The sequence below is a fragment of the Engystomops pustulosus genome, chromosome 8 (assembly GCF_040894005.1).
Source record: "Engystomops pustulosus chromosome 8, aEngPut4.maternal, whole genome shotgun sequence".
In the NCBI taxonomy this organism is placed as follows: Eukaryota; Metazoa; Chordata; class Amphibia; order Anura; family Leptodactylidae; genus Engystomops; species Engystomops pustulosus.
This window is the reverse complement of record NC_092418.1, coordinates 45,530,867-45,675,045: the sequence shown is the minus strand read 5'-3', so window position 1 is coordinate 45,675,045 and position 144,179 is coordinate 45,530,867. Positions and strand designations below refer to the sequence as shown.

The following is a 144,179-nucleotide window of genomic DNA, read 5'->3' as shown; positions in this document are numbered from 1 at the left end:
ATTGTGCTGCAGACAGAATTGTGGCACACGTCAGTAATAAATGCGGTCCAAACTCTGACTAAGCAGTAAAACGCCCCTTTAGATGCATATTTTTACTTTTTTTTTGTCTGACACCATGCAGCCACGACACAGAAATGGTGCAAACACTTTACTTTACATGTGCTAGCAGTGTGCATGTTCTTTACAGTGCAAAGTCAGACAGAGACTATATGGGGCACATTTTTTGGTGCACCTTTAACATAGGGCTTGCAACACAGTTCTGTTGGACTATGCGTGTTAAATCTGGTGCACAGTCCGACTGAGATCTGGAACGCCCCATACTTTGTGTTGTATGAAGACTAGCGCAGCTGCACCACAATAGGGTCACTTGCGACACAATTGTGGTGCAGACACTTCTTAAATACCTGTGCAAACAGTTTGCACCTAAAAGAACGTGCAAAGTCCAACGGAAAGCTGGCACAAGGGCCTTAGTAAATGTGCTCCTATGTCTATATAACAGAGAAAGTTGTAGTGGAAGGTAAAAGTAATGAAAAGTGATGTAAGTGAAGTTAACCGAGAATAACCATGCTTTGTAAAGATTTTAAAGCTTGGGATGCCATGGCCAGTATTTACCATGATATTTATGGGATTGAACTGGCACAGTCAATGTTATCGATGGAAACAGTGGCATTTGTGTGCTACCCTATTGATTTTCATGCAAAAAGTGGAATCAAGTACAAAAACCCTATTGTGTGTGGTCTAATTATTCAAAATTGTATACATCATAAATTGCTTTCACCCAATGGTCACTAAAATTTTACTTTTATTCTTCAGTATTAAAATGTATTTTTACTATCCAAAGTAACATAAAAGGTTAAAATGACCAGTTAGTGGATTGCTTGACGTGTGCCTATATGGCTTGGAAAATATCACATTGGACGTCAATGCCCCAATAACTTAAGAGCATGTAGTCAGATCAGTGGTGTTATTGCTAACGTATGTCAAAATCTGGCTTTATTACAGGCTTAAGCCCTTCTCTCCCTGGTTTGGATTAGGGTGGGTCACCCCACCATGTACTTCACGTTATCAGAGTATCAGATTCACACACATACATATTCATTGTCTGACACAGTGGGGTTTATTTTCTAAGGGTCGTGCTGCTAACTTTCGGCTGACTTTCCGTTGGTTTCGGGATTTGCGCGGCGTTGACAGATATTTAACAGAGGTTTGCGTCGGGATTGTGGCACGCGCGATCGGATTATAGTGCAGATGTGCCAGTTTTCTTGTGGGGCGTGCCGTCGGACGATCCGACTGATTTGGACTGAGCGTGTGATTTAACTTTAACCATCAATTAAACCTTTTGGTGTGCTCCAAACTCCCATTCCCACCTGCATCACAGAAAGAACATAGCAACTACTAGTGTCAAATTTGTGACTTTTAAAACTAAAAAGCTGCATATTCACTGCAGACATTAACACCTCATGTGCCACATTTATCAATCTGTCTATGCAACTCTAGTAAATCAAAGGTGCAAAACACATCTGAAGAGCTGCTAAGACACTCCAAAACACTAGCGTAACATTCTGCCTAATGATAAATCTGTCTCAGTACATTTTTCCTTCAACGTTAGTGGCAGAAAATTCACCCCAACAGTAAAAATACATTTCTCAATAAAGTTACCTTAGATTGCTTATATTTATCATCTATATCAATGAGATGCACAATACACAAGCACAGCACAGTCTCAGAGGTGTTTCTTCTCTTTAATAAGAATCTAGTATCCTATAAAGAACATTGTCAGAGTTCCTGGTACCTAGTAATCCTGTTGTACAGAATTAAGTCCCATTTTGAGAGGCCATTTTGACCCCTGTAAGCAGTGTTCACATGTACTGGGCATGTTGCCTCTAATCATTCCTCATAGGCATCTTTTTTATGTAGAGCACATGGCGTGTACACATATGATATGAGTTTTGGATCTGATAGCATTCATCAGGGATAATGTGTGACTTCTAGATTTTGTAACACTGGAGACCTGAATTGAAAGAAACACAAATTTAAAATTAGAAAAAACGTAAACAGTAATCATCAGATACCATATAAGAACATCGGCTAAATGTTCCTTTTTTAGAGGCCAGTTTCCTCTTTTGACTTAGATCCCTCTGTCCAACTTTGAAATGTTCCTAAATTTGCTGTCTTGTACACTGATGCACATTTATCAGCTTCAAGCAATACTCGGTGCATAGCCTTGTGCAACTAAAAGAAAACCTTTCCGCTACTGAATGACCAAAATATTACTGGGTATATATGATGGTATATCAGATTTTAGTAGTTTTTACCCAAACTTTTATGTTACTATAAACCTGAAAGTATGTAATATTTAAAGATATTATCCTGAGGGGCCACATTGACTCCCACGACAATACGGTTATCTCGTAGCCCAGTTATTATCACTTCACTGTAAGGCAACACAGCAAGTCACTATCTATCTGCAGACACTGCATTTCTGCCTGTTTGGCAGCACACACTATTTCTTTTGATGCTTTATCATTAAGTACAATTACTGCAAAAACAACAACTATTCTTCCATTGATTTACCTTATAATCTCTGCAGGAATGTCTAAAAGGGTTGTCTTAAAAAAACATCTCCGGGGGACACTTACTTAACTACTCTGTATAACTTTGATATTTTTAACTAAATATGTCCATATCCATTGTTTTATTTTAGTCCTACCTTTTAAAAAGGTTTCCAAATAAAAAGGTTTCCAATTTAGAAATCAAAAATCTAAACCTATCAGGTCCATATCGAGCAAAACAAACTCTGAAAGTCAACGGTACTTTCCAAAAGCTATTCTGACGGAAACATATACATTTAGCTTAATTGAGTCCGGTAAGTGACATTGTTTCAGTTGGTCAAGTGACATTTACAATTTTTTTTTTAAAAAACAGTTTTGTTGTAACCAAATGAACATATTCTGAGGACCTCCCTTCATCCATATAGGAGTGTTACTGGTCCTGTATGCATTTCATTGTAAACTTTCTGATCATTGTACACACACGATAGTGCTATAAGAATTTTTAAATATTAGCCCATGAGAAAGAAAGCCCAGTGTGGGAGATTTGACTTGTAATGGATCTTAGGACCATTATTGCATCATAACATGAGCCAACTATTAGATCCCCTTGTACTGTGGGGAGACTACTACCTGTTAGTGACATCAAATTTCAAAAGTTCAACTGTTGAATCTTCCTAAAAGTTCTAAAACAGTTGGGTTTAAGGTTGTTTCATTGGGGAATTTATTAAGACTGGTGTTTTAATCCACCTGCTGTTTGTCCAGCCTCTAAGTAAATCCAGGAGCAAACTCTGCCTGATCGAAACAGTTTAGACCAGGTCTGATCTGGAGGAGATTTTTTTGATAGTCTCCACTGGTTTTCGAGCAGAGACTGAATTAATTGCTATGGGCAGTGGCATGCGGGGCAGAAATTTCCAGAACTGGTGGGGATTGGGAAATTTTCATGCTACTTTTCTGGACAAGAAGGCATAAGTTTCTCTCAGTACAAGCAATACATGTGGGCTTAGTTTTTATTCAATTAAAAGCAATAACATTTAAAAGCAATAAACAGTGTACAATTCAGCAAAAAAAAAAAAAGTGGGCATGCAGGCCTGAGAGGTTTACATGCTTTAATTACAGAAACTGTTGCTGTTTGTATGACAAAGGTAGCAAGAAAAATGTGATTTAGAACAAAACATCTTAAATACTCCCAACTCCCCACCTCACAACCCACCTCAGTCACCAAGCTATTTTTGAGATAACTATAAAAGGAAGTAGTTGTATTGAGAAGTTACTTTACTTTTTAAGAATAGATAGTTGAAGGCCGAATGGCTTTCATCTGACCAAGGCTTTTAAGAAGCTAGATGAATATATCAGAGAACTTTCCCTGTAGCCTGGATGTGGTGTGGACTCCTGGTGGTCTTTAGTGAAGTGAACCAGAGGCTGTAGATTATTGCTCTATGAATGCCCAGTGGTCCTTGTTGTGCTCTCACTGCCCTCTGCAGGTCCATTCTTTTTGTAATTATATGTGCTATGACTGATGTTACCAAAAAATAGTTAAAAGTTTAAGGAAAATTATACTATCAAAATAAGTATTTTGTCTTTTGTCATAATTGTGTCTTAAACATCACACCAAAAATATAATGATAATATTGAGCAGCATCTGCAGTTCTTCATTAGGTTATGTTATGGTTATGTTGTTGCAAACATTTTTTTTTTTCATTAAAAAGTTTGAGCGACACATCTCTACAAAGGAACTGTTGGAAAACCATAACAGGTGGGATAATGGCCCGCATTTATTAAAGTCCTTGCACTGACTTTGCACATTCTTGTCAGTGCAAACTGCTTGCACATGTATTTGTGTCGTGTCTGCACTATCCCCGATGCACAAAATTCTGCACTATTTTTTGGTGCACTTTGTTCATGATGCAGAATTGTGGAGCACTTCAGTAATAAACTGCGACAAAGCACTAACTCGTCTTATAAATACATGTGCATGCAGTTTGCACATTCTTTCCTGTACAAAGTGAGACAGAAAACTGGTGCATACATTTTAACCCCTTAACAAAGTATGTGTATTAGTACGTCACACATTAGCTGTGGGTGTATGTATTGTAGAGAGCTCACGGGCTGAGCCCTCTCTATATTAGGTGGTTGTCTGCTGCATATTGCAGTAAACACCAACTGGTTACACACGTGATTGGTGTTGGCGCCGATTGCGGATGTTAACCCTTTGATGACTGCCAGTAATACTGCCCGCTGCGGTAAAGGCGCGTGGGTGCCGCCATGTTGGCTTGGATTGTTGCTCCCCATGATGTCAACAGGAAGCAACGATCTGTCTTCATGACAGCCTTGGTCTTTGTAGCAAATTGTAGCAAATTTCCAGTAGCAAATTGTAATAAATGGTCAGTAAAATCACTATATACTGCCATGGCAGTATATGGTAGGATCGATAAGAGTACATATGGTTAAAGTACCCTAGGGTGTCTAAAAAATATTTTAAAAAAAAGTTTAAAAAAAACATTTAAATCACCCCCCTTTCCCTAGAACTGATATAAATACAGTAAAAATCATAAACATGTTAAACATGTTATAAATCACCATGTCCCAAATGTCTGATCTATCAAAATAGTTGTTATTCCTGGCATTTAGCCCTGTAACAAAAATTTTCAAGCGCCCAAAATTTAAAATGCCACATTTTTGCCATTTTACAACATATAAAAAAGTGATCAAAAGGCTGTATAGTTGTTAAAAATGGCAGCATTGTACAGGAGGTTAAACCCTCACACAGTTCTTAACTTTGAAAAATAAGAAAGTTATAGATTTTTGAAGGCGAGGAGTGAAAAATGAAAATGCAAAAACAAAAAAGAGCCTGATCGTAAGGAGGTTTTTTTTCTGACTTTGTACTATAAAGAACATTCAATCTGCTTTCAAATGTTTTTATAAAGTGTCTGCACCAGTTTTGTGTCGTCGCTGCACCGTGTCCAACAAATCAGAAAAATTGTGAACCTAAAAGGGCTGGTTAGTGCTTAATCGGCCATGCACCACATTTCTGTCTGTGTCACAATTCTGCAGCATGAACAATGTGCACAAGAAAATGGTGCCCACTTTTGCAGTGCAGGGGGCGCCATATTCATGAAGACCGTGAGCCAGCTTTGATTAATCTGCCCCCATTTTCTGAACTGTCCACAGCAGATGCCCTTGTAATGAAATGGGGCCCGGGGAGAAAAAGCCGCAAGGTGAATATTGATTTTTTTTTAGACTGATGGCGGATCTTCATATAGGGCCCGGTATCCTGCCCATACCGCCTATATGAAGATCCACCATTGTAAGTAAGATAGACAAGAGTGCATGGCTTGCGACACACTTTGAGATGTTAAATCCCGCGAGTTGTCCAAATCCGTCGGATCGTCCTTCAGCCCGCCGCCCCATTTTTCTGTCGTGTGAAAGCTGTTGCCGATGCGCCAAAATCCGATCGCGTGCGCCAAAAACTCCATTTAAATGCGACGCAAAACGGAGACATTCGGGAAACCGGACGGAATTGCGTTCCGCAGACCCTTAGTAAATGTGCCTCAGTGTGGGCATATCACAGGACTGCACATCTTATCCTGATTATATGGGCATTTTGCATATACAGTGTAGTATGGGCTTTGAACAACATCATTATTGTCACTTGAGTTATACATCTCTCAATAAATGCAAGGTGATAAGTGAATGCAAAACATCACGGACAATTATTATGGTCTTTTATTTGCTGTTTATTAGTGGTGATGCGTTGACCCACAGATTTACCAATGCTAATATTGAGTTAAACATTAAAAAAGTCACCCAGCTTACCATTTAAAAGAAATATAAATGGAGATCAATGACAGAGTTGACTATGCAAAATTCACAAATACATTTTAGTTAATATATATTAAAACATCTCAAGTGTCCAGAAACCTCATAGCAGAAGAGCAGAGAAATGTGCATCAGGCCCTTCTCTCAGGTAAATCTGCTCTCAGGTAAAATGGCACAAATTACACCCAATTTCTGGAAACTTTGTTAGTATCTCTCACATTTTTCTTCTTTGTGACTTGTGTTGACTGTTGAATGCAGGTTTAACAACGTTTAACTAATCAAGGAGCCCACTCCTCACTGTATGCTCTGGAGGGAGATGAGATAATGCCTAAAATACATAATACATTTGATGCATGACTTATACTCTTATAATCCTTACAAAGGTCACTTGTGTGGATTTTAATTCCTGTTGCTTTTGATAGGTCACACAAAGTCACCTTCTTGAGATTGTGATACCTTTTAATGGCTAACTGAAATATAAGATGTTACAAGCAAACAGAGAAGTTCATTGTGTATAAGATCAGTATCACTTCTGAAAGCCTGTTGTACCTGCCTGATGAAGGGACCTAAGATTTCCTGAAAGCTTGTAACATCTTATATTTCAGTTAACCATTAAAAGTTATCAGGATCTCAAGAAGGTAACTTTATTTGATCTATGAAAAGCAACAGGAATTTCTTCAACTGGCTAACACGGTACAAAACTTGTTTTCTTGTGTGGATTTGAAGTAACTCTACTTAGATATAAGTTTACATTTACCATCAGCAACATGAACCTTGAAATGAATTATTACAAATGATTAGAAAATGTTATTTCAGCTTCTGTATACAGGGGAAGGAGCTCAGTAAATCAGATAGTATCCTGCTGACTTTGCTGTGTCAGCTTTTGGTTTTCCACCCATTTTGGAGATGATAATGAGAAACATATCAGTTTTGTGATTATCTCCTCTTTTTGGACATAAGTGACACCCAGTATTCCTCCACCCTTCTCCTTATCGTGGTGTAACTTCATTGTAGGCAGCACATTAGAGAGAATGCTGTTATCTCTCCTGATGTAGCCAACACTCACTTACCGTACATCTGAAAATCTACACGGGATGGCAATACTAAATATACAAATTACCTATTGGTGCTATTAAGGTTGTTAAAGAAAATTCCTAAGTTAGATAAACGACTTACCCTATTGCTAGGAAATTCAGGCTTCTGACCACAAAGCTGGGATTAAAAGAGGAAAGAGTCAAAGGAAGAAAATAGACTGATAAAGTTAGAATTTGGCTTTATGTACATACATAATGGTGACCTTTATCACTGCATGTTTGTGCTCTTCTTTTATAATATATTCCAATCTTTTGTCCATAACCAGAAACCTATAGATAGGAATAGACATTTTATATACTACCGGACCTTAGACAGCACTGCTATTTACCATACATTCTGTAGCTAAGAAATGGATATTATTTCACTTAATGGGGTGTTCCCATTTCAGCAAGTAAATAGCATTGTTGGTATAAAAAAAAAATAATACTTTATGTATCAATTACTCACAGTTGTCAAGAGTGTGAAAGTCATAGCTCCATTCACTTCTATGTTACTTTTGTTTTGCCTATACGAGTCATTTCTTATTAAATGTATTTTTTAATTTTATCCCCACAACACAACAATCACAACTAATCTTATTATATAATCAATATAATTAAAATCAGGTTAACTGGGAAGGAGGCGCACAAAGTACTGGGGCATTTAAGTTAGATAAGCACACAGATTTAAAAAAAAGAAAAAAAGGAGCACCCCTAGTGTGATACCCCAATGGGTGTAATTAAAAAAGAACACCTTGCTATAAGATGGACTCTCACCGGGCAGCGCTAGGTATAGCACTTTGTATGGGGTGGGGGAGACCTTTACCATTAGTCTGGAAACATGTGTCTAGTTTTTGGAGATTTTTTGTTAGGTTTTGGGCTTGCCTGATTTATTTTAGTGTTTGCTAAATGAGGCATGTGAGTCTGCTGTTTTTAGCATAATTTTTAAAGTTGATTTTAGAAGGTAAGAGGTTGTGGATCACACATTTGTAAAGATTACCACAGTCATGGTGCCTGGATCTATCTGTGAGTAAGTTTCCCTGATTTATCATACTGATTTTTCATGGTAGATTTTCTTTAAACCCACTTGTGACTCCATAGTAACATGCTTTTAGAATTGACAACTTGATCAAAATGTGCACTAAGAATCTCATGTTCATATATTATTACATTTGCTTAGCAGGAAAAGATAATAAATAAAAATAAATGTATAATGTATACATTTTGTATGTGTAGTTCATGTATTCTCGCTAAAATGTAAAAGATGATGTCGTAAAGGGGTTGTCCACTTTAGGCATATAATTGATATTGTTTGTGTAAGAAGAGTTATACAATGTTCCAATATATTTTCTGTATCAATTCCTCACAGGTTTCTAGATCTCTGCTTGCTGTCATTCTACAGAAAGCTTCTATGTTTACTTCCAGTAAAGTATATTGGAAAATTGCATAACTTTTTTTGTAAATTACTTTTTATTGGGTTTTTCAAAGACAAGTTTACAAACATCTTTTAGTCATCAAAATAAACAGTTGTACATTTCACATCTTTTAGGATTTAACAGGTATTGGCTAAATATTACCAAATATATATATATAACATAATTTCCCTTCCTGTATCGTCCCTTCTTTCCTCTTTTTTGAGACTCTGCGTTCCCATAGTTGGTATTATGTTTTACTATAAATAAAGTTGTTAAATAAAGTTGATATATAATTGCATAACTTTTTATTTCACAAACAATATCAATTATTTGCTGAAAGTGGACAACCCCTTCAACCTTCCTGAGGATGCTGGTAGCTTAGTTAGATAAAAGCTGGTGACACAGTTGTAAACAAATGCTGCCTGCAGCACCCAAGTTAGGGAATAACTCTGTTCCCAAATTTTTAATCACTCAGATAGTGGCCTAAATTATTAAAGTGTTTGCGCCAGTTTCTGTCTGCCTTTGCTCTGAAAAGAACCTGTAAACTGCTTGCACATGTATTTATAAAGTGTCTGCGCCAGTTTTGTGTTGCGGCTGCGGTCTTCCTCACCACAAAATTCTGCACAGAAAGGGGTTTTCTGGTGCCGATTCGGACCTTGTGCCACATTTATTACAGTGTGTTGCGCGCTTTATGTTAAAAAATACTTGGTGCACATTTGCCGAGCAGTACAGGGTGCACCAGATTATTGGAGACTGTGCACTCAATGATGTGGCGCACTCTGCACATTAATGAGGAAAGCACATTCATTAAAATCAGGTTAATAGATGCATAAACACAATGTTGACAGCAATGTCATATGGCAAATCTCCTCTTCTCAGCTGTTGTAATGCGTCTGAAAACGCAAGCGTGAACTCCACCTGTGCACATACCCTAAAACTTGTTTTCAGAATATGGAGACACAAAGGAAAGGTGGTAAATCAACAAAAAGCAAAAAAAAAAAAATGTTATGAATTTGTTATTGTCATAATTGTATTAGGTCTAAATGTAACAAATAGTGGATAATAATATAGCTGGTGAGGTTGATGCCTGGAATCCAATGTGTGGACCATGTCTTACTAAACAACCCACCCTAAAAAGTTAGTCACAGAGGTGGCACTGAAATCAATCTCTCCCTGCTCACAAAACCTCCTCTAATGTGGTTGACATCATGCACCAGGATTCAGGAGAGATGGTTACTTATGTCCCTGGGTGCATAAAACGTCAATTACAGTACAGGGTGCATTGTGAGATAGGGAGAGCTTGACTTCAGTAATAAAGTAACAACCTCTGTGACCTTAACCCCTTATCACCGACACTAGTTTTCAGCTCAATGACCAGACTCAATTTTTCAAATCTGACATGTCTCACGATAATTGGTTATAACTTCGGAACGCTTTAACATATCCGGGTGATTTTGAGAATGTTTTCTCGTGATACATTGTACTTCATGTTAGTTATAAAATTTAAGTGATAAGTAAAACTACCCAAAAAGCTTGATAATTAACATTTACGGAATGTCTTCTTTATGTTGAGATGATATTTTATGCATCCTCTCCTTTTTCTCAGATGTTATGAGGCGCAGAACTTTAGGTGCGATTTTTCTCATTTTCATGAAAATTGCCAAAACTCACATTTTGAGGGACAACTCAGCTTCCAAGTGACTTTGAAAGGCCTAAATAATAGTAAAACCCCATAAATGACCCCACTATAGAAACTTCACCCCTCAACGTATGTAAAACAACTTCTATTAAGTCCATTAACCCTTTAAGTGTTTCACATGGGTTAAAACAATATGGACCTGCGATTTAGAAACTATGGAATTTTTTTGGGAAAATACATTCATTTAGGCCAAACTGACAGTTTCAGAATAAATTAAATGATGAAACGCACTGCAACGTTTGATGCCCAATTCCTCCCGAGTGTACTGATACCCCATATGTGGTGGTAAACTTCTGTACGGGCGCACGGCCGAGTATAGAATGAATGGAGGCGCCATTCACTGCAGATTTGTATTGTCACAATGTACGACCTTTAACCCCTTAACGCTCTGCGCCGGAGCTCTACGGCGCAGAGGTATAAGGGATGTATGAAGAGGGCTCACGGGCTGAGTCCTCTTCATACAAAGGTGGGGGTTTTTGCAAAATGCATAAAACCCCCACCGCTAATAACCCCCCCGGGCGCCGCCATCTTTTTTTCGATCGCCACGCCCCCGAACGTCATCGGGGGGCGGCGATCGGTTGCCATGGTAGCCTCGTGTCTTCTTTTGACACGAGGCTATCTGGCAGCTGCAGATTCGTTACAATGAGCCAGTGGCTCATTGTAATGAATGTGCTGCAAAAATGCCATATATTGCAATACAGAAGTATTGCAGTATATGGTAGCAGCGATCTGACCATCTAGGGTTAATGTACCCTAGATGGTCTAAAAGATAGTGAAAAAAAAAAGAAAAAAAAAAGTTTAAAAAATAAAAAAAATTAATAAAATATTAAAAGTTCAAATCACCCCCCTTTCCCTAGAACGGATATAAAACATAATAAACAATAAAAATCACAAACATATTAGGTATCGCCGCGTCCCAAAATGCCCGATCTATCAAAATATAAAAACGGTTACGGCCGGCGGTGACCTCCGAGGCGGGAAATGGCGCCCAAATGTCCGAAATGCGACTTTTACACCTTTTTACATAACATAAAAAATGAAATAAAAAATGATCAAAATATCGCACAGACCTCAAAATGGAAGCAATGAAAACATTGCCTCATTTCGCAAAAAATGACACCTCACACATCTCCGTGCGCCAAAGTATGAAAAAGTTATTAGCGTCAGAAGATGGCAAAAATTTTTTTTTCTTTTTTGTACACATTCGTTTAATTTTTGAAAATGTATTAAAACACAATAAAACCTGTATAAATTTGGTATCACCGCGATCGCACCGAACCAAAGAATAAAGTAGGCGTGTTATTTGGAGCGAAGAGTGAAAGTCGTAAAAACTGAGCCCACAAGACGTTTTTTTTCAATTTTTCCACATTTGGAATTTTTTTTCAGCTACGCAGTACACGGCATGTTAAAATAAATAACATCACGGGAAAGTAAAATTTGTTACGCACAAAATAAGCCCTCACATAGGTCTGTACACGTAAAAATGAAAAAGTTATGGATTTTTGAAGTTGGAGAGCGAGAAATCGGCCGAAAAACCCTGCGTCCTTAAGGGGTTAAATTTTTTTTTTTTTGGTAATGCAAACATATGAGGGCTTATTTTTTACAGGATGAGATACAATGTATAGATAATTCATTTTGGGAGTCTAAAGCTTATTCATGAGATTTTATTAACTATTTCAAGGGGGACACAAACAAAATCATCAATTTTTATTTTGGATTTTTAGCATTTTTTCCCCCCGCTCACCGTAACGTAAAAATAATATTTTGTCTTTATTCTCTGGTTCACTACGATTGCGGTGATACCTCATTTATATAGTTTTTCTTATCTTTGCTCAATTTTCCTGAGCAAAACCAATATTGGAGAATATTGCATTGTTTTTACTATTGACAACTTTTTAGGGCCATAACTTCTGTATTTTTCTGTTGTCAGATCTCGTTGAGGGCTTATTTTTTGCAAAAAGACATTTGAGTTTTGTAAACACATTAGGCCAGGTCTATTATTCTGTCTGCACCAGTTTTCTGTGACTTTGCACTGAAAACAACGTCTTTGGAGCTTGCACATGTATTTATTAATAAAAGTTAGGCCCTATCCATGTGATAGGGCCTAACTCACGAAAACGAGGGTCCGATTGGGGTCCCACGTACATCCGTCTTAATGGAGTAATGGAGCAGACGGCCGGTATGAACATTCTGCTCCATTAATCTCTATGGAGCTGTCGGAAATTGCTGAGTGACAGAGTGACAAGCGATAGGGATCCATGGGATTAACCTAACTTGCTGATCAGTGGAGGTCTCACTAATGAAACCCCCGCAGATCACAAAAACGAGCAAGTTAGGCCCTATCCCAAATTTGGTTTGTCCTGGACTTAGAAGAGGATCCTGAACTCCTTAAACTTGTGTGCTTTTTGGGACACAGTTATATGCACAATAACAACCTACAAGAGGTCCCCAAGCTGTGACACTGCACTAGGGAGGACATGTGTTTCTCCGTGTGTGTGAAGATATGTACTTGTTTAAGTCGACTCCTACCCAACATAGAGACTGAGTGCATCAGGGCAGTAATAGTGGCACTTCCATCAGTACTATCAACTTTTAACTGGTTCGCGACCGCATAATGCAGCAAAGATTTACCGGTAACACCCGCGATCGGTGCTAGCACCGATCGCGGGAGTTATTACAGCGATGGCTGCCGGCAAAGCTGCCGGCAGCCTCAAAAAGATAGCGGCGCATGGGCGCCGCCATCTTGCCTGGGATCGTCGCTCCCCGCGACGTCATTGATCAGTCTCCATGGTAGCCTCGGGTGCTGATAGCACATTGTAATGAATGAGGAGGAATATCCCCATATACTGCCATACTGTAGTATGGCAATATATGATAGGATCGATCAGACAACCTAGGATTAAAGTACCCTAGGGAGTCTAAAAAATTATAAAAAGAAAAATAAAAAAAAGTTTAAAAAAAAAAATTATAATTAAAAAACCTAAAAATTCAAATCACCCCCCTTTCCCTAGAACTGACATAATTATAAATAAACAGTAAAAATCATAAACACATTAGGTATTGACGCGTCCGAAAATGCCCGATCTAACAAAATATATTAACGGTTTTTCAATGCGTTTGACCCCGTAACTGAAAATAGCGCCCTAAGTGGAAAATGGCACTTTTTTGCCATTTTGAAAAATATAAAAAAAATCTATAAAAAGTGATCAAAAGGTCATACAGTCCTAAAAATAATATCATTGAAAATATTATCAAATTTCTCAAAAAATGACACCACCCACAGCACCGTACACCAAAGTATAAAAAAGTTATTAGCGCTAGAAGATGGCAAAATAAAAAAAATAATTTTTGTACAGGAGGTTTAAATTTTTGTAAATGTATGAAAACATCATAAAACCTATAAAAATTTGGTATCCCCTTAATCGTACCAACCCAAAGAATAAATTAGTCATTTGGGGCGCTCAGTGAAACGTAATATCCAAGCCCACATAAAAATGGCACAAATGCGTTTTTTCACCATTTTTACTGCATTTGGAATTTTTTTCCCGCTTCCGAGTACATGGCATGGAATATTTAATACCATCCCTATGAAGTGCAATTTGTTACGCAGAAAACAAGCCATCACACAGCTCTTTACGTGTAAAAATATAAAAGTTATGGATTTTTGAAGGTGGGAAGTGAAAAATGGACATGAAAAAACAGGAAAGGGCCCGGTCCTTAACCGGTTAAAGGGGTATTCCAGGAATATGAACGTCTGACACAAAAACCCATGATGATATAAATAAATGAATACAACAATGCTCAGTGTCATTAGTCACAAAACGAAGCTTAGTTTGATTTTATGATTTACAAAATTTATGGCCTCTCTAAAGTAGGTGGAGTTATCACCAAGATGGCTGCCACCGGAAACTACAAGTTCCATGATCCTTTAGTTCTCAGTAACTCCTCCTCCCTCTTATACTCTGCTCCTGGTGATGATGTAACAGGTTTTCTTGCACTGTTACCATAGTAATGATGTGTAACTGCCATCACCACAACACTGACCATACTGGATGCACTGCAACCAACCAACTACAGCCAAACTTAGTGGTGATCACATGACCTGCCCAGGCAGGTGCAGGACATGTGATGTGGATATGTGACCAGCCGCCATCTTCTGTCCTGTGTCTGCTCCGCAACGGACCGCGCGGAGGAAATTAATGGACTGATTAAAGGGCCAGTAGCATTTTAATTCTTCATTACAGTCTATGTCACCAGAATTTTCTGCTAAGGGGAGCAACATTTTAAATAACAACTAATTACACATTAGCTTATATTTTGAGTATCCATTTGTATATGAATCATGTTTATTCTTGGAATGGAATTTCTGCACAAACTGTCCAAAATCATCAAGGAGAGAGTGCTGCTACATGTGGTGTTTTATTGCCTCTACCAAGACAATGTTAAAACCTGGGGGGGGGGGGGGGGTAGGCCAGATTGCATATGCGTTTCCTTATGCTCAGGACTAAGGATTATTTACACCAAAATTGCACCATTACTGCTATTTGTGCCAAAATTGCAACTTTTTAATATGTCTAGATGCACAGGTATATCAGATATAAAGATATATTAAATATATATGAAGCGCAACTTTGAAAATTTCTAGCACCTCTAACTTTTCAAGGTGAGTGAGTCGCTAATTTAGGTGCAAATATGTAAATGCACCCAAGAAATTTGCAAGAAGAGAGAATAAATGAGAAAAGCTAAAATAAATGACCCCTTATGATCAAAGCATTACATCTACTGTAATACATCCCCTACACTGCCACTGTAATATGTCACCCACACTGCCACTGTAATACATCCCCTACACTGCCACTGTAATACATCCCCTACACTATCACTGTAATACATCCCCTACACTGCCACTGTAATATGTCACCCACACTGCCACTGCAATACATCCCCTACACTGCCACTGTAATACATCCCCTACACTGCCACTGTAATATGTCACCCACACTGCCACTGTAATACATCCCCTACACTGCCACTGTAATACATCCCCTACACTGCCACTGTAATATATCCCCTACACTGCCACTGTAATATATCCCCTACACTGCCACTGTAATACATCCCCTACAATGCCACTGTAATACATCCCCTACACTATCACTGTAATACATCCCCTACACTGCCACTGTAATATGTCACCCACACTGCCACTGTAATACATCCCCTACACTGCCACTGTAATATACCCCCTACACTGCCACTGTAATACATCCCCTACACTGCCACTGTAATATATCCCCTACACTGCCACTGTAATACATCCCCTACAATGCCACTGTAATACATCCCCTACACTGCCACTGTAATACATCCCCTGCACTGCCACTGTAATACATCCCCTACACTGCCACTGTAATACATCCCCTACACTGCCACTGTAATACATCCCCTACACTGCCACTGTAATACATCCCCTGCACTGCCACTGTAATACATCCCCTACACTGCCACTGTAATATACCCCCTACACTGCCACTGTAATACATCCCCTACACTGCCACTGTAATATATCCCCTACACTGCCACTGTAATACATCCCCTACAATGCCACTGTAATACATCCCCTACACTGCCACTGTAATACATCCCCTGCACTGCCACTGTAATACATCCCCTACACTGCCACTGTAATACATCCCCTACACTGCCACTGTAATACATCCCCTACACTGCCACTGTAATACATCCCCTGCACTGCCACTGTAATACATCCCCTACACTGCCACTGTAATACATCCCCTACAATGTCACTGTAATATATCCCCTACACTGCCACCCCCTACACTGCCACTGTAATACATCCCCTACAATGTCACTGTAATACATCCCCTACACTGCCACTGTAATACATCCCCTACAATGTCACTGTAATACATCCCCTACACTGCCACTGTACTACATCCCCTACACTGCCACTGTAATACATCCCCTACACTGCCACTGTAATACATCCCCTGCACTGCCACTGTAAAATACCCCCTACACTGCCACTGTAATACATCCCCTATAATGTCACTGTAATATATCCCCTACACTGCCACTGTAATATATCCCCTACATAGCCACTGTAATACATCCCCTACACTGCCACTGTAATATATCCCCTACACTGCCACTGTAATACATCCCCTACAATGTCACTGTAACACAGCCCCTACACTGCCACTGTAATACATCCCCTACACTACCACTGTAATATATCCCCTACACTGCCACTGTAATATATCCACTACACCACCACTGTAATACATCCCCTACACTACCACTGTAATACATCCACTACACTGCCACTGTAATATATCCCCTACACTGCCACTGTAATACATCCCCTGCACTGCCACTGTAATATATCCCCTACACTGCCACTGTAATTTATCCCCTACACTGCCACTGTAATACATCCACTACACCACCACTGTAATACATCCCCTACACTACCACTGTAATACATCCACTACACTGTCACTGTAATACATCCCCTACACTGCCACTGTAATACATCCCCTGCACTGCCACTGTAATATATCCCCTACACAGCCACTGTAATACATCCCCTACAATGTCACTGTAATACATGCCTTACACTGTAATACATCCCCTACACTGCCACTGTAATATATCCCCTGCACTGCCACTGTAATATATCCCCTACACAGCCACTGTAATACATCCCCTACAATGTCACTGTAATACAGCCCCTACACTGCCACTGTAATACAGCCCCTACACTGCCACTGTAATACATCCCCTACACTACCACTGTAATATATCCCCTACACTGCCACTGTAATATATCCCCTACACTGCCACTGTAATACATCCCCTACACTGCCACTGTAATACATCCCCTACACTGCCACTGTAATACATCCCCTACACTGCCACTGTAATATATCCACTACACCACCACTGTAATATATCCCATACACTGTCACTGTAATACATCCACTACACTGCCACTGTAATACATCCCCTACACTGCCACTGTAATACATCCACTACACTGCCACTGTGATACATCCCCTACACTACCACTGTAATACATCCACTACACCACCACTGTAATATATCCCATACACTATCACTGTAATACATCCCCTACACTGCCACTGTAATACATCCCCTACACTGCCACTGTAATACATCCACTACACCACCACTGTAATATATCCCATACACTGTCACTGTAATACATCCACTACACTGCCACTGTGATACATCCCCTACACTGCCACTGTAATACATCCACTACACCACCACTGTAATATATCCCATACACTGTCACTGTAATACATCCCCTACACTGCCACTGTAATACATCCACTACACCACCACTGTAATATATCCCATACACTGTCACTGTAATACATCCCCTACACTGCCACTGTAATACATCCCCTACACTGCTACTGTAATACATCCACTACACCACCACTGTAATATATCCCATACACTGTCACTGTAATACATCCCCTACACTGTCACTGTAATACATCCCCTACACTGTCACTGTAATACATCCCCTACACTACCACTGTAATACATCCACTACACTACCACTGTAATATATCCACTACACCACCACTGTAATACATCCCCTACAATGTCACTGTAATATACCCCCTACACTGCCACTGTAATACATCCCCTACACTGCCACTGTAATATATCCACTACACCACCACTGTAATATATCCCATACACTGTCACTGTAATACATCCCCTACACTGCCACTGTAATACATCCCCTACACTGCCACTGTAATACATCCACTACACCACCACTGTAATATATCCCATACACTATCACTGTAATACATCCCCTACACTGTCACTGTAATACATCCCCTACACTGCCACTGTAATATATCCACTACACCACCACTGTAATATATCCCATACACTGTCACTGTAATACATCCACTACACTGCCACTGTAATACATCCCCTACACTGCCACTGTAATACATCCACTACACCACCACTGTAATATATCCCATACACTGTCACTGTAATACATCCCCTACACTGCCACTGTAATACATCCCCTACACTGCCACTGTAATATATCCACTACACCACCACTGTAATATATCCCATACACTGTCACTGTAATACATCCACTACACTGCCACTGTAATACATCCCCTACACTGCCACTGTAATACATCCACTACACAGCCACTGTAATACATCCACTACACCACCACTGTAATATATCCCATACACTGTCACTGTAATACATCCCCTACACTGCCACTGTAATACATCCACTACACCACCACTGTAATATATCCCATACACTGTCACTGTAATACATCCCCTACACTGCCACTGTAATACATCCCCTACACTGTCACTGTAATACATCCCCTACACTGCCACTGTAATATATCCACTACACCACCACTGTAATATATCCCATACACTGTCACTGTAATACATCCACTACACTGCCACTGTAATACATCCCCTACACTGCCACTGTAATACATCCACTACACCACCACTGTAATATATCCCATACACTGTCACTGTAATACATCCCCTACACTGCCACTGTAATACATCCCCTACACTGCCACTGTAATATATCCACTACACCACCAATGTAATATATCCCATACACTGTCACTGTAATACATCCACTACACTGCCACTGTAATACATCCCCTACACTGCCACTGTAATACATCCACTACACAGCCACTGTAATACATCCACTACACCACCACTGTAATATATCCCATACACTGTCACTGTAATACATCCCCTACACTGCCACTGTAATACATCCACTACACCACCACTGTAATATATCCCATACACTGTCACTGTAATACATCCCCTACACTGCCACTGTAATACATCCCCTACACTGCCACTGTAATACATCCACTACACCACCACTGTAATATATCCCATACACTGTCACTGTAATACATCCCCTACACTGCCACTGTAATACATCCACTACACTACCACTGTAATATATCCACTACACCACCACTGTAATACATCCCCTACAATGTCACTGTAATATATCACATACACTGTCACTGTAATACATCCCCTACACTACCACTGTAATACATCCACCACACTACCACTGTAATACATCCACTACACTGCCACTGTGATACATCCCCTACACTGCCACTGTGATACATCCCCTACACTGCCACTGTAATACATCCACTACACCACCACTGTAATATATCCCATACACTGTCACTGTAATACATCCCCTACACTGCCACTGTAATACATCCACTACACCACCACTGTAATATATCCTATACACTGTCACTGTAATACATCCCCTCAGGGCCGGATCAAGGGTGGTGGGGGCCCCTGGGCGCAATCTGGTGGGGGCCCTTCCAACAATGTTTTTGGAAGTATGTAACCTGCCAGCCCCCTTTAGTATACAGCCACCAGCCCCCTGTAGAATTTAGCCGCCAGTCCCCTGTAGAAAATGGCCACAAAATAATAAACTTCAAACATACCTCACCTTTCCTTCCAGTGATCCTCACTAACACAGCTGACATCCTAGATCCCTATGTGCGATGTGGGCGGCCGTGGGCCGCTGCGCATCACACACAGAGACAGTCATTGACTCAGCTGAGCTGACTGTCGGAAACTGGTGGGGGCCCCTTAAAAAGTGAAAGTGGTGGGGGCCCCGGGGCTAGAGCCCCAAGAGCCCCTCCTTTAATCCAGCCCTGCATCCCCTACACTGCCACTGTAATACATCCCCTACACTGCTACTGTAATACATCCACTACACCACCACTGTAATATATCCCATACACTGTCACTGTAATACATCCCCTACACTGTCACTGTAATACATCCCCTACACTACCACTGTAATACATCCACTACACTACCACTGTAATATATCCACTACACCACCACTGTAATACATCCCCTACAATGTCACTGTAATATACCCCCTACACTGCCACTGTAATACATCCCCTACACTGCCACTGTAATATATCCACTACACCACCACTGTAATATATCCCATACACTGTCACTGTAATACATCCCCTACACTGCCACTGTAATACATCCCCTACACTGCCACTGTAATACATCCACTACACCACCACTGTAATATATCCCATACACTATCACTGTAATACATCCCCTACACTGTCACTGTAATACATCCCCTACACTGCCACTGTAATACATCCACTACACCACCACTGTAATATATCCCATACACTGTCACTGTAATACATCCCCTACACTGCCACTGTAATACATCCCCTACACTGCCACTGTAATATATCCACTACACCACCACTGTAATATATCCCATACACTGTCACTGTAATACATCCACTACACTGCCACTGTAATACATCCCCTACACTGCCACTGTAATACATCCACTACACAGCCACTGTAATACATCCACTACACCACCACTGTAATATATCCCATACACTGTCACTGTAATACATCCCCTACACTGCCACTGTAATACATCCACTACACCACCACTGTAATATATCCCATACACTGTCACTGTAATACATCCCCTACACTGCCACTGTAATACATCCCCTACACTGCCACTGTAATACATCCCCTACACTGCCACTGTAATACATCCACTACACCACCACTGTAATATATCCCATACACTATCACTGTAATACATCCCCTACACTGTCACTGTAATACATCCCCTACACTGCCACTGTAATATATCCACTACACCACCACTGTAATATATCCCATACACTGTCACTGTAATACATCCACTACACTGCCACTGTAATACATCCCCTACACTGCCACTGTAATACATCCACTACACCACCACTGTAATATATCCCATACACTGTCACTGTAATACATCCCCTACACTGCCACTGTAATACATCCCCTACACTGCCACTGTAATATATCCACTACACCACCACTGTAATATATCCCATACACTGTCACTGTAATACATCCACTACACTGCCACTGTAATACATCCCCTACACTGCCACTGTAATACATCCACTACACAGCCACTGTAATACATCCACTACACCACCACTGTAATATATCCCATACACTGTCACTGTAATACATCCCCTACACTGCCACTGTAATACATCCACTACACCACCACTGTAATATATCCCATACACTGTCACTGTAATACATCCCCTACACTGCCACTGTAATACATCCCCTACACTGCCACTGTAATACATCCACTACACCACCACTGTAATATATCCCATACACTGTCACTGTAATACATCCCCTACACTGCCACTGTAATACATCCACTACACTACCACTGTAATATATCCACTACACCACCACTGTAATACATCCCCTACAATGTCACTGTAATATATCACATACACTGTCACTGTAATACATCCCCTACACTGCCACTGTAATATATCACATACACTGTCACTGTAATACATGCCCTACACCAGTGATGGCGAACCTTTTAGAGACCGAGTGCCCAAACTACAACAAAGACCCGCTTATTTATCACAAAGTGCCAACACAGAAATTTAATTTGTGATTTATACTCCCTTCTCTGTCACAGTTTTCATTGATACCAGCACTCTGAGGACACCAATAAAGCAGGAAATAGTCCCAGGTAGAGCTGTCACTTTAATATAGCTCTGTGCACAGCAAGTCCTGGGCTGTCTGGGACAGCAGGAAGATACCTGGAGTCATCTCTGGTGATGGCCTGAGTGCCCACAGAAAGGGCTCTGAGTGCCACCTCTGGCACCAGTGCCATAGGTTAGCCATCACTGCCCTACACTGTAATACATCCAGCTGCACTGCCACTGTAATACATCCATCACATGTCACTGTAACACAAGTACAGTGTGATTAAGTTCTGCAAAACCAGTTGTATGCCATAGATCACAACATACATTAGACATTCCACTTTAATGGAAACATGGAAGACTTCATTTGTGCCCCTCTATCAGCGTTTCTATCTACCTTTTAAAGTACAATGTACATTTTTTCTGCTTGAAACATTTGCAAGCAGTTGTAAGGGATACATCACCTTATTTTACTATTAAGCAACATACTGGAATTGTACATAAACATGAACTCTATTACTCTGGTACATACACAGTAAGTATATAGCTATTATTTTATAAAATGAGACAAGTGAAAAAAGTGTGCATAATCTTTATACAGCTAAGAGCCCACAGTAACCCTCCTCTTCCCCTAAAGTTAACATGTTATTTTCACAACACAGTGGTTGTAGTAAAAAGGGAACCCAAAATTTATGTGCAGGCTGTCCAGATTTCATGCATCCAACAAGCTCATGGCTGTAGTGATAGAAAAATAGCAAAAAAAGTATTGGGAAAATGGAGTGAAACAACTAAAACTCATTTAGATGTAACGGACCTATAAAATAAAAAATAATAAGTATTATAATATTAATCCTGATTGGTTTGAAATGCAGGAACTGGAAAACAATGAGTGCTAGTGTACATCTGCTTGTGGTCTTCTGTGCCTGCAAAATGACTCCACAAATAACAGTAATACACAGCCTTCCAACATGAGATTGTTCATGGATAGACCTATAGTGACAACTAGTGGATAACTGATGGCACTACAATTCAAACAGACACAACCATTAAAGAAAATCTACCATCAAAATCAAGCAAGATAAACCAGGGACACAAAGTCATAGATCCAGGCATGTTTTAATAACATCCAATTGATTAAATGTTTACATATGAATTAAATTAAATGTGAATGCCCCTTTGATGGTTTATTACTGCAGAACATAGATGAACAAAATCAAGATGTTTTAAGTCTATGCAATCATAAGAGTTTAAAAACAGTATGCATTCTGGTATACTATCCGGGGTCCAAAATTTTTTTTTACAATGAATGTGGGCCATTGTGGCAAAACTACAGGGAGTCTCCAGGCATAGACTGCAAATGGCCCTGTGAAATATTATTCCACATAATCTTCAGAAACAAATTGGGCTGTGATGATATACAAAATACAATATTGCACTTTTTACAGGTGTGTTACCTGTACATTATCAATCAACCACATTCTGTTGTGAAACTGTTATTCTCCAGAGGGGTAATGCTACATATTTTTATTTAAGTCAAATGTTAACATTTTCTAAAAAATAAAACTATAATGATATAATTCACACATTGGAAGATGATCTGCAACAATATAATGTCCAGAATTTGCTCATCCCTGACCACGGAAACCTCTAAAACCATAATAGTGGTTCTGACTCATCTAGGCTTGACTACTATAACTCCCCACTATAACCTACTGAACGCTCACTATTACAATCTATTCTTAACACAACAGCCAGACTTGTCTTTCAATCAAGAAACTAGGCACTACATGAAAAATAATGCAGCCGCGACACAAATGGGTTGAATGCGACACAAATGTGGAGCGGACACTTCTTAAATACATAAGCATGCAGCTTGCATGGAAAAGAATGTGCAAAGTCCAACAGAAAACTGGCACATGGGTAAATGTGCCCCAGTGTGATTAATGTCCCCCATTGCTTTAGCCTAGTTTTGACAACATTTTACACCACGGTGGCATTTAGGCTATGTCTCTTTTTCATTAAGCCATTGCTAATTCAGCCAGACCTTTTCCTCTTCACTCTGTATACATTTTAATGCAAGCCACTAAATGTATTGTAACTTGGGGTGAGTGACCATGACTAGGCTTGCAGGTGGAGAGGAGCACATACTCAGCATTGTGCACTTCTACATTCTGCCTTCCTCCTCTGTATAGCCGGGTACAGAACTATACAAATGAACCTTTAGTTTTAATCTAGTATCAGAATTGTCACTGTCTGGATTTGTTAGCAGATTTTGCTCTGCCTCTAGATTTTACCATAGAATTATAACAGAAGCCACTATTTTTTCCTATATCCATTGTATAATGGTAATCGGTGGCACCCAATAATCCAACATAATTTATGTCTCCAAACTAAGTTTTGGACAGGGTTCTTAACAGAGACTTATGAAAATGAGAAAAAAGGAGTTTCAGCTCACCTGTCCGTAGTAGCCATTTAATAGATGCCGGTGCTCGACCAGGCAGACATTAAGGAATCTTTGTCTTTAAAACTTCACTGTATTTAATCCTCTTTAAAAATATAAATATGGTACCATGACAATCATAGCCTAGGCACACTATACTAGGTAAAAGGTTGTTATATTTAATACAAAGCGGAAGGTAAAAGCACTTAGGTCACAGGTTGGGTAACCACCAAGTAGGAGGAGCTAATTGGCTTACACATTGATATAGTCTTTATACAAAGATTAAAAATAATAGCTATGAGTAAAGTTAATATATATACTTCAAGACAATTTTTTAAACAATATGGCACTCTAGTTTTCATAGTTAAAATCCAGAAAGCTTCTCTATTTCGTAGGGGTTTAACCCTGTCCTCTATCTTTGGACAGAACTCTTGTTCAATAGGTACAAATAAAAGTTGTGAGGATCACTGTAATGTATTTTTTTACAGTCTTTCGATCCTGCTGAAATGTTGCATGTGTGACTGGTAATGGGACACTACCAGTAGTAACAATGTTCCTCCATATCCTGTCAATTATTCAGAAATCGGTAGTTGAATTTAACGTTGTCAATTTAGTGCACAATCTTTTTATGTATATTATGTGCACTCCAAGAAGCAAGCAGCTTAAAGTATGTATGAAGCCCCCTATTAAGATCATTGTTCCTTAAACTGTAAACTAAAGGATTAAGCACAGGAACAAAAACAGCGTAGACCAATGAGACATGTCGCCCTGGAGAGAAATGGCTGGTGTTTGGGTGGAAGTAATTAATAGCACTTGTACTGTAAAATATCAGCACTATTGTCAGATGAGAGGTGCAGGTGGAGAAAGCTTTTGTCCTGCCTTCAGTCGTCTTAATTTTCAATACAGTCATTAGGATTTTGATATATGGAAGAAATGTGATAAGGAAGGCGGTCAGGCCCAAAACTCCTCCAAAGAGAAATATCAGCAAGATATTAAGAAAATTACTGTTACATGAGAGCTCCAACAGTTGTCGCAAGTCACAGAAGAAATTCTGGATATTATTTGGCCCGCAGAAAGATAGATTTAGTGTAGAAAGTGTATACAACAAAGAATATAAGATACCTACCACCCAGACAGCAACAAGGACCTGAATACAGACCTTCCACTGCATAATCTCAGTGTAATGTAACGGATGGCAGATGGCGGTGTATCTGTCGAAGGACATTGCAGCGAGAAGGAACGTTTCTGTACTTATGAATGTCAGGAAGAAGAAGAGCTGGAGGATGCATTGTGTTTTGGATATAGACTTCTTTTCTCTAAAAAAATCAGACAGTAAACGAGGGACAGTGGTAGTGGAGGAGGCTAAGTCCAAGACGGCCAAGTTACTGAGGAAGAAGTACATTGGAGTCTGGAGGCGAACGTCTGTAATGATAACAGACAGCACTGATAGGTTACCAGTAAGGGTCAGAATATAGATGAGTAGACACAGGAGAAAGAGAAAATGACGTGCTATAAAACTGTCTACAAGTCCTAGCAGCAGAAATTCAGACAATGACGTGCTATTATCCATGTGTCTAATGCCAATAAACAAAATTCTAGATTTGCTGCAATAAAAGAAAAAATGCAACATAAAATGTTATAATATTATATAATACATATATAGCAGGTATCACCAGGAGAAATTAAAGACAATAACATGATGAGTTGATATCCCCCTGTTTTCCTTCTGAAACCCAAGTGATGGGTAGTTATTGCTAGGGTAAGTAGCAGCCAGCCGTGTAGAAGAGATGTAGCATTACATGGCAGCTATTATTATGAAAGAACAGGCAAGGTCTGCCGCTTTTTGCAGGGTAAAATGTTCATATGATTTCATGAAGCCATTAGATCATCTCTGATACTCCAGTCACACCCAGAGCTGCAATCATATATCAATTGTTCTATCATTTCTGTTACACTAGTTACATGCAGAGCTGCAATCATCTATCTATTGTTATAACATCTAATGACTGCAGCTCTGGATGTTACTGGAGTATCAATCTGTTGTTATATACTTTCTGATACTCCAGTCACAATCAGAGCTTCTGTCTCATATATGCAAGTTCTTCTTGAATTCTCTCCCACAATCACTTGCCCTATGGGATGTGAAGAAGAAAGTGACTATTTATTCCATGCTTGATCATTTATAAATAGAAAACCAGAACTATAGAGTGGACTGACACAGGGGAGGAGCAGTGGTAGATTGGGAGCTATCAGCAGCTATATAAAGCACAGAATAAATGTAAATGAGATCATTGTAAAGAATCAGTGATCAAAATTAGAGAACACTTTCAGGTACCTGCAAGTTATTGGTGTTAATTTGGCACCGTGTGCTAATTTCCTTTATTATCTGAAAATCCCTATTTAACTAGCAGAAAATTGAAAGATCAAACCAGAGAAGTACAGATAGTCTAGGACACTCCATTATTGACCAACAACCACCATCATACCATCATAATATACAAAAAAAATTGTAGAAGCAATTTGGACTAACTGTATTAAAACTTAACTTTTAATAAAATGCCATAAAACAATGACCACCTGTCATCAAAATAGTATGCTATAAAATAAACACACTATCCAAAAGACAATTCCAAGTGGATCAGGACCAGAATATCAAATGGTCTGCACATACATTACAGAGCCAAGCAAAACATTTTTTCAGATAGTACCCAAAAAATACTTCATTTGTGCATCTATTAACCTGTGCATTTCAAGAAATAAGGTCTGAACCAATCTCACTAGTTCGGTGGTCGAAGCTTGGGGGGTCCAGTGGGAGGAGTCTCATCCTGCAGTCTTGTGTGAATCTTCAATGAGCCCCGACTCCTGTCCTTACAAGGACAGTCCTAGCTGCCCCTACAACCAAACTGACCCTGTAATGAATGGCAAAACAATATGCATCCTATTCAAAATAGCCTCCCGAAGCATTTCCCCCGAATTTTGCAGGTTCATAAGGTTTTCTCTGGTATTAGGACACTAAATCAGCACAAGGTCCAGCAGGATTGTTAACAAGCTAGACAGTGGCTGACCTAGCTACAGCAGACAACATGCTGGGTGATACACTAGTACAGCCACTGCTATAGCTATGTCAGCCACTGTCTAGCTAGTTTACAATGAAGTCGGATCCACTGATCCTGATCTTTGATTTGTCTTGAATCAGAACCTCCAACATGTGGTTCTTTCCTTGTGTTCTGCACTCAACCAACCTGTCATAAAGCAAGAGTGGACCAGAATCCCACCAGAGCCGTGTGAGACACTAGTGATGTCCTGTGGCCGTAGATGTGCCGAAGTCATTCACAGCAAAGGCCTGTGCTCACCTACTGACTGGTGACTGCTGTAACCTTCAGAAAATGTACTTATACTCTTTCTCTGTGCTACAGTCATTGCTGTTCTCTAATTTCGACCATCATGATTTTTGCTAAATAAAGGTTTTATGTTGATATACTTTGGTAATTTTACTAACACATTTCTGACCAGGCCTTAAAAGCCTTTACTGACTAAAGCATTTCTAAGGAATTTTCATACTTATTTAGTTTAAGGGACATAACTTTCTCTTTTTTTGTGCAATACTTTTTGGTTTTCATCAGTAACTGGGGTATCTATAAGAACAGAAAGTATTGCACAAAAAAGGAAGTGTGCCTAAACACTGGACTGGGTCTGATCAGACCCAGCAGCTTTTATTAACCCCTAGAGAACCGGTGATTAAGTGCCAGCCCTGCTCCTCTCTGCATCACACTGCTTCAGTTGGACATTTGGAGACCCGGTTCTGCTCCAGCAATAAGTGTGGGAGCAGAAGAAACCTGCAGACCTCGCTGGAGACACTGTACCCGCACCCGCTGATGTATTTTGTCAGTGGGCGGTTGGGGAAAAGTAAACCCCCTCCCGACGTGCGCCGTGCACATGTCGGCTGCGGGTGCTTGGAGAGGGCTCACAGGCATTTTGCAGCAAACACTGCCCATGAAGTAATTGGGGCGATTGGTTGCCATGAAAGCCTCATTTCTTCCGAAGACCCGATGCTGTCTCGTTTTAACCTATTCATTACAATGTGTGATTTGCACATTGTAATGAATGAGGAGGAAAATCCCCATATACTGCCATACTGTAGTAGGATCAATTAGACAATCAAAGTACCCGAATTAGTAAAAATAGTAAAAATAAAAAAAGTTTTATAAATCTATTAAAAAAACTAAAATTTCAAATCACCCCCCTTTCCCTAGAAGTCATATAAATAAACAGTAAAAATCATAAACACATTAGGTATTGCCGCATTCGAAAATGCCCAATCTTTTAAATATAATAATGTTTTTTCACTGCGTTTAACCACGTAATGGAAAATATAGTAAGTCGAAAATGCCTCTTTTTTGCCATTTTGAAAAATATTAAAAATTCAATAAAAAGTGATCAAAAGTCGTACAGTCCTAAAAATAAAAACATTGAAAATGTCATCAAAAGTCGCAAAAAATGACACCACCCACAGCTCCGAACACTGAAGTATGAAAAAGTTATTAGTGCCAGAATATGGCAAATTCAAAAAAAAAAAATTTTGTACAGGAGGTTTTAATTTTTGTAAATGTATGAAAACTTTATAAAACCTAAATATGTTATCCCCGTGATCGTACCGACTCAAAGAATGAAGTAGACATGTCATTTGGGGCACACAGTGAAAGCCAAGCCCGCTGGTTCACCAATTTCACTGTACTTGGAATTTTTTCCCAGTACACAGCATGGAATATTAAATACTGTCACTATGAAGTGCAATTTGTTACACAGAAAACAAGCTGTTACAGAGCCCTTTACATGTAAAAATAAAACAGTTATAGATTTTTGGTGGGGAGTGAAAAATAGAAATGAAAAAACAAAAAAGTGCCAGGTCATTAAGGGGTTAAACACTGTTCTAGTGGCTTACAGAAAATCTATGAAATGTTGATCAATGTAGATTACATTATTTCTGAAATAATACAGTGATCATACATTATTCTCTAATTTTGATCTCCAGTGTACATCACTTTCATCTAATATATGAAGCAGAGTGTCATTTATCAAAAGGCTCTGAAATAAATAGCTCCAGATAAAGAACTTCCCATCACTTGGGTAATCATTTAGTTCATCTATGCTGCATGTATGTGGTGTTCAATATGTGATGTGAAATGGTTAATTTACTTTACTTTTGATGTTCATAATAACAAGCCGCGTTTATAAATTCCTGCTGCTGAATCCCCAAAATGTCAAAACTTGATAAGGGCACATTGAATGTTCCTACTAAACAACCATGAGCTAAGATTTTTCATGTAGAACATATCACATAAAATATGCATCTTTATCAAACCTCTGTCTGTTTAACCCATGATAACCCTGTTTGATGGGTTAATTCTACAATTTAATAACTATCAGTATAAGATTAAGGTGGACAGCAAAACAGAAAATAATTTAACCAGGTAACTGGAAGCTGAGAAGCTGCCTCATTTTAAGAAGCTTATAAATTAGTAAGCGAAAAGAAAAAAAAAATTCCAATATGTGTTGTGTAGAAATAATTACTTATTAAGACCTGAGATACAGCCAGGGACATATTGTTAGAATTTTTTTTGTTTTTCATAGTTCATCTGCACTTCATGTGTAAGTGAATGGGAAGCTCCATACAGTGGCTGATTCTATGGAAAAGAATGCAATTTATTTCCATGAGGTTTCACTCTGCTCAAGATCATCATAAATAAGTAGAAGTGTCACGGATGTCTTTGTAGAAGTCACAAACTAAATTCTAAATTTCCAAAGAAAATAATGACAATCCAGTATTGTGTAATACACACCTTACAGAATCCTCCCTCGATCATGAAGCATCACATAAATACCAGTAGCCACAGTAATAAAGAGTCATCAAGATCCACCATAAAATAAAGCAGAGAATTGGAGCAACAAATTAACATGTAGAAGAGGAACACAACACAAGTGTGTCATAAAGAATGGAAAGCAAACCCAGGGTATTATATAGACAGCAGCAAACCTCCAAAGCACAATCACATATTATTGTTTTACATACTTTAATTTCCCCAGGCTCCTATCTCAAGGTCGCTTTGTGCCTGTGACTGACCTACTTGAGGCAAAATCAGAATACTCTCTATCCAGGGGTGGATTAAGGTGGCCATGGGCCCTGGGCTGTAAAAAAATTGTTGGACATTACAAGACTATGTTTTAAGGGCATTTACTTGGGAAAGGAGGGGGTCCCTTCTGTCCACTTTTAGTTCTGCAGTTTTAGAACCTTTGGAGGAGCTTCAAAGTCCCTGTAATGACCATGGTAAAAATATGTGTTGAAGCATGAGGTTTTATGGCTGTAGGTCCTTCTCTTTATTTTCTCTACAGGACAGTATCAAACTTGGCGATTGGTTCAGGTGGTCATGGGCCCACTACCCCACGCCTCCCCCCTCCATCCCTTGAACACCAAAATGGAAAAATAAACATCCCAATGTCCAAATTGCCACTTTTTCACAATTTTTCTTCCTATAAGCTTGTGAATAAAAAGTGATCCAAAGGTCCTATGGTTCTCAAAATGCTTTTAAGCAAAGAGTCATCTCATCCCGCCAGGACTTTTTGCAGGACAAATTGTACTGCCAAGGTTCACTATTTAATATTCCATGATCTGTGTTAGGCAGCTGGAAAAAATTCCAAATTCATCACAACTTACATTAAAAAAAAAATTACCGTATATACTCGAGTATAATCCGACCCGAGTATAAGCCAAGACCCCTAATTTTCACCACCAAAATCTGGTAAAACCTATTGTCTTGAGTATAAGCCGAGTAGTATACAGCCAGCAAGCCCCAATGTAGTATACAGCCAGCTCCATGTAGTATACAGCCAGCCAGCCCCATATAGTATACAGCCAGCCTCCTGTAGTATACAGCCATCCAGCCCCCTGTAGTATACAGCCAGCCAGCCCCTTGTAGTATACAGCCAACCAGCCCCCTGTAGTATACAGCCAGCCCCATGTATTATACAGCCAGCCCCAAGCAGTATACAGCCAGCCCCATGTAGTATACAGCCAGCCCCAAGAAGTGTACAGCCAGCCCCATATAGAATACAGCCAGCCAACCCCATATAGTATACAGCCAGCCCCCTGTATGTTAAGCACATAAAAAAACCCATAATACTCACCCTCTGGTGCCCGAATCCCCAGTGGTGGCTCCCGATCCCCAGTGGCGGCTCCCGGCTGCTTCTGTCTTCTTTCTTCTCTAGCCGGCAGAGTCGCGTCCATGCGATCTCCCCACCGGCGCACACTATGATGCGGCAGTGTCGTCGCTGATGACGTCATCAGCGGCGTCACAGCCGCATCATAGTGTGTGCCCGCCGGCAGATCGCATGGACGTGACTCTGTCGGCTAGAGAAGAAAGAAGACAGAAGCAGCCGGGAGCCGCCACTGGGGATCGGGAGCCACCACTGGGGATCCGGGCACCGGAGGGTGAGTATTATGTTTTTTTTTTAAATTGACTTGTGTATAAGCCGAGGTGAGGTTTTTCAGCACATTTTTTGTGCTGAAAAACTTGGCTTATACACAAGTATATACGGTAACTTGCAACCTTTTTTTTAAGGGGCTTGTGCAGTCAAAATGACACTGACACCTTAATCCTTTTGATCAGTTTGTACAAATGTTTTTGTTTTTTCATATTGTGATTGAACCACCGTGGGAGGTGGTACTAGCCGACACCTGGGACTGGAATCTTAGTGGCATCTCGTCTTCACCAGAGCCCGCCACAAAGCGGGATGGTCTTGCTGGGGTGGGGTGCCACCAGGTCATTCCACAGGTGCGACTAGCCTGCGCTGGCAGCCAAGGTCGAGGTACCTTTGCAGGAGACTCGTGGAAAGGTTCAGGCACAGGGTCAGGGCAGGCGCATGGGAGCAGGAACGTAGGAACGTGGGAACAGGAACACAGAAACACACAGGAGCACGGAAACAGGAATCCAAGAACACATGAACAGGAATCAGGAACAACCAGGAACGCAGGAATACTCACAGGGATATCACAGGGAAGCTTGGTCTATGGCATAGGCTCAAAGGGGACACAGAAAGGGGCTGGAATGGTTATGAGGGATCCCGGATTGCGCGCATTGATTGAATTATAGATGGCGGCGCCCACGGGATTTAATTGCTGAAATGCATTTAAATGTTTAACACCAGTAACTGGGGCAAACCCCATAGAGGATGCAACAAGGAATTTGTCCCACATTTTTCATACATCTCTGCATCCCGAAAAATCAAAAAGATATGACTTATGGAAGGAGGTGAGTGAAAAACAGATGCAAAACCTGGTCCTGAAAGGGTTAAAGTGCTGTGAGAACTTGCCTACCATGAGAAACCCTTGTTTTCCCAAGGGAGTTGTGCTGACATCTAGTGGTTGTTTATAACTATTGCAGTCTGGGCTCAGACCTGAGGTAATCCCTTTTGTCTTCCCCTGAAGGTTGCATAAAAGACGAGGAGCAATCTAATAATAACAGGGGAGGCAGGCTGTGTATACTGTGGAGAGGCTGTGTATACTGGGGGCAGGCTGTGTATACTGGGGGAGAGGCTGAGTATACAGTGGAAGAAGCTGTGTATACGGGGGGGGGGGGGCTGCGTATGCTGGAGGCAGGCTGTGTATACTGTGGGAGAGGCTGTGTATACAGGGGGAGAGGCTGTGTATACAGGGGGAGAGGCTGTGTATACTGGGGGCACGCTGTGTATACTGGGGAGAGGCTGTGTATACAGGGGGAGAGGCTGTGTATACTGGGGGCAGGCTGTGTATACTGGGGGAGAGGCTGAGTATACAGTGGAAGAAGCTGTGTATACGGGGGGGGGGCTGCGTATGCTGGAGGCAGGCTGTGTATACAGAGGAAAAGGTTGTGTATACTGTGGGAGAGGCTGTGTATACAGGGGGAGAGGCTGTGTATACTGGGGGCACGCTGTGTATACTGGGGAGAGGCTGTGTATACAGGGGGAGAGGCTGTGTATACTGTGGAGAGGCTGTGTATACTGGGGGAGAGGCTGAGTATACAGTGGAAGAAGCTGTGTATACGGGGGGGGGGCTGCGTATGCTGGAGGCAGGCTGTGTATACAGAGGAAAAGGTTGTGTATACTGTGGGAGAGGCTGTGTATACTAGGGGGAGACGCTGTGAATACTGGGGGAGAGGCTGTGTATACAAGAGGCAGGATGTGCATGCTGTGGGAAAGATTGTGTATATCGGGGGAGAGGCTGCGTATACTGGGGGAGAGGCTGCGTATACTGGGGGAGAGGCTGCGTATACTGGGGGGAGAGGCTGTGTATACTGGGGGGAGAGGCTGTGTATACTGGGGGGAGAGGCTGTGTGCTGTTGGCGGAGTACTGTATATAATTTAATTATCATTCCACTTCAATGTGACCTCCTCATCCCCAGCACCAGAACCCTGCAAGTGTTTGTCAGAAACCCAGCCCCCATGACAAAAAACCAATGCATGATCCCTCCCTCATACTAAGGATGCTGAAGGACTTAATCACTATAAAGACTTTTAAATTGGTGTTCCCATTTCAGCAAGTAAATGTTATTGTTTTTATGATGAAAAGTTGTACAATTTTCCAATATACTTTCTGTATCAATTCATCAAGGATTTTCTAGAACTCTTGTTGTCATTCTTTGGAAAGCTTCTATGTTTACTTCTAGTGGACAGAAATCTGGTCACGCAGGTGCACAGCTCGTTTGTATCATAGAGAGTAATCAGAGCTGTGTGTTAGGCTAAATTTACACTAACGTGTGCCCATCGGGGTGGAGGAGGGGATGAGCGCCTCTCACCCCCGCCCCTCTCCATAGAGAAACATGGGGCACGGTGCCATATTCCAGGGAAAGATAGGAATATCCTCCTCCCGGCCACAGAACGGTACTGTGCCGCACATGTGCGGCACCATAACGCTCCATACGACGCCGTGCACCCAATGCCGACCTATGGGTCGTGTGATGAGGCCTTACAACGAGTCATACACCTGTGTGTCCATGGACAGATTTCTATCTACTGGAAGTAAACATAGAAGCTTTCCATAGAATGACAGCAAGCAGAGATCTAGAAAACCATGAGGAATTAATACAGAAAGAATATCAGGAAAAACCAGTGGAACCCTGCCAATTTCTGATCATTTTTTCACTGCTATGTGCTCATGAGTGGGCAGCAAATAACCTGTCAACCAGGTCACAAACAACCCCATGCGGCCTGTTGTTTGTGGCCCGTTTTGTGCACATGGTCTAAGAGGTTGCATATTAAGAAGAAAAATTGATCAAGGGCTCACCTGCATCCCAATTCGTGCTCCAGGAGTATGTCCGGACCCAGATGATTGCACATGTGCACAGGAAAATGTAGTTTACTCCGGCTCCGAAAAATATTCAGTTAAATTTCTTTATTTTCTCCAAATTCCAAATATTACATAATAAAAGCAAGCGTCCAATATAGCATCTCTGTGTATTTTTCGTAGGATACAGGCCTACAGGTTTCAGGTGTAGCATAAACCTTTAGTTATGGCACTAAGGTTCCATATATTTGCCTTCACTTTTTTGGAAGTCATAGAAAGAGTAAGGATCTCCCATTTTTTAAATGCTCTCACCCAGTCACCTAGCCATCACATTTTTGCTCTTGTCCATGTCACTAAGATCCTGATGTTTTACCTTTTTCCTGCTTCCAACACATTAACGTGAAAAGCTGACTGTTAATTTGTTGTCTCATGTATCTGCAATATCCCCCACTGGGGCCTAGCCTTTTACTTGCGGCCTGGAGGCAGCCAGGGCCCAGAATACTGGGGTGGCTAGCGGTTGCGGCCTAGGCACGCTGTGGTTACGGTGCTTGGTATGGGGACTGGAGGGCTGACCTACAGCCTGGCAGGTCTACAGCAGGTGGTGTGTGCAAGAAATATGAAGGGAGAGGCTGATGTACTGGATCTCCCTGGGGAAACCCCTGGGTGTCTAGTGTCTGTAAGATATGTCCCTGGGTGATGGATGGGGAGCCCTTGGTGGCACAGCCTTATACAGGGATCAGGCGGAGGCAACGTGTGCAAAATAAATCACAGTTCTATATTGAACAACAGCAGGGCCTAAACAATCTAACAGCAGAACTAGTACTGGAGTGGTCATGGAGAGGTGTCCTCAGGAATTGGTTCACCAGCCTGGAAGCAGATGCAAGCTGGGATGGAGCTGTGTCCAGTTGTGGAAGCTGCAGCTTTTATCTTGGGTTTAGTTGAGTATCAGCCCTGATTGTGGACTGACACTGTCTCTCTCTCTTCACTCTGTCTATGTGGCCAAAGCATGTGCTCCAAGATCTGTTCTTTCTGGAACTGACTGACCTAGAACTGACCGACCTGCCCCGCTCTTGCCATTATTATCCTGGTCAGGTGGTGGCTAACTCTCCAACCACACTTCAGTGTACATGGGGAAATTTGTTGATAACTCACATCCACTTAACCCTTGCCTGTTCAGGCAGAATCTACAGCTGCTAATTATTTGAGATACTTACTGCATTCCCCCTCAATGAGTTGATCAGACTCACTTGATTGGTTTCTAACAGGTTGTGGGCCTTATTCGCAACTGCCCCCTTGCCTATACATTGGCAAGGGTGGTGCATATCCCATCAATAGAACGGCACCCCCGTCATGACATAATCAATATGATTCTTTATAATGTTATAGATGATCAGAATGCAAATCATAATAACTTCTTCAAGTTCATTAAAATTATCTGATAAAAAAAGTACAATGATTATGTTTCACTTTATCCTAAGAGGAATCCAACATGTAATTAATATAATGAGTCTCTTATCGCAGAGAATTACTTGGCTATAATTTTCTTTACGTGTTTACTGACAATGATACTCCCAATAGAAGCTATGAATAACCAGGATATAATCTTACACATTAAAAACAAACTAATGACTTGAAAGTACAGTAAAATATTCATCATTTGGCTACCTCATGCAGTAAAGTCAGTTACTGGCCCATACAATAAGGTCATATACCTGATGTGCACTGTTATTCTCTGTACAATGTATTTTACTGACTGAAAGAAAGACAAAGGCTACTGTTACATGTCCGTGTAAAAGTGTCCATGGTCTAATTGTTTTGTGAGGTTCTGTTCTGCTTTATTATGACTACAGGCTGATGAGATGTGGATGGATGGGTACTGCATCCTTATTGGCTGGGTCCACAAAGTGGGAGGAGTTTTTCCTACCGCTAAAACCAAAGGTTAGATATGTGGTAGTTCAATTTTATGTGGAATTAGGAGTTAGTCAGAGTGAGGTGAGGAGCAATTGAAGAGAAGTCCTGTGAGGAGGTAGTAAAGATGTGAGTGAGAGGAGAATTTTAGGAAGAGTGGCAGGGTTATTGTGTGAGGACACTGCCTGAGAAGACCCCACATTTATTGTAATTATTGGGTTTGGCCCCGTTTCAGATAAAAAAAGAGAGTAACAACAAGAGTTACTTTTATAAATAGATCCACACCCCGCAGCTGGGAACTGTGGGGAGTTCATTTCGGAGGCCACAATAAGAATTAGTACAGAAGAGGACTCACATAAAGCAGCTGCTGAAGAGAAGGACCAGCTCAAAAATACCATCACCACTACCATTTCCTCCCAGGTCTCAGCCAGCCATTCACCAGCTTGTAAGTGAGTATTGTTCCTCCATTTTATGGAAGAAGTTCTTCAATAGAGTAAGTCATCTGGTTTATCACAATGCCTCCTGCCTCCATCCATCATCCTTTCACTGGAATACACCTCACCAGATCATCCAGGTCCCTCTCATGTACCATCAGGACATGGACACTAAATACAGAGAGAATACAAGAAGAATGATTCCATTTTGCTTCTGTGCCTACAATACCAAATGTGTAAACAATTGGGGGATATTTATCAGATGCCAGCACTCATGCAACGGTGTACAATACCCGCCGACCCTCCGACATAGCCGAGAGGCTTCAGTGCACGTTAAAGAAGTCATTCATATTTGTGATTATGTCAGGGCTTCTACACCACTTTAGTGATGAATACCCCCCATTGTCTGGAGGTATGTCAATGCATGCAGGTTCCAGTCTCTATGAGTTTTATAAACAACTAAATTATATTTCCTTTAGTCCCACAATACAGGATGGGTCTGTCACAACAGCCCAAACCAGTAAATAAGTAATAGAAAAAAAGAGGGGCATTTATCATATGCCGGTGTATGATGAAGTCCCTGCCCCTCCTGCACCACTGGACACATCAGGAAGCTATGCCCCCTCGATTCTGCGCCAGACTGCAATTCTACTTGATCCACAACCTGCTCTTGAAAGTTTGCAGGCTACAGCCAGTAACCAGGTGCCCCACTCTGCCACCAGCCGCGCTCCCTTTCAAGACGACTTGGAGTGGAGGTGGTGTAAAGGGGGAAATAATCACAAATTCTGGCGGTTCACAAGTAATTGCGATTATTTCAGGGCTTGTACACAAGCATACAAGCCCTGACAAATTTCCCCCAAAAAGTTCTAACAAACAAAGCCTATACAGTAGGTAGGACTGCTCCAACAGGCCAATACATTTGCTGAGGCATGCAGCAAGGGGGTTCATTAATATGGATACTAAGGAAACGGCAAAGTGCTTCCACGCACCAGAATCTGCAGGATGGGGTGCAAACAACCATTCTTTATTTATGTAAAATTATGAGTTGGAAAATATGAGTTGGATAAACCATAGGGAAAGGTTTTTCATAAATATCCAGACATAAAAGTAAAGAAACATTAAATCACTAACTCAATGTTCAATAATTTCTTTTTCTTTTATTATACAAGTAGCTAAAACGCTACCCTAAAGCTGAATTGCTGCAGTGTCTTCTGCAGGACAAAAAATATATATAAAAAAACCCATAATCATTGAATTAGTCCATCAAAATGACATCACACTTTTGTTCAATAAAAGTGAACAAGGAAACAAATAGTTCTGTTTTCAGACAGTAAAATCATCTGAGACACATTTAACAAAGGTTATCAAATACTATGTATATACATTAAATTATCAATGTGCACTTTAAGAATATTGTTTTTCTTAATATGGATATATATAAAAATATTTACTTTCCCACAGTAAATGATGACCACCTCTGAATACCTGCTGCTTAAAGAGAACCTGTCATCAGAGACCATTTTCAGCCTTCCTCATGCCACCACATACAATTAATTGCATATCCCCAAATAGTGTTTTACAAAAATACAGTCATTTGTGGATCAAATGATAACTTATATTATAATAATACATTTTACATGGATTCCCTGCCAGCTGTGTCCCATGGGCGTATTCATCACAGAGCCAAATCCCCCGCCCATCCATCACAGAGCACAGTCCCCCGCCCATCCATCACAGAGCCAAGTCCCCCGCCCATCCATCACAAAGCCGAGTCCCCAGCCCATCCATCACAGAGCCGAGTCCCCAGCCCATCCATCACAGAGCCGAATCCCCAGCCCATCCATCACAGAGCCGAGTCCCCAGCCCATCCATCACAGAGCCGAGTCCCCCACCCCTCCATCACAGAGCCAAGTCCTCTGCCCATCCATCACAGAGCCGAGTCCCCAGCCCCTCCATCACAGAGCCGTGTCCCCAGACCCTCCATCACAGAGCCGAGTCCCCTGCCCATCCATCACAGAGCCAAGTCCCCCACCCATCCATCACAGAGCCGAGTCCCCTGCCCCTCCATCACAGAGCCAAGTTCCCCACCCCTCCATCACAGAGCTGAGTCCCCCACCCCTCCATCATGCTCCTCTTCCTTAAACTTTGAAAAAAAAACCTCCTCACAGTCACTGCAGATTTCCAGAGAAGAAAGTTTTTTTTCAAAGTGACAGAAGAGGAGCCTTCTTCATGGAATGGGGGGGATTTGGCTCTGTGATGAACACACCCAGGGGACTCAGCTGGCAGAGAGCCAGGTAAAGTTTAATATAAATTATCATTTGATCCACAAATTACAGAATTTGGATAAAAACTGTTTGGGGATGTGCTATTAATTGTCTGTGGGGCCATGGGGAAGGCTAAAAAAGGGTTTCTGATGACAGGTTCCCTTTGATATTTGCTACATACCTAAGAATCTGAAATTCAGCAGGCTGTGGGAAACAATGGCTATGTTATTCCTTCAGTACCTTTATAACAGCAATATAACACAATATTTCTAAGCCATAGAAAAAGAATAAATCTGTATAAAAATTCAATCTCTGCTTAACAAGTGTCAATGAAGTTGAGCATCGAGGTCGTACTTCTCACAAAATTTGTCTGTAAATGGAATACAGGTTAAATACTCGCACCATTCACACTTGATATGATAAAAGTAGAATAAAACCACAAGTCCTGAGAAAAGTCCAAAAAATATTAAAAGAAAAATGATAATTTGACACCTTTTCCGGTACATGTCAAACTTGCCAAAGCTGATGTAAGGGAGAAATGCAAAAGACAAAAAGAAACCACTAATAAAACCAGAAATATGAGCAAAATTATCAATCCATGGAAGGAGGCCAAATGTGAATAGGAAGATGACGACCGCAAAAAGTTTGAAGAATGCCCTCCACGGTCTTTCTAGAATTTGCCAGCTTTGGAAAAGTTCAACAAAAAGGCATGCCAAGATTCCAAACTGAGATCCAGCTGGTCCAACCTGGAAAAAAAGATGACGTGTTCTGAATATCTAGTGTGAAATAAGATGCAGTTCTTTATACGGTACTTACAAAAATCTGGACGCATAACTCTAACAGATGACTGCACACATCTCTCAACAGCTAAATGTGACATCATTTTCTCCAAAATGTGTTTTTGACTTTTGTTTCATTTGTCATGAAAGGGGGAGTCAGATCAGGAAAAGTACATAAAAAATAAGCTTTTATAGAGGAATCACATGGGGAGATCTATGTGCTCTAGCAAGCCTGGGTATATCAGGTAAATTAGTATCATACAATATCAAATAGACCTATACTAACATATCTAAATATTAACAAACATACAATATGAGCAATACAAAATCTTTATATCATAAAAACAAATAGATATAATACAGGTCCCTTGGATCCAATACGACCAAAGCATAAAAAATGTTAGAAACTACTCAGGCTAAATAGGAGACCAGGATCATGAGATCGAATAATGGGGCACATTTACTTACCCGGTCCAGTCAGGATCCAGCGGAGCGTTTTCCGACGAGGATTCGGGTCTGCCGGGATTCACAAAGGTCCGTGCGCCCGATATCCACCAGGTGTCGCTGCTGCACCGAGGTCACCTTCTTCGTCCCGGTGCATGTAAGTGCTGATCTTGCAACACAAATTATTTTTTAAATTCCGCGTTTTTTCCGAATCCGTTGGGTTGTCCGACAGCCACGCCCCCCACTTTTTGTCATGTGAAAGCAGGTGGCGATGTGCCAAAATCCGATCGTGTGCGCCAAAATCCCGGGGGAAATTCAGCAATCGTCTGGAAACTCGACGAAAGTGCGCGTTTCGGACCTTTAGTAAACGAGCCCCAATGTCTCTAATGGTGGAATATTCATAAACATAATCATCCGTATTCTTCCAAAAATTAGATTAGATTAAAATTAGTTAATAGCTTCAAAATAATAAGTTGGACTTGTTGCAGACTCAAGCTGGTATAAGTCCAGCTAAAACTTTCTACTGACTTTCTGTCATAAGATTTATTGCCCAGCACCTTACACTCAGTGCCCTGCACCTCATTGGAGAGCCTATGGTGCAACAAAATGCTCATTTAATAGATGCAAATTAATAGAAATTATAGCAATCCTGTCATTTTTTATTCCAGCACTGACCATTATTATATTGCCCATTACTATGGTTTCTGTTACTAAAAAGTTAAAGGGAACCTGTCAGTACAAATTGACCTATTAAACCACTATCATTATGTTGTAAATACATTTCAAATTGTGCTTCTTTCCTGCACCAGCAGGGTGGTCTCATCCAGAAAAGTGAGATTTGAATTGGTTAAATAAAGTCACAGAGGCAGAGAACTCAAAACTGAAGTCAAGCTTTCCCTGTCTTAGGGGCTGTTGTGAGATAGACTTCAGTGCCTTAACTGTATATAACCAATTTACTTCTTATTGCAAAGTTGATTTTCTAGATGATGCCACCATGCTGGGGCATAGAAGAAAGAAGATCTGGAAGGTGTTAATCTGCTTGACAGCATACTGGTAAGGGTTGATTAGGTCAATTGTTGCTGACAGGTTCCCTTTGGAGCAGTGAGCAGCTTCATCTAGTCATCTGCTATGCTAAATGACTTTGTGTCCCCTCACTGTCTGGCCTCAGCCTGATGCTCTCCTGATGTTAGCCATATCTCATGTGATAAAGTGTGACGAGTACATGACTAGATAAAGCTCCTGACTTTCTGTTCACAGGCAAGACAAGGTGGGAATGCAAAGCTATAACATGTTAGTTTTAAGGCTACATTCACACGACCGTATGATTTCTCCAGTCCCATATTTACGGGCCGTATCAGCCCGTATATATATGACGTTTTTCATCCGTATGCAGCACGTATGTGACCCGTATTTTATACGTCCCCATAGACTTCTAGGGCATACGGCCCTGAAATACGGGAGAAAATAGGACATGCTGTATATTTTTATACGGCCAGTATACGGTACGGTACGCTACAGTGTCAAAAACGGCAATATAAATGGTTAGACGTATTGTCCATTGAAATGAATGTGGCCGTATCTAACCCGTAAAAAAACTGGTACGGATACAGACGTTTTATACATCCGTGTGAATGTAGCCTAGGACTGGAAGAATGAGAGAAGATAAAACTGATGAAGAAAGTTTTTATATTATATTGTATTATATAAGCCTCCTGTTTTTTTACAATAGGTGAACGATTTGTATCTGAACTGCTGTTTTTACATGACAAGAAACAATTACTGTACAAGCTTTTATATTGTACTTATATAGCAGAATGGGAACAGCAGGAGCAATCCTGCATCATACTGTATATATTTCCAAAAGGTAAGTCTTGGTTTAGTCTCCATTACTACACTCACCGGCCACTTTATTAGGTACACCATGCTAGTAACGGGTTGCACCCCCTTTTGCCTTCAGAACTGCCTCAATTCTTCGTGGCATAGATTCAACAAGGTGCTGGAAGCATTCCTCAGAGATTTTGGTCCATATTGACATGATGGCATCACACAGTTGCCGCAGATTTGTCGGCTGCACATCCATGATGCGAATCTCCCGTTCCACCACATCCCAAAGATGCTCTATTGGATTGAGATCTGGTGACTGTGGAGGCCATTTGAGTACAGTGAACTCATTGTCATGTTCAAGAAACAAGTCTGAGATGATTCCAGCTTTATGACATGGCACATTATCCTGCTGAAAGTAGCCATCAGATGTTGGGTACATTGTGGTCATAAAGGGATGGACATGGTCAGCAACAATACTCAGGTAGGCTGTGGCGTTGCAACGATGCTCAATTGGTACCAAGGGGCCCAAAGAGTGCCAAGAAAATATTCCCCACACCATGACACCACCACCACCAGCCTGAACCGTTGATACAAGGATGGATCCATGCTTTCATGTTGTTGACGCCAAATTCTAACCCTACCATCCGAATGTCGCAGCAGAAATCGAGACTCATCAGACCAGGCAACGTTTTTCCAATCTTCTACTGTCCAATTTCGATGAGCTTGTGCAAATTGTAGCCTCAGTTTCCTGTTCTTAGCTGAAAGGAGTGGCACCCGGTGTGGTGTTCTGCTGCTGTAGCCCATCTGCCTCAAAGTTGGACGTACTGTGCGTTCAGAGATGCTCTTCTGCCTACCTTGGTTGTAACGGGTGGTGATTTGAGTCACTGTTGCCTTTCTATCAGCTCGAACCAGTCTGCCCATTCTCCTCTGACCTCTGGCATCAACAAGACATTCGCGCCCACAGAACTGCCGCTCACTGGATGTTTTTTCTTTTTCGGACCATTCTCTGTAAACCCTAGAGATGGTTGTGCGTGAAAATCCCAGTAGATCAGCAGTTTCTGAAATGCTCAGACCAGCCCTTCTGGCACCAACAACCATGCCACGTTCAAAGGCACTCAAATCACCTTTCTTCCCCATACTGATGCTCGGTTTGAACTGCAGGAGATGGTCTTGACCATGTCTACATGCCTACATGCCATGTGATTGGCTGATTAGAAATTAAGTGTTAACGAGCAGTTGGACAGGTGTACCTAATAAAGTGGCCAGTGAGTGTATATTGACATCATATCCAGGGAAGTTTAGCAATGTTTTCTATATTATTCTCTATAAATGCTACACAGAAAACATGTATGTCTGACCCTTCTTACCTCAGCTCTGTAAGGCAGGAAAATAGCACTTGTAAGATTACCAGTAATCCCACTTAAAATGTAAATGATGGAGATTCTATGCCAGCCTGCCAGCTTTTCCAAATCTCGCAGTATTGTCATCTGGAAGCACACTGACACCAGGCAGTGTAAGATGCTGCAAATACAAACATAGAAGGATTAAATAAGAGAATATTACACATCCGCCTGTAGGATTTTTCAGGATTTATCACATACCCAGCATGAAGGAGCAGAGAGAGCCATAACCTATAAAACTGGTCTGGGACCTCCGGATTCAGGAATGGCAGCAGACCACACACCTCCCCCATGCAGTGAACCTAAGAGGGATAGGAAAACTGCTTTAGAGAAATTCAGAAATATAATCAAAATCCACTGGTGCTAAAATAAAGATAATACCTAACAAAAAGTATACTATTGTGTATATGCTTAGGGGTATTTGTCTGTCACTCGGAACTATTCTCAGAAACAACAATATCTACTGTATATTAGACGTGGTCCTTTTTTGTTTTTTAATTTCCATTTATCACTCCCCACCTTCAAAAATCTATAAATCCCACATTTTAATGAATGAGTTAAAACGAAACAGCTCCAGGTCTTTCGATGACGTCACGGGGAGCGACGATCAGCACCGAGATGGCGGCGCCCATCCGGCGATATCTTTTTAAAGCCTCCGGCAGCTTTGCCGTCTGCGATCGACGGGATACCATCCACAATCGGCGCTAGCACCAATCCCGGGTGTTACCGGTAAGTCTTTGCTGCAAAATGCTTTTTTTATGGATGTATTTGCTGTCTGATTTCTAGATGTGTACAGCCTGACGATATTATTAGGATCCTCCTACCATTCATTTCAATAAACAACTGCTGAAATATAAAATGTACCTGCGAACACAGCGTTGCTTCTTCATGGAAATAACCTTTCATGAAATCACAGTATTCTCTTGAAGTTATTTTGCAGCTGAAGAATTAGAAGACACATTAGTGATTATTAGTTATTCCTCATACAGTATACACTTTTGTGTTTTTGGTGACTAAAATTGAAAATCCAGGCTGATCCAACTGCAGTGATCCCAGGCCGGTTTTGCAAGTTTTCCCACCTACAAAGACTTGAGATGTCTGTCATAATTATTGTAGGTCACTTCAACTGTGAAAAACAGAATCTAAAAAAATCCAGAAAATGACATTGTATGATTTCTAAATCATAAATAACGTCAGAGTGTGATCAGGGTCCGATCAGGATTTGGTCAGTGAAAAACTGACATTTTGCATCAGAATTCAATCAGTTTTTAGTCTCAGTTTTTCATGCACATTTTCAATGCAATTTTAATGTGTTTTTCACGTGCAGATAACGTGTGTGAAAAGGACTCAGGACTGAGCTCTATCTTTTCTGTGGCAATTGATGCATGAAAAATGCATTGCACTTGCATGTGTCTCAGAGTGTAATGCGTTTTTGATGAATCTACATGGGGCGTTTTTCACGCTGAGATTTAAACGCACGTTAAAAAAAAACGCATGTGTGTGTGAAGAAAGATGGAAGTCTGAAAAAGCCCATTGATTACAATGGGTCAGAGTGCAATGCAATTTCTGTGCGTCAAAAGCACACGCAGAACACGTGTGTGAAAACCGCAAGTGTAGAAGGGGCCTGATTGTGTGTGTGGACAGGTGTCCTTTATACAGGAAAAAATTTTAAACAGGTGCAATTAATACGGATAATGGGAGTCATTTACTAAGGGCCCGATTCGTGTTTTCCCGACGTGTTTCCCGAATATTTCCGACGATTGTACCTGAATTGCCCTGGGATTTTGGCGCACGTGATCGGATTGTGGCGCATCGGCGCTGGCATGCACGCGACAGAAATCAGGGGGCGTGGCCGAACGAAAACCCGGTGGATTCAGAAAAACTTATATTGCTAAATAATTATTTCAAATTCATACAATTTTTTTAAGTTTCTGTCTCTCCCAGTTGAAGTGACCTACAATAAAAATTACAGACCTCTCCATTCTTTGTAGGTGGGAAAATGTGCAAAATTGGCCTGGAATCAAATACTGACATTCAAATTCAAATCAAAGCATTGTCACTCAATGTATCAATCATTGTCGCTCAAATCCCACAGATAAAAAGGTAATTATCCAGTAACACAGATTTTAATAAATTGACTTACCTTCCTTTGGTTCCAATACAACAGGGCCTGCCTGTTATTTCACAATTCATGTGTAGATGGTGAGGATAGCTTCCATTCGTGTTGTTTGTGCAGATCTACAGGAAAGAAGTTAAGATCATTAAAAAAAATGACTTCACACAGGAATATGTATATAGACCGATGCTACTACTGGTTTACTGCAACTACGGTAGTTTACATTATTATACAATACATACATTATGGTAAAGGAATTCTACAAGCTCCCAGATCACTATTGTGCAGCTTTCTACAGTACATTTTTCATTCGTACTTTCCATGTTTTACAGAGATCTGTTGTTTTAGAAAAATTCAGTTTGTGCCTTAAAGGAAATCTACCATTTATTTTGATGCATTGTGAACCAAACATACCTTGTAAATGCTGTAGATACACTGATGCAGGCACATATCTTGTATAATCCCTGATTCAAGTGGTTTTGCTCAAAAAACAATTATAAAATGCAGGACCTTGGGAAAGCTTTGTGCAGACTTGCTTCCATACATAAAATAGCTACTTGAACTATCCAGACAGGACTAATCAACCTAAACTGGATGACTCATACACATCAGCTGGGGGATGGTGCAACAATTGATTACTTCTGCCTGTCATGGACAATACGGTGATGATGTATTCGCAGGTTATGCCGGGCAGAACAAGGCTGGAGCAGTGCATAATTAAGAGGAAAAGCGCCGGGGCAGCCAGAGGAGCAAAGGAGTCTCATTATCATAATTTTAAAATGTTTTTTCAGCAAAACCACTATTTTCCGGGATTAAACAAGATATGTTTCTGCATCACTGTGGCTACAGCATTCTCAAGGTATGTTTGGTTCATAATGCATAAAAGCAAATGGTAGATTTCCTTCAATGTAATTATCTCTTTGGTGCATTAAACCTAGGTTTGGGTCTGATGTTACAGCCATTTTACTTGTACATTTGATGCCCATTGCTACTCAACAATGAGCCATGGAACAATCATTGACATATCCCATTGCTCCTCCAGCACGCAGGATGATACGATTTCCAATCTGCGCAGCTGCTCCTTCTCCTTCCCCCACCAGTTAGGAGGAGGAGGGGGCCCCACCATCTAGCCTGGTTACTCTCCTACTGCAGGATCAGCAGTATTGACATCCAGAGGGCACTGATACTACTGAGTCCAAAGTAGTGCAGTCTCCCTGTACAAACCTTCATACTTGCTACAACTTTTGGAGCTGAGCAGAGGGAAGGGAGCAGAGCCAAGTGGTGCACAGGGCTTTGTGGGCGAAGGGTTGTGTCCACCAGGGGCTGTTGGCAAAAGGAGGAGTTGAGCAAGTGGAGTGAGAGACGAAGCAATAGATGTTTATAATGTATGTGGGGCTGAAAAGACTGTTGGATCGAGTAATTTTGTTTTTGGTTTCACATGGAATTTGCAGGTCAGCAAACTATGTCAGGGGAGAGATGTTTATTACAAAACTTCTTGTCCAGCTTCACAAACACAGGTCCACGTGCGTTTTTTTTGAAAAAACTGTTAATCTTTATTTTCAAGTCCAATACATGGGATAAAATCGCATGGAGTCATAGTGTGAATCAAAGAAGAATCGCCTACGCGTTTCGGGTAGGTACACTACCCTTATTCATGGGGTTTTATTGTGATGTTCTGCAAGAGCTGAGATGTGTATTACAATATTCTGCAGCTGAGGTGTGCATTACAATGTTCTGCTGCTGAGGTATATATTACAATGTTCTGCAGCCGAGGTGTGTAATACAATGGGGGTCATTTACTAATTGCGTTTTCCCGACGTGTTACCCGAATATTTCCGATTTGCGCCGATTTCCCCTGAATTGCCCCGGGATTTTGGCGCTCGTGATCGGATTGTGGCGCATCGGCGCCAGCATGCACGTGACGGAAATCGGGGGGCATGGCCGAACGAAAACCCGACGGGTTCGGAAAAAACGCCGCATTTAAGAAAAAAAAATGTGTCGCGAAAATTGCACTTACCTTCACTCAGCCCGGCTCTGTGTATTCCAGTGCGTTCCGATGCTCTTCAGCGCAGCAGCGCCACCTGGTGGACTACCTTAGTGAATCCAGTCCGGACCCGAATCCAGCGCAGAGAACGCGCCGCTGGATCAAGAATAGGCCGGGTAAGTAAATCTGCCCCAATGTTCTGCTGCTGAGGTGTCTATTATGAGTTTCTGCAGCAGCTGCAGTATTTATTTTGATGTTCTGCAGCATCTGAGGTGTGTATTACTAGTTTCGGTAGTTGCTGGTGTGTCTATTATGAGGTTTAGTAGTAGCTGAAGCATGTATTTTGATGTTCTGCAGCAGCTTAGGTGTGTATTATGAGCTTCAGTAGTAGCTGAGGTGTGTTTTATGATTTGCAGCAGGTGATGTGTGTGGGTGCATTATGAGGTTCTGCAGTAGCTGAGGTTTGTATTATGATGCTCTACAGCAGCTGGTATGTGAATTGTGATATTCTACAGCAGCGGTTCACCAGGAGCCACCACCACCCTTATTCCAGCCCTGCCTGTTATATAACATGCTGTCAGCAGCAGATACCTACCGGCCACTTTGTGATGTCATCAGGCCATTCATGAGGGGGAACAGAAGCCGGTTCGGCGCAAAACCTACAATATAACATTCTTTTAATATGCATGATTTGAAAAAGATCTATAACACAATTCCTAATTTCAACCATGTATTAGGCAGTTTCCATACCATACCAGGTAGTTTTACATCCAAACAACATAAGCAGCTCTTTACAGCACATTTGTATATTTCTGCCCATTAACTTTTATTGTGAATTACAAATATAACATAAATAATTATTGAAATACATTGTCAACTTTTACTAATCAGCCTAGGGGCGGGAAGTAAGAGTTCTCCTTACGGAGACTGCCAATTAAGGCTGCTAGATAGGCATGTAGAGAGTTATAGCCTTGGACGCTCCACTGGGGGGTTATTTGAAAATATGCAAATAAGTTTTCCGGGATGGGATAAGGAAAACCGCGCCTCATTTAGCTACCTTGTAAGGCAGTTTCCTTGACATCAAGCATGACCTTCAGGAAGCCTTTTGACATGACGCAAAAGTAAAACTAAACCAGTATATTTAATCCAGAAGGAACAGATTCATAACTGTAGACGGCACTGTTTCGACCTGGTTGGGTCTCTTCAGTACAGCGTTGGAAATTGGTTTGGAATGAGAAACTTGTGACTAGAGTCGGGGAGTAGGAGTCTCCTTAGAAAGACTGCCAATTAAGGCCACCATGCAGGCTTGTGAAGACTTATAGCCATGGAGCTCCACTATTGGGATTCTGTAATTAACAATGTAATTGACAGACATCACATCAACATAAAGATGATTTGTCTCTTCAATTGTAAGCCTTAGTCCAGATTCATGTGGGAAGTAATATCCTATCACCCTTTCCCCCATACCTCGGGTCCTGACGACAGACCGATCCATATTGCCTTGTCTTGTTCTCTAGGAGGGGGGCGCTTGGATGAGTTGGCCATTTTACCCACACAGCAAGAGTAGACTGGAATAAAAAGAAATGCAAAAATTAGATCACACTGGACACTGTGTCCAATTAAAGTGGAGAATTAGATTATTTTTTTCTTAGATGCTGCCACAGAACCAGAAATATCCACCGTCAAAGTAGCAGTTAAAAATTAGAATTTTATATACAGCTTCCCATTCCTGATTTTAACATTGGATATCTTTAGTTATGTTACACCTACACAACCCTGATGTGATATTAAAGGGGAGATTCTCCTCTGTGTTTCTAGGTGCTATGGTTTAGAACAGGGTTCCCCAAACTACCCCGGCGCACATCGTTCCATGAACTAGGCTGCACTGCGAAGACGTCATTACGTGGCCGCGCACCCCTTCCTGCCCGGACGCGGCAAGAAGATAGAAGACTTAGGTGAGTACAGGGTTTTTTATTTTTTATCAAAAAGGGAAGTAAAAAGATTGTGGCGACTGGGGGCCAATAGTTAGTTATGAGGGGCAGCTTAGGAAATAATTAATTATGAGGGGCAGCATGGGAAATAATTAATTATGAGGGGCAGCATAGGAAATAATTAATTATGAGGGGCAGCATGGGAAATAATTAATTATGAGGGGCAGCATAGGAAATAATTAATTATGAGGGGCAGCATGGGAAATAATTAATTATGAGGGGCAGCATAGGAAATAATTAATTATGAGGGGCAGCATAGGAAATAATTAATTATGAGGGGCAGCATAGGAAATAATTAATTATGAGGGGCAGCTTAGGAAATAATGAATTATGAGGGGCAGCATGGGAAATAATGAATTATGAGGGGCAGCATAGGAAATAATTAATTATGAGGGGCAGCATAGGAAATAATTAATTATGAGGGGCAGCATGGGAAATAATTAATTATGAGGGGCAGCATAGGAAATAATTAATTATGAGGGGCAGCTTAGGAAATAATTAGTTATGAGGGGCAGTAAAGGAAATAATTAGTTATGAGGGGCAGTAAAGGAAATAATTAATTATAAGGGGCAGCATAGGAAATAATTAATTATGAGGGGCAGCATGGGAAATAATGAATTATGAGGGGCAGCATAGGAAATAATTAGTTATGAGGGGCAGTAAAGGAAATAATTAATTATAAGGGGCAGCATAGGAAATAATTAATTATGAGGGGCAGCATGGGAAATAATGAATTATGAGGGGCAGCATAGGAAATAATTAGTTATGAGGGGCAGTAAAGGAAATAATTAATTATGAGGGGCAGCATGGGAAATAATTAATTATGAGGGGCAGCATAGGAAATAATTAATTATGAGGGGCAGCATGGGAAATAATGAATTATGAGGGGCAGCATAGGAAATAATTAATTATGAGGGGCAGCATGGGAAATAATTAATTATGAGGGGCAGCATAGGAAATAATTAATTATGAGGGGCAGCATGGGAAATAATTAATTATGAGGGGCAGCATAGGAAATAATTAATTATGAGGGGCAGCATGGGAAATAATTAATTATGAGGGGCAGCATAGGAAATAATTAATTATGAGGGGCAGCATAGGAAATAATTAATTATGAGGGGCAGCATAGGAAATAATTAATTATGAGGGGCAGCTTAGGAAATAATGAATTATGAGGGGCAGCATGGGAAATAATGAATTATGAGGGGCAGCATAGGAAATAATTAATTATGAGGGGCAGCATAGGAAATAATTAATTATGAGGGGCAGCATAGGAAATAATTCATTATGAGGGGCAGCATAGGAAATAATTAATTATGAGGGGCAGCATGGGAAATAATTAATTATGAGGGGCAGCATAGGAAATAATTAATTATGAGGGGCAGCTTAGGAAATAATTAGTTATGAGGGGCAGTAAAGGAAATAATTAGTTATGAGGGGCAGTAAAGGAAATAATTAATTATAAGGGGCAGCATAGGAAATAATTAATTATGAGGGGCAGCATGGGAAATAATGAATTATGAGGGGCAGCATAGGAAATAATTAGTTATGAGGGGCAGTAAAGGAAATAATTAATTATAAGGGGCAGCATAGGAAATAATTAATTATGAGGGGCAGCATGGGAAATAATGAATTATGAGGGGCAGCATAGGAAATAATTAGTTATGAGGGGCAGTAAAGGAAATAATTAATTATGAGGGGCAGCATGGGAAATAATTAATTATGAGGGGCAGCATAGGAAATAATTAATTATGAGGGGCAGCATGGGAAATAATGAATTATGAGGGGCAGCATAGGAAATAATAAATTATGAGGGTCAGCATAGGAAATAATTAATTATGAGGGGCAGCATAGGAAATAATTAATTATGAGGGGCAGCATAGGAAATAATTAATTATGAGGGGCAGCTTAGGAAATAATTAGTTATGAGGGGCAGTAAAGGAAATAATTAGTTATGAGGGGCAGTAAAGGAAATAATTAATTATAAGGGGCAGCATAGGAAATAATTAATTATGAGGGGCAGCTTAGGAAATAATTAATTATGAGGGGCAGCATAGGAATTAATTATGAGGGGCAGCATCTTTTGGAAAAGATTTATAAAATTTTGTTGCAAAACTTAAATAGAGAAAAATGACAAAGAGGCTTATGTTTTTACATTTCACCAAATATACTTGTGTATAAGCTGAATTTTTCAGCAAAAAAAATGTGCACAAAAAATGTGCTGAAAAACCTCAGCTTAGCTTATACACAAGTAAAAAAAAAAAAAAATTGCATACTCACCTTCCGGCGCCCTCAATGCTCGGTACGGCTCCTCTTCTGTCTTCACTGCGATGCTGCAGTCCAGGTTTAGAGAAACAAAATTTTGACACGCAAAAAAATTGTGTACAAAAGTAAAAAATGACCCGATGAATTTGATCATGTTTGGGGTGTATGGTGTTATTCAACAGACACCAACTTCTCGGTCCCCAGATTTAGAATTGCAATCGATAGCCTGTGGCCCTCCAACTGAACTGCCCTATCGATGTGGGCCTTTCTATTCCATAACATAACAATGTTTTATCTGTCTGAAATTGGCTAACAAGTCCTTTGGGTGTGGCTGCGGTACCACTCAGCGCAAGTGAGCTGACCTATGTATGGCTATGCTGACCTTTCATCTGCAATTACTTTATATTTTGTTTGCCTCATTTCTTCTTGAGAACCTTGTCATAGTTTGTATTCAGTACTCTACATCTATAATTGCTTACGGCTCATTCAGCAAGTAAAAAAGATGTGCAATTACACATGACTGTAATCACGACCAATGGATTCATTTGAAATCTGAATGCATTGATGTAACGTACTACATGAACAACATAATTTCCTTTGTTAGGTTTTGTACTTTTTATTTAATAGAAAAAATTGTTATGATGTGTAAAGCTGTTCTAAAGATCTCATCTGTTAAAGAAGAGCAGAACAGAACTGCAAACATTGTCCTGGATATTCAGGTACAAGTGACATCACTATTGACACCATGACAATCCTTTACTACTCGACAATAACCCCAGGGTCCAAGAAAGTTCTCCACACCCAATCACAGTGCTTTATTGATCCTGGCATCTAGGGGGTTAATCTACCAGAACCTCTGACCCCTGGAGTGAGAGATGGGGGAGGCTGTGGAATACAGTAGGTACGGCGTGTGCACAGTGCGCAAGTTCCTACATTCATGTGGAGTTGTTTCCAAAGGATATGGAAATTTATAAAACCTTTTATCTGGGTCTAAGCCGCAAAAATGCACCAAAAAAATGATAAAACAGCTTTGCAAATAAAGCACAATTTCTATGTCAGAATTGTGTCAGAATTTTATGTCAGAAAAAGAAAAATGTTGGAAAGCATGCCAAAAACAGTCAGAATGCAACATCATGAATATCCCCCAGTACTTACTGAACACTCCTCTTCTGAGGTCTGAATACATCCAGACTTGTCATTTCTCACACAACATGCAGAATGCTTCTCTTTTTCTCTTTTCTTCTGTATTAAATTGTACACTTGCTGATCTTGCTTCATGCATGGCGAGAATTTTGCTCCGAGATGTATTAAATCTTCCTGGAAGAAATTTTTAGGATGTATTAGTACTGAAGAGGCATGTTTATTAATAGTATGAAACATGGTTAATACATTCAGAGCCATTTCCTTTTCTACAGAGCCAGTTGTATGGTGGTGAGATGTCATCTGTCCCTGACTGCTTACATGCATACATTCTTCTGTCCTGTGTATCTATACAGTTCTACTACTCCAATGCTGGACCTTCACTCAGAAACACAATAATACACATACTGTCAAAGAAGAAGAGGCCAGGTTAAAATCACACGGACTAAGGCTTAAAGACACATGGCCGTGGTGCTCGGCCGGATCGGATTTTGGGAGTAGCACACTGCTGGGTGCAGAAGAGAGGGAGAGTGAGTACTCCTCACCCCTCCATTCTCCATTGAAAGGTGCAGACACTCGGCTTTGACACTGTCCGCTTACTGCACCATGACCAGGTGCCATGGACTTCTTTGGTGGCTGTGCAGGATCCCGAACCCCCATATGGTCGTGTGCATGGGGCCTAAAAGAAATTTGTTTGTTCTAGAACTCAATTTTTTAGCACTTTTGAGATTCGGTAACACAGAAGACAATTATACCACAAGATAATACAACCAACAGACCAACAGACAGATAATACAACCAACAGACTGCCTCTACGTGTAGTCTCTATTTATACTTCAAGGATTTCATAGATAAAGGGTCTTCACAATAAGAGGAAATGACATAACTATTTCCGAGCTATATCATTTCCAGTCCACCAAGTAAAACAGTGCTCTATGGAAGATATGATAACTAGAGATGAGCGAACATGCTCGTCCGAGCTTGATGCTCGGTCGAGCATTAGGGTACTCGAAACTGCTCGTTGCTCGGACGAATACTTCGCCCGCTCGAGAAAATGGCAGCTCCCGCCGTTTTGCTTTTTGGCGGCCAGAAACAGAGCCAATCACAAGCCAGAAGACTCTGCACTCCACCCAGCATGACGTGGTACCCTTACACGTCGATAGCAGTGGTTGGCTGGCCAGATCAGGTGACCCTGGGATAGACTAGCCGCTGCCCGCGCTGCTCGGATCATTCTGTGTCTGGATGCCGCTAGGGAGAGAGCTGCTGCTGGTCAGGGAAAGCGTTAGGGTGTTCTATTAGCTTACTGTTAGGCAGGAGTGATTCTCAAAGAACCCAACAGCCCTTCTTAGGGCTACAATAACGTTCTACTTTTTTTATTTTAATTTGCATCTAGTACCATTTTGTGAGGAATTAGCAGGGGGACTTGCTACCGTTGTGTTTAGCTCTTAGTGGCACACATATCCATAGCAAAGACCGAAGTGGGAAAATTTAGTAGGGGTTGGATTTCAATTAGGCACTAACTCAGTGTCATCTCATCTGGCATAGTAGTGTGCTTTGATACTTGGCTAGAAAATAGCCATAGGAGAATACAAAGAGCTTACTTACGCATACAGTAGCGTTCTATATATTTGATTTCTGGTTGATCTGCTGGTGGCTGTACTTTCTGCAGTGCATGTACTAGCCAATTCTGAGCAATTTGTAGTGAGACTTGCGACCGCTGTGTTCTGCGCTTAGTGACGCACATATCCATAGCAAAGACTGAAGTGGGAAAATTTAGTAGGGGTTGGATTTCAATTAGGCACTAACTCAGTGTCATCTCATCTGGCATAGTAGTGTGCTTTGATACTTGGCTAGAAAATAGCCATAGGAGAATACAAAGAGCTTACTTACGCATACAGTAGCGTTCTATATATTTGATTTCTGGTTGATCTGCTGGTGGCTGTACTTTCTGCAGTGCATGTACTAGCCAATTCTGAGCAATTTGTAGTGAGACTTGCGACCGCTGTGTTCTGCGCTTAGTGACGCACATATCCATAGCAAAGACCGAAGTGGGAAAATTTAGTAGGGGTTGGATTTCAATTAGGCACTAACTCAGTGTCATCTCATCTGGCATAGTAGTGTGCTTTGATACTTGGCTAGAAAATAGCCATAGGAGAATACAAAGAGCTTACTTACGCATACAGTAGCGTTCTATATATTTGATTTCTGGTTGATCTGCTGGTGGCTGTACTTTCTGCAGTGCATGTACTAGCCAATTCTGAGCAATTTGTAGTGAGACTTGCGACCGCTGTGTTCTGCGCTTAGTGACGCACATATCCATAGCAAAGACTGAAGTGGGAAAATTTAGTAGGGGTTGGATTTCAATTAGGCACTAACTCAGTGTCATCTCATCTGGCATAGTAGTGTGCTTTGATACTTGGCTAGAAAATAGCCATAGGAGAATACAAAGAGCTTACTTACGCATACAGTAGCGTTCTATATATTTGATTTCTGGTTGATCTGCTGGTGGCTGTACTTTCTGCAGTGCATGTACTAGCCAATTCTGAGCAATTTGTAGTGAGACTTGCGACCGCTGTGTTCTGCGCTTAGTGACGCACATATCCATAGCAAAGACCGAAGTGGGAAAATTTAGTAGGGGTTGGATTTCAATTAGGCACTAACTCAGTGTCATCTCATCTGGCATAGTAGTGTGCTTTGATACTTGGCTAGAAAATAGCCATAGGAGAATACAAAGAGCTTACTTACGCATACAGTAGCGTTCTATATATTTGATTTCTGGTTGATCTGCTGGTGGCTGTACTTTCTGCAGTGCATGTACTAGCCAATTCTGAGCAATTTGTAGTGAGACTTGCGACCGCTGTGTTCTGCGCTTAGTGACGCACATATCCATAGCAAAGACCGAAGTGGGAAAATTTAGTAGGGGTTGGATTTCAATTAGGCACTAACTCAGTGTCATCTCATCTGGCATAGTAGTGTGCTTTGATACTTGGCTAGAAAATAGCCATAGGAGAATACAAAGAGCTTACTTACGCATACAGTAGCGTTCTATATATTTGATTTCTGGTTGATCTGCTGGTGGCTGTACTTTCTGCAGTGCATGTACTAGCCAATTCTGAGCAATTTGTAGTGAGACTTGCGACCGCTGTGTTCTGCGCTTAGTGACGCACATATCCATAGCAAAGACCGAAGTGGGAAAATTTAGTAGGGGTTGGATTTCAATTAGGCACTAACTCAGTGTCATCTCATCTGGCATAGTAGTGTGCTTTGATACTTGGCTAGAAAATAGCCATAGGAGAATACAAAGAGCTTACTTACGCATACAGTAGCGTTCTATATATTTGATTTCTGGTTGATCTGCTGGTGGCTGTACTTTCTGCAGTGCATGTACTAGCCAATTCTGAGCAATTTGTAGTGAGACTTGCGACCGCTGTGTTCTGCGCTTAGTGACGCACATATCCATAGCAAAGACCGAAGTGGGAAAATTTAGTAGGGGTTGGATTTCAATTAGGCACTAACTCAGTGTCATCTCATCTGGCATAGTAGTGTGCTTTGATACTTGGCTAGAAAATAGCCATAGGAGAATACAAAGAGCTTACTTACGCATACAGTAGCGTTCTATATATTTGATTTCTGGTTGATCTGCTGGTGGCTGTACTTTCTGCAGTGCATGTACTAGCCAATTCTGAGCAATTTGTAGTGAGACTTGCGACCGCTGTGTTCTGCGCTTAGTGACGCACATATCCATAGCAAAGACCGAAGTGGGAAAATTTAGTAGGGGTTGGATTTCAATTAGGCACTAACTCAGTGTCATCTCATCTGGCATAGTAGTGTGCTTTGATACTTGGCTAGAAAATAGCCATAGGAGAATACAAAGAGCTTACTTACGCATACAGTAGCGTTCTATATATTTGATTTCTGGTTGATCTGCTGGTGGCTGTACTTTCTGCAGTGCATGTACTAGCCAATTCTGAGCAATTTGTAGTGAGACTTGCGACCGCTGTGTTCTGCGCTTAGTGACGCACATATCCATAGCAAAGACCGAAGTGGGAAAATTTAGTAGGGGTTGGATTTCAATTAGGCACTAACTCAGTGTCATCTCATCTGGCATAGTAGTGTGCTTTGATACTTGGCTAGAAAATAGCCATAGGAGAATACAAAGAGCTTACTTACGCATACAGTAGCGTTCTATATATTTGATTTCTGGTTGATCTGCTGGTGGCTGTACTTTCTGCAGTGCATGTACTAGCCAATTCTGAGCAATTTGTAGTGAGACTTGCGACCGCTGTGTTCTGCGCTTAGTGACGCACATATCCATAGCAAAGACCGAAGTGGGAAAATTTAGTAGGGGTTGGATTTCAATTAGGCACTAACTCAGTGTCATCTCATCTGGCATAGTAGTGTGCTTTGATACTTGGCTAGAAAATAGCCATAGGAGAATACAAAGAGCTTACTTACGCATACAGTAGCGTTCTATATATTTGATTTCTGGTTGATCTGCTGGTGGCTGTACTTTCTGCAGTGCATGTACTAGCCAATTCTGAGCAATTTGTAGTGAGACTTGCGACCGCTGTGTTCTGCGCTTAGTGACGCACATATCCATAGCAAAGACCGAAGTGGGAAAATTTAGTAGGGGTTGGATTTCAATTAGGCACTAACTCAGTGTCATCTCATCTGGCATAGTAGTGTGCTTTGATACTTGGCTAGAAAATAGCCATAGGAGAATACAAAGAGCTTACTTACGCATACAGTAGCGTTCTATATATTTGATTTCTGGTTGATCTGCTGGTGGCTGTACTTTCTGCAGTGCATGTACTAGCCAATTCTGAGCAATTTGTAGTGAGACTTGCGACCGCTGTGTTCTGCGCTTAGTGACGCACATATCCATAGCAAAGACCGAAGTGGGAAAATTTAGTAGGGGTTGGATTTCAATTAGGCACTAACTCAGTGTCATCTCATCTGGCATAGTAGTGTGCTTTGATACTTGGCTAGAAAATAGCCATAGGAGAATACAAAGAGCTTACTTACGCATACAGTAGCGTTCTATATATTTGATTTCTGGTTGATCTGCTGGTGGCTGTACTTTCTGCAGTGCATGTACTAGCCAATTCTGAGCAATTTGTAGTGAGACTTGCGACCTCTGTGTTCTGCGCTTAGTGACGCACATATCCATAGCAAAGACCGAAGTGGAAAAATTTAGTAGGGGTTGGATTTCAATTAGGCACTAACTCAGTGTCATCTCATCTGGCATAGTAGTGTGCTTTGATACTTGGCTAGAAAATAGCCATAGCAATAGGATAGCATTGTTTGGTTTTAAAAACTCAAAAAAAAACAAAAAACACAAATAAAAAAAAAAAAACACAAAAAAAAACAAAAAAAAGTAAAAAAAAAATAAAGTTATAACTCTCATTTTAAAAATGTTTAACCCGAGGGCTAGGGGTAGAGGACGAGGGCGGGGACGTGGGCGTCCAACTACTGCAGGGGTCAGAGGCCGTGGTCCTGGGCGGGGTGAGACACCACCTGCTGATGAGGGAGCAGGGGAACGCCGCAGAGCTACACTCCCTAGGTTCATGTCTGAAGTTACTGGGACTCGTGGTAGAGCACTGTTGAGGCCAGAACAGTGCGAACAGGTGATGTCGTGGATTGCTGACAATGCTTCGAGCAATTTGTCCACCACCAGTCAGTCTTCCACGCAGTCCACCCATGTCACCGAAATCGCCACTCCTCCAGCTCCTGCACCTCAGCCTCCTCCCCCCCAGTCTGCCCCCTCCCAGGAAAATTTGGCATTTGAACCGGCATACTCTGAGGAACTGTTTTCTGGACCCTTCCCACAGTCACAAACCACTTGTCCGGTTGCTGCTGAGCAATTTTCCGATGCCCAGGTTTTCCAACAGTCACAGTCTGTGGGTGATGATGACCTTCTTGACGTAGTGGAAGTGTGTAAAGAGGTGTCCGACGATGAGGAGACACGGTTGTCAGACAGTGGGGAAGTTGTTGTCAGGGCAGGAAGTCCGAGGGGGGAGCAGACTGAGGGATCGGAGGATGATGAGGTGACAGACCCAAGCTGGGTTGAGAGGCCGGGTGAACACAGTGCTTCTGAGACGGAGGAGAGTCCTCGACCAGAACAGGTTGGAAGAGGCAGTGGTGGGGCCAGACGGAGAGGCAGGGCCAGAGCTGGTGCATCAGCGCCAAATGTGTCAACTAGTGAAGCTCCCGTGGCGAGGGCTCCTGCGGCGAGGGCTAGATCTTCAGAAGTCTGGAGGTTCTTTAAGGAAACACCGGATGACCGACGGACTGTGGTGTGCAACATTTGCCAAACCAGGCTCAGCAGGGGTTCCACCACTACTAGCTTAACTACCACCAGTATGCGCAGGCATATGAATGCTAAACACCCCACTCAGTGGCAACAAGCCCGTTCACCTCCGGCCGTGCACACCACTGCTCCTTCCCCTGTGTCAGCTGCTAGTCAGCCCCCTGCCCAGGACCCTGCCACAAAAACCCCATCGTCGCCTCCACGATCCTCCACAGCATCCACCAGCGTTCAGCTCTCCATACCCCAGACGCTGGAGCGGAAACGCAAATATAGTGCAACCCACCCGCACGCCCAAGCCCTTAATGTGCACATCTCCAGATTGCTTAGCCTGGAGATGCTGCCCTATAGGCTAGTAGAGACCGAGGCCTTTCGCAACCTCATGGCGGCGGCCGCCCCTCGGTATTCGGTCCCCAGCCGCCACTACTTTTCCCGATGTGCCGTCCCAGCCCTGCACCAGCACGTGTCAGACAACATCATCCGTGCCCTGACCAACGCCGTTTCTGACAAGGTCCACCTGACCACGGACACGTGGACGAGTGCTGCCGGGCAGGGCCACTATATATCGCTGACGGCACATTGGGTTAACTTGGTGGAGGCTGGGACCGAGTCTGACACTGGGGCTGCTCATATACTGCCGACGCCGAGGATTGCGGGGCCTACCTCGGTCCAGGTGTTTCAGGCCTACTATGCCTCCTCCTCCTCCCACCCCTCCTCCACCTCCTCCTCCGAACTACCATCCGTGGGCACGGCGCCATCAGTCGGTAGCTCTAGGCACAGCAGCAGTGCCGTCGCTAAGCGACAGCAGGCGGTGCTCAAACTGCTGAGCCTAGGCGACAAAAGGCACACCGCCCAAGAGCTATTACAGGGCATCACGGCGCAGACTGATCTGTGGCTGGCACCGCTGAACCTCAAGCCGGGAATGGTTGTGTGTGACAACGGCCGTAACCTGGTGGCGGCTCTGCAACTCGGCAGACTGACACATGTGCCATGCCTGGCCCATGTGTTAAATCTGATAGTTCAGCGTTTCCTCAAGACATACCCCAATCTGTCTGATTTGCTCACGAAGGTGCGCCGCATCTGTGCGCATTTCAGGAAGTCCAGCCCAGATGCTGCCACTCTCAGGGCAGCGCAGCGCCGCCTCCAACTGCCCGCTCACCGACTGTTGTGCGACGTGCCCACGAGGTGGAATTCAACACTGACCATGTTATCCAGAGTTTACCAGCAGCGCAGAGCGATTGTAGACTGCCAGATGTCAACTTCCACCAGAACTGGTAGTCAGGTCAGTCAGCTTCCTCAAGTCTACAATGAGGAGTGGACGTGGATGTCTGATATCTGTCAGGTGCTGAGTAACTTTGAGGAGTCAACACAGATGGTCAGTGGCGATGCCGCCATCATCAGCCTCACCATCCCGCTGCTTGGCCTGTTGAAAAACTCTCTGGTCAGCATGAAGTCGGAAGCTTTGCGCTCGTCACAAGAGACAGGGGAAGAATATTCCCTTGTTGATAGCCAAAGCACCCTCAGGTCTGTTTCTCAGCGCATATCGGAGGAGGTGGAGGTGGAGGAGGATGAGGAGGAAGAGGAGGAGAATGTTGGTGAGACACAAGAGGGGACCATTGTTGAGTCCTTTACTGTTCAGCGTGTATGGGCAGAAGAAGAGGAGTTGGAGGAGTTGGAGGAGGAGGAAATGGACAGTCAGGCCAGTGAGGGGAGTGAATTCTTACGCATTGGTACTCTGGCGCATATGGCAGATTTCATGCTAGGCTGCCTATCCCGTGACCCTCGCGTTCAAAGAATTTATTCCAGCACCGATTACTGGGTGTTCACTCTCCTGGACCCACGGTACAAGCAAAATCTTTCCACTCTCATCCCTGCAGAGGAAAGGAGTGTGAGAATGCATGAATACCAGCAGGCCCTGGTGCACAAGCTGAAACAGTATTTCCCTTCTGACAGCGCTAGCGGCAGAGTGCGTAGTTCTGCGGGACAAGTAGCGAGGGAGAGTAGGCGAGCAGGCAGCTTGTCCAGCACTGGCAAGGGTACGCTTTACAAGGCTTTTGCCAGCTTTATGTCACCCCAGCAAGACACTGTCACCTGTCCCCAGTCTCGGCAGAGTAGGGCTGATCTTTACAGAAAGATGGTGAGGGAGTACGTAGCTGACCATACCATCGTCCTAAATGATCACACAGCTCCCTACAACTACTGGGTTTCAAAGCTGGACATGTGGCACGAACTGGCGCTGTACGCCTTGGAGGTTCTTGCCTGCCCTGCCGCTAGCGTCTTGTCCGAGCGGGTTTTCAGTGCAGCTGGTGGCATCATCACCGATAAGCGTACACGCCTGTCGACTGACAGCGCTGACAGGCTGACGCTTATTAAAATGAATAAAGGCTGGATTTCTCAGAATTTCCAATCTCCACCAGGTGAAGGAAGCTCAACCTGAATAATTGATCCACTCCTCCTCCTCCTCATTTTCCTCCTTCTCCTCCTCTTTGTACAGTAAAGCAGAGGAAAATGGCTATTTTTTGACAGGGCCCACTGGCTCTTGCTATAGTACTTCATGCATTTAATTTTTCTGGAGGGCCACCTACCCGGTCCTCTGTTTGAAACAATTTTTGTGAGTGCCACATACAGGCACTCAATCTATTCCATTTTACTGCAGGGCCACCTACCTGCTCCTCTGGTTTGAAACATTTTTGGGACTGCCACATACAGGCACTCAATCTATTCCATTTTACTGCAGGGCCACCTACCTGCTCCTCTGGTTTGAAACATTTTTGGGACTGCCACATACAGGCACTCAATCTATTCCATTTTACTGGAGGGCCACCTACCTGCTCCTCTGGTTTGAAAAATTTTTGGGACTGCCACATACAGGCACTCAATCTATTCCATTTTACTGCAGGGCCACCTACCTGCTCCTCTGGTTTGAAACATTTTTGGGACTGCCACATACAGGCACTCAATCTATTCCATTTTACTGGAGGGCCACCTACCTGCTCCTCTGGTTTGAAAAATTTTTGGGACTGCCACATACAGGCACTCAATCTATTCCATTTTACTGCAGGGCCACCTACCTGCTCCTCTGGTTTGAAACATTTTTGGGACTGCCACATACAGGCACTCAATCTATTCCATTTTACTGGAGGGCCACCTACCTGCTCCTCTGGTTTGAAAAATTTTTGGGACTGCCACATACAGGCACTCAATCTATTCCATTTTACTGCAGGGCCACCTACCTGCTCCTCTGGTTTGAAACATTTTTGGGACTGCCACATACAGGCACTCAATCTATTCCATTTTACTGGAGGGCCACCTACCTGCTCCTCTGGTTTGAAAAATGTTTGGGACTGCCACATACAGGCACTATCCAAATTAAATTGTCTCCATAGCAGCCTCCACACGTTGTCTCCATTGCTACCTCCAAAAGTCGTCCATATAGCTGCCTCCATACATCGTCCCTTTATCAAACGAGGTGTGTCAGGCAGAAATTTGGGTTGTTTTCATGGATTCCACATCAAAGTTGTTAACTTTGTCGCCACCCTGCTGTGTTATCCACAAAATATACTGGCAAACTTTTACCATTTAGGGATATTATTTCAGCGCTTCTTGCGCATCTGTTTACATTCCCCTCACCCGGCATATCCTAAACTTATAAGAACGCTACTACACTTGATCTTATACAAAAGGTTCTTAGAAGTGCTGTTTGGGGAGTAGCCTAGAGACAGGGGCTTGAATTGGCGAAAGCTCGCCTGGCAGCGGAGCGCCAGCTCCATGCGCATCATGCGCTTCTTGCGCATCTGTTTACATTCCCCTCACCCGCCATATCCCAAACTTATAAGAACGCTACTACACTTAACTTGGTGCAGGCTGGGACCGAGTCTGACCCTGGGGCTGGTCATATACTGCCGACGCAGAGAATTGCGGGGCCTACCTCGGTCCAGGTCTCAAAGGCCTACTATACCTCCTCCCACCCCTCCTCCACCTCCTCCTCCTCCGAATTACCATCCGTGGGCATGGCGCCATCAGTCGGTAGCTCTAGGCACAGCAGCAGTGCCGTCGCTAAGCGACAGCAGGCGGTGCTGAAACTGCTGAGCCTAGGCGATAAAAGGCACACCGCCCAAGAGCTATTACAGGGCATTCCACATCAAAGTTGTTAACTTTGTCGCCACCCTGCTGTGTAATCCACAAAATATACTTGCAAACTTTTACCATTTAGGGATATTATTTCAGCGCTTCTTGCGCATCTGTTTACATTCCCCTCACCCGCCATATCCTAAACTTATAAGAACGCTACTACACTTGATCTTATACAAAAGGTTCTTAGAAGTGCTGTTTGGGGAGTAGCCTAGAGACAGGGGCTTGGATTGGCAAAAGCTCGCCTGGCTGCAGAGCGCCAGCTCCATCCCAAGATCCAACTAACATAGTTGCAGCACCTTTAATCTACTACTAGTTCACTGCCTCCATAATAATAATAATAATAATCTTTATTTATATAGCGCCATCATATTCCGTAGCGCTTTACAAATCATAGGAAACAAATACAAATGTATTGTAACAGAGCACAACATTTGTATGGAACAACAGGAGTGAGGTCCCTGCTCGCCAGAGCTTACGGTTTATGAAGATGATGGGGTAACACGAGGTAAAAGAATATTTAACGGTCAAGCCATTCTTCTTAGGGAATAGAACAAAATATAATAAATGGAATTGCTGTCGCTTGAACCACTCAGCCGTCATCTTATATACCAGGTCCAGGGTGAATGGGACTGCAGAGAAGTCTGGTGCCTGTTGGTTGCTGGATAACAGATGGGAGGACGACACAGGACGGGTTAGTAGAAGAGTTAAAACTTCATGCAGTTAATGAGTGTTATAGGCTTGCCTAAAGAAATGGGTTTTAAGAGCACGTTTGAAACTTTGGAGGTTAGGTATTAGTCTGATAGTCCAGGGCAGAGCATTCCATAGAATTGGTGCAGCTCTAGAGAAGTCTTGGAGACGCGAGTGGGAGGTCCGCACTAGGGTAGAGGTTAATCTAAGATCACTGGCGGATCTAAGAGCACGGGTTGGGCGATAGACTGAGATAAGAGAGGAGAGGTAGGGGGGTGCAGCATTATACAGAGCTTTATGGATGAGGGTTATTATTATTTTAAACTGTATTCGAAAGGAGACTGGCAGCCAGTGCAGCGACTGGCATGAACTGTAAGCATACATGGTCCCCTTATCAAACGAGCTGTGTCAGGCAGAATTTTGGGTTGTTTTCATGGCTTCCATGTTAACTTTGTCGCCACCCTGCTGTGTAATCCACAAAATATACTGGCAAACTTTTATCATGTACCGATATTATTTGAGCGCTTCTTACTCACCTCCTTTGGTTCCTCTCTGACACCCATTGGTTTGAAGCCTGAGTCCAATTAGGGTATGTCGCCATGCCACTCTCTAGCCTGCTGCCGCTGCCTCTGCCTCTGCATGCCGTCCCCTATAGTGTCAGGGTCAATTATTGGATGTTTTACATGCTATCTAGCTTCATTCTGTCACTCTGTCATGGCCATGCTGTTGCCCATAATTTCGGCATAATGGTGCGATTAAGCAGCCTCAGAGGCATCCATGCATGCTGCCCCTGCTGTTTCCTGTCCATTTCCGTGGTGTTTCCATCCTTTTCTGAGGTTCCCAGGTGTTTGGCCAAGCTTCCCTGTGCAGAGCCTTGGTCCCCTTGAAAAATGCTCGAGTCTCCCATTGACTTCAATGGGGTTCGTTATTCGAGACGAGCACTCGAGCATCGGGAAAAGTTCGTCTCGAATAACGAGTACCCGAGCATTTTAGTGTTCGCTCATCTCTAATGATAACCCCGTATTTACTTCTCTTCAGATAGTGTCATTACCCTCAATATATGAATGCTCTTAATGGAAATCTGTCATATCATAACTGTGATTACTGCCACGCCAATAAAACAAGACAAAGAGGACAAAGTCGAGCTTCCCACTAGAAGTGATAAAAGTACATAAAATGTGATAAAAGTACATTTCTGTGGTGTCCTATTTGTTCCTTACTGAAATCTGTGTATCTGATAGCAGTTCTGAGGTCTGCTGTAGAAGGTGGTCACTGCAAAAGTGCTAAAAGAGCAGGGGGAGGGGGAGACAGTGTAACAGTCTGTAAAGTCATATCACATAGAGGATAGGGTATCCCCTCATGCTCATTACCATAATTTTAAAAGTTGATTTCAGAAGGAATGAGTGAGACTGTGATAATGCTGCCACATGACTTTTGACTGTTTATACATTAGACAAGGTTCAAGAGGAGCTTTGTTGCCTTTACTAAATGGATCACAAGGAACAAGATGACACATTGATCACAGGATTTCTCCTGGTTTCCTGGAGTCCCTGATGGACCAGGATTCAACCTTTTCTATTATGATACTATAATAAGTTGACCTTCAGATAAAAGAGTGATAACCATAACTCTACCTGCACACTTTATTTTAAAAAGTGCTGATTCCTCTATGGAAACATACGGTATATAACACTGATGATCAAAGAGAATTCACACACAGTACTGTACATGGATAACCCAAGACCTGCTCTTATTCTGATATATTGTTAGATTTCACCGTGAGAAAACATTGTTTTATGGTAGGTGAGGTCATGAACTGGCACTGCAAAACAGGCATTTGTGACAGATTAGGATATGCATAACTTTTAAAAGAACTTAAGAATGTGAAGAATAGCTTTCAAGTGAGTCATAGGAAAATAACAGATGAGATAAGCTGCTACTGAATAAAGGACAAAGTAATCCATCTTAATGCAAAAAATATCCTCATAAAGTGTCTGCAGGCAGGGCCACACATGTGAACAAGGGTATGTATAATTCTTCTTACGTTTTATGATAGACAGAGTAGGGCTAAGTCCAATACAGTCTGCAGTGATCTCTTCTATAATAATTGGGACAAATCCTTGATAGGATGTAAGGACAATGGGGCTCATTTACTAAGGGTCCGCACTATTGTCGGAATATCAGACGATTTCCGTAGTATTTAGAAGGACTTTTTGTCGCACGCGATCGGATTCTGCCGCATCAGCGCTGGCTTTCAAGCGACACAAATCAGGGGGTTAGCCGTCGGATGATCCTCCGGATTTGGATAAAGCGTGGGATTTAACATCTCAAAGACATGCACTCACATACACTGGGAAGAAGAAGGTGAACTCCGGTGGACCTCAGCGGGGAAGCGACACATGCAGGATCTCGGGTGCACGATTTTGGTGAATCGCGCCGGACTTCCTCTTCTTTGGACTGTCCAGATTGGGGATCGCGACGTAAATGTGCCCCAATATGTTGTTTTATAATTTCTATTGACGTCATTCAATATGTGCTGAAAGTATTAGATGTGGGTGGAAATGATGAGGACGGTAGAACTACCATTAGTGCAACTTTTTACAAAGTTCAGAAAGTAGACTACTTGAATCTTTAAAGTTAAGGTTTGATCTAAATCTTTAAGGTTTGATTATAGTGGAGAGTGTGGAAAGATTACAAAAAGGTGAGATATCTTTTTTGTAAACCACAATATTCGATGTGCGCCCAACGATCTGCCTATTGGGGCCCAGGGTGGATTCTTTTTCCACTTTTTGACATCAATTACAGTATTATTATTTTTGCCTTGGTTTATAAGTATATATTGTTTAAACTTGGTGGATTGAATGATGACACTTCATGGTTATATGATCGCTAATGTTACTATTTTTCTGTAAAACAATCTAAAACCTAAATGTACATTTGTCCAATATCTTCAAAATGCATGTAAAAACATCTTCTATAGCATTACAATTTTGGTTGTCCTAGTCCTAGAAAAACACATGGAATAATTAAAAACAAAAACACCACAACTCTGACTGCAGGGAGGCATGGACGCTTATGTGAAACAGTTCATTCTATGTGCATCCAAACTCATTCAAGATGGCAGAATCCCAAATATTCACACCAAGAAAAACAGTTATTGTTTCTTGGAACAAAACCTTTAAATTAATTCCTTAACTGTAAATATTTCACCAAATGTCTACATGCCAAACTAAAAAAACCCATAAAGATCATTTCAGGACACACAACCTAAAAACCATAATTCTATACGTATGCTAAATATTCCACTTATAAAGAGAAATCCTCAAAGTAAAAATGAGACTGTCCTAACCTTTGTGTACAAGTCACTGCTAAGGTCAGTGATTGTCTAAAGAAAACTTTTTTTTGGTAGGGGGAATAAACTCATTTTTATTTTTAACCTGTCAGGGCAATTTGGGGCTCTAAACTGCCCCCAGGTCCTTATGGGAGACACTGCTAAGCAGCTGAAGAGTATTCCTGAGGGAGGGGTGAGGAGCAAGTTAATTTCTCTTCTCATAGCCAACGCCATAGCCTGAAGGAGTGGTTCATATATAGCAGAGCTGAGTAACAAAAAACCACCATCTCTCTCACCTGCTCCCCCTCCCTCAGGAATTATCTTTAGCAGGTAAGTAGTATCAGTGAGGAGGTGGGTAGCTTGACTGTATACTGCCTCCATGACTGGAACAGAGAACATCAATAAAAAAAGTCTTTTTTTAGAAGAATGGTGGCGCTAATCCCATGGATATAGGCATCAGTGAAACATGTGTAAAGACATCTAAACGGAATCCTTTAAAAGCTAGAAGCCATTTTTGTGGTACGCAATGTGACCATGCTGTTTACCATGCTATTTTGATTGTTGTTATGGATATAGAAAGACCGATGTGTACTGTTTTCTCTTGCTTTACTATTAATTTACTATTTAAAGGACACCTGTCATCAGGTCTGTGTCACTTGTCCTGTCACCTCTACCTGTTGGGGCAGCTCACAAGGATCCATCCCAGCCTTTATCTAGTTATTTCATACATTATTCATTGTAAAATCATCTATTCTTTATCATGTAAATGAGGCTGGTCACATGGTCAGAGGCAGTGATGTCACCCCTGTTACCCCTCCCGTCTCCTCCCCCTGCTCATGTCTGTGTGTAATGTATAGTAAAGCATGGCTAGTGTGTGTGTGCTGCATCTGCTGACATGCTGCATCCTCCTAATATACAGGTGAGAGACACAGACATCAGCTACACATGAATCTGACATGTTCTGCTGTAACATGGCTGCCTGGAACTGCTGTATCTCTCCTATATACACACACACAGGCTGCAGGGGGCGTGGCCACCAGCACCAGGAAGCACATCATTATACAGCCTCACATCATTATACAGGCTGTCAGTCATGCACTGGGGGTGTGGCTGTGCCTCCCACTCATGAATAGAGTGGACAGCTTGAATATGCTAATGCTTCATTGGACATTTCACAGGTCATTTGCATACAGCTTTAGGACCTCATTGCTTAGGTTTACAGGCATGTAGAGGGACAATGAAGGGATAGAGGCAATGCTCTCTAATGGCAGTTTATGAAAATATATTTAGTTTAGGGGGGTTATTTTGCATGACGGGTTCTCTTTAACTAACGCTGGAGATAATAATTTTAAGAGTTTGTGCTGCTGGAGGTGAACACGTTCATATACCTCACTGCAGCCAGAATTTATGGTTATAAAAATGCTTAAAAAGCCAAGTATTTTGTAGATCATTGGCCTTGACCAAGCCCTAGGCTTCCACAACATGGTGAAAGCACCCACCAGCTGAGGTCAGGACGGAATGTAATAAGGGCAACCTCTACAAAAACCCTCAGCATGATAATTTCATGCAGCAGTCAGCATGTTTGCACACATTGAAGGGATATCCCCTTTAAATATAGTTGTAAAATCACTTACTGAATTTGGTCCAATCCAAAAGTTTTCTTGTTGGATATATCTGACATTTTCATAAACTCCTTTGTTCATCAGAACCTTCAAATGAAAAAGAAAAACATAATTAAACCATTTTTCAAACGCTTCAGACCACTATATACCAATTCAAGGCAGTCTTATGCTTTCTATTAAACACTAGTACATTATGCATCATCATGAACAGTCAGAGCCCACAAATACTATACCACAAAGGAGTGAGACGTATAGATTATTGTACTGGTCTATACCTAAGACAAATAGGTTACAAGTAATACATTCTTCATAATGAAAGATCAGATTTGATACAATATTCATCAGCATATACAGAATTTACTATACTTGACACAAACAGGAAGGAAGATATGTAACAGTCACTTTAACCCCTTTAAGATCAAGTTTTTTCATATTTTGTGTTTCCGTTTTTCACTCCTCTCCTTCCACAAGCCATAACTTTTTTTTCATTTACATAGCTATATGTTGGCTTGATATATGCAAGACAAATTTAGTTTTCTAGTTTTCATTTAATATTCTGTGCCTTGTATTGGGAAACTGGAAAGAAAATTCCAAAGGTGGTGAAAAAAACACAGTTGCGCCATATTCTGATGGGATTTATATATACGACATTCAATACCTAAAAAAATTATTGAAATGTTGCTTTAATAAAAAAAAAATGAGTTGCACGGACACCCGTAACGTTTTCATACTTCAGTGTACGGAGGTGTGTAAGGTGTGATGGTTTTCGATATGCTTTACTAGGCTTCCAGCTGTCACTGCACCTGAGTGCCCCTTAGTACCAGTGTTACTTATACGTTGTTATGGCAAATCTGTCTACAGGATGGAAGGTAGGTCTCTCTCTTCTCCTGCTTGTACATAGCTGAGAGCACTATATCAAGCTGAAGGTCAAGTGCCAAAGTTGTTTAAACACACACAGGGATGATAGATATGAGCCTCCATAGATATACACTGTACAGACGTGAATATACATCTCGTCAGGAGGGAGTAGCTTGATTTTTTGTTTACAAGCTAAGGCCTCAGCAGTGGACATGTGGCGTGAGCCGCTAGCCGGCTGGAGAAGGAGAGGGTGAGCTAGGCCTCTTAGTAAATCAGTCCAAGCAGTTGGCTAGCAGGGGTGTAAAACGCCAGGCTTAAAAAATTCCCCACCAGTTATTACAGCCAAGTCTATTTCTTTTTCATCAGTGAGGAAGGGTCTTGAATGACTTGTTGAAGAAAATGTCAGGTCACAGGGATGATTCCTTAAATAATTAGAGCATTAAAAGCAAATCTAATCAACTTATCCAGACTAGTTTGAATAGACAGATAGATAGAACTGTTGCATCCAGAATTGCATTGGCTCAACACCAAGAAAGATATATATTACTATTATATCTATTAAATACCTTATACTATTGACCTGTAATAATCCTATTTAAAGCGGTTGGCCACCTGTGAACCTGTGTCTTTGCCTCCTTTGAAAGTTGCAGCCTTTTCCTGCTCTCTGCATAAGGACATGTATGTGACATCACTCTCTCTCTATCTCTTCTCCCAGCCGGTCCATACTGACAGAGGCAGAGAGAGGGGGAAGAAGAAGATGAGTCCTAACTGTACTGGTACAGCTCCACCTATTCAGCAGAGCTCAGAGATGTTATAAAGAACTATGAAGGGTATGCGCACTGTACAAAAGTAAGCAGGACTGCTCAATAATTTGATGAACATTAAAGGGGTATTCCCATCAGGGCATTTACATTGAATTAAATTCATTTGCCTTATGTAAACATCTCTTCAATTGGATGTTAATAAAAAAAATGTTCCTGTGTGAAGATAATTTCTCATAAATGTGGCCATGTCCTCCCTTAGAAACCAGATAGCTTCCTCGGATACGACCACATCACACTCTGGCAGCGGTGGCCAGACTTGCGCTAAAGAGCCCTGCCGGACCACCAGGATTCTGCAATCATTACCACAGGACGGCTGTGTGACCTGTAGTAACTCCCGGACATTTTATATACAATAACCTTTCGTTTCTTTGTGCAATCCCTCCAGCAGAGGTGGCCGTATCCCAGGAAGATATCTCGTTTCTAAGGGACAACATGGTTACATTTATGAGAAATTAGGAACATTTTTTTAATAACAGTCCCCAGACGAGAATAACCCTTTAAGTAACAGTTAATATCTTCAGTTTCCTGGCACCTAGAAACTCTAGATTCATATGAAAGAGGAGATTTTCTGTGCTTCTGAGCCAGCAGAATGAAGGAGAATGAGAGAGATGTACAAGGCTACATTCACACTGCCGTATGGGGACGTATATAAGGCCGACGTATATACGCTGTATTTACGTCCCCTATAAACGGCAATGGGCAGAGGGTGCCCATTGTACAGGATCGTACAGTTTCCATAGTCGGGAGAAAGATAGAATATGTCCTATCCTTCCCCAGAATATACTATGGAGAGAAGTGGGGGTGAGCAGAGGTCACTCCCTCCCCCTCTCCCTGAAGTGTACTATAGTACAGGGGGCACATGTTAGTGTGAATATAGCCTAATCGTTAAGCTTTCAGGTTGTGACTGTCTTAAAATTTCTACCTGAAAAGCAGATTTTTGGTTATTTCTGTTTTAGTGATTTGTATGATGAATTTTTGAATGTGAACATATGACTATGGTGTAACCATTAGAGTAGGTTTCCACCACGACTATTAAACTGGTTATTTGCAATTAGAGCTGACCAAGTCTTGCCTTCCCATGGCCTGGCACTGTACACAGGGCAAAAAGAGAGGGACTGCACTTACAATATAAAGAAAACTGGACCCAAATTCTAGTAATCCATTAAGTCCCAGCAGACCAAAACGGAACAGACAGCCTAGAAATTTAGGATGTGTACTAACCGTATATAGTGCAGCTAGCACACGTCCTTATTCACTTCTAGGGGCTCAAGGTTGTGGATTCCTGAATGGCCAGGCCACAAAAGATAGAGGTCCTATTCTTGCTCATATTCAGACCCGTGCAGTCTTTTACTGTGAGCAACGTTCACAAACTGACACATGGACAGCAACCAACGCTCCATGGGGCTGTTATACTGCCCAGCAGCTAGCCTTATACCGAGGACATTTTAGAACTTAAAAGCTTAGTCCAACCCCTTTAAATTTTAATACAAAACACTAGTAATTCAGTTAATAAAAATGAAAATCCAGGCTGACAGATGATTTTACCCCATCCCCTCTGAGAGCAGCAGTGCTCCCTCCCACAGCTAATGTGTCAACGCTCCATGGAGATTTGGGATAAGGAATGACTGTTCTCCATGTGAGGGTTCTCTCTGTGACATTGTGTTTGCTATCAGGAAATAAATGGCAGTATAAACAATACTATATCTTTCTGAAATGTCAGCTATCTCAGGTATGTAGGCTTATTCAGTAAAACATGAAATGTGGGTAAAATAATACCCACTACTGCATTCCATCGCCTTCACTTGCACAAAGGTTCAGGTGCATAAAATTACAGTGAATTAGACACTGGAAAATGAGGCCTTTTGATATGAAGGACTTGGGTTGAATTACTTACCGATTCTACTGTTTCATGCTGGGAAAATCCAACAGGTGCAATTCCGTAGATGCAAACAGTCAAGATGGTTATCAGTAGATGCACAAATGTAATCCAGTAAGTGAAGAATGGCCTGAGAGAACAGAAAGTGTAAGTGTTATCACAATTATATGGCACACAACGATGTAAAGCTTGAAAACCACAGATTGCTGTGGACACTACTGTTAGTTGGGTGTGGACTTCCTAAATTACAAATTATGCTAGGTTATATACATGATACCGGTGTCTCCATAAGTTAAACAAAATAATGATTTCATCAAGTGAATGTTACATATATATTGGATAGTTGGGAATGTGACTCTTACAGTTCACTGCACTGCAGCTCAGGAGGTGCCGCTGCTATTTTAATGGCTTACCAAGCATAGTGCTATCCATTTCATAGCAGCTGTAGCCTGTACTGCAGATCCATCTCATGCAAGTGAATAGGACACAGATAATTGTAGTGCCGGTGCAGTCACTACGGGATAGCATTGTACCCCAGCGCCATGGATCCTAAACCACTGACTTGTGAGTTTACTGATAGTTAAAGGGAACCTGTTACCAGAAGGCTGAATTGCACTGCAGAGTACATTCCATAACACTTACTTGCACAACTAAGTTCCCCTCTGTTCTTGTAATATCTGCAGCTAGAGCTGATCTGTCTCTTTGCCAAGAAGTCCTGCTCAAGTCCTACAGCAGTGGTGGCGAACCTATGGCACGGGTGCCAGCTTTGGCACTCAGTGCCCTCTATATGGGCACCCTTGCCATCACCCCAGGGCAGGGTTTGCCAGACAGGACTCAAGGCCTATTGCAGTCCCAGGCAGCCCAGGACCCTGGAAGGAAGCTACAATGATAATCCAAACTTCTTCTTCTTTCTACTGTATTGGTAGCTTACTGCGCATGTGCACAATCTCTGAGCTTTCTAACAAGGCTGATTGCGAGAGTGTTTTCCTCACCGAGCAGAAGCAAGATTTACCTGTGCGGTAAGCCAACGTCAGAAAGGGAGGGTTAGTCACAGGGAGGATGTGGGAGGGGAATAAATTGAATATCAACGAGCGGGAGTCAGACTGAGTGTTATGCTAATTACCCAGGGACCGTTGTGCAGTCAGCTTTAGCAGTGGATAATACATGAGGGGAACTGAGTTGTGAAAGTAAGTGTTATGGAATGTACTATGCAGTGTCTATTGAGATCTGTCACTAGTGAAATGCAGCCTTCTGCTGACAGTTTCCCTTTAAACACACACCATGGGCCATTAATATAAACCCCTTTACGACTGCCATACGGCTATATACCTCCTATTTGCAGAAAAGATGTTTATAAACATCTTGACAGAGACCACGTTCAAATGGCCATATCTCCTGAACCCTGGCACATAGGAACATAATTTGTAAGACATTTTAAACAGAAGGATGTCCCCTTTGTTATGTATGGATGATTGTGTATGGGTGCTTAACAGAACCGGAGATATCCACCCTTACGTTGTAAGAAAAAAAAACATTTTGTACAGCTTTGTATTCCAGTTTGTAACTTTAAGAATGGATATCTCAGTTTCTCTTAAGCATCCATACACAATCCATCATTAAAGAGGAGACTCTCCTGTTTAATATGACTCTAGCATTGTGTTCCTACGTACAAGGGTTCAGGAGATATAGGCGTTTGAAATGTGCCCCCTCCATCCGGTCTGTAGACGGCAAAATATAGAAGGAGCTGCAGAAAACACTTTATCTTTTCATTATTGCAGAAGTACATGCACCCTCTGCATCTGTAGCTGAACCTGGGAAAGTCTGATGGAATAATGCTGTACATATTAATAACAGCGTAAAAGTTCCTACTTATTTAAGAAACTTTAATCGGAAAAATGACAAAAAAAGCTTATTTTTTCACATTTGTTGTCAATTATTGGCAAATTTTATAAAGATATGTATAAAATATATGTACAAAAATATGTAATTAATTAAACTATCCACATTAAACTCTCACATTATTGTCATTTAAAGAAGCGCATAGCAGATCGACAAATATTGACCTGGACATTCAGTCACCAATGACCATCGGTCATGAAGTAGTTAAAAGAGCTTACATTCCAATTAACCCATAAATATATGTAGAAATTACAGAAAGCCACGTTCACCTCATGGATCCCCACTTCTCTATTTCCAAAGTTGGCCTGTGCCTCCTTCCGATGATGCGTGGGAAACCATTCCATATTTATTTTTACACAGCTGTCTGGGTGATTTTAATCATAATTTTATTTCACTGGAAAATCCCTTCAAAGTCCAGAAAAACTATTTTAAAACTACTTTGTATACAGCTGATGCATGGACCCTGTTTGTTCACATCCCTACTATGAATTGCCTAGAGAAATATTATATATATATATATATATATATATATATATATATATATATATATATATATATATATATATATATACACCATATATACTCCAGTATAAGCCTAGTTTTTCAGCACAAAAAAATGTGCTGAAAACCCAAACTCGGCTTATACTCGAGTCAAAAAATATATCAAACCTCACCTTTCCGGCTTCCCCCGCTGCTGGCTATATACTGGGGGATATGAGCTGGCAGGCTATATACTGGGGGGTAGGTACTGGCTATATGTTATGGGGTAGGGTCCAGAAGGGTATATAATGGGGAGGCTGTGACCAATGCATTTCCCACCCTCGGATTATACTCGAGTCAATAGGTTTTCCCAGGTTTTTGTGGTAAAATTATGGGCCTCGGCTTTTACTTGGGTCGGCTTATACTCGAGTATATACGGTGTGTGTGTGTGTGTGTGTGTGTATATATATATATATATATATATATATACATATATATATATACACACACACACACACACACATGTATATATGTATGAGATTTGCATCAGAAATCATAGATAGTAAGCTCATTGCTATTTGTACACATTTTATTTCCTTGTTATGTTGTATTTTGTATTTATATGGAATATGATGGCACTATGTACAGTAAATACAATGGCAGCCATGGATCTGCAGCAAGTATACTAGCAGGTCTATTCTGCAGAGCCAGTGTTATAACCTTTACGGTAGCACAAATAAAACTATTTTGGAGGCTCCCCACTGGGATAACTCTGGAATTCCTTAAGAATGAACACATTTTCCTGCCCTTTGTTTTCATTTTGGAGTAAATGTCTGTACAAAAGACTATCCCTTCGCTCCATAGCAAATATTTGCAATCGTAGTGTTCAAATATCTATACAATACCTGGAGGAAATTCATAAAGCAAACAGGTTTACAGTAAAGTACAAGTTTTCAATGGGAACATCACCTCCAGGCCAACATTACAACACACAGACGGCTTACCCTGATCACAGCCACCGGCTATATCTAGATATGATAAGTCAAATATTGCAATGGATTTTGCAGACTCCATTGATCAGTAATGACTGAGCCATCTAATGCATGGTCTCTGTAGATTTCAGTTCATTCAATATGTACTTATCATTAAAAAAACAAGCATGAAGCCATAAGATACAAACTTGTATTGTAACAAGCACATCAATGGTATTAAAAAATGAACAATTGTAGACAATTTTAATGTTCTGTATTCAGCTATGCTATCACAGACCGGGGGCTTTCCTCTTGTGGCTCTCATGTCTTACTATGACCTGAAATGGACCCTAAAGGAGGCAGTACATTCACATATACTGCAAAAATACTATACTGCAGAGTGATCAGATTAAATTTTTTCTAAATGAATTTAAAATGACAAATCCTATATAAATGAGGTATCTCTGTGATCGTACAACCTAAACAATATAGCAAAAGTGTCATTTGGAGAGTAACGTAAAAGCTATAAAAACATAGCCCCTAACAAAACTGAATAAATGTGTTCTTTCATCAATATCCCTGGCTCAGGAATTTACCAGATTCCCAGTACAATGTTTGGAATCAATTAAACAATTAAAGGAAATCTACCAGCAAAATCAAGCATGATTAACCAGGAGCATTTACTTATAGATCCAGGCACTGTGACTGTGTCAATCTTCTTATATTGGTTATCCATGGCCTCCTTCCTTCTAAAATCAACTTTTAAAATTATGATAATGAGCTAGAAGGGCTCTGGGAGGTGCGGCCCTCTGTAATGCAGCTTCACAGGCTGTTACGCTGTCTCACCCTGCTCTTTTAGCACTTCCCCCTCCCTCTGCCTGATGTAATCTCACTGAGATTAGCATACAGCGGGAAGTGCTCCTGAACTGATAGCACTTCAGGAGATTTTAAGGCATAATGAAAACAATTTAGAAGGAAGGAGAAAGGATAACAAATATAAGTCACGGTGCCTGAGTCTATGAGTAAGTGCCCCTGGTTTATCATGATGGATTTCTGATGGTAGATCTCTGTTCTGACTTTTGGAAGGAGGGGAACAAAAAACAGAATGGCAAAAACAGCAAAAGTCGACAGCGCAAGAGGTTACAATGAATACCCAGCCAGGCTATATTTTTTTATATAACTGGGAGACAATTACTGTTACTCATCAGATAAGCCGTGCTCATCATTATTTCACCAGTTCTGGAAAAGTCCTATAAAACAGGACAGTGTTGCTCAGTGTCACCCTTGTGTTCAGTGTCACATAACAGTGAGCAGTCACAATTTATTTTACAGTAGAAAGTAAATTTATGAAACTTCACATAACAACAACCTGCTCACAAATACCTTACGATCTGTTGGGCTTTTTTCAATCTCTACACAGCTTTTCATTTTGTTACCTTTAAATTGCGCTTACCGGTGATCATCCATATCTTCAATTTGCCTTTTTACATAGCTATCTATTCTCTTGCGGTAAGTCCTATTTGTTAGTCTTCCCACCATTCCCAGCCCATACGGCCTTTTTTCTTTTGCAAACAGTTTCCTCACGGGGATGGTTATACGCTGTCCTCGCTTCTGAGGACCAACACTGATAACTTCTTGGCACAGTCTGATCTTTGGCTGTACGAGATGTCCTTCTTTTGTCTTGCGCCAGCCTCGTTCCAAGGGCCTGGAAACATACAGAAAGCATATTTTTTATTTTTTTTTTTAAGACCCACTTATTTATCGCAAAGTGCCAACACAGAAATTTAATTTGTGATTTATACTCCCTTCTCTGTCACAGCTTTCATTGATACAGGCACCCTGAGGACACCAATAAAGCAGAAAAAAGAAGAAATTTGGATGATCATTGTAGCTTCACTCCAGGGTCCCATAACCATGAAGAATTGTCATGGCTGGACAGGAGCTTCAATGATAATCCAGATTTGTCCAAACCTTCCCACTCCTCCAGTAGTCCCAGGTAGTCCTGTCACTTTAAAATAGCTCTGTGCACAGCAAGTCCTGGGCTGTCTGGGACTGCAGGAAGATACCTGGAGTCATCTCTGGGCTAAATGCCCACAGAAAGGGCTCTGAGTGCCTCCTAGCCACCACTGATCTATGATCATCATTTATTATAAAACCTATTTGACTGGTACAAATGACTCCAGCAGTTTGGCATCTAAGTGAAAAAAAATCTGCTCTGGTGTTAAAATGGAAATATCATGCTCATACATATGACAGGGCCTGCCAAATGTTACAGTAGACTTCTTATTTCTGCCAGGTGATTTAGTAGAATCGACAACTAAAGTGGCAGAAGCAGCAATATCGTAAGGTGTTTTCTATGGTTCTTCACTGGTAAAACTAATATGTTATAATCATAAAATGTTCTATGTTTCATATTTAATTTTAACCTACAGCATCAAATGGCTTTTTTCTAATTCACTCTTGTCCAAGGCACTTCCGGTACGTTCCACCGTCTCCTCTGCTTTTGAGTTTTGTTCAGCCTCTTTTATAGCAGCCTCTGATGGGGACTCGAAAACTTCATCAGGATAACTTGACATTTCTTCGTGAAGAGCTCCTTCCTGATAAACATACAATACAGTAGGGACAGGGTAGGACACAAATATTATTCCTGATTGCAGTGGTTGTTGCACATTAATATCTTTTTCAATAAAAATAATAATTAGAAACAAATGTTGTTTAAATAGGAAATTTGAGTATCATATCGGCACCTATAAAGAACAATACAACAGATAATTAACATATGGTATATATATATATATTACATAAAAGATCACTAAATAAATGTATATAGTACAGTGGATTTGTATTCCAACCAATATGTATTATTTCCTGCCAGGTGGACACCACCAGAGACTCAATCTTAATTCAAATGGTAAGCAAAAGGGAATAGAAGTGGCATGATAAAATATTAGAGATGAGCGAGCACTAAAATGCTCGAGTGCTCGTATCGGATAACGAACCACACTGAAGTCATGAGCTACTTATTCTTATATGTGGGTACATTGTAACTATTTGCTATTGCAAGAGCCGCTTGTACAAATATCTTTTAAATCCCTCTGATTGACATCGCTTCAGCATAAATAAGGAACTAAGGACACGTTGCTGACTCACCATAAGATTATCAGTGTTTGCCATGATTTTGTGCAGTTTTTTTAACCTTTTACCAGTAGACCATCCACATCTCCCAGACTCAAACCCATCACCCTAGATGCTTCCTTGATGACCTTATTTAGTTTCTGGCCATCCCTGAGCAAAAGACAACTGCCCCAAGCCAAAGCTGCAAAAAAACAAGGCACTCACCAATAGAGTGTTATAAAAAGAGATTACCGTGTCTATACCTGAGTATAAGCTGAGATTACCGTCTATACCTGAGTATAAAACGAGATTTTCAGCACATAAAATGTGCAAAAAAAAAACTTGACTTTTACTTGCGTCTATAAAAAAATTAATTTAAAACTCAACTCAAAACTTCATGGGGGCATGGGCAGGCTGGCTATATACTGGGGGAAGGGGATACCAGGCTATTTATTGGGGGCAGGGGTCTGGCTAGCTATATACTGGGGACATGGACTGGCTGGCTATATACTGGGAAGCAGGGGACTGGCAGGCTATTTACTGGGGGCTGGCTAGCTATATACACAAGGCATAGACTGGCTGGCTATATACTGAGGGGCAGAACCTATCTACCATGCGCCTTCCTGCATTATGTCTCAACATGTGTATGCCAATTCAGTTTCTCATCAATTAGTCCATAACTCTTTCTACCTCCACCCCGATACATAATCGCTGGCCCGGCCCTTTAGTCAGTCACGAGAAGTTGATCACTAGTTCTTTGGTCTAAAGCAGAATATTGCCATAGGCGCACAAGAAGACTGTATCCCTATATACTGCATCATTAGTGTTCAATCAATTAGCACAAAATCCTTAAAATATTTCTGCAGAAAGTAAGATAATCCATCCGCCAGTTACATAATTTAGGCTTCACAGTTATAGATTGTATTACAATGATAGTGTGATAATAATATTACTCCTCCACAGTTTGTTTGTTTTATATTTTTTTATTTTTCTTTCTTTTCTGCCTGTCATTAGGCTCCACTTGTTTTAAGACCAGCCAAGAAGAGGAGCTTGGCCCCAGGGAGTCTCTGTTTGATAAGAGGAGCATGGTCTTCTTAAGTGGTAGAATTGTGGGGGATGAAAAGAAAGCGCATACTTTAGTTTTTCCCTCCAAATTTAGACAAAGGGAATATCATAGCTGTCCATAACTGGGGAATAATTCATAATTATGGGTCCCCAGTTACACATGACAGTTATGGGGTCTAGAAAATCAGAATGTTAGCACCAGGGGAAGGCAGCCAATAGCAGAACACCCCTGATATTAGGCTAAGACACCCCAAGTTTGGTATGTGGTTGATGGGAAGAACGTAAAACTCCCCCTCACAGTGACATCACAGCCAGGGGTGGGGGTCAAAATATCCCTGGGTTTAAATTAGTTAAGCAGCCACATAGTAGTGTTCAGTCTGGATCAATAGAAGGCTGGATCGATGTCTGTGCCCAGTCCTCGGGCCAAAGAATTTCTTCCTATTTCACTAGCAAGAGTTTTTTGTTTCTTTCTTCCATAACTGTTTGTAAGTATCGTATGTGTATTGTTTTAATCTTTTTTTCATTATATCTGACAATTTAACTATTTGAGTGTACTGCATTTTTATGTAAATAAAAAACTTTTAATAAGCCTTTGCTTGTAGCCTTAAAGAATCTGAGTCTCTGAAGGGAATCACGTTACCAGAGGTCATTATTAGCATACTCCATGTAGTAAGCGATTGCATGTTCTGTGTGAGTTTATAATTGTAATATCGTGTAAGTAGTGAGTGCATGTGCTGAGTTATCATCAGGGTGCATTGTCTGTGTGGTTGAGGTTCCTACGGCCTTCTTTGCGTAAGTAACTCGTGGGTTTTAGCAGTGGATTGACGGGGTGCTGTGATTGTGTGGAGTAAATTTAGCGATAGGACGCCCTTTTGTGGAAGTGAGTGGAGCTTAAGGGCTAAATTCTGGGACTCCATAGAGTAGGTATCCCCGTGTGTGAACTCCGGTGAGTCGGGTACATGACAGATAGTAATAGGCGCACTGCTGAATTAGAAGAAAATCAGCCTTACTGATGTCTGAGAGTACACACATTTTTATTTGCTCTAAATTTTATAGAAAAAAGTTTTAGGGAAAAAAAAGTTGCTGAGTTTTCTAAGAATACAAAGTCAAATAAGTCTTACCCGTGCAAAAAATGATGTATCTAATTCATCTGGAAAATCCATGGTGTCCTCTTCAAGAAAGCTAACGGGGGTGAAGCTTCTCCGTTGTACCCTACGTAATGTACCTTCTTTGATTGAGCGCCCCTGTATGTTTTGTAACAAATAAAACAAATTACATCTTAGGAAGTCAGTTTTTTATATCAATATCTGAAAATCTGTATTTCTCTCTGATTCACATAAAATAGGCCCTTAGTGATGTTGTGGTGTTTGGATAACTGACCACTAAAGACAAAAGCTGGCTGAAGTGGATGCATATTATGTTAACACCACATCTCTGTAGCAGGGTGGGGGACCATGTGGGTGCCAGCATGGTACATAAAAGCATGTACTTCCTGTATCTGAAGGGAGCTTTTTGGCCTCTGTGACCTGGAGTAGCTTTACTTGCAATGAGGCAGTGAATTTTACCTTATATATCAAAGCCATTACCTTTACAAGTGCAGCTGCTGCCCTGAAGCTCATCTTGGCTACAGACTCTCTTTTCCGTCTTCTGGGAAATCGGTTAAATCCAGATTTTGAGCTTGTGAATGAGCAGAGGGAAGTTGCTCCTGGAGTAATAGGAGTATGTGGCATACTGTAGCCATCAGTATCTTCCACCATTCTGAAAGCCCGTCCTCGTGCCAAAGGGTCTATAATCTACAGATACAAGAAAAATAAATATTTTTTATCTTGTACAAAACATGTGTCCAGTGTGTACAGTGCAGCTAGAAATACTATACCTTCTGCATATTAAACTGAGTTGGTCCCACGTATAAAGGGGGTGGTGTTTCTGTACTTGTTAAAGATATATTATCTTGGCTGGGAAGGTCCATTTCTCTTATAACTTGTGGTTTTAACTTTCCATATCTCTGGCTGCAATGTCTAAGGCTTTTCCTTTGCCATTTCTGAGTGGAATCACTGTCTTTACTTACTCCAAACCAGTCAGCAGTGCCCCTTCAATAAAGAAAGTGATACATTATAGAAGAAATGTTCTCCATCGGACAGCCTAGAAATACAGTATCAAAGTGCTTGTGTACTGCCGGTTAGGGACAAGCTGTCCACTCAGCAGAGAAAGAAGTATCAAATCCAGATTTGTCAGTAAAAGTTATTAAGTTATTTATAACCACAACTTCCTTCCTTCTCATTGACTATAACATCATTGAGGTAGCTATCAAAAACATCACTAAAAATATGCATGTTTATGCTGATGCTAGAAGCAAAGTGAGATAACAACCCAGACAGAACCTTAAATATTTCCTAGTTAAGTAGCGACTGTCCATCACTATTAGCCATTAGGTTTAGGCTGCACAATAATCACTAGTCAGGAAGTCTGCTGTAGAAAATATCTCCTAAAAACAATAACAAAAATTCTCGGCGGCGTTATGTCTAATTTTATTATTATTGTTCATTTTAAAGCACCATTAGCGTAATAGATCAATTTAAAATGGGCTTATGTTTATAATAAGAGACAATAGAAACAGTGACCTCAATGAGCGTGAGAAATAAGAAGGAGGCAGGGCTATCCCCAGGAGGGTTTATTGGGATGGGTAAAGCTTGTCCTAAGTATTGGATGTGATATCAAAACTCCCAACTTTTGCTGCACCCCTTACTCCACCCGACACAGTATAATTCCCCCATTAGTGCTCCCCATCTTCTCCTTACATTGTGTCCCCCCAGCTCCCTGCCACACTATGGCCCCTTCTCCTCCTCATATTGTAGACACTCTGATATTGTGCCCCCCCCCAGCTTCCCCTCATATTAAAGCTCAATCATGAAGAGTCCCACAAGTAGATCCCCCTCACATTGTAGCCCCCTGATATTGTGCCCCAGCTCCCCCTCATCTTAAAGCTCCCCCTCCTGTTTTGTTCCCCAGCAGCTCCCCTTCATACTTACCTAACAGATCTCTGCATTATCACTGTATTCAACTCTGCCAGCATCCAGAGGATGTCCCACGACATACCTCCCAGCGTTCGGGACGGGGTCCAAAATCCAGTACTGTCCCGTTGGATCCGGGACTGATGGGAGGTATAGTAATATTACACAAGCTGATGTGTATGGTAAATTCAAATCCCTTATGTAGCTTCCATTGGATGTAAGTAAACTGAAGGGAGTCTGTCCTGGGTTTGTCCACAATATTCTGGTCCCAGCATGAGCAGAGTCAAGCCCTTTCCTATGGTGCTGTGACTGAGCCTATAGTGAAAAGTGCCAAGCTTTTAAATCCTTACCACTGGCATATGTAAATTTATGTTAACTAGATTTCCTTGAAGCAAAAGGAAAATGACCTTAAAATAAATTACTGGGATCTGTAGGTTATATATAGCAATCTAAGTAAGTTGAAAACGACAAACTCTAAGTAAGTTTTAAAATAGACTGAGGGAATTGAAGGAGTTGCCACTAGAGGTTTATAAATTGGTTTAGTGTAAGAAGACTGGCAATGCTGGGAATTAACATCAGTTAATTTATGGCTGCAAATTAGGAGCTAATAATAAGCAGCTAATTTGTAGTTAGGTATGAAGATTTATCAATGTACATAAGGATCTCATTAACCTGAGCAATAATAATAATAATCTTTATTTATATAGCGCCATCATAGTCCGTAGCGCTTTACAGATTCTAAGGAATATATACAAATAAAATAAGATATTACAGAGTAACAACAGTCATATGGAACAATAGGAGTGAGGGCCCTGCTCGCAAGAGCTTACAGTCTATGTAAGGTAAGATAGCTTGTATAATTCTCCAGCCATTCTTTATAAGGGAACAGTATAAAATAATTTAATAAATAAAAAATGCTGCTGCTTGAACCAGCCATCAGCCGCCATCTTATATACAAAGTCCATGGGACTGCAGAGAAACTTTTTCCGGAAGGCAGACAGGGGGAGCACGCCAGAATTGGTTAATAAAATTAATGTTGCATGCAGTTAACGAATGTGATTGGCCTGCCTAAATAAATGATTTTTAAGAGCATGTTTAAAGCTTTGGGGGTTGGCTATTAGTCTGATAAACCAGGGTAGGGCATTCCAGAGAATTGGTGCAGCCCTGGAGAAGTCCTGGAGACATGAATGGTAAATTCGAATTAAGGAAGAGATTAATCTAAGATCACTGGCAGAACGAAGAGCACATGTTGGACTGAGATGAGAGAAGAGAGGTAGGGGGTGCACTGTTATAAAGAGCTTTGTGGATGAGAGTTATTAATTTAAACTGTATTCGGAAAAGCTATTGTAAAAATGTGAAAAGTAGGCACACAATATATCCATGGTCACATTGTATGTATGCTTCAGGGACAGTTAACATTAGGGGTCATTATAGGATCACCCTGAGACCACAGTAGGCTTTAATGGGACCTCCCCATATTCTAATTGCATCATGTTTGACTTTGAAGATAAGGTTATATAGACCTATCCCCTCCCCTGTGAGCAGGCTGTGACCTGGAAAGGGTGCACTGATTATACTGTTTGCACATTGTTTGACTCCATTCTCTGCTTTCAGTAATGCACACTAAGATTCTGTTTTATCAAATTACACTTCTCTTTATAACATGATTACAAGATTTCCATCAGTTTTCTTAACAAAAAGAATTTCAGGTCAATTCTATGCTGACTACTAACAGAAAGACGAAAAAAGTTTTGTACATTTATTTCTCACACTCTATACCCTACTCCCAATTAACAATGGTAAGTCACACAGTCCCACTACCTATCCATCAAGATGAAAATAACCCCCCCATATAAAGCACATACCCATGCAAACATCATGGCTAATGCACAAATATTCTAAAGTATAACAAAGTCTTCCACCTACATTCAGGACTCATTCTTTGTATTTAAAGGAAACTTACCAATAGGAATCTACTATCAGAAGTAGATCTGATGGTAGATTTCTCCTGCCTGCGTCTTCCCTAATCTGTAATTTAATAATTCTGGAACCTAACTTCCTAACTTGTTAAAAAACTTTATTTTTGTAATATGTAAACTAACTGCAGAGGCTACTGGGGCTCCCAGTGCCGGACAGACTAGTACACGCCCCAGGAGCCTCTATGGAGGAGTAATGAGAATAAAGTTATAATAAAATATAATAAGAGACAGTAATGTAGGAACAATTATGTATTGCATTTCCATTAAATCTTTTTATAACTGTAAATGACCGATTTCAAAAGGTCTGGGAAAGTTTGGTGTTCAGAGTGTAATTTAGACTTTTATTAACAGACATGCAAAAAAGAAAGTAAATTCACACCAAACCCTCTCTTCGTTAGCCATGACAGTCTAGTAGTATTTTACTATTGGAAAAATCCCTCCAAAATATCTAACCATGCGGGAAAACAGCACTCTACATGCAATCCACAAACTACCTGCAAAAAAAGGTAGATATTGTTTGCCGTTTCCTATAATAGATAGGTCTCCTGCGAGCCAGGTGCCCCTTAACTGGCATAGTACTGATCTTGTCAAATGTGACATGCTTCCTTCCAGGAAAAATACAAGAGAAATACTGGTAAGTGTACTGTATAATACAAGTGCAATACTAAATCCTGTACAATATGTTATGAACAAAGCATATGGTTCTCTAAGGGTATAATATTTATGAAGTGCACAAGAATACAAGGTATTCCGTGCTGTAATATATACCCGTCCCGATACTCTCACTTTGTTTACCACCAATTCTTACCTTTTTATTGTCTGGGTGATTGAGGTCTGTCGTTGTAAGATTGGCCGCTTTGGGTCATTGGGAGGTGAAGGGATTCTTGTATTCTCCACTGGCATACTCACGCTTCTTAGATACGTCTGGCGCTTGAAGGGCTGAAAGAATAAACGTCTTTATTTTGAGAAGCCAAATTTGTTAATCTTTATGACATATAATATAAAAAAAATAGTTATCCATAAAGGAGGTAAGAGAAATGATGTCATGTTAAAAGGGGATTTCCAGGATTTAAAAACAAAAATGTTATACAGTAGAAAAAGTGTTATTCACCCAGAAAATATTGCAAGTACGGTATTTAATTTAATGATTTAAAACAATATCTCTTTTAAATAATTATACAGGCAGTCCCCGGGTTACATACAAGATAGGGTCTGTAGGTTTGTTCTTAAGTTGAATTTGTATGTAAGTCGGAACTGTAGATTTTATCATTGTAATCCCAGCCAGAACTTTTTTGGCCTCTGTGACAATTGGATTTTAAAAATGTTGGGTTGTCATAAGAATCAATATTAACACTAAAGCTTCATTACAGACACCTGTGATAACTGTTACAGCTGATCATTGTAGCCTAGGACTAAAACACAATAAATTACCAATATCCAGAGGTCTGTTTGTAACTAGGGGTCGTATGTAAGTCGAGTGTTCTTAAGTAGGGGACCGCCTGTAATCATCATCTCTAATAATCTCTATTAAAATACAGCGTTATCTACAGACACCATGATATGGTGTCTATTGTCTTACAGAGGTTGCAGGTTGCATTAACACCTATACATGTGTCAAAGACACTTGTGCAAACAGTTGTTCTCCTTGAAAAAGTATCATGTGTATTAGTAGGCTTCATACTTTCCTGTGCAAGATCGCAACGAGTGGCAGCACCACTCAGTAGAAGAACTGGTGCAGTGGCAACACAGCCAGTAACAAAGCTAATTACACACTATTCGGCTAAATTCACACACATGTGTACCCGCCGTACCGTAGCACAGTGGGCACGCTTCGGCGCTGGGGAGAGGAGGAGGGGGGAGCACTTCTCCCCCCTGCCCTTCCCCACAGAGATATTTGTGCTTTATGTGTACTCTATGTTGTGTGTGCTGTATGCATGTATTCTATATTGTATGTACATAGGTGTGTGCAGTATGTAAGCTTCATATCTCACTTTTATAAGGAAATATCATACAGAATCACAACATATCTTTAAAATGCAGGGCCGCAGTGTATCCCACTGTACCTCTCTCATACAGTGGGATATGTTGTCTGGTTCAGCTTCTCCCCTTGAAAGAGTTTGGAGGAGTTAAAATTGGCAGCAGCTTTTGAATTTCTGCACCGATGTTCTGGGTGACTCCCAAGTGATGGACACCCATAGAGTAGTCACAGCGATGCCATACAGTGAGATCCATCCCCTATAGCCTTTAATGGCCTCTGCTGAGCCTATACGTCTCTATGTCTCCCTTCAGCAGAAAGCAGGATGATATAGCGCAGACTGCTACATTTTTGGGAGGATTCCTGACCTATCCTTAAATAGAGTACTTCAACTTAACCAACTGAGTCCTTCCAGTTTGGCTCCTTTTTCCCAAAAGCGGGAGAAGGAACAGACATGGTTGCTGCTGATGTTTTGCCTTTCTGCCGAGTGTTGGAACTGGCCATATTTGTACAATTACATCACTTGGAAAGCACCCTCATTGTATGTTCAGCGGAGGCTGGGGATGAATGTAATAAGTTGCATCCATCCCCCGTGGCCTCTAATTTCTGATGCAAACTCACCTTGTATTCATCTGTAACCGAAAATCTATCTATCAATATCAATCTGTTTATAACATGTTATACATATAACTACAGATATATTGCTGTGTACAATATGTTCAGTTCCCCCTGCTCTATGACATGCTGCCTGCAGATAGGGCCCTACATCATTCTACTCAGCTTCTCCTGCTCTATAACATGCTGCCTGCAAATCAGATACTTTGTACAATCTGTTCAGCTACTCCGCTCTCAAACATGTTGCACACAGAAAGGACACTATGTGAAATCTGAACAGCTCCTCCTGCTCTATAACATGTTGTCTGCAAAATGGGTACCATATAAAATCTGCTCAGCTCTTCCTGCTGAATAACAATTTGCCTGTCTGTAGACCACAATAAACAGACTGCACTCCTCTTGTACCATGCGGCCAGAAGATAGAATACTATAAAACAAACTGCTCATCTCCTCTTGCTCTATATCATACAGCCAGCAGATAGAACACTATACACAAACTGATCATCTCCTCTTGCTCTATAACATGCAGCCAGCAGATAGAACACTATACACAAACTGATCATTGTAACCCCAGCCAGAACTTTTTTGGTCTCTGTGACAATTGGATTTTAAAAATGTTGGGTTGTCATAAGAATCAATATTAACACTAAAGCTTCATTACAGACACCTGTGATAACTGTTACAGCTGATCATTGTAGCCTAGGACTAAAACACAATAAATTACCAATATCCACAGGTCTGTTTGTAACTAGGGCTCGTATGTAAGTCGAGTGTTCTTAAGTAGGGGACCGCCTGTAATCATCATCTCTAATAATCTCTATTAAAATACAACAAACATGTTGCACACAGAATGGACACTATGGAGCAGATTTATCAAGCTGTCTGAAAGTCAGAATATTTCTTGTTGCCCATGGAAATAAATCACAGCTCCCCTTTAAAATATTCATGAGCACTGGTAAAATGAAAGCAGAGTTGTGATTGGTTGCCATGGGCAACTAGAAATATTCTGAATTTCAGACAGCTTGATAAATCTGCTCCTATGTGAAATCTGAACAGCTCCTCCTGCTCTATAATGGTGTCTGCAAAATGGACACCATTTAAAATCTGCTCAGCTCTTCCTGCTGAATAACATGCTCTATAACATGCAGCCAGCAGATAGAAAACTATATACAAACTGCTCATCTCCTCTTGCTCTATAACATACAGCCAGCAGATAGAACACTATACACAAACTGATCATCTCCTCTTGCTCTATAACATGCAGCCAGCAGATAAAACACTATATACAAACTGATCATCTCGTCTTGCTCTATAACACGCAGCCTGCAGATTTGATTTCCGTACAAACTGATCATCTCCTCCTGCTGTATAAGATGCTGCCTGCAGGTTGGACACACTATAATAAACTGACTGCTTCTCTCCTCTTGCTCTATAAAATTACACTGCATTTTAATGGAGACGATTTCTCTTTAACAACAACCATTTTACTTTTAAGGCAGCTATATTCATTTCATCTTTGCTCAGCTGTCCTGCATAGATCAATTACTGAAACTGTATGAACAAAGAAAAAGGTCCTATTTAAGAAATATACTGAATATTATTCAGATTTTACAATCATGCCACACTCACAACCTGCAGATTATCATTAGGAAGAACTCTTGTGCCTCCTATTAAAAACCCCCAAAAACCTCCTCTGTCAATAACTTCAACCTAACAACCTCTATTATCATTCACAGTAACCACATAGAGAAACTTGGAGGAAATCAGAAAGAATGCAAGGTAGGTTCCAACCATCAAACCGCACTCACGGAGGACTCTTATGTGAGATCGCCTGGGCAGATGAAAGGTCCAACCAGTCTTCCTAGAATTGTGAAGGCAGCACTAAGCCGTGTATACGCTGCCTGGTATTGTCCTAGCACTTGTTTACCAGCTTTGCTCCACACTAATTTAGTGTATCATTCTGTACATCCATTATATTATACAACAAAAGTCCATTAATAGTTGTTTCTTCCTAAATTATTTTTCATTTATCAAGATCTGGTGTAAGTGATGGAAAACATTATACAAACACTTCAATGGAAATCTGTTGACTTGCTCACTCCTTTTCCAATATTAGCATTTGTTTTTAAGAACCTATTTCCTCTCTTTGTCCAGGGTACCAGACTGAGTGCTAGCACACTTCTATAGAGACTGGGGGATGGGAGGGGATGTTATATTTTTAAAAATACAAGTCAAGGGCTTGTAAAGCTCACAAATTATCAGTCTAAGAGCAACTTGAGAAAAGTATCCAACTAACTTGGAAGTCCACTTCTTCCATTCTTACAAAGAGGTCACACATTTTTTATCTTGTGCTATAGACTTATAAGCCAAACCCCATTAAAAGCATTAATAAGAGGTAGGAGCTCTAATAGTAGCCATTCAATAAATTCTTCCATTTCTTTAATTTCTTAAAGGACATCTACCACTAGGATAAAAGACTGTATGCTAATGAGACTAGATTGGAGGAGATTTAACAATGTAAGACTACGCCCCTTTTTGGACAAATCAGAGAAGTGCCTAAGAATGGGATAAAACCCTAAATGTAGCGAAAGGCATACCCCATAATTCTGGCACAAACAGCTTGACAAATCTCTCCCAATGTAGCATTCTATATGTCCATTTCTATTATTTAGGTCCAGTCTATTATTACAATATGGGCTATATACATCTGCACGGTTGAAATTCTAGGTGGTGCAGCCACATTCAAGGCCCAGACCTAAAGGGGTACTGGTACAAATTTTACATTGGGGCCTCAGCAGTTATGCCTGTCTACCTGTATGTACAATAAATAATACTAAGAGAATACTGCTGTCTACAGAAAAAGAATTGGAATGTATTGTTTATATGTGGGGGGGGGAGCCTTTAAAATAGACTCAAGCCTGCTCCCTGCATGTGCTGATAGGATCTAAGCAATGCTCCTCAGCTATTACTGGAAAGTGAAGTCACCCTAAGCATACAGCTCTACAAGAAAAACAAGGTTTCATGCTTTGTAGCCACAATCGTCACACATTTCCTGGAAAAGAAATGTAGGTAGTAAAATATATATGGACAATTTCTTATAAAAACATTTTTCATCAATGCAAATTGAATGTCAGGCAGGATCCATTATCCATTCCATGCTAACCCTTGACTTTACTCATTAGCTAATGTGACGTTCTCTGTGGAGACTATCCTATACAGGTCCACGCTATCTCTGAAGAAGTATGATGGAGTCACATGTAGTCACACTTCTATGTGTTTTACAGCTCTTACACTTTTATTCAATGTGAATCATAAGCATCAATGACAGACAAAACATACAGACCTTGTCATCTCCATTCATGTGCATTGACCTTTACATAGTCCTGTACTGACTGAACTTATTAACAGTGAAAAACAGTAAATGACATTGCGTATAAAGAAGTATGACGTCTTACCGGAACAAAGACTGGCTCCTCGCTCGTAGTAGTTACAGATGGGATTTCTAATTTTAACCATGGTGGCTTCTTTCTTTGTAAACTGCTTGTACTGTCCCGACGCCCTTCATCCATCTTTGTTTTTTCTGCTCGCTACCTAATGTATAGAAAATAAAATATTCTCAATATTGAGGGTATAAACAAAAGTATTTATTATTAGAAAATATAAGAAAGGTTTTACTATACAACAGCCTCCAAGTTTCAGAACTATTGTTATATTTTTGAACTTTATGCAAAATGACTATCACACATACACTATAATTGATAACAATATTCTGCAATGCATTTAGCTGAGTTACCCTATAAGATCTGAAAGTCTTGTGTAAGATTACCAATCTTTTTGTGGTGTAATTACAATGGCGAATTATTCTTTTCTTCTGTCCTTGCTAACTCACCTTTTAAAAAAGACATCATCAAAAAGGGATCTACCAGCAGGAGATTACTGTAATCATACCCTCACGTGTATTGTGGATAGGAGCAAGACTGTAAAAATGCATTTATATTCCAGGATTGTAGCTGGACTTGGTGCACTTATATGTGAAACGTCTCTACTGCATACAGCACTGGGAGGAACTGAAAAGAGGACTGTATGAAGCGATCGAACAAAAGAGAAGTGTGAGGGGCCTCTCCCACTATGCCAAGTCCAGCTACAATCCAGATACATTTTTCACAGTCCTGCTGCTACCACGGTGGCTGAGTGGGTAGCACTTCTGCCTTGCAGTGCTGGAGTCCTGGGTTCAAGTCCCATCCAGGTCAACATCTGCAAAGAGTTTGTATGTTCTCTCCGTTTTTGCATGGGGGTCCTCCAGTTTCCTCCCACACTCCAAAACATACTGCTGGGTTGTTTAGATTGTGAGCTCCATGGGGACAGGGACTGATTTGGCAAGCTCTGTGTAATCTGTAGGCGCTATATAAATAAAGAATTATTATTCTTATGGTTGTACAAATCTCCAGGGCTGCTGCATAGGAACGCTCTAAACTTGGTCTTCCAACAACAGCATTATGCTTGACCATACTATATATGTTCTATACTTTGAGTGAGAATCTTATCCTTTGCTATCTTTAGTTACTTCATCCCAGCCACCTTGATGTGTACTATGTTTAGTGGCAAACTTATGCCCTACTGGGACATCTTTATTTAGACATCTTTTTTGCAACTATAGCTATAACCAGCATTTATATTTTATCTACAATTGTATTTATATATTTTGTCCTATAGGTACTTTTGTCATTGTTGTTCTCAATATATAAGTTGAGTTTTGTGAGTTGAAGTCATATTTTACATTTTGCATCATATTGTGCAGTGCACTATGATAGAGGTTGAGATACATTACCAAATTCCCCTTGTTTTTGGTTGTCTATGAACATTTTTAATTGTTTGTAATATGATTACCTTGCAAGGACACAAAAAATGTCTAATTCTTTAAATAACCAATAAAGACTTGCTCTTTTATTTATTCTATATCCTTACAGGATTCCTAGGAGATACAGTGAGAGTCCAGTCCTGTGGGTCTATATACAATATACTATATACACAAATAGAAAAAGCTGTCAATTACTGTGTGTGACAAAAGCAGCATTGGCACTGTCTCTCCCAGAAGTCCTACTATCACCTGAACTGAAGACTATTCTGTAATGTCTGGCATGCACGCGACGGAAATTGGGGGGCGTGGCCGAACGAAAACCCGACGGATTCGGAAAAACCGCCGCATTTTAAAAAAAAATCTGTCGCGGAGCTTGCACTTACCTTCACTCAGCCCGGCTCGGTGAACTCCAGTGCGTTCCGATGCTGTTAAGCGCAGCAGCGCCACCTGGTGGACGGCGGAGGAACTACCTTAATAAATGAATGGACCGGGTATGTAAATCTGCCCCATAGTGTCTGTATATACCCCCTGATATTGAATAAAGATTATTATGATTATTAAAAAAAAGAACAATATTGACAATATTTAAAAGGAGTATAAATAAAAAGATTATCCTTATCGAGTTATTCTTACAACACATATGAGTGTAGATGTGTTACATAAACGTATGTAAGGCTATAGAATGGAGGTTTAACGGAATTGAACATATCAATTAAAAATCCGATTGACATCAATGCAAATTTAATGTCAGGCAGGATCCATTATCCATGCATGCTTTTCAAACTGAGGAAAACTACTGAAGCCTGCTTCATTTTTTACGTCCAAATAACGCATGGATAACGGATTCCTGCCTAAAAGGAACATAACGGAGGACATAAAATTTACATTGATGTCAATGAGATTTTTAGATTATTTTTTTTTTTAGATTTTTTAATTTACATTTATTTTTTACTTTTTAGAGGGAGGTATGGATCGGTAATGTGAAATGCACCTAATATGTATGTACCGTATATTATTTTACAATGTACTGTAGATGTCCGGTGTATGTCATTCTTCATATGACACCATAGAAACTGTTAAAGACTTGTTATCCTCAGACACAAAGACGTGTGTATTTCCTGGAGAGGAATTAGAAGTACACCTGTAGCAGGAGAGAACATGATCGATCTCATTCCAGCAGACAGCAAGAAGAATTGTTTTACTTAAAGCAATTGCACGAGGAAACAATAGATCATTTGACAGGAACCTCTTTACAATCCATCCCATCCTATAATACTATTGAGAAGATGACTCCTGCATGGCATCCACCTTCATGTCTCACAATGGACACATTGTATACAAGCTGGTACATGACCTGAAATCTGCTGCTTAATCTTCCTCCAAACTGGTTGTTCTTGTTGCCACACAAGAATTGTTAAGTGTTGAGCTCTCCCAATGAATGTTTCAGGGGTAGGTGATTTACACACATACATCGCTCACATCCTTACACTGTCACTATTCCCTCCTTAACACCTCCTCACATTCTCCTTACAAAACCACTTTAACGGATACATTATACGACTTTATCACCTAAGTCACAGCCGGATATAATAGAATGACAAGGACATATTTTAATAAGAAAGCTATAAACCAGAACCACGAGCAAACCAAGCCCTTGTACGAGCAGGAGGGGGGACCGGATCAGGGGGATCCCATGGGGTATAATAGCAGAGAAAGGAAGAGATGAGAGCCAATGGCAGGAAAATATATACTGGAAGTGGGGGTGGAAATGAGGGGGATGGGGTCAAGGCAACACTGTACAAACAAGAGTCTAAAAAATGACAAAACAAGCTCTGGAGATGATTTGTATATCCAAGGGTTGGTATTGCACTTTATTAGGTATAACTTCCATAATGGATCTGATGGGTTTCCACATATATTCTCCTGTATTCACCCTTGTATATTGACTTGTTCACACTCTACCTAGAAAGCTAAAACACAACTAATCATCATCTTATTGTCAAATAAATCAGATTGGATTATAAGGCCTGTAAATCTACCCATGTTATATGTTTAGTAGAGCAGATAAGGTGGGCTGCCACAACACAAATCTCATTTTACGAGCCAAAATTGTACCAATTACACATGTCAAGCCGAGGTTTGTACAGCTATTGGGGTATCCTGGGGCTGTGCTGTTGTTTTTTAACTTTTTGAGAAATGTAGAGCATAATGTAGTGACTATAAAACAAAATAGCCATCCTTTACAGTACTGTAGTAGGAGTGGAAAATTAATGTTAGGAGTATAGATGGTAGGGACAATTATATGATATGCCAGTAATGTGTATATTAACTCGGTTGAATATAACAAATATAATAAATTAAACAATGTTAAGATTGCCCTGAAAGATCTATGTGTTGTCACAGTAACAGACAACAAAGTAATCCTGTGTAGTCAGCCTGCAGTTAAAGTAAACCTCAGATTTAAAAATTTAACTATACACATTCCAACAATGTACAGTAAACATATTGAAGCACATTTACTTACCCATCCGGAGGAGTTCACAGAAAATGCGTTGTCCGATTCACTAAGATTGTGCGCCCGATATCCTGCATGTGTCATTTCACCGCTCAGGTCCGCAGGAGTTCACCTTCTTCTTCCTGGTGCAAGTAAGTGCTTGATCTTGTGACACAATTTGAAAGTTAAATCCTGCACTCAGACCGAATGCCTCCCAATTTCTGTCGCATGAAAGCCGGGGCAGCTGCACCACAATCCGATCACGTGCAACACAATCCCCTATTAAATAGCTGTCACAGTCATGCAAAACCCGGAAACATTGGAAAGTCCGATGAAGGTGCGTCCGCGGACCCTTAGTATATAAACCCCATTGTGTGCAAAACCCAAGAAATCCTCCCCAGGTAGATGCTGGATCCTAGTGGGCTATGTTTGAAGATGCCATGACCATATGATCAGACTTCTCCAACGCAGAAGGCTAAACACACGGTCATGACATTATCAAACATTCAGTTTGTCCCTCTCTCGAAGGCCTTTCACACAGACTCTCTGGAGCACCCAGCTGCGGTACGGTGAGCACACATTGTTACTGTACCGTACCATCACTGGGAAAAAGATAGAGCAAGCTCTATCTTTCCTTGTAAGTACGACTGGGTACAATGCCCCGCTATGCAGAGGGGAGAGCAGCGCTCATCCCTCCCCCTCTCCAGGAATCTGGGGGGCGAGCCGTCGGACGATCCGACAGATTCGGACTGAGCGCAGGATTTAAAATTTACATTGTGTCGCAAGACAAACACTTACATGCCCCAGGAAGAAGAAGGTGAACTCTGTCGGACCTGAGCAGGAAAGCGACACATGCAGGAAAGCAGGCGCACGATCTTAGTGAATCGCGTCGGAGTCGACGATCATCGGACAATGCACAGCGAGGATCGCGACAGGACCGGGTAAAAGTAAATGTGCCCCAGTATGTCAAATGTCTCCTGAATATTAGAGGTGCACGTCTCTTAAAAAATGTCCATCTTTCGCTATCTGAAATAAGCACAGACCTGAACTATATTTTACATCACGTTGCAAATAACAATAAATCTGTTGGACTAATGGACATCACCTTTTTCAGTCAAACCCTGCTCAGATTTTTTGCCACTTTCCAAAATTGGGATGGTGGTAAAAAAGTTGCCAAAGTTTATATGTCCACAATACACGCAGGATTAATAGTAGAGAATAAGTAGAGTAGAAATAGTAGAGAATATGACTAAAGATCAAACTAATGTGGCTTGTTTGTAGCCTATAAACATGGATACAGTTAGGTCTGCTAAAGAATAGCTAATACAAAGGTTACATTTACAAAACTATTTCCAAAAATATTTCGTTATTCTTAGATGAATTGAACCAATGAAACAATTGGTTGCAAATAAATTCATAGCTTTCCAGACTTCCCTGTCCACGTGTATTAATAAAACTGTGCACACCTTTGTGCATGCAGAATAAATTTAGGTGACATATTTTTCCCATTCTTCATTTTGTTCTGGATATAACTGGATAGAACAGTGACATGTCAATATACAAGAGATAAAACTGTGGAAAAAGCCGGCATAACAGCCTGATGTGAAATACTAGTAACAGAATAACTGCTATGGATTCCTCCGTCTTGGATATGAACTATAACAGTACATGGGAAGCTTAGGACAACATTATGTCAGGGCATCACCATCCCATGAACTATATTTACTCTACACTTCCCACAAATGTCTCTGCAATGCCATCACTTTTTGTCTGGCATCGCTTTACACATCAAACAAGTGTTTATGTTTACTAGTCAGGGGACGTTAGGAGAAAATGCTGCAGGTGTTGAGTTTTTTGACTTTACAAAGCACTTTTCATCAATAAATGTGTAACAATAGGGGCAATGAGGGAACAATAACAGCATACCTTAAAGGAAATCCATCAAAATCAAGTATAGCAGGGGCTCCTAATGGTAGATCCAGGCACAGAAACTGTGGTAATCTTCTTATATTTGTTAGACATTGCCTCCTTCCTTCTAAAATCAACTTTTAAAATTAGATTAATGAGCCGGAAAGGCAATGGACGTGTTATCATAGCCCCTCATGCTGTAGATTCACAGGCAGATTCAGACCATGAATAAGACAGTCGAAACACGCCAGTCATTTGTCTGTCGATTATGATGATATATTCCTTAAGAAGTCAATAAAAATGGATTTCTTCACGTGATTTCAACCTGAGAGTTTGTGCCGGTCCGCTGTTTTTTTGTTCCATAGATTCACAGGCTGTTACATTCTGAAGGAGGACTTTGCCCTCACACTGTGTGCTCCCTGCTACCGTGATTACAAGTGCAGGGGGAGGGAGAGACAAAGAAGTGCTACCGCAGTGTAACAGCCTGTGAAGCTAGATCACAGAGGGCTGCTGTAACATACCTGTAGCCCTTCAGGCTCATTAGCATAACAGTACATGTTTATTTTAGAAGGGAGGAGGCCATGGATAATAAATATAAGAAGATCACCACGGTGCCTGGATCTATGAGTAAGTGTCTCTGGTTTATCATCCTTGACTTTGATGGTGGATTTCTTTAAAGTGATTCATGACTGAGAATATAATAATTTTTGGGAATTTGCTTGACAAAGTTATCTGGGAACTGACAATTATACTATGGTTAGGGAAGGTCATCATCAGGAGACCATATTCTTTGGATAAGTGGTCAACAGCATCATATAATGTAAAGTGCCTGTGCTTGATACTGCAGCATAGTTAAGACTGCCATGGGCCCTGGGCTGTATGAAAATCGGGCCCCTCGTGTGTCTAATTTTTCTAATGGCTTGATTTACTACCTACATACAATACCAAAACTAAGCTCCCTGGATCTGTCCACTTTCAGTTCTGCAGTTTAGCTCTTTTGGATGACCATCATATATGCGTGTTGACAGCCACCACACATAAATGAGGATTTCAGGGCTAGAGGTTCCTCCTTCTATTGTCTCTTCACAGCAGTATCAAACTTGGTGGGTCGTTTGGGTGTCCATTGCCTTGTAGAAGCGTTGTGCCACATACTGCCACCCCAACCACCCATATTATATCCCCCTACAGGGAATATAATATAACTCTGACCAAGCAACGGCTTGAAAATGCGCTAGGAAGCGCGAAGCGGCCCGTCGCCAGGTCCCGCACCTCCCCTGTACCATGCACCCGAAATAAAGGATTCATCCACAGTTTGGTGAGTGCCGCACGTTTTTTCTTATGCTTGAAGATTATCAGGACTATATACTTTTGGCAGAGCACCACCACCAAGTGTTGTTACACGATAGCTCTTTGTCTTGGACTGTGCCGCGGATTTTGCTACTGTCCGGTATTGGCTGTGAATGCCTTGAATCTTTTGGATTGTGCCAAGTGTTTCTGTGTTACTTCTGTGACTAACACTTTAGTGTGTTGTTGCTGACTCATTACTTTTGGATTGCAGACCGGACTCAGATTTCTCCAGAATATAGTAACCATACATATGGACAGGGTGCGAATTGATCTGTGTTTCCAGTGCTTCCCTATATGGCAGTAAACCAGGCATAAACCTTTGATCTTTATGGTACTAAAGTATGATGCAAATTAATATTTAGTTTCTTATCATCGGGGGAAAATAGTTGAGGAGCAAGGTAATCCACAGAATTACTCCATGGAAAAAAAAGAAATATTTTTACAGTTTTACCTTAATTGCCTGAAACACAACCTTTTTGGGAATATTGGTGCATTTTTTTCTGCACCTATGCCAGGGTGTTAAGAAGTTTGCCAGTATGTGTGTATTTAGCAATGTTCCTATGTATCTTTACAAGACAGATGCTTTCCTTGACTTGCACCAACTTCACCCCCTATTTCTGAGACTACCAAATATAATCAAGTATAAGTCGAGGTACCTAATTTTACCACAAAAAAATGGGAAAATGTATTGGATGTAATGTCTACAGCAGAGTGGCCCCCCTTAGTGTAATGTCTACAGCAGAGTGGCCCCCCTTAGTGTAATGTCCAGAGCAGAGTGCCCCCATAGTGTAATGCCCAGCAGAGTGCCCCATAAAAAAAATTGTTCTGAAAAACTTGGCTTACACTCCAAGTTGTAGGCGAAATCAAAGTACAACAGACCCATATTTACTTCCATACATGTTTTAAAATACACCAAAAAAAAGTGCCAACTGCAGACAACTTTGAAAAGAGGCAGCAGAAGTACAATGATACATGTTCCCCAATCTGTTATAATCGGCACTGAAAAGATGAATGCCGTTAAAGATGACAGCTAAATGATGTAACCTATGATAACAAGGACACAAAATCATGTTGCATATGCAAGAAGACCACACAAACCCAACCATGTGAAAGGAAAACACATTGTGGAAGCTTGTGGTTGACATAGTAGCTGCATGTGGTGCTTATGTCATGTGCTTTACTTGCTGCTAGAGAAATGTGTAGTCTTCAAAGACTGTTATTAGATAGGATTTTAGATTCTGTCCTAGACATTGACCTCTATGGTCACAACAACATTGTGTGGAGAGGTATGACAAAGATGTGTGCTGCTCTCCAGGACATTCAAAGAGCTGGCGTCTGTGGAGACTGTGTCACATGAAGCAGTGTGACATATCTAACATTGCGAGACTCCCGGGTCACCCACGCACCATGCCATCTCCGTTCAGGGAGTGACAGTATTATTAGGGAATTGCATGCATTTGTGCACTCCAAGGTAGTTGCTTCAAAGAGGAGCAGAGCAAATTTAGGGTTATCTAGTTTTTTCTTTTTATTTATAATTATTTCTAGTTTTAGTAAAATAAATTTTTTCTTTGTTTTAATTAATGCCTATTCTGCCTGCCAAGCAAATTATTTTGATATCCATTCCACACTTTATAGCTTTAAAGAGGACCTGTCACCCTAAAAAGCGCTCTAGGAGCTGCTTACTAAAGTAAGCAAGAACCTTCAGATACAGCTAGCAAACACTGCACTGCCATACCCTCAGAACGCCGGACCGAGGTTACAGGCTATGGCCTGGGAGGGGTGGTCTGGGGAAGAAGCAAAGGAGAGGGAAGCGCCTCAGACCGGCGTGAGCTTGGTCCAGCGTCCTGAGGGTACGGATAAAGCTAACAGTTTAACTGCTAATAACAGGATAGCGCTAGGAGCTGCTTACTTTAGTAGGGTGACAGGTCCCCTTTAAAGGGCTTCTAACCCAACATGTTTAACCCCTTAACGCTGAAGCCACTTTTCACCTTCCTGACACGGCCCAATTTTTCAAATCTGCCCTGTGTCACTATAAGTGGTTATAACTTTGAAACGCTTTAACATATCCAAGTGATTTTAAAATTGTTTTCTCGTGACACATCGTACTTCATGTTAGTTGAAAAATTTTGGTGGTATGCTTTGCATTTATTTATGAGAAAATCAGATATTTGGTGAAAATTTGGAAAAATTCTCGATTTTCGAACTTCAAAATGTTCTACTTTTTCCACACATAGTCATAACAGCAAAAAAACGTAATAACTAACATTCACCAAATGTCTACTTTATGTGGACCTGGTTTTTTATACATACTCTTATATTTGTAGGATGTTATGGGCCTTTGAACGTTAGGTGCAATTTTTCACATTTTCATAAAAAACCCCAAATCCTGCTATTGAGAGACCTGCTCAGGTTTCAAGTCACTTGAAAGGCCTAAATAAAAGTAAAACCCCATAAATTACCCCATTATAGAAATTACACCCCTCAACATATGTAAAACAACTTTTATGAAGTTTGTTAACCCTTTAATTGTTTTACAGGGGTTAAAACAAAATCGGATACAATTTTGAAAGTACATTTTTTTGGGCTAAATTTATGTGTTTTTCAAAAAATTTACAAATTCTCAGTGGATAAAATACCAAAACACGCCACAAAATTTGATACCCAATCCCTCCCGCATATAGCAATACCCCATATGTGGTGGTAACCTGCTGTACGGGCGCACGCCAGGGCATGGAGGGGAAGCTACACCATTCAGAGTAGATTATGCATTGTCACATTTTATTGGCTATACAATCTTTATTTTTTTAGCAATTCGGACATATAAGGGCTTATTTTTTGCGACATGAGATGCACTTTACAAATACTTCATTTTAATGGGTCATTAGCTTATTGATGAGATTTTATTAACTCTTGAATGTATGGGTGAAAAGAAAATTGTCAATTTTGGTTTCCTTTCTTTTTGTATTTTTTGGGGGTTTTACACCGTACAATAAAAATACTATAATATCTTTCTTCTACAGATCACTACGATTACGGTGATACCTCATTTATATAGTTTTTCATTTATTTTTACAATTTTACTGGAAAAAAACTAATATAGAGGAAATCTCATTTGTTTTTGCATCGCCATCTTTACGGAGATATAACGCTAATATTTTTCGGTTGACAGAGCTGGTTTAGGGCTTATTTTTTGCGTGTTGAGTTGTTCTTTTCAGTGATACCATTTTGGCGTACATAACTTTTTTGATCACTTTTTAGAACATTTTTGTGAAGAGATTCTATGAAAAATGGACATTTTTGGCGAGTTTTTCGTGTTTTGTTTTTACGGCGTTCACCGAGCGGGTCAAGTAATGTTACTAAGTTATTGTACAGATTGTTACGGACGCGGCGATACCAAATATGTGGGGTTTTTCTACTGATTTTGTGCTTTATTACTTTATTAGATATGTATAGGGAATGTTTGTGTTTAGGGGACTTTAACTTTATTTAATTAATTCTTTTTATTAATAAATGTATATATGAAGTGTTTTTAACATTTTTTTTTTTACTTTAACAGGTTGGCTTGAAAAAGCGATCCTCTGATCGCTTGTTCAAGCTCTTCTTCATATAATACAGTGTAATACAGATGTATTACACTGTATTATGTGACACACTAAGCATGCTGCGCATGCTCAGTGTGTCACAGACGGGTCCTGCCAGGAGGCAGGACCCAGCTCCCGGAAGAAGCTGCGTATCCCCGGGGCACTGGCAGACCCCGGGGATGACAGTGGGGGATCGGACCCCCCCCCGGTAAACCCCACAGGGGGGTCCGATTTGGCGCATGGGACCCTTGCACGCCGCGATCACACAAGACCGCGGCGTGAAAGGGGTTAATGCCCGCGATCGGAGGAAACTCCGATCGCGGGTACTAGAGACGGGTGCCAGCTGTAACATACAGCTGGCACCCCATGTTTCTGGTACCGGCTCCGTTTAGGAGCCGGTACCAGAAGCATGACGTAATAATACTGCAAATTGCGGGAACGCACCTCCCGCCATGCAGTATTATTATGTCAAATGTCGGGAAGGGGTTAAGTAAATATTTAATAGACATTATGATTAGTAAAGCGCTACAGAATATGATGCTGCTGTATAAACATGCCAATATTGTAGGCAATCTTAATGCAGTGTGTGGGATGTCCTATGGCAGTGGTGGTGAACCTATGGCACGGGTGCCAGAGGCGGCACTCAGAGCCCTTTTTGTGGGCACTCGGCCATCAACCCAGCACACCAGACAGGACTCAAAGAATCAAATGATGCAAATTTTCCATCTTGTCCTCAGGAGGCCAATATGATCGAACGTTGTTGAGGAACAGGGAGCAATAAGTTACTGCTTTAATTTTTGGTTGGCACCTCGCAATAAATAAGGGGGGTTTGGGTTGCAGTTTGGGCACTCGGCCGCTAAAAGGTTCGCCATCACTGTCCTATGGTATGTATGGCATATTTCCAGAGTATTACTACAGTGTGCAAGATGTCCTATAGTATGTATGGCATATGTCCAGAGTATTACTGTAGTGTGTGAGATGTCATATAGTATGTATGACATGTTTCCAGAGTATTACTACATCGCGTGGCATGCCATATAGTGTGTGACATGTGTCCATAGTAGTACAGTAGTGTGTGGCATGCCCCACAGTTTGCATAGTATGTGTGGCATGTGCCCAGTGTGTTAGTGATAAGTGTATTATATATTGTATAGGCAGACATTGTGCGCGTTCCTATATTTTTATGTTCAGATAATGACAATCCACAGCAAGGGGCTCAGTCACACTTCTGTAGTCACACTTCAGTAGAGAAGCATCTGCCGTGCCCGTAAGGAGCTTAAGCAGTTAAATAGCAGAAACTCTTGGATTCCCTTGCGACACTGGACAGTTCACCACATCACAAAGCATGTCACAAAACATCTGGTCCTGATCCTGTTAGCCAAAAGCAAGGAAACACAGCTGCCGGCTCTGCCTGGACGGTTTTGCCCAGGTTTCAGAATTTTAAGAAATTAAAAAAGGTCAGGACTTGGCACAAGAAGCAGAAAGCACTTAACCCACCTAAAATCAGACATTTTATCAGAAATATTATTGGATGTTTTTCCAGGAACTCTTGTGAACTGTACAAGAAAGTGGGGGAAGTTCAAAGGGCAAGGAGCCTGTTAACTGAGTAATCTGGTGCTATTATGAGGAATACTCTATTCAGTATGAGTAACGTGCTCCACCCAAAAACTTATGAAGTCATTGTACTGTCAGTGGTACGTACTTGGACTATTGATTCTACAAGGATTCAGTTTTGGGTGGGATATCTTGGTTTTACATGCTCAGGCTGCTACTATGCTATATGCATGGGCTAGTAGGAGTGAGGATGGAGAAGCAAACAGTAGAGAACTCGCTTTCCACTCGTGTATGAGGCAGAACAAATTGTCAAGGAGGGGACACATGTTGGATCATGTTCAAAAATCAAAAATGACATTTGCTATGGTAACAAAGTATCTCAACACCACAAGAATAAATTTAGTGGTAAAGTGCATTCTGCTCTACAACAGATTCTTTAGCTGTCTCTTTCAGAGGAAAGATCTAGTTCAAAATGTATATTCATTGTCAACATGAAAGGAGCTTTCACTTGACCGGGAAGGAGGCATTCACATTACTACCGAAATACCAAAATGATATTGGTAGGCTCATAGATCATGTGAATGTGAATGTGTCACTGTGTATTTGGGGCTTGTACATTATCTCATCCCACTTACTAACAGCGGCTATCGGCTGTCGACCCCTTGTAGTGCACAGTAGCTGATTCTGACAAATGTGCGGTTTGTAAGGAGGATTCTCAGGAAATCTCCTATGTACATAGGAGGTAAAGGTAAAGGCAACATCGTAATCATTTGCAAGCCCTTTGCAGGCAAAATAGTTTAGAATAGGAACAAACGAGATATCACTAGGGAAACCTATTTTAAAATTGTATGGACAATAACTTGTAAAAGTTTCTCCGGTATCTACTTAATAAAGCAATTGAGGATGTGTCTTGCTTTTCCATTTATTCTCAGTGTAAGAAACTGGACTAAGCTATTTCAAGCCGTCTCATAACCCCATAGGGCAGGGGTGGCGAACCTATGGCACGGGTGCCAGAGGCGGCACACTAAGCCCTGTCTATGGGCACCCAGACCATCACCCCAGAATGAAGTTCACCAGACAGAACTCAAAGAATCTGCCTGCAGAATCTTCCTACAATGATAGATGAATTTGCCCTCCTCTTTTCAACTTGGTTGGTGTCCTTGGGAAGCTGAAAGATTGAAAGTTGTCAATAAACAAAGAGAAATACATTGCTGTGCTGGCACTTTGCAATAAATAAGTGGCTTTTGGTTGAAGTTTGGGCACTGAGGCTCTAAAAGATTCGCCATCACTGCCATAGGGTGTGCCAGCGTATGATAACACCTCACCCCCTACTGCCACAGCAGATACATCATGAGGCTTAGACCTCATAAGGCTTCCCCGACAGACAAAACTCTGCCAAATCGTGCGCAGGCATGAAGGAGGAACGTCCCATGCCGACCCACCCCGCTGACGGCTGCTCCCCCCTCCAGCCCACATAACGTGAAGGTGGTGTAGTCGTCAAGAAAATGTGATTATTTCAGTGCTTCTACGCCACAAAAGTGATGTAGAAGCTCCGATAAATATCCCCCATAGTCTTCTTTTAGTCTTCATCGATAGGGATGGAAGCATTTATATACATGTATTTCTTAGAGATAATAGTAGGAAAGGAGCCTGATAAATGTAAATATAATGTATAATGTATATTGCCTAAATTATATTTGCTTGTGCTGTTTAATTATGGGAAAAAACTGAAACATCATTTACATTTTAAGGATGTTACCTGACTTATCCCAATTCATTGGCTCAGACAGTATAGAGCTTGTGAGCACCAGTCTACTTCTGCATTTTGTCAAGTTCTAGTTTTAGACCTGCTTTTAGTTTGTCTAGACGGTGCTCCACAATGTGGCAGGCCCTCATTTTTTGGTGCACAGACTATTTCCTGTCTGGCCACGCCCCATCTCTAGAGATCCCGCCCCTATATCGAGGCCAAAAACAATTGTCTAAAATCCTTCATAAATGTGTGGGCCCCACTTATTCTATAATGGCGTGTAATGTTTCAGGGCTAAGGCACTCGAGTATCAAAAGCTGTTTTATGTGGAAGACAAGGACAACTGGAAGTAAATAGGGGAAGACCTGTCAAGCCATTGCAGCTATATCCAGCCTATTGTCATACAGAGACACAACAATGTATTCTACACCACTTTGTACCCGTGTTACGTCATTTGTACCCCTTGTGATATTTGGTATTTACAAGTTGTGAGGACTGCATAGTTATTTATTTTATAAACTGTTTCTTCCTAAAGCTTTACAATAATTATTTAATACATTCCTTTATAGATTGTTAATGTAACATCTTACAGGAAAAGGAACTATTTGTAATATCATTTCTACTGACAAAAAGGGAAACTTTTAAGGGGTTTTCCAAAAAATGTGTAAACCCTCCAAGACCTGAGGGTATTGAATTTCCTCAAGAACAACAAGTTGGGGAAATTTGCTGTGCAGATATGAGCTTGAAATAGATTTATTTTAAGGGGATTTCTGGGCTCGCCTGAGTAGGTTACTGCACAAATGACCAGTCCTGTGTCACAGTGGTCACTGATCCCTGGCACTTCCAGTCCATCACATGAGACCCAAGTAGGGTGAGAAATTGCATTTTCTCTTGCCAAATCCTCCACAGACTTTTAGAGGGAACCTGTCATTTTGACCTATAAACTAATAGCACCTTCATTATCCATATTTAGCATAACTTTTTAATTTTTAAAATTGCATATGTATTTTCATAATAAGTGTCTCCAAAGTCATATGCAAAGAGTCAGATTTTGCCTGAGATGAATCGCTTTGAGATGCTAAAGGAGGAGCTTCACTTTAGATACCCCTATCTTGGCCTCTAAATCACCTAGAATCACCTGAGCTTTAAAATCGCACCAGAATTATCAGTTCTCTATTATATATAACTGGAGATATGGCATTATAAGTCAACATGAACATTAACAGGGTTATAGCAGATCACAGAAGGGCCTCTCATCACTTTCTGTTTAGATGATAAAGCAATGACATCTGGTCCCATTCCCATGTCACTACAAATGATGTAGTGATGTCACATTGGACAACTAGTTTGTGCTGCGGTCAGAGATTGTCCTGTGCCGCTGTACATCTGTTGTCTCTTATCAGAATGATTAAATTAAATTCTATCTACGGAGACATGTAGTAGGAATGCTGGGGAATTTCTTTGGATAAATATAAGTGCTGTGGGACAACCCATTTTTTGATCTTAAAATACAGGAATCTCCTGAATATGGTGTGCACCTACCTACCTACATATCATCAGATAGTGTGAACAGCGCCTGAAGTGCAGCCAATTGTATGTGTAACCTTTAGATACCGGTTTCAGTATACGGCAGGGTTGTATTCTGTTTGTTCTCACAACATTAAGAAAATGTTAAGAATCACTGTGTCGCCATAAATACTGAATGTGGAAGGCGCTTTAACCATATCCTCCAGACATACAAATTACTAAAAGTTATTTTCCCCACACAGATCATGCTACTCCAACCATAAATCTCACAACAGATTGTGGACTTCAGTCAAGCAGCACAGGTGTCCGTGGGGGGTTGTAGTCATACAGACAACTATTCATGAACGTCAGTGTTAGAAGGTTTGCATTTAATATCACTTAAAATACAATTCCACAATTTTAGTTCTTTTGAAAAGTCCATAATGAGAGGTGGGTGTATTATAGCAGTGGTTCTCTTCTAGTTTGGGGCTGTATTTAGGATTTTTTTCTCTCTCTCTTCTGGTCCTCAGTTGTGCCATAGGACCAGAAATCTGACTCCAAAGAGGCAGCGTCTTATGTGGGGGACTTAATTTTCTTAACTTTTCCCATTAGATTTGTATCAGGAATGTCATAGGGATGAGAGGAAAAATGACTTCCTGTCTACATCCTGACACATCAGACACTGCGATGGTTGAAGAGTCAGATTGCGGGTCATGTGGCTCAGCTGAGAGAAGATAAATCACAATTACAACCTCAAGTGAGATTACATTCACTACAAAATCTCTACTACATTCTGAAAGAAAGATGGCTCCTGGATCCTGCTTCTTTTCAGAGCTATTTTTCTCTACAAGGTAGAAGGTGACACACTTGCGAGACTTAAAGGAGTTATACCACCTATTTAATAGCAGTATTGGAGAGCTGTGTAGCCAGACATGTATATATTGTTAGTAGTAAAAAAGGAAAATTTTACTTTTATTCCAGGATGGTAGCTAGACTTAAAGTACTGGGGGAGGGTTCTGACACTACTGGCTTACTAGTGCGCCAACTACAGCTACATCCCTGGAATATAAATGTATTTTACATAGTTCTCCAGGCCCAATACCTAACACTGAATGCAGCTCTGTATGGCCAAAACTAGTGAGTCCCTTTAACTGAAATTCTTATCATGTATAATCAGTGAGCTACTGTTAAAGTGATATTCTCATTTCAGCAAATTGATGTTATTTTGTGCATGATGAAATTATACAATTTTCCAATACACTTTCTGTATCAATTCCTCATAGTTTTCTAGATCTCTGCTTGCTGTCATTCTATAGGAAGCTTCTATGTTTACTTCCAGTGGACAGAAATCTGACAATGGTCACACAGGTGCACAAATCGTTATAAGACTAATCAGAGCCGTGCACCTGTGTGACCATAGTCAGATTTCTGTCCAGTGGAAGTAAACATAGAAGCTTTGTATAGAATAAAAGCAAGCAAAGATCTAGGAAACCGTAAGTATTTGATACAGAAAGTATATTTGAAAATTGTATAATTTTTTTAGCATGCAAACAATAACATTAATTTGGTGAAATGGAAATACCCCTTTAATGTATTGTTTACATACATGTACGGTGGCATATTGGTAATTGTGAAATGTCAATAAAGCAGCATTCTTATACCCTTAAAAACCGCCTTGCAAATAAAGGTAAAATACAAGTACTGTACCACAAACACCAGAGCACAGCAGAGCCTTTGGTCTTGTTGCCAACATTACACAATTTAGGCCCCTTTCTCCCCACATACCGCTACAAACAGTTTAATATGTACCTAAACAGTTAAATAACTAAATCTAATTAAATAGTTAAATTATAACAAGGAAAACAGAGCCCTGTAATCCAGCGAGCACCAACGCACATATTGTTAGCAATGCAAAAAAGAAAACAACACTAGCTCAGGAAGACAACATCTAAAGTCACATTGTTCCTTCTGATAAACCAGCCAACCAGATAACGCTGAACTATCATTTTTTTTCATATCACGTACATTTTTTGGTCAAATGTATTCTAAATTAAAGAATTTTTCAGTTTTACTAAAACATTAGCAAAACAATGCAAGGCCAAAGACAGAATTATAAAAACATAGGGGGAGAGCTCGAGCGTATGATGAAACCACAGCCGCTCTAGAGCCACCGGAGAGGCTTAGGCCTCCTGATGTATCAGGCGGGACGGCTACGCAGCGTATATTTCTATGCCAGGTCCAACTTGGTGTAGAAATATGCCATAGCCTGCAAACTTTCACTTGATCCAGGGGGGCACAGTTGTGCAAGAGAAATAACCTGCACTAGCCCCCTTTATGACAGCCAATGCCTTCCCCTTAGGATGGAGCTGGTGTAAAGGGGATATTAATCGCAATGCCTACCAGTTTGCAAGGCATTTATTTGCTATTGCAGTTATTTCAGGGATTCTACAATAGTTTTCTGGTGTAGAAGCCCTGATAAATGTGCCTCATAGTGTAAAATTTGAGAATACAAAATTTCCTAAATGTCAAATGTCAGCATTGGGACTGAAAGCCCACTCTGCAGTGACCGAAAGTCTCATTAGCAGAAAGAATCAAAAGGCTACACTGAAGAGGCAGTTGTGTGGACAGAGGAAAAGTGGTCCAAAGTCTGTTTAGTATATTTGGATCTGGCGGGAAACATTATGTACGTTGACAAACTGGGAAAAGACTGAACCTAAAGTGTGTAAAGAAGTCAGTGAAAGGTGGTGGAGGAAGTGTCATGGTTTGGGGAATGTTTTATGCACCAGGAGTAGGACCTCTCAGACAGCTACATGCCAGAGTGAATGCAAGTGTGTATCAGAACTTTCTTTAACAACGTGAGGTTCCGTCCCTGTGTTCATCATTCAGCCAGCAATTTTCATGCAGGAAAATGCCCCCTGTCACACAGCAAAATGGTTAAAGCAGTTCCTTGAAACAGAAAACATCTAACCAGTGAAATGGCCACCCATTAGAAAACCTCTGGCCAAAAAACCAGCAACAGTCACAGAATTGTGGAAGAAACTAGAAGAAGATTGAACCAAAATACACAGGAGCCGTTTTAGACACTAGTGATGTCCCGTGGCCCGGTCATACAATGAAAAGGGGACAGGGACCAATTTGACATGCTTGTGCAGCGCTGCGTAATCTGTGTGCGCTATATAAATAAAGAATTATTATTATTATTATTAAGTCATTCAAAGCAAAGTCCTGTCATAGTCTCTTCTCTGTGCAATGGTCATTGCTGTTCTCTAATTATCACCATGATTTTTGCAAAATAAAGGTTTTATGTTGCTATACTTTGGTAATTTTGTAAAACACTGTTCTAGTGGCATGGGGTGCCCCTTAAAAAAAAATCCATAAAATGTTGATCAATAAAGCTCACATTGATGCTGAAAAAAATCAAGTGATCATTACATTGTTCTCTAATTAAGATCTCCAGTGTATACGTCCCGGTACACAGATGTGCATATGATAAGCAGGTGCCAAATATCATCTTGGACATGTGGCATGTGCTCTTAAGCCAATCCAATGTAGAAAGACAGGTGTTCAATATACTCTATGGAGAAGAAACAGTTTGGATACTCACAATGCTTTACTTATGGAAATGTGGGGAACAGAAGCTAATGGTCCCACTGGTCCTTAGAAATATGTCCTATATTTAAGTTTGGTTACCAGTAGAGATTGTTTCAGATAATTATTCAGATGGTGACTATATGAAGTAGAGATATTACCAGTGTTTGCCCTTTGAACAGCTACAAATGAAATAACAGGAGAAGTCACAACATTTAAATCACAGGACTCGATCGCTGTGTTCCATGTATGTCCCAGTTGCAAAAACTGCATATGGGATAATATTAATTCATTCTGGAGATCCACCAAGGGTTTGCACGTTAGTCTGAATTGCAGTTGCAATACTAAAGCTAGTCATGCCTCCTCCCATGTACCAAATTCCTCCAGCTTAAGAATTTCACCAGTTTTGGGTTGCATCAAATAGGTGTGAATGGTGATCAGACCTTAAATAAACCAGGGGCACTTAATCGTAGCTCCAGGCACTGTGACTGTGGCAATCATCATATATTTCTTATCCATGGCCTTCTGCCCTCTAAAATCAAGTGTTAAAATTATGCTAATGAGCCCAAACGGTTCCTGTGGGTGTTACACTATCTCATCTATGCTGCAGATTCACAAGCTGTTACATTGTGCAGGAGAACTTTATCCCTCTCACTTCCTCTCACAAGGCCCGAGGCTGCAGTTGGGAGGGGAAAACAGAGTAACAGCCTGTGAAGGCTCACTAGAATAATTTTAAGAGATGATTTTTGAAGAAAGAAGGCCATGGATAACACAAGAAGATTACCACAGTCACAGTGCCTGGATCTATGAGTAAGTGTCCCTGGTTTATCATGCTTGTTTTTGATGGTAGGTTTATTTTAATTTAATTTGTTTTGCCTATTTGTTACACCTTGACCGACTCAAACGTTTAAAATATATATATACAAATATCATTTTGAAACATTCTGAACCCATTGGTGCATTAATATATATTATAGTACACATATAAATATATAAATTCAAGCATTCACATACATACAAACAAAGTTGCAACTTTGACGGTAGTGACCTATAACTACCGCTTTGATGTCAATTCTGATTATTCTGAGGTTGTAGTGAGCATTCCAAAATTTACAGTACATATGCCAAGGTTTTATATGTCCATGCATTAATGCATGGACCGTGGCACCGTGACCCTGTTTTGTTAGGCCCTTAAAATTCTTAAAATTCTGCCTATTTTCCAGCAACATTAATCCAGAGGAATGCTAAAATTCCATGAGGATAAAGCCCTCCCATTTTAGGAGAAAATGTCATTCCTACCTCCAATTCTTGATCCTCATCTTGAACTCACTTAGGGAGTCCCCCATGACAACTTTTGTTAGAAATTGTCTGACTGATCTTACAGTAAAGAATCCCCTTCTAAGAGTCCCTCTTGATACACACCATAAATGTTAGCGTTTACATTACTTATAATATATTTATATAAGACAACACAACTAACATAGTTACCTTTGATGTAGGAAAAGAAAACCAACTCGATTCAGTATTAGCCCAAACAGCCAACAAGTGGTGGTTTCTGTGCAGAACGTCTGTAGGTGGTATTAAATTAAAATGTGACAGAGTTTTCCAGCCAACCAATATAATGGTTTATTCTTTAACTTACTACAAAGCATTTTTTAAACAAGCTGGCTACACTTCTCCACTTTCTATCCAAACCTCTTCTTTTCAGTCTTTCTCTGCAGCAGTAAGGACATGCCAGGAAAGGATAATAAGCAGAGCCACAGCCAACAGACCTGAATTACACCGGAATTGTCTAACAAAACAGGCCTGATTCATGGCTGAGAGGAAACAGATCCTATGACAGTCCCTCCAGTCCTGAGTGGGTAGACACAATATACATCTTGCTTTGTAATAAGACGAGAATTTGATGTATAGCAGAAGGGACATGATTCTTTATAGTGACCTTCCCTCTTATAGTGCCTGTCCCCTAATAGTGACCTGTCCTAATACACTGACCTGTCCCCTAATAGTGACCTGTCCTAATACACTGACCTGTCCCCTAATAGTGACCTGTCCTAATACACTGACCTGTCCCCTAATAGTGACCTGTCCTAATACACTGACCTGTCCCCTAATAGTGACCTGTCCTAATACACTGACCTGTCCCCTAATAGTGACCTGTCCTAATACACTGACCTGTCCCCTAATAGTGACCTGTCCTAATACACTGACCTGTCCCCTAATAGTGACCTGTCCTAATACACTGACCTGTCCCCTAATAGTGACCTGTCCTAATACACTGACCTGTCCCCTAATAGTGACCTGTCCTAATACACTGACCTGTCCCCTAATAGTGACCTGTCCTAATACACTGACTTATCCTCTTATACCGCCTGTCCCCTTATAGTGACCTGACCTCTTACACTGACCTGTCCTCTTATAGTACCTGTCCTTTTGTAGTACCCTTCCCTCTAATAGTTACCTGTCCTCTTATAGTGCATGTCCTCTTACAATGACCTGCCCTCTTATGGTACCTGTCTTCTTGTAGTACCCCTCCATCTTATAGTGACCTGTCCTCCTATAGTGACCTGTCCTCTTAAAGTGCCTGTGCTCTTATAGTACCTTTCCCTCTAATAGTGACCTACCCTCTTATTGTGACCTGCCTCTTACACTGACCTGCCCTCTTATAATGCGTATCCTCTTGTAGCGACCTCTCCTCTTACCCTGACCTGCCCTCTTAAAGTGCCTGTCCTCTTGTAGTACCCTGCTCTCTTATAGTGACCCACCCTCTTATAGTGACCTGCCCTCTTGTAGTACCCTTCCCTCTTATAGTGACCTGCCCTCTTGTAGTACCCTTCCCTCTTATCCTTCCCTCTTATAGTGACCTGCCCGCTTATAGTACCCTTCCCTCTTATAGTGACCTGCCCTCTTATAGTGACCCACCCTCTTATAGTGACCTGCCCTCTTGTAGTATCCTTCCCTCTTATAGTGACCTGCCCTCTTGTAGTACCCTTCCCTCTTATCCTTCCCTCTTATAGTGACCTGCCCGCTTATAGTACCCTTCCCTCTTATAGTGACCTGCCCTATTATAGTGCCTGTCCTCTTGTAGTACCCTTCCCTCTTATAATGACCTGTCCTTTTATAGTGAGGCAGGCCGTCTCTATATGGCAGATATGTAGAACCTCAGAGCACCTGCTCTTAAGATGAATCTTTATGAATAGTAATCCCATTCTTCCAGGAATTCCATTGAGGTTATAGGTTTCACCTTCCAAATATTTTCCATATTTTCATTTTGCTCAAGCCAATGCATGGATTACAAGGAAGTGGTTTCCTATAGCATGTGACATTTATGGATGCTAAGGTTCAGAATTTCCTATGAAACCTATGACCCTGTCTGACAAAGGTCCTTGTTCAGGGATGAAATGTGTTGCAAGTATTACAATAAAATGGCAGAATGTTATTTAAATGCCTAAAATCAATTTATACACAATTGGAGCGCTGAATTAACATTACTGTTTCCTAGCACCTCACCTCTGCATCTACTCTTGCGCCCAGGAGCTCATGTAGCGCTGATGAGAACCACGGCTAAAATCATTTAAAGTTTGCTTTGCACTTTATCAAGGTGAGAGTCCATTTGACTCAAATGTATTACCCTAGAGTGTGTTTTAAACATTTTACACTAGGGTCTTGCATCCATCTGTTTATATCTATTTCTATCCTGGGGTCCTTCTTCCTTTAAACCCAGAACCCGGGTATCTTCCCAGGATCAGAAATCTTCGGTATTAAAGATAAATGCCTACATTCAAAATGAACAAACCATGAATGGTCCAAGGATATACATGCTGTCTACATTTGCAAATATTTAATTGGTCGGACCAGTAGTTTGTGCTCTAGAGCTGCTCTTCCTACTATATAACACAAGTTGCATCTATAGTTTGTCATTACTGAGGTTGCCTCTAGTAGCCTGTTGTTTTCCTCTATTTCTGCATGGCTAGTCTGATGCTACCTGCGGAATCTCAGCTGTAAAAAAAATGGTGTTTTCTTCCATTTTTCGTGGCCAATTTGTATCAGTCTGACACACAAACATGAGAGGACTGTGCATCGCTTTAGGAACACCGACAGTACAAGAAGTGAACCAGGAAACAATACATAAATAATGGATTATACGGTAATAATTCTGGTTTGCAATTTGTAATTAAATAATAAAAAAGTTTACCTCTAAAATCATTACAAAATTAAAAAAAAAAGATTTGATTATATGTCTGTGAAAACAAAAAAAACATTTGCTATTAATAATGGTATCAGATTTTATCTTCCATTTGACTTTGTAAATATTAGTAGGTAGTTGGAGTCAGTACCATGTGCATATCCGAGACAGATATGTTATAATAGGAAACTGACATTGGAGTCATTCTGGTGCACAGCGGGCCTCAAACAACTACGACTAGATTTATTTTTACTATATTTTCCACGCCTGACCTCTTGAGCTCTACTACTGAGCAGCTGAGATGTACTTTCCATGGCTTACAGTTATGCAGTAGGTTACCGGGGCACACAAAGCAGGAAGTAGGGAGCAGAGATCAAAGTCAGAGGAAGAACTTGTTTTCCTGTCTACAATCTTGTTGTTTCTAAGGAGCTTATAAGATAATTCCTTCCAACCCCAACAGGCCGGGACCTGCACAGACACCACTACATGGGCACAGAGGCTTCTGTCTTCATGTGAACGGATTTTATCAGTTAATTTATGGAAGAAACAAGGATACAAGGCTGCTCACTTTCACTTGTATATAAGGAGGACATATACTACATATTACACTTTCTCAGGAGCTGAAAATAAAACTGTGTGAAATGTACAATTTATGATGGAATTATAGGAAATAGTCATTATTTCTCAATCCCCTTTGTGAGGGTTTCAGCAGGCTTAGAATGTGTCACAATTGATGATTTGTAAAATAATATATATGAATATTAGGTGGCTGGGTGGCTATATGTGCGTATTATCATGGACCAGCAAGTGCGGATACTGCTGGGGGTGCAACAATGGAATAAAAACAGATCATTGTGGATGAAAAACTTCCAGTCATTAAAACCTTTTTCTTTTTGACTTTTAAGTGGCAAATCTCAGACATTGCTCATATGTACATAACGTATGTTGTGGCTTCCATTCAAAACAAAAAGCTGCTGGAGCGATCCCCTGACTGACCACTTTAATAACAGGTGGTGTCAGTCATTGTAACATGAAAGATAGCAACTACATGGAGGTTTATTCTTCCTAATTGATCTGAGAGCAAAGATCCCCAACACAGAGATAAATAGAGATTAAGGCCCGTTGCCAAAAAAACGGCTCCATCTTATAGACTGTAAGCTCTTGCAAGCAGGGCCCTAATTCCTGTTTCATCTGGCAATGTTATATCCCCTGAAATGTCTTATTTTATTGTATATGTACCCAATGATCTGTAAAGCCTGTGGAATATAATTGTCCTATGTAAATAAATATTCACATTACAAAATTCAGAATAAGTGGAAAGTAGGAAAACAGGGCAGCTGTCACCAACTTCAGAAGATGCTTACATTATACATAAAATAACAATAGCAGAGTTACACAGAGCTTGTCAAATCAGTCCTTTCTATCATTTCATGGTTGAACACCTCATGTTTTAAGGCTCCTTAATGGGTCAGACATGGGTTGACTGAAGAGGCAATTCTCTTTATTTTGGAGTAAAGCAAATTTACACACTTTTTCCAGGGAATGTGGCCAGAATTCCTACACCTGCATCATCTTCCTTATTAGTGATGGACCCGCAATACTTCCACACAACCAATCTGGGTTTGTGCCAGTGTAACGTCTTAGCCTCAACCAGACAGGTTGGCCAGGGTTAAAAATAACCTTTCATTGTCCAAAGCTCACATCACCTGCAAAGCTTTATGGCTTGTAGTAACAGTAAAATGCTTTGATGCTATTACTACCTGCTAATGAAAGGGCTTTAAGACTAACCAGTGATATCCTATTCTTGGTGATCCTTGCACCCTTTGAGAAGATAAAGGGATTATCCAACATGCAAATGTAAAACTAAGTCACTTGTTTGTTTAACAACACGCTGCTAAGTACTGATCACCAATGAAAGCATTCAGTAGTAAAGATTATTACATCTCAAGCAGATTCTGTCACCGTCCGACAGCATATTGTCAAGAACGTGACATGATGACGTTACACAGTCTGTTTCCATGTATGAGCTGTCTAAATCCAGGTCACAGACTGTGCAAAAATGTTTTCTCTCATTGGATCAACTCTGCTAAAAATTAAGTGTTCATTTATGTATCAGACATACCGTATACGTACAGACGGCCCTATAATGAATGACCTATGGATATATAGCACAATATACTGTATTTATCGCTATATATCACAATGTAAGTACCGTACTCTGTATGCCTACTAATAAAAGCCTTATCCATCCCCTAAACCTCTATTAAAGTTTATTCTATTAATCCTACAATTCATTAAAGTTTCTGTTTTCATTCCAGCATTCAGTCTCAATAAATTAAAATATCAGGAAAAGGGAAATGAAACCTGGAGGTGAATATAAGGGAAAAAAAACGAAAGAAAACAACTATTTGTTAGTCTGTAAGGATGTCTGAAAATTCCCAAAACAAACAGTCATTGAGAAACCTGGCAGAGGAGCGGGCCGTTCTTTCCCTTTATTCTCTCACTGTTTGCCTGGGGCAAAAAAAAGGATCCGGGCTAAGTAAAAAGGTGGAGCGTTTCCCTGTCTTGTCATCGCTACCTTTGTTCCTAATAAAGCTTACCATTCCTTTCAATAGTTTGTTTGGTCGACATGTACTGAACTCACCATACACATGTATACTCACTCTGGATATTGGATGTTAGGTTTAGGTGTATTTTCATTTTCCAGCTTTCCTTCTGTGCCAAAACTTACTTTAGAAATATGCAAATTAGGTTAAAAAGCTTTTGAGGGCGTTAACAGAGCACCCCAGGACTCTAGTTCCCCAGCAATAACAATGGCCCTTTCTACAACTCCATCGGCTAGGGCCCCCTCTCATCCTTCCTCTTCAGCTTCATCCATCCTGTGCTTGTGAAAGCGCTTCAATCTAATTTGTATATTTACAAAATGAAGTTTAGGCATGAAAGGTGCAGCTGAACAGTAAAAATATGTTATGGGTTACATGTGTAGGCATAGGCCTGCATATCATAGCAGCTAGTTGAGATTGGTAAATCGTGTGGACATATCGGAGCTTATTTACTAAGGGTCTGCGGCTGAACTTTAGTCGGATCTTCCTACGTTTCCGAGGATTGCACAGCTGTGACAGGTATTTAACAGGGGATTGTGTCACGCATGATCGGATTTTCATGGCTTTCATGCGACAGAAATTGGGGGGCATGCTCTCAGACAATCCGACTGATTCGGACTGAGTGCGGGATTTAACATTAAAATTGTGTCACAAGATCAAGCACTTACATACACCAGGAAGAAGATGGTGAACTCTGTTGGACCTGAGCGAGGAAGCGACACATGCACGATACTGGGTGCACTTTTGGTGAACCTCTGGACGGGTAAGTAAATGTGCCCCACCGCCTTTAAAAGGATTGGTATGGTGAAATTCAACACCCCAAATCCTTGGATTTCCTGAAAGGTGGTCAATGAATACCAACTAAGCAATTTAACACAACACATAGTCAGAAATTCACACTGCTATCAGAAGTGGTGGACCAACTTGTCCAGGCATTTCCATCCCTTCTAATAGCCAGGGGAGGCTACGTGGTTTCGTGGCCTCTGCTGAGGGCTCCAGACTGAGCACTTTAACTGGCACTCTCTCCAATGGATTGCCAGAAACAAGGATAAACGGGAAGCCCTTGGAAGAGGAGAGTCAGTGGCAAGGTAAAGAAAGAAAGATGGTGTCACATCCCCAAAGACGGTGAAATATTGTTCCCCTGTATGGCAAAACAGTGAGCTGATTCTCTTCTAGGACCACAGCCTAAAGAACCCCCTACACAGTGGACATATAGGGGCACATTTACTTACCCGGTCCTGTGGGTTCCTCGATACGGAGTGTCCGACGAGAAGGAACTCTGCTGCTATTCACTTACATCGTGCACCCGATATCCTGCATGTGTCGCTCCCCGCTCAGGTCACCGCTCACCTTCTTCTTCCCGGTGCATGAAAGTGCTTGGCTTGTGACACAATTTTAAAGTTAAATCCAGCGGTTTGTCCGAATCCGTCGGATCATCCGCATGAAAGCCGTTGCGAATGCGCCAAAATCCGATCGACACAATGCCGTTCTAAAGCCCTGTCCCGGCAGCGCGATCCCCGAAAAATCGGTAAAACCCGATGGAAATGCGGCCGCGGGACCCTTAGTAAATAAGCCCCATAGACTGTATCACTGTTTCAATGAAGCATCTTTGTGTGTATTTGGGAAACCTTACAGTATCTAGAAGGTGGATTTTCGTTATAGAAAGCTGCCACCAAGCCACAGCCTAAGTGTGTGTCCAGGACAACAACAATCACAAACTTGTTATACATGAGGTAGGAGAAATAAGCAGGATAAAGTATATTTCTGATGATTTATTCTTATGAAGAGAATTTAGGGAGAGAAGGATGTAAGAGCTGCTAGTCTTTCTTTTGAAGTTTAGCATATATTGATCTGTTTTTATAGCAGTCCAGCTACTGTATGTAAAGGTCTGTGAGAACAAGTCCACATGTAAGAACATTCCAGGGCAAAATAAATAAATCCAGAAAGGATTAGATCATACACATGATCTTCCCACTCCACAGACTGATCCATTCAGGAAATATTTCTCCAGGCCACACCTAAAAATGGATCAACTCAATTCCAGACTTCATAAACCAAGACAGATGGGGTATGCAGGAGACACAATATCATCTGGGTTACTCTGTGTAAGAAATAAGACTTCATTAGCTTCTGATTCACCTGTATTATGGTATGAGGTGTTTTATGGCATTCAGAAAATATAGTATATGTACATAGAGAGTGAGGTTTGCTAGCTCTGGTGACCTATCATCGGGATTTCTCAATAAAAACCTCTCTTTTACAGAATGTATGAGCGGCTCTGCCCTGTCCGGCCCTCCTATAATACATACTTCAGAAGTCTCCTCCGGTTACTGACAGCTAGCTGCTGTTATGTGACCTCATGTACACTGCCATCAGATAAAGAACAAGTCTCCAAGCTCTACTTTATATACGAAGACTCAATAGACTTATTCACACCATAAAAATGTACTGATAAACCGTGCGCAGGATACTAAGGCTCTGTTCACATCTTGTTAGTAGCTTACGTTGAAGGTATAAGTCGTCATGAGTATTCCCATGACGCATACTACTGTATAGTTACACTGTAGCCTCCATTACTCACTGTTGTAAAATATATACATGGCGGTAAATAGTTTTTGGGTGTTTTCCTAGTACATAGGCCATACATGTAAATATAAGTGATGTGAACACAGCCTAAAGAATGAAGAAACAGTGTAGAGCTGGATACTCCGAAGGTAACATTTTTAATATAAAAATATGCAAACTTGTCCATATTTATACTGAGAGCACAGAGAAAGATGACATTATGTAATAATAGGTGATCTACATCTACAACTCTCACTATGCTACAGTGAACATTTTTTTATCAAAGTATTAAAACAGCAGATTAAAGGAAATCTACCATCAAAATCAAGCATTGGTAAACCATGTCCACTCACTCATAGATCCAGGCACTGTGACTGGGGTAAGCTAAATATATTTGTTACCTCCTTTGTGCTAAAATCAACTCTTAAAATTATAAGAATGAGCCTGAAAGACTAGTGGGGCAGTTCCCATAGCCCATCAGTGCTATAGCTTCACCAGCTGTTATACTGTCTCACCCTAGCCTGCTCTCTCAGGATTTACCCCCTCCCTCTGTCTGATATAATCTCAGTACAACACAGGCAGTTTCAGCACACAGTGGGAGAGGGGTAGTGCCTCCTGAACACTGTAACAGCTCTGAGAGCCGCCCCAGTAGCCATTAGAATAATTTAAAAAGTTGATTTTAGAAGGAAGGAGGCTATGAATAACATAAGAACACAAGCACAGTCACGGTGCCTGGATCTATGAGTAAGTGTCCCTGGTTTATCCATGCTTGATTTTGGTAGATTTCCTTTAAGAACAGTGATTATAATTATAATTTAAGGGGTTTCAAGAAATCCCTGAAATTGTCATGGGGACCAGCGGAAGTGGGTGTCCTCCTCCTGTAGCGGCTCACTATTGTGGCGTAAACTATTACAGCGCCATAATGGTTTCATAGGTGATTCCATCTCTACTTCACATTGAAACCAATAATGGGAGGCAAATAGGTGGAGGGGGGTGTCAGGAGGACAATCTCAAGATTTGCTGGTGCAATGGGAAAGGGTTCTGTTTCCCTTTAACTTGTGAGAGGATAGTGAGTAATTCTAAGGGTAAGAATATGGCACAGTTTTTAACTGTTTGTTATAAGTGAATATTTTTTAGCCCTGGAAAACCCCTAGACACAGGAAAAGAAGTGTCATACGCGAGATGGGAACAGAATCTGCTTTGTGATAGCAGAGCCGTCACTAGACGCAGAGCCAGGCTCCAGCTATCTATCTCGTGAGAAATTCTTGAGGAACCAGACACACGCCCAGTGTACTGCGAAACTACTCAATTCACATATTTCTACTCTCTTCTGCGAAGCTTCGTAGATCACTTTCATCTGCTTTACTTCTACTTGTTGTCTAACTACAGCTAAGGAAGAGAGAGGTTAATAGTATAACAAATACATTGACACATTTTTGGTCTCACTTAAGTTTTGGAGCTGCATATAACTTCTTAAAGGGAGGGCTCATAGTGACTGCGTGTTGTGACAGAGCAGCTCCTAGTTTCATGACAACATGGGAGTGTACCGAGCACATTACACACTGCCGTCTGATGGGACTGCTGTACACTGACAGCTCAGACAATAGTAACATTATACTGACAGCTACATGTTCTTGGGGTGGTCCCCACTATAAGTGACGCAGCAGCCTGGTCAGTATATCAGTACGATAACATTCAACCCATAGATTTTAGTGCTCTAGATGTTTTAGCACTGGCATTATGGGGCTTTGTAAAGTGAATACCTGCTTATTGTAATGGTCTAACCACCAGGATGAAGAATTGTAAACCAAATACACTTACACGATGGTGTCTGCCTCCTCTGGCAGGACCTGCTCTTTTTTCTTATGCCCTCACTTTTAGAAAAAAAAAATCGGCTTAAGCAAAACCGAGGGGCTCCAGACTCAATTAAAAGCGATAGAGGCTGAGCCCCTACAGCTCATTTGCATAATTGTTGAAGCCTTTTTGTGAGAAATGAGCTAAAAGAAGAGTGGCACACACCAGCATGTAAATGTGCTTGGTTTATAATCCTTCATCCTGGTGGTAGATGTCCTTTATGTTGTTTAGTTGTAGATATAACATAATATCCCTGGGTCCAGCGTGTTTAGAATTACTTGTAGGTTTAATTTACTTGTTTTTTTTTTTAAATGTTGTCAGTCTTTTATTTGGTCTATCGGCCAATAGTTTGTATCAATAAAGTTTGCAATTTTGGATAACCACAGGGATGTACAATGATATATGTGATCTTGTGACCATAAACCTCTACCACAAAATGTCACCTATTGGATAATGACTATTGTAAGAAACATAAGGCTTATACAGGCCTATCTGGTATACTGGCATCCTCCCTAAATACGGTTTCACATAGGGATTATTTGTGTATGTGTTTGTGTATTGTTAGAGACATGACCAAAAACTACATGGAGACAAGAATGTATTATCAGTAATAAGCTTAGAAATACTAAATATTGTTGGAACCTAAAGTATGAAACAGAAAATACGAAACACAACCCTTAGGCTGCATTCACACTACCGCAAGGGGGACGTATATACGGCCGACGTATATACGGCCGATATACGTCCCCCATAGACGGCAATGGGCGCACGGCGCCCTACGGGAGCGGTACGGTGCAGCACACGTGCGGCACCGTACTGCTCCGTGCCCCGTGAAAAAATAGGACATGTCCTATTTTTTCAGGGCATATGGCGCCGTGCGCCATATATCCCTATGGAGAGGGGCGGGGGTGAGCAGCGCTCTCCCCCTCCTCCTCTCCCCGCGCGCTGCCGTGTGCCCGCCGTGCTACGGTACGGCAGGCACCGGTCGTGTGAATCCAGCCTTAGAGATAAGCAACAACTACAGATAATTTTAGGGCAAGTTACTGCCCAGAATCCAGCAGACAAATCCAATTGCAAAATAAAACAAAAACAGGCAACTACTAAAAGGTATAGGGGGGTAGATTTGGACACAGATTAGTAGGAGGTCACAATTTTATCCGGGGTCTTCTACTCACCTTCTGTTCCACGTACAGAAGGGCATATTGTGTTATTTATAGCAGTAAAATGAAGACTGGCTGCTGTGCTAGGGTATTTTGCTTGAAATAACAGATAATGCAGCAGAAGCTGCTGAACCCTGGTTTGGATAAGAGTTCGAATGCAAGTTCAGTTTTTCAGATGCAGTTTTTGATGCCCAAACCAGGAATGGAGTAAAAGTAGGAGCAATTATTTGTCTCAACCCATTATGATCCACATCTGGACGCACCCCGGGCTTCCAGCACCCACCTAGGGTCCATTTTTTGTGGCACTTGTCTTAACATTGTGTGAGGTCTGCTCAAGCCACCAACACACGCAAGAATAGGACCTGCTCCAAAATTTGTAGTCAGGACTGTCGGCTCATACACGGGGCTGTGTAATTACGGCCATGAGCCCATAGAAATACATGGAGACGTGTGCGAGCTGTTCAATCAATGGCTAAAACACATCCAAAAACAACTGTTTGGGCCCCTTTTGAGGGGAAAAATTTGTGTCAAAATCTGAACAGCCCCTTATAATGATATAATGAGTCATTTGATAGCATGAGGATTACTTTATTATGCTTCAGTGTCTACATATCATCAGGCCACCAACAAGCAACCTGTGGCCAGAAGGAGACTACTTTGGATTATTTCACTTCTCAACCACAACCGTAGTTCCAACCAATGCATTTTTCTAGGCAAGATGACTTGCAGTAAAAGATTGTGTTTTAAGAAAGAGAATAGAGGAAGCGCTGCTCTCAGAGCCCTCTTCTTAGAAGATACATTTCTTAGAATACAGTTTTTCTTCTACGACAACCAAACATTGTTATCAAGTTGCAGGCATTTAAGAGAAAATCCTATATTTACCTAAATCAGAGTTTAGGTTAAATTCCTTCAATGCGCCCACAAATCATATGTATCACCCATTTTACAGGATAGGTTGTAAACATATGATGAAAGTTTCCTCCAAATAATGGGATCTCCATTATACTGTAGGAGTCCTAATTACCCTGTTCCTCGTCATTGAACCATGTACCTACCACTGAACATAATCATATGAACATTGATGTAGCCCATAGAAATATGTGAAGACATGAGCTAGCCATGGAAAGAGCTTGCACATGTCAGGATCAGTGGTGGATTGACAGGATCGGAGCTGGTGGACCCACTGAACCACCGCGAACAATGACGAAAGCCCACGCCTGGGACCAGAGTCTAAGTGGCACCCGGTATTCGCAGGAGCCTGCTGCAACGCGTGTTGGACTTGCTGCAGCGGGATACCACCAGGTCACTCCACAGGCATGACTTGCTCGCCGTAGTGTCCAACGGGAGGTACAAAAAAAGGCAGACAGAGTCACAGTCGTTGTCAGGAAGGAGGTCCGCACAGGCCTCACAGGATCGGAGTTGGGGACATAGCAGAAGAGACAGGCAGCAGAGAATCGAGGTAAAAAAACGGAGCAGAGGTCACAACGGAAGGATCACAATAGTCTCAATATAACGCTTTCTCTCAGGCAACAAGGCACAAAGATCCAGCAGAGAACAAAGGAAGAAGCAGGCTACATATCAGTGCAGCAACCCACCAGCACCAATTAGCCCTTTAAATTTCACAAAGCCGGCGCATGCGCGAACGCACGCTGGACCGCAGGAGCTGGAGCGTGGACGGATGAGTAACCCTGCAGTTGCCTCACTAAGGTACCCTGAGACATGGGACACAGGAGGTCTCACTACAGTATGGGAGTCTTTGGACTTTTCAGTGGTGGTCCCTGCTTGGTGCTCCCAGTAGATCAGTGATAAAAAAAAACTTCTGTGGGGAAAACCATTTCATGCAAAGAAGACAAAGCTGATCCTTTCCTCTAACGAGCTTCTAACTCAGATATAATTAATAATCCATTGCCATGACTTTTGGCTTTACCCAATAATAGCAGTGCTATACACATCTGTTATTGATGTTCCACATATAGTAACATTCCAGACAGTAACGCAGCACAAATATGTACATTACAGCGCCTCTCCACCTAAACCTATTATTAGAAAAATCTAATTATGAATAATATCATAGCGTACAATATGACTGGGAATGACACAACATGACTGAGGCTTAACTGCTCCTTCTACGTGTATGCTGCCAGGTCTGTCTGACGTTCTTGTTACGAACATAGGCATAACTGGGAGAGGCAGGGCCCCATAGCAGACTTCTTAATGGGGCCCCCCTATCCCCTCAGACTTTATACATATTTCTATACCCACACATCTATACACAGATCTGTGCCAGTAGCTGCTGACCACATGGGGGACGTACACAGCAGGAATTAGAGATGAGAGACCCCTTGTCCTGTCATTCTGCTTTCCCCTCCCTCTACCCCAACATTTCTTATCTCTGCTGCCGGCTCAGCTGTGGAGGATGTGCACTGTTATATATATATATATGATACTGTACATTGTGCAGTACAATACGTATATAAAGGTGCACATCCTCCACTCTTTAGTCTGTCAGGTTAGATACCGGGCCCCCCTTTTTTTTATTATTTTGGTACACCATGAATGTGGTAAGGTCAAGGACAACTTCTCTTGACATGTTTTCACATGGACAGCTCCCCATGTAAAACTGGGTGCAAGAGGGTGTGACAAAATGCTAATTTGCATATAAATAAATATGAAAATTTCATCAGATTTTTTTCCAGGAATGAATTTATATTTTAGTTTTTTCTGTAAGGATGTGTGAAATCAGATGGGGTAGCATCGAAATAAATGAGGGCTGAGCTGCAGAACTCCAGCCATCTCCACCAAGGACCCCCTGCTAATCTAATACTGCTGATACTGGTATAGAGTCCAGAAAACCCCTATCAATGGCACACATTGAAGAGAATGGGCCGTTTTACTAGCTCTCTACTACTGGCTACTACTAGGGGCCCGAATGGGTTTGTAATGTCCATATGCCACAAGCTGCCAAAAGGGTTTCCAGGCCGCTTCTTAATGGTGAAAGCGGAGGGTATTACAGCCGCTTCAGGAGGACGCAAGGAGTCCAATGAATCAGGCCATAACTTCATCGTGAGTAGATGTCATGTGTCTAGAGGAAACCTAAGCCGTATTATTTTCAGGCTTACAAAGAGAATGTGACTATACTTCTTGAAGTATAGTCACATTCTCTTTGTAAGCCTGAAAACATTATTGGTAAAAAAAAATTTAAAAATTGAGCAGAGTCTTTAAATTTGCCAAAGTAGCTTCATAATACGTACATTTATAAGGACCATTGGTACCCAGGCAGGTTACAGCGATGGGGGTGGTTACACAAATGCTATCATTACATTGGCACATGGCAGATTCAACGTCTATATCCAAAAGGCGGAACATCGAATTACAGCAAAACACTTAGAAGCTGCGCCAGGACGCACGGGATGGTGCTATATATATAAATATATACTTCACACCACCATGTGAGACAGGAGGAAACTTCTATCCTATCTGTTACTGTATTTCCTTATGTAATGGATAGTGGGCAGCGGGGGAACTGTTATGCAGGTTTATTTATCTATCATTCACGTGACACAGGAGATTCTGAGTACTGAGCCGTAATATCAGTGTCTGAGTATACACTATGTGTAATGTGCAAGAGAAGATATATCATATGAGCATTTTATCACTATACATATATGTATATTATATGTGTAGATGTGCGAGTATATAGTAGTGTGTGTAGCTGTGTGAACTATATACTAGTGTGTGTAGATGTGCGAGTATATAGTAGAGTGTGTAGTTGTGTCAGTATATAGTAGTGTGTGTAGTTGTGTCAGTATATAGTAGTGTGTGTAGATGTGCGAGTATATAGTAGTGTGTGTAGTTGTGTCAGTATATAGTAGTGTGTGTAGTGTCAGTATATAGTAGTGTGTGTAGTTGTGTCAGTATATAGTAGTGTGTGTAGCAGTGTGAATTATATACTAGTGTGTGTAGATGTGCGAGTATATAGTAGTGTGTGTAGTTGTGTCAGTATATAGTAGTGTGTGTAGTGTCAGTATATAGTAGTGTGTGTAGTTGTGTCAGTATATAGTAGTGTGTGTAGTTGTGTCAGTATATAGTAGTGTGTGTAGTGTCAGTATATAGTAGTGTGTGTAGTTGTGTCAGTATATAGTAGTGTGTGTAGTTGTGTCAGTATATAGTAGTGTGTGTAGTTGTGTGAGTATATAGTAGTGTGTGTAGTTGTGTCAGTATATAGTAGTGTGTGTAGTTGTGTCAGTATATAGTAGTGTGTGTAGTGTCAGTATATAGTAGTGTGTGTAGTTGTGTCAGTATATAGTAGTGTGTGTAGTTGTGTCAGTATATAGTAGTGTGTGTAGTTGTGTGAGTATATAGTAGTGTGTGTAGTTGTGTCAGTATATAGTAGTGTGTGTAGTTGTGTCAGTATATAGTAGTGTGTGTAGCTGTGTGAATTATATGCTAGTGTGTGTAGATGTGTGAAAATACTGTACTGTTTGTAGCTGTGTGAGTATATACTAGTTTGCGAGTATACAGTAGTGTGTGAGTATATACAAGTGTGTAAGTGTACAGTAGTGTGTGAGTATATACTAGTGTGTGAGTGTACAGTAGTGTGTGAGTGTACAGTAGTGTGTGAGTATATACTAGTGTGTGAGTATACAGTAGTGTGTGAGTGTACAGTAGTGAGTGAGTATATACTAGTGTGTAAGTGTACAGTAGTGTGTGAGTATACAGTACTGTGTGAGTGTACAGTAGTGTGTGAGTATATACTAGTGTGTAAGTGTACAGTAGTGTGTGAGTATATACTAGTGTGTGAGTGTACAATAGTGTGTGACTATATACTAGTGTGTGAGTGTACAATAGTGTGTGAGTATATACTAGTGTGTGAGTGTACAATAGTGTGTGAGTATATACTAGTGTGTGTGTACAGTAGTGTGTGAGTGTACAGTAGTGTGTGAGTATATACTAGTGTGTGAGTGTACAGTAGTGTGTGAGTATATACTAGTGTGTGAGTGTACAGTAGTGTTTGAGTATACAGCAGTGTGTGAGTATATACAAGTGTGAGTGTACAGTAGTGTGTGAGTGTATACTAGTGTGTGAGTACAGTAGTGTGTGAGTGTACAGTAGTGTGTGAGTGTATACTAGTGTGTGAGTACAGTAGTGTGTGAGTAAATACTAGTGTGTGAGTGTACAGTAGTGTGTGAGTGTACAGTAGTGTGTGAGTGTATACTAGTGTGTGAGTGTACAGTAGTGTGTGAGTATATACCAGTGTGTGAGTGTATACTAGTGTGTGAGTATATACCAGAGTGTGAGTGTACAGAAGTGTGTGAGTGTATACAAGTGTGTGAGTGTACAGTAGTGTGTGAGTGTATACTAGAGTGTGAGTGTACAGTAGTGTGTGAGTGTATACTAGAGTGTGAGTACAGTAGTGTGTGAGTAAATACTAGTGTGTGAGTGTATACTAGAGTGTGAGTGTATACTAGTGTGTGAGAGTACAGTAGTGTGAGTGTACAGTAGTGTGTGAGTATATACCAGAGTGTGAGTATATACTAGTGTGTGAGTGTATACTGGAGTGTGAGTGTATACTAGTGTGTGAGTACAGTAGTGTGTGAGTGTATACTAGAGTGTGAGTGTATACTAGTGTGTGAGAGTACAGTAGTGTGAGTGTACAGTAGTGTGTGAGTATATACCAGAGTATGAGTGTATACTAGTGTATGAGTACAGTAGTGTGTGAGTGTATACTAGTGTGTGAGTGTATACTGGAGTGTGAGTGTATACTAGTGTATGAGTACAGTAGTGTGTGAGTGTATACTAGTGTGTGAGTATATACCAGAGTGTGAGTGTATACTAGTGTGTGAGTACAGTAGGGGCCACTTCCCTGTCACGTCGTGCTCTCCATGTTGCTGTCACTCACCGGTCACAGGGCTGCGCTCATCCTCCGGCAGGACAGTAAGACAGCGGGCGGGCTGGGGGCTCTGGATCCCTCGGGCTCCCCAGTGTAAATCCCAGGAGTGTCCACAAGTGTAGAAAGTGCAGCCCCGGCGCTGATCCCCGGGCTCCCGGCTCCGGGAACTTTCCCCAGTGCACACAAGTGTAGGAGCAGGGACTCCCTCCACATCCACCTATCAGCGCCGGCAGCCGGGACTTGTCCTCAGGGCGGGGCCTCATAAATGTCACATTGTTACAGAAGCCTAACCAGTCCCGCGTGTGTGCTGAGGGCGGCCGCCAGGGGGCGGCACAGGCTCCACACTTCCGCAACTTTCTGCTGCAACTTTTCCAGTGGGGGAAGACTGTGCACTATGCAGTATGCGAGACCAGACACTGCTACAGCAAGGGGTGACAGCCAGGAGCAACCTGCAGATGTATCACACACATTACATAGGGAAAGGGATGCTACTGACTGTGCTCCACAGGGGTCTGACTGTGCTGTCCGGGATCCACAGGGGTCTGACTGTCCTGTCTGGGGTCCACTAGGGTCTGACTGTGCTGTCCGGGGTCCACAAGGGTCTGACTGTGCTGTCCAGGATCCACAGGGGTCTGACTGTGCTGTCTGGGATCCACAGGGGTCTGACTGTGCTGTCTGGGATCTACAGGGGTCTGACTGTGCTGTCCGGAATCCACAGGGGTCTGACTGTGCTGTCCGGAATCCACAGGGGTCTGACTGTGCTGTCCGGAATCCACAGGGGTCTGACTGTGCTGTCCGGAATCCACAGGGGTCTGACTGTGCTGTCCGGAATCCACAGGGGTCTGACTGTACTGTCCGGGATCCACAGGGGTCTGACTGTGCTGTCCGGGATCCACATGGGTCTGACTGTGCTGTCCAGGGTCCACAAGGGTCTTACTGTGCTGTCCGGGATCCACAGGGGTCTGACTGTGCTGTCCGGGATCCACAGGGGTCTGACTGTGCTGTCCGGGATCCACAGGAGTCTGACTGTGCCGTCCGAGATCCACAAGGATCTGACTGTGCCGTCCGGGATCCACAGGGGTCTGACTGTGCTGTCTGGGATCCACATGGGTCTGACTGTGCTGTCTGGGATCCACAGGGGTCTGACTGTGTTGTCCGGGATCCACATGGGTCCGGACAACATTGGAGGGCGAGATTTGTGATCCCAAGGGCAGTATATCTGGACATTAGTGCATGCTCAGTCGTGATAGTCCAACACATAAGTGTCGTAGTAACCTAGTGTAATTGAATCAATTAATAAATACGGATCCCCTCTACAGTGTAAAATACAGTAATGGTGACGGACTCCTATATTCGGTGACTATTTACACTGCCGGTTCCCTGTATCTATCTGGAGTTGATAGTTCTGATCATCCCATTATGGTAAAAGCTGCTGTCCTCTGCCTTCTGTAAAATTTTAAAACACAGCATTGGATGAAGCCTTATCCATCTTTTAAATAAATATTAATAAAAGTTACTTTTTAGTGACCAATGGGTTTATGTGTCCCAATTGGACAATTTCTCTTTCAGTTTACATGTTCTCACTCGGGCCCGGTGGAGAAGGCAGGGGGAGTGAGTGCTCCTCATCCCTCCCCTCTCCATTGAAAGATGAGCGGGCCAGTCCATTTATCAAAAACGCCTGTGGAGAGGGAAGGGTGCGCCAGATTTATGGATTGTGGTGCACGGCCTTCATTAATCTGGCGCTTCCTGCACTGCTCTGGAAGTGGATACCGTATTTTTGGTGCAATTTGTTCATGCTGCAGAATTGTGGCGCACAATCCAACTAAGCACTAACACTTCCCTTTTGTTGCACATTTTTTCTGCCTTGTCGGACAAAGAGCAGCTACGACATAAAACTGGTGCAGGCACTTTATAAATACATGTGCAAGCAGTTTGCACGTTCTTTCTAGTGCAAATTCAGACAGAAAACTGGATCAAACACTTTATAAATGTGGCCCACTTGTGTGCCATAGACTTCAATGGGGTCTATTATGGTCATGTGAATGTGGCCTTAGTCCCAATCGGGTCCTGAGATTGCGTTCGTACACTGCACTTGAATTGCATTTAGAAACCCAATTCCACCACAGTGGCGAGGAGCTTCTCCCTATCACACATGTGATGACACAATAGCACACATTCATGTGCAGGATGGCTTAGGTTGCATGCACACGAACGTGTGCCAACGAAGCTGCGGGGACACGTCGTGCATGGTTGAGAGGAAAAGGGGCAAGGAGGGGGATTTGTGGGGGACATTACTGGGGGCTGTGTGAGGACATTACTGGGGGTCTGCGGGGACATTTCTTGGGCCGTTTTCACACATGGCAGTAGGACGGGCCTCGCCTTGGTTTGATCTCATGTGATTGATAACGAGTGCTTGGTGTCTTGTATCTGTTTAAATGCAAATGTGTAAGCGCAGCCATACAGTATTTTGGGAGAGAGTTAGGGGCAGCAGCAGGATTGATGAGATGCTTTTAGTTGTAGTTTTGTTAAACAAATGAAAGACATGAACTGAATGGGTGAATTTGAGTTTAAAGGGGAAATCTGTTCCACAAATGTCGTTCACTTGTTAAAATAACAAAACTGCACCTAAAACCACCTCAAAACGGATTGCGATGCATTTGTAACTGCAACATGTGAATGTGCCTTCATAGAACCAAGATTTTGGGACAATGAAGGACATGAGATGTCTGTGTGGAGAACTCCACAGGAAGGAAACATGATGATGGCGGGCCTAATACTGAAGTGGACACGTCACCTGCAGTCACTGGATGTAACTATTAGGCATTACTCCTGTGGATTCTGTATCTGTAGGCAGGAGGTGAGCAGCGCCTGGATTTCTCCACACATACCAGAATGAACACCGAAAAGTTCAATCTTCAATCACCAGACCAGAGAATCTTATTTCTTATAGTCTGAAAGTCCTTTATGTGATTTTTTGCAAACTGTATGCAGCTTCCATATGTCTTGGACTGAGGAGAGGCTTCCGTCGGCACACACTGCCATAAAGCCCCGACTGGTGGAGGCTGCGGTGATAGTTGACTTTGTGGAACTTTCTACCATCTCCTTACTGCATCTCTGGAGCTCAGCCACAGTGATCTTTGGGTTCTTCTTTACTGCTCTGAACAAGGCTCTTCTCCCACAATTGCTTAGTTTGGCTGCACGGCCAGGTCGAGAAAGAATTGTGGTTGTCCCAAACTTCTTCCATTTAAGTATTATGGAGGCCACTGCACTCTTAGGAACCTTGAGTGCTGCAGAAATTCTTTTGTAGCCTTGGCAGGATCTGTGCCTTGCCACAATTCTGTCTCTGATCTGCTTGGGCAGTTCAATAGACCTCATGATTCTCTTGAGTTTGGAAATGCACTGTGAGCTGTGAGGTCTTATATAGACAGCTGTGTGCCTTTCCTAATCAAGTCCAATCAGTTTCTTAAAACACAATTGGACTCCAATGAAGTAGTAGAACCATCTAAAGGAGGATCAGAATTAAATGGACAGCGTGTGAGTTAAAGGAAATCTACCATTTGATTTCATGCATTATGAACCAAACATAACTTGAAAATTCTGTTGCTACACTGATTCAGAAGCATATCTTGTTTAATCTCTGTGCTGAATGGTTTTACTGAAAAAAACAATTATAAAATTAAGGATAATGAGGCTCTGCCGCTCCTTTCCCTGTCTCGGCGTTTCTCCTCTCATATTGTTTGCACTGCTCAAGAGAATGATGTAATCACTGTGTTGTGCCTGACTGGTAGAAGTACCATCCCCCAGCTGCTGTGTATGAGTGATCCAGCTCAGGTTGAATGCAGCCCAGCTTTCCCATGGTCCTGAATGTTATAATTGTTTTTTCAGCAAAAGCATTCAGCACAGGGATTAAACAAGATATGTGCCTGCATCAGTGTAGCTACAGCATTTTCAAGGTATGTTTGGCTCATAATGCATAAAATCTAATTTATTTTTGCAAATAAATTAGTAAGAATATCTACATTTCTGTTTCTTTTCTGTCAAAATGGGGCGCAGAGTGTACATTCATTAGCAAATAAAAAACTTTTTTGATCTTACCAATTGGATGCAATGAAAGGGAGAAAAAGGTCTGAATACTTTCCTTACCCACTGTATATGGCATTACTTATCCTGTACTGATCCTTTCTTAGATCCTGTAGATCTTTTTTTTAAATATATAATCTAAAACATAACAATAACAAAAAACATAAACCCAACATTATATACAATACAGTATATACAAAATATACTCACAAAAAACAACTCACCTGCTGGTCCAGCCACCTTCACACACTTAAATGAGAAAAACATAATAATTAAATAACACAACATCCGACCCCCAACCACATCATAAACCAACAATTGAAAAACACATCATACACAAATTAACAGAAATGAACATAAACACACCCTCCACCCTCTAATAACAGACCTGCCACCGCCCTCTAATAACAGACCACCCCACACAAATAACACATCCAAAAACATTTTTTTCTAATTTTATTTTATATATTTTATTTTTTTAACAATCACAAAATACACCCTACACTAAACTGAATCCCACTCCCTCCCTCAGACACAGGTCTAATGTCCAAAGTTTGCATTCAGAAGTCCAGACCTGTGTCCAATATCAGTTCAAAAATCCCACCATCATCACCCCCCTCCCAATCAAACACTATATCCCAAACCACACTATATACAATATATACATACAATATATACACTATTTACAACATGATAAAAACATAATACAATCATATCAACCAACCACATAAAGCCCAGGTTCGGTGCCTGCAAGCCCTACATCTCTGTATGCTCAGAACACAAAACAAAAATCTACTGTGAAGGATCAGCCCAACACCAGGAGTGGAGATGACAGACTAAAAGGAAACTAAAGGAGAACCTCCTCCAAAGAAGAGAGGCCCTCCCCGTGCCCAGCCTCTCATACTCCAGAGAGCGCACATTCACCAGGTCACCTAGAATGTTCCTAACCACCACATCCACTGGGAGGATTTTACACTGCGTCGATACTAAGCACCGTGCGTTCCACGTGTAGTACCTGGCCACTAGACTAACTAGGAATAACATGCAACGGTCCCGGCAACCCAGGTCTCTGAATGCTCCATAGGCCCACTCCGCATAGGAGAGACCGGCCAACCCGGACCAACTGATGGAAGCGCCCACCTGATTGTACACCTCTGTGTTAAAGGGGCACTGAAGCAGGAAGTGGTCCATGTTCTCCAGCAGGCCACCGCACTCTTCCCGAGGACAACCCCTTTCCTCAGAGCTGCTACACTTCAGATTGTCCCTCACACACAGCTTTCCATGGAAGCAGCGCCAAGTCACATCCCAGAACTTCAAAGGGATCCTGATGGAATTCAAAAGGCCTCTGGAAATGGGTCAACAGAACCCTATTGTTGAGGAGTTTCCATATTTCAGCCAGCATAGTGTTTATCCAAGGAGATAACTATGAGTTGCATTTAATCTCCTGTAATGTGTTTACACAGCTCTGAACAGAAATGGTTAACAATCACTGTTCAGATCCGTGTAACGAACTGGAAAGGAGAGAGAGTCCTTGACAACAGAGAAGTATAGCCATTAGTAAGAGGAACTTTGCAGTCTGTTTCCCAAAGGAACATTCCAATCCAAACCAATTTATTGAATAATGCATGGTGCAGGGCTTGAAGGGAAGAGCATGACTCATCAGCTGTGACGAAGCAGAATTTCTTAATGAAGTAGATTAGAAAAATGTTCACAAACAACTCCCCCACTCATGTTAAAAATGATGTGAAATGACAGCAACTCTTTAACCCATTGCCACACCATGATGTTCCCTACTGTCATGGTGCAACAGCGAATGTATGGAGAGTGCTCTCACGTACTGAGCCTTTGTCATACACACTGGGTGTTTGCAAGATAATGCAGCAAACACTCAAGGTGGGCGGACATGGAGGAGGTAGATAGACAAGGCAGGCAGGCGCATCACATTGCCGGATTTGAAACCGGGAGGGGCGTGGATGTGGTGCGGTGGGAATTCACAGCTGTGAATCGGGAAGGGGTTTGCGTACGGAGTGCAGCCCATGATGACATCAGCCGGCTGTGTGATGGGGAGGGTATATACTTGGGTGCGGAGAGGAGGCCATGAGATCGGTGGCAGTGTTCCCGGGGGGATGGGGGCATGCGCGTGGAGCACAGCCCATGACATTACAGGCTGCAGTATAAAAATGAAAAAATCCCGGCACTTCGAGGTGAAAGCAAAATTCCTCCTTTTATTGTCGGAGCATGTAACAAATCAAGTATACACAAGTCACGCAGTAAAACACGTTTTTTCGGCTCTCCTGAGCCTTCATCAGCATTATACTATGCTCTGTAAAGTATTGAATACTGAGCAGGATAGTATAAAATTACAGAGGTATTTTTGGAAACTGGAGGCCTGGGCTGAAAAATTGCAGACGAGGTTTAATGTAGATAAATGTGAGGTTATGCACTTGGATCAAGGAAATTAAAATGATAATTACCGTATTTTCTGGACAATAAGACGCACTTTTTAGCCAGAAAAAATCTTGCTAAAAAGTGGCTGCGTCTTATAGTCCGGAGGTCAGGAGGATCCAGCACTGCCAGACCCTCCTGACCGCTGTAATGGAGATCGGGTGATGCCCTGATGTAGAGCTGCACCCGATCTCTCCGTACTACTCTCACCTCTCCCCGATGTCCTACAAGTCCAGGACCTGCGGTGATGTCAGAATCATGTGACTGATCACATGCTTCTTACATCACCACAGGTCTCATACTGCCATGCTGCACTGGGGCAGGGTAAGAAGAAGGGAAATGGGGGAAGTATGTGTGTGTGGTTCTGTGTGAGTGTGTATAGGTGAGATGAGTGTGTATAGGTATGGATGATGCAAAGTTGAGTGTGTATGTGGATGGATGATGCAGAGTTGAGTGTGTATATGGATGGATAATGCAGAGTTGAATGTGTATGTGGATGGATGATGCAGAGTTGAGTGTGTAAATGTATGTCTGTGTGTGCTGTGCTTTAGAGCGACCAACAGGGATATTTTAATTGGTGTAAAATATATTTTTCCTTTTTTTGGAAGCCTAAATCTGGGGTGCGTCCTATAGTAAGAAGCGTCTTATAGTCCGAAAAATATGGTATGTCTTAAATTATACATTTCTTGGTAATATTGATGGAAAAAAGACTTGGGGTTATTGGTGAACTTAATTTTAGTGACCAGAGCCAGGCAGCTGCTGCTAAAACAAATAAAATTATGGGATATACTGTAGTATGGCAGTATATGGTAGGATCAACCAGACAATCTAGGGTTAAATATAGTAGATAGTAAAAAGAAAAAAAAGTCATATAAATATAAATAAACAGTAAAATCATAAACACATTAGGTATTGCCGCATCCAAAAATGTCCGATCTATCAAAATATAATAAAGTTTTTTCACTGCGTTTAACCCTGTAACAGAAAATAGTCGCAAATGGCATATTGTTGCCATTTTGAAAAATTTTAAATAATCAATAGAAAGTGATCAAAAGGTTGTACAGTCCTAAAAATAGAAGCATTGAAAACGTAATCAAAAGTCGCAAAAAATGACACCACCCACATACCATACCAAAGTATGAAAAAGTTATTAGCGCCAGAAGACGGCAAAATTAAAAAGATTTTTTTGTACAGGAGGTTTTAATTTTTGTAAATGTATGAAAACATTATAAAACCTATACAAATTTGGTATCCCCATGATCGTACTGACCCAATGAATGAAGTCGATATATCATTTGGGGCGCACAGTGAAAGATGTAAAATCCAAGGCCACAAGAAATGGCGCAAATGTGTGGCTCTGGGCTCCATTTACACCTCAGGTTCATTTGCATAATTTTAAAAGACCAGGGAATAAGAAGTTTAAAGAAGAGCAGATGCTGCCAGGGTGTAGCCATACTTTCAGTTTTTCAGATGCAGTTTTTGAAGCCAAAAGCAGGCATGGACCATAATGGGTGAGGACCTATCATTGAGAAGAGCTACTTCTCCTCTATTTACTTCACTCCTGGTTTGGGCATTAAAAACTGTATCTGAAAAACTGAACAAAGAGGTGTGTATTATGAGGTTCTGCAGCAGCTGTAAAAATAACAGTTTTTTTGAGGGGAATGTTGCCACACATAAGTGGTTCAACATGGAAAACTAAAGTGCCTGGGGAAGTGGGGGTCCCACAAAATTTGTCAGTCAGGGGCCCAGAAATTCCTAATGAGTGGTGGGTGGCCCTAGGTGGTGGAAGGTACGTTCAAGGCTACAACTCTTAGTTGTCTGATAGATGGTTTTACATTTAACTGTAAAATACATGGGTATACAGACAAATTCATAGTCGGCTCAATGACTGGGAGATGTCCCGGTGCTATTGTTGTAAAATGAGCCAAAATCCTTACACCTCCGTGACCTTTCTGGACAGCAGGCATCAAGGGTGGGCTGGGAATTTAAAGTGGCCCTGGAAAAAAATCTAAAAGTGGCCCCATGATATAGACAGGACCACTTTTTTTTTCTGTGGACAAGGCCATCACAAGGAAGCAGAGTCAGCCATTAATAGGCAATGATAAATAAGCTGTAGAAAATTAGAGAAGCAAGGGATTACATTTGTTGTGTCATGAGTACCTTCACCAGCTCAGTTGTGTCTTATTAGCTTCTGCACACGCAGAAGTGTGTCTTTCAAGGTTCTGCAGCAGCTCAGGAGACTCTACTAAGTATTACTATTGTTCGAATAACTGTGCTGGCCAAATTCCACCAGTACCCCCTTAAATAGTTCTGCCCATAATTCCCCATAATGATGTCAGCTGGTGTTCACTGCCAAAAACAATATACAGGCAGTCCCCGGGTTACATACAAGATAGGGTCTGTAGGTTTGTTCTTAAGTTGAATTAGTATGTAAGTCGGAACTGTATATTTTATCATTGTAATCCCAGACAGAACTTTTGAAAGTGTTGAGATCACTTGATACAATGGGGCACATTTACGAAGAACAGTGCCCACTGCTCTATTTGCATTTTGCCTGTGCAGAGAATTTATGGCGCACGTTCTGCCTTAATGTGACGCTCCCTGCACTGCTCCGACAGAGTGCACCACTTTTCTTTTTGGTTCACCTTTAACATGGTGTTTGCAACACATCTATTTTGGACTTTGCATATTATATCTGGCGCACGATCCGACTGAGCACAGGAACGCCTCTTTCAGTGCAGAAGGCACTGTGTTGCGTGAAGAATAGTGCAGCCGCGACACAAAACGGTCATGAGCAACACAATTGTGGTGCAGACACTTCTTAAATACCTGTGCAAACAGTTTGCACTAGAAAGAACATGCAAACTCCAACAGAAAACTGGTGCGTGGCCCTTAATAAATGTGCCCCATTATTATTAAACTTAGTAACCTCTCCCCTGCTGTTTCACCAGCCCCCAACTCCCTGGAGTTGATTGCATCCATGATACCAGATGGATTCAGTCAGTCAGAGAATGTGATCTCTATCTCCCTGACTCACAGTGTGAGAATTCTTTCAGGGATGATTCATCAGCTTCCACATGTAGCAGGACGGAAGCACTTACTATATCCCCCCCCCCCCCCCCCCCCTCAACAACTATACAACTGGGACGTCTGGAGTCAATGTATAGGTTTATAATACATGGTAACACTTATGGTCTGTAAATAAATAACAACTAAAAAGGGCAGACATAGCTATTGGTGTTGGGATGCACAGCAGGGAAGATAAGGGATTCGGATTTGCTGGAGAATTTGTAGCATGAGATCGGTACCATTTTTGCATTTGCAAATTTGGTGTACAGGCAGATAAACAGTTTAACCACTTTAAACTTAATTTTTAAAAAAAATTAAAGTGAATAATATACTAAAGATGTAGAGAGGATAGATTGTTTTATTTTTGTATTACTTGCATTTTCTCTGCTAAAATCTTAAGTAATGTTCTTATGTAGTACCTACAAAGTTCCCACAAAGTATAATACCCCTTAGCGACATGTGACTCTACAGCACAGGGGGTTGCTGTGAACCACTACTGTAGCCCTTCAGCCTCAGTAGCATAATTTTAAAAGATGATTTTAGAAATAAGTGGGCCGCTGATAACAAATATAAGATTACCACAGTCATGGCGCCTGCTTCTATAATTGAGTTTCCCTGGTTTATCTATGTTTGATTTTGTTGGTAGATTTTCCTTGGGGTGTGGTCACATGCTGCGGAGGGGCTGCGGAGTCGGTAGGGCTGTGGAGTCGGTAAGCCAAATCTGACTCCTCACTTTTCCTTACTATGATTCCAACTCCACCAAAACGGTTAGCAAAAACAGCCTTTAGTCCACACTCCTGGTTTCACTCTAGCAGCACTGAGATGAAAGTGATGAAGAACAGCGATGATCCTGTAGCAAGACGTCCCAGATTGAGCGAAAATCAGTCTAGCGGTAAAGACCAAGACACACATCGGCAAGAGGTTGACTAAATTAACTAGTTAGAGGAGCTACTATGCTGCATATTAATTACTGGGGACACTGCTGACTACATATGGACTGGTATTGCTGTATAGCAATTAATGGACACCCTATATCAGTGATGGGGAACCTTTTAGAGACTGAGTGCCCAAACTATAACCAAAATCCACTTATTTACCGTGAAGTGCCAACATGGCATTTTAAGCAGTAACTTATTGCTACCTGTTCTTCCACTGCTTTCAATTGTATCGGCCGTCTAATGCCACTAATACAGTTGAAAGAAAGAGGGCCATGGTCTCTCCAGGGTGTCTCTGTACAGGAAGAATGGTGGGTCTAGCAGGATGACCTCCGAAGATAATGCAGTTCTGTCAACACCTTCTCACTTTTCCGCAGTTCCAAACAGCCAATGAAGTGTCGCTTTAAAATAGCGCTGAGAGCAGCATCTGTTAAGTTGCCTGGGACAGCAGGAAGATTTGGTGAATTCTGTCCTGCAGTGATGGCCTGAGTGCCCACAGAAATGGCTCTAAGTGCCACCTCTGGCACCCGTGCCATAGGTTCGCCACCACTGCCCTATATTAATTAGGACATAGTTTTTATCCATATGATATTATACTGTAAGTGACTGTGGTGGTTTTAGGTGCACAGTTACTGGATAGCACAAAGTCACTACTGGAGAAGTTATCAAACTTCTGGAACTGATAAAGAAGAGCCTCCAAGATGAAGATCAGGACAGATCAGAGGGTCTATTTTAATACATTATAATTTAGTGCTTATTATCAATTCAGGGGGTTTCTCTGTAATATATAATAAAGCGGAGGACTATGTGTTATTATTCATATATGAGGGAACTGACATTTTCTACAAAAACTGTGAGGTAACCTGCTCTTGTGTCTAATAATCTGAATGTAGACAGCAGCAGGAGGCTCAAAATCATAGGAAAATCCTGGCAGTAGTGTGGTAGTGTCATGTAAGGTAATGTGTATAGATTTATTAAAGGTTGCTGAGGTGAACAGTGCACAGCTACCGTGTGCACAAACCGGCCTCAAACAGAGGAAAGTTTAAAGCCTGTTTCAGCCGGGTTGGAGATAAGCGAATACCCCACAAATCTCGGCCGGAATAGGACTAGCTCCAAAATCACTTCCCAAGGAGCAGTGGAGGAGGGGGCTTTACTAAGCCATGAAAAACGCCCAGGGGCGGGGCTATTCCCGATCGCACATGTTGTTTTGCATTGTTTAAATGTAAGACAACGACTGCTAGATACCGATCGCTTGCATTGTGTTTGTAAAGCAATACAAATGCCACGTGTTACTGCACCCTCAGATTGAATTAACCCCTTAAGGACCAGGCCCTTTTTCGTTTTTGCATTTTTATTTTTCACTCCCCATCTTCAAAAATCTATAACTTTTTTATTTTTCCATGTACAGAGCTGTGTGACAAATTTGTTTTCTTCGTAACAAATTGCACTTCGTAGTGATGGTATTAAATATTCCATGCCGTGTACTGGGAAGCGGGAAAAAAATTCTAAATGCAGTGAAAATGATGAAAAAACACATTTGCGCCATTTCTTGTGGGCTTGGTTTTTACAGTTTTCACTGTGCGCCCCAAATGACAGATCTACTTTATTCATTGGGTCAATACGATCACAGGGATACCAAATTTGTATAGGTTTTATAATGTTTTCATACATTTATAAAAATTAAAACCTCCTGTACAGAAAAAAATTCTTCATTTTACAGTGTTCTTGCGCTAATAACTTTTTCATACTTTAGTGTACGGAGCTGTGGGTGATGACGTTTTCAACGCTTTTATTTTGAGAACTGTGCGACCTTTTGATCACTTTTTATAGAATTATTTCTATTTTTCAAAATGGCTACAAAATGCAATTTGTGACTTTGGACGCTATTTTCCGCTACGGGGTAAAACGCTGTGAAAAACGTTTATTATATTTTGATAGATCGGGCATTTTCGGACGCGGCGATACCTAATGTGTTTAGGATTTTTATTGTTTATTTATATTTATATCAGTTCTAGGGAAAGGGGGGTGATTTGAATTTTTTTTTTTTTTTACTTTTTTTTACTATTTTTCAGACTCCCTAGGGTACTTTACCTTGTTTGATTGATCCTACCATACACTGCCATACTACAGTATGGCAGTATATGGGGATTTTGCATACCATCTATTACAATGTGCAGATCGCACATTGTAATAGATAGCCTCGATCATGACAGCCTCGGATCTTTGTGTGATCCGAGGCTGTCATGACAACGGATCGCCGCTCCCCAGTGACGTCACGGGGAGTGACGATTGGAGCCAAGATGGCGGCGCCCACGCGCCGCCGGCAGCTTTGCCGGCGGCGATCAAAGGGTCAAGCACCGATCGCGGGTGTTAGCCACAGGCGTTTGCTTCATTATGAAGCAAATGCCCGGTGAGTATGAAGAGGGCTCAGCCCGTGAGCCCTCTTCATACTCCCCCATGCGCAGCAAGACGTAAGGGTACGTCTTATTGCGCTATGGGGTTAAACAGTGCATCATGCTTCCTTTCTAAAACTCAATTAAACTTGAGTAAGGAGTGCGACAAACATTTACATCTACCTCCTAATTAAACTCTGCCCTGTTTATATGGAAAGGAAGTGGTGTCGACAGCGCACTCCCAATACATCTGGAGGCTGTAGCGATTGGCGACTCTCGTCTTCACATCACCATTGAGCTTTTGTATACAAATTAGGGTGTACAGGGTCTAGGAAAGGAAATTATCGTTTAGATTTTTAGGCCAGGACCATGTGGAATCTCAGCAGCATATTTTCTTAAAAACACACTGCATTAACGGCCCCCTTAAAAGGGTTGAATTTTTTTTTCCACATAATTGCTAACATTTTAATGTTAAAATAAGAAAAACAATCCATTTGGAATAATGTCTACTGTTAGTTCTACTATAGTTAAAGTCTTTTACATATTATGAAGGTCTTTAAGAAATTGATACTGGTACATCTTAAGTAAAAACACAAGGGTGCTGTGATAAACTTCAGTTTGCGTTTCGTAAAATAAAATGGGTGAGGAAGATGCGGTATTATACTTGTTAGATAGAGTGTATGGCCACTCTGGAGCGGTTGTGAAAATGGTCTTTTCCAATTTTTCATGTGCTTTTGGCACTGTCTGCCCTAAATTATTATGTAAAAAAACTGCAGAATATGATGGTTGGCAGTGTTCTTGCGGAATGAATATGGGAATATTTAACAGGTAGGCCGCAGCAGGTTCTATCGGGTTCTTGTTTGTCTGACACTGTGTTAAGTAATGTTGGTGTGCTGCAGGGCACAGTTATCGCCTTTTTTGTTCAGTTTGTATACTACTTTGTATACTACTGATTTTAATCACTGTACCCCAACATGTCATGTTCCAAAATTTTCTGACAAAACTGTGGTGGTAGCAAAGATTGTACAGAATAATGAGGAGGAATTTCGTGGAGTGTTTGATTCATTTGTCATCTGGAATTCTGGGAACAAGTTGTGTTCTAACACAACTAAAACCAAAGAAATGGTAATAATGACTGAATGACTGACTAAAACAGAAGTGTCTCCTGTTTTAATTAGTGGTGACCCCATTGAGATGGTGGACAATTATAAATACCACTGTATTTACTTAGACCGACAATTGTATTGGCAATCCAATTCTGGAAAGCTGGGTAGGAGGGGCCCATCTCGCTTATATTTCTTACGGAAACTCCATTCTTTTAACGTCTGTAGCAAAATGATGCATATTAAAAAATCTAGACGATTATGCATATTTTTCTTAGGTTTTAGGTTTTGGAATGTTTTTATTGTTGCTTTTTTATCATTTGTATGATTACAATTACCGGTATATGTATATTGTTTTATTGTTATATGTCTTTTTGTAAACTACAGTGCAATCATTTCCCTTTTGGGATAAATAAAGTTAATCTTATCTTGTTACTACATGACATATTTCATCTACTTTAGGCACAAGCCATATAAAAATGTAAAATTGTGACTTGTTTGACAATGTTGCTTCTTAGTAGTCCCAGTGTTCACATTTCCCCTAGTGAATAAGATCATAAAAAGGAGCTTGGATGCATAAAGTGACTTCAAATAACAGTTATATAAGATATTAAATTCTTCAAATCATTCCTTATTCCAAATATCTGAAAAATCCTTTGATCTTGGATTCCTCTGGTCTAAAAGGAAGCTGCCGATATCAGGGGGTCCATGAAGCTCACCATATGACGTCTCAGTTTTAGTTTGCTGTGGACAAAAACTGTTCAAAATGTATATCCGACAACTTCTAAGCCAATATTTAAGATATTTCTATGAGTATTCATAATATTTTAATAACTAATTTCTGTCCATATAATTAGCTATCAGTATTAACCATGGGTCCTTACCATATGTCCTCTGTTAGTAAGAACTAAATAAAAAATACAAAACTTGTTTTATTAAAGACATAGTAGAACTGTACAAATGATTTAAATGCATCCAGAAAACAGCTGGCCCACACCCGAAACTTCATCCAAATGTGTTCATCTGGGATCAATTTGAGTAGTGAGCAAGGAATTCCCTGT

General features: G+C 41.3%; 1 protein-coding gene across 3 annotated transcripts; it reads right to left on the bottom strand.

Moving 5' to 3' along the window:
* Positions 1-38,434: 38,434 nt before the first annotated feature.
* RHBDF1 (rhomboid 5 homolog 1) lies at positions 38,435-129,341 on the bottom strand. Of its 3 annotated transcripts, XM_072120809.1 has the most exons (19): positions 129,103-129,341; positions 91,708-91,843; positions 86,471-86,601; positions 86,157-86,267; positions 82,549-82,762; positions 82,259-82,465; positions 81,794-81,916; positions 78,924-79,090; positions 77,947-78,198; positions 73,162-73,273; positions 69,598-69,672; positions 53,520-53,681; positions 49,576-49,676; positions 48,704-48,767; positions 46,152-46,246; positions 44,873-44,948; positions 44,210-44,310; positions 43,976-44,129; positions 38,435-40,307 (listed from the first exon to the last, which is right to left on the bottom strand). In XM_072120809.1, exons 2-19 carry the CDS (start codon positions 91,819-91,821, stop codon positions 39,888-39,890), a joined length of 2,679 nt encoding a protein of 892 aa, XP_071976910.1. In that variant the 5' UTR covers positions 91,822-91,843; positions 129,103-129,341; the 3' UTR covers positions 38,435-39,887. The 3 variants fall into 3 exon arrangements, with proteins under 3 accessions (XP_071976910.1, XP_071976911.1, XP_071976912.1); XM_072120810.1 differs by lacking the exon at positions 86,157-86,267 and having other exon boundaries at positions 129,103-129,340; XM_072120811.1 differs by lacking the exons at positions 91,708-91,843; positions 129,103-129,341 and having other exon boundaries at positions 86,157-86,263; positions 86,471-86,553.
* Between the last annotated feature and the right edge of the window lie 14,838 nt (positions 129,342-144,179).

Coding starts and splice junctions, on each gene's coding strand:
- RHBDF1 (XM_072120809.1), bottom strand. CDS start 91,821: ATGGATGAAGGGCGTCGGGACAGTACAAGCAGTTTACAAAGAAAGAAG. Junction 44,311..44,872: donor AAGCAACGCTGTGTTCGCAG/GTACATTTTATA, acceptor TATCCCTCTTAG/GTTCACTGCATGGGGGAGGT. Junction 44,130..44,209: donor TCTCTGCTCCTTCATGCTGG/GTATGTGATAAA, acceptor TTGTATTTGCAG/CATCTTACACTGCCTGGTGT.